This window comes from Microcebus murinus, chromosome 5 (genome assembly GCF_040939455.1).
Source record: "Microcebus murinus isolate Inina chromosome 5, M.murinus_Inina_mat1.0, whole genome shotgun sequence".
Taxonomy (NCBI): domain Eukaryota; kingdom Metazoa; phylum Chordata; class Mammalia; order Primates; family Cheirogaleidae; genus Microcebus; species Microcebus murinus.
The window spans coordinates 110,351,700-110,491,783 of NC_134108.1; the positions used below are offsets into that span (position 1 = coordinate 110,351,700).

A 140,084-nucleotide genomic window follows, 5' to 3' on the forward strand; every position below is an offset into this window, starting at 1 on the left:
GGCTTCATCACCACGCCCTGGAGGGCTTGCCCATGGTGTCAGTCAGGGCTCAGAGTTTATAACGCCTGGGTGACAAGTACAGAAAGCACAAGCAGATGCCCCGGGGACACAAGGTGGGGGCTTAGGGTCCCTCTGGCCCAGGATTCCAACGCAGGTGTGGGTGTGCCTGTCCTCTGGATTCCGCCTCAACCGCGGCCTCCGCCCTCGCCCCCGCCCGCCACCTTCAGGGATTTCAGGGCTGCAAGGAGCCTTAGATGGCCCAGTCTAAACTCTTTGCAAGTGGGGAGACTGAGGCCCACTTCTGAGACAAGTTTACTGCACTTGTACTCCTGGTCATCTTATCCCTCCCCCTCAGGCTTGCCATGTCCTGCCACTGGCGAGCACTCGCGGGCACATCCTTTGAGGCTTTGCGTTGTGTGGGGCAGCACAGTGACCTCCTTCCCAGGCTTCCCCTCTCCGGGCTTACTCTGCGGCTCCCCCCCCCCCCCGCCGCCGCCGCCGCCTCTCGACACTGCACGGCCTGGCTCCGGTCCGTGCAGGCGGCAGACTAAAACTCATCCCACGGGCTCAGCCCAGCCGGGGCACCTGGCGGCGGCGCGGAGGGGGGGGCGGCGCGCCCGCGTGCGCGGGGAGGGGGGGCGGCGCGCCCGCGTGCGCGGAGGTGGGGGCGGGGCGCCCGCGTGCGCGGGGAGGGGGGGCGGCGCGCCCGCGTGCGCGGGGAGGGGGGGCGGCGCGCCCGCGCGCGCGGAGGGGGGGCGGGGCGCCCGCGCGCGCGGAGGGGGGACGGGGCGCGCGCGGAGGGGGGGCGGGGCGCGCGCGGAGGGGGGGCGGGGCGCCCGCGCGCGCGGAGGGGGGACGGGGCGCCCGCGCGCGCGGAAGGGGGACGGGGCGCCAGCTTGTGCGGAGGGGGGGGCGGGGCGCCCGCGCGCGCGGAGGGGGGACGGGGCGCCAGCTTGTGCGGAGGGGGGGGCGGGGCGCCCGCGCGCGCGGAGGGGGGACGGGGCGCCCGCGCGCGCGGAGGGGGGGCGGGGCGCCCGCGCGCGCGGAGGGGGGGCGGGGCGCCCGCGCGCGCGGTGTTCGCGCCGCAATCTGCAGCCCGGGCCGGGGAGGGGCTGCCTTGCACCCGCGACCCGGAGCCCTGGTAGGCAGCCGGGTCCCTCTCGGCGTACTTCTTCCTTCCTTCGGGCAGATCCCCGACCGCACCGCCTTGACAGTGCTCGTCCCCAAGGACAGAAACCCGGGCATCGGAGCCCGCTCAGTCTCCAAGGCAGGAAGCCCCCGTGGGCGTCTGGAAGCCAGCCTGGCCTGGCGGGGGCAGGCGAGCCCCGAGCCCCCCGCCGCGCTTCTCCCGGCGTCTGCTGCCCCGGTGCCGGCGCCAGACCGCGGCCGCTCAGACGTGCCTCTCCCGTCACCGCTGAGCCCTCGCCACCCCCGCCGCCCCAGGAGGAGGCCGGACGGACGAGGAAGCCCCATCGCACCTCCCCGGGCCGGCGGAGGACGGGCTTTCTGGGATCCCCATGCCGCTCTCTCAGTCTCCACGCCCGCGCCCCTCCCGGGCCTCTGCTCAGGGCAGCTCAGGCCCGCAGAGACGCCCGCGCCCCTGCCAGCCACGCCGGCCGGAGCGAGGTTTCTCCGGCGCTGTCTCTGCAGCTGGAGCCGAACCGCCGAGGTCTCCCTCAGAGCACAAAGGCGACTTCCTCCAAGGTCACTTTTGGTCAGATGCTCTGAGCTCAGAGGGCTCTTCTCCATGGAAACGATGTCGCGCAGTCGCTCGGACACTGCACACGCGGTTCGTTCCCGCGCCCGTCCACGAAGGCCTGTTTAAGCACGGAGAGTGCCAGCCTGCGCCGCCGACTCTTGTACGCGAGATTCTGTGCCACGCTGCTGCCCGCGGCGCCGGGGCCACAGCCCTGCCCTGCGGCCCGTTTCTCCCGCGCCTCCCGCACGCTGGGGCCTGGCCCTAAGGGAAGAGGGGAGGAGGCGGGCCGCCTGCGCAGGTGGGGGTTCGGCGCGGGGCGGGTGTGGCATCTGGCCACGTGGGTGCTGGCAGAGGCTCCGAGGGCTGTGGGCGCAGGGGCTTTGGGGAACACTTTGGGTTTGATTGGGGCAGAACATAAACTGTTGGAAGAGCTAAGTTCTGAAAAGTTTTGGCTGCCTCTCAGAGGGCTTTAACTTGGACCCCCAAAGTAAGAGGGAGTCATTGATGGTGTTTGAAAGCAAGTGGTACGATGGCATTGTGTGCTGGCTTGGTGGCTGAGGAGAGGAGGGTTTGGGGCCAGGAAGCCTGTGGGGAGGGGTTCTCTGGCCTGCCATCCCCTTGCAGACACTTCCCAGCTTTGGCTGATATTTTTTAGCATCTGTGACTTGTAGTCATAAAATAACTTGTGGAATAAAATAAAAATAACTTAGGGGCCACTCAGAGCTCTGTGTCTGGGAGCACCGCCCTGCCCAGAAGGCCTCTGTTCTCTCCTCCCTTGCCTGTGCTGTGCTTGGGGTCTGTAGTTATGAATGGACTGGGGCAGGTGAGTGAAGAGCAGAAACAGAACAGAGTGGGTCAGAACAAGGCTCCAGCTGCTTCAGAAAGGGGCTCCCGTGTGATCGCGGTGGCCATCCACTTTTGTGGTTGTACGTCCCTGTTCCTGCAAGTTTAGTGTGGTCAGCAGGGAGTGTCAGGGCCACACCGAACTTCTTTGTGAACTGCTGTGGAGTTCACAGAGAGTTTACCCACACAGGCATGGTTACATTTCTTTTTTTTTTTTTTTGAGACAGAGTCTCACTTTGTTGCCCAGGCTAGAGTGAGTGCCGTGGCGTCAGCCTAGCTCACAGCAACCTCAAACTCCTGGGCTCAAGCAATCCTGGTGCCCCAGCCTCCCGAGTAGCTGGGACTACAGGCATGCGCCACCATGGCCGGCTAATTTTTTCTCTATATATTAGTTGGCCAATTAATTTCTTTCTATTTATAGTAGAGACGGGGGTCTCGCTCTTGTTCAGGCTGGTTTCGAACTCCTGACCTTGAGCAATCTGCCCGCCTCGGCCTCCCAGAGTGCTAGGATTACAGGCGTGAGCCACCGCGCCCGGCCTGTAGTTACATTTGTTAACTTGTACCTGAAGTGAGCAGAAGTCACCCCTGGGTGCTGGCAATTGGCTTTCTGTTATCCTTTTTCTCATCTTCGGGTAGTTTCATGGGAACTGGCATTGCAAGCAGACTGCCATCTCAGTAGAGAAGACTTGTCCCCCTAGTCCTTGGATGAGGACCAGGGACATCTGTAGGGGCACCTCTTTTAGGGCCTCCCGGAAACAGCCAGGCCAGTAGAATGGCTGCAGCTCTCGGCGGCAGTGAGAGCCAGCACACCACACCACCTTCCCTGAGTGGGCAGGAGCTGTCAGTCCATTTTGTTTGCTCTGGCCTCTATTAGCATTATAATTTCTTACTTCTGGGTTTAAGGTCTTTTGATTCTTAAGACATAGATGGATGGTTTTCCAAAGTAAGACAGATAAAGGCCATGTTGGACTCTATGGCAGCTCACTTCACCTGTAAAGGGCTTGGACTCCATAGCGACCCGGCCACAGTGTGTGGGCCGTGGCGGTGTTCCTGTGTTGCGCCCCTCTCCTCAGGTCTGGGCAGCATTGCTGGCTCAGGCCCTGGGCCGGTTCTCCTCACTGAGTAAGGCAACCTCCCTTGCGAGTGCTGGCGGAGATTCCTTACAACACTGCAACTTTTCAGTTGTGGTTGTTTTTATTAATACCTGTAAGTTTTCCTTACTTTTAGAACTGCAAATCTATAGAAACAAACAAAAACTAAAAACCAGCAAACATGTTTCAGAGACATTAGGGTTAGGGAGAAGTTAGGAAGTAGCACTGTGTTTAATCGAAGCCGTCAGACAAAGTCTGAGTGGCAGGTGGTCTAGGTTTGGGTTGAGCGGCCTTAGGGCCGAAGGCGGCACTAACGCCAGCCGGCAGGAGGCCTCTCTGTGATTCCGACCAGGGCTTCTCCTTCATTTAGCTGGCCAGGGGTGCTTTGCTTCCAACTGAATTGCACATTTAACTCCGGCATCAGTTTCCTCATCTGCAAGGTGGGTTAATACTTGCTCTGTAAGGGAACAATTCCCCCTTTAATGACAGCCTTTGTACTGTAAGGAGAGGGCAGGGGAAGTGGCCAGCCACCTTGGTTCTGCCTGCATGCCGCGGTTATTGTTGACATGCTGGTGTCTGGGGCATGTTGCTGTCTCTTACACTTCTGATCTTAGTGCTGTCAAGACTCCATACTTAAATGTTCTTTTTTTTGTTACAAGTAGCAAAACAGGATTCAGAACAGTTTATTTCCCCAAGGGAATTTATTGTAAAAATATTAGGGTTTCCCAGGATTTGAGGGAAGGGTTAACTCAGTAAGGAAGAGCAAGAGCAGTTTTGGGGACCTCAGGGGTTCATGGATTTTGTCCCTAGAGGTGGCCATGAATATCACCCAGTAGGGCTGCTCTCAACCTCTGTGTCTCTGGGCTCCAGGATTCAGAGTCCTGGAGCAGCAATCTGGTTGGGTTGGCCTAGCTCATCTTCTCCCTGAGAACCAATCTTCTTCCCTTCCCTTCCCTTCCCTTCCCTTCCCTTCCCTTCCCTTCCCTTCCCTTCCCTTCCCTTCCCTTCCCTTCCCTTCCCTTCCCTTCCCTTCCCTTCCCTTCCCTTCCCTTCCCTTCCCTTCCCTTCCCTTCCCTTCCCTTCCCTTCCCTTCCCTTCCCTCCCTCCCCTCCCCTCCCCTCCCCTCCCCTCCCCTCCCCTCCCCTCCCCTCCCCTCCCCTCCCCTCCCCTCCCCTCCCCTCCCCTCCCCTCCCCTCCCCTCCCCCCTCCCCTCCCCTCCCCTCTCCCCCTCCCCTCCCCTCCTCTCCCCTCCCCTCTCTCCCCTCCTTTTCTTTTTTTTTGGCAGAGTCTCACTCTGTTGCCCGGGCTAGAGTGCTGTGGCGTCAGCCTAGCTCACAGCAACCTCAAACTCCTGGGCTCAAGCGATCCTTCTGCCTCAGCCTCCCGAGTAGCTGGGACTACAGGCGTGTGCCACCATGCCCGGCTAATATTTTATATATTTATTTTTAGTTGTCCAACTAATTTCTTTCTATTTTTAGTAAAGACGGGGTCTCGCTCTTGCTCAGGCTGGTCTTGAACTCCTGAGCTCAAACAATCCTCCCGCCCTGGCCTCCCAGAGTGCTAGGATTACAGGCGTGAGCCATCATGCCTGACCGAGAACCAATTTTCTAGGGCTGGGGCCCCAGTGTGCCAATAAGCAGATATGTAGGCAGCCTTTCAGCGGAGGTGGAGGGGTGCTGGGGACACTCTTCCTAGATGATGTGGGATCAGATCCCTTTGTATACATTTCATCCCCGGGATCAACCAGCCCCTTCATGACCACGCTTGCTTTACCCCAGGCACCTCTCCCTAGTGGGCAACCAAGGTCACATTCAGCTGTTGTGGCCATGATGTCATGAGTCTGGCATCTCTGCCAGTTTGTATTTTGATGCTTCGATATTCAGCACATAGACTTCCATGACCATTATATCCAGGGCTGCATTGTGACTTCTGTGAACCTATGCACTTTGCCTTTCTGGAGTTTTTCCTTCCAAAAAAATTTCAAAATCATATTTATAACTATTAGAATACAGGAAAATAAATTGATATTATATATTAGGATATTTTCTTCAATCTAAAAGTTAAATTGTTTCTATTTTAAAATAAAGGTAGGCCAGGTGCAGTGGCTCTCACCTATAATCCCAACTCTTTGGGAGGCCAAGGTGAGAGGATTCCTTGAGGCCAGGAGGTCAAAACCAGCCTGGGCAACATAGAGGGACCCTGTCTCTACAAAAAATAAGGAAAACAAACAAACAGAAAAACTTAGCAGGGCATAATGGCATGTGCCTGTAGGCCCAGCTACTCGGGGAGGCTGGGCAGGATTCCTTGAGCCCAGGAATTTGAGGCTGCTGTGAGCTATGGTCTTGCCACTTGCATTCCAGCCTGGGCAACAGAGTGAGATCCTGCCTCATAAGAAAAAAAAAGTAAACGTTTCCACGGGCCCTGAAAAGCATTGTGGACCATAGACACTGTGCCTGCTGTGCATAAGGGGTAAATGGGCTCTCATTTTGTGTTTGTTAAAGATTTTACCTTTTTCCTCTTAAAAATATAATCACAATTCTTGGCCGGGCGCTGTGGCTCACGCCTGTAATCCTAGCTCTTGGGAGGCCGAGGCGGGCGGATTGCTCAAGGTCAGGAGTTCAAAACCAGCCTGAGCAAGAGTGAGACCCCGTCTCTACTATAAATAGAAAGAAATTAATTGGCCAACTGATATATATATAAAAAATCAGCCGGGCATGGTGGCACATGCCTGTAGTCCCAGCTACTCGGGAGGCTGAGGCAGAAGGATCGCTTGAGCCCAGGAGTTTGAGGTTGCTGTGAGCTAGGCTGACGCCACGGCACTCACTCTAGCCTGGGCAACAAAGCGAGACTCTGTCTCAAAAAAAAAAAAAAAAAAAAAATATAATCACAATTCTATTATCACATCTTTAATCATCATTCCTGTTATCATCAAATATCCAGTAAGTGTTCAGATTTTCCAGATTGTTTTGCGGGTTTTGTATATTGTGCTTGTTTAAATCACAATCGAAATAAAGTTGATAATCTTTAAAAATCTATCTATTTCCTTAAACTATTTTTGTTTCTTTTTTATTATGGAGAAATTTAAACATATACAAAAATGGTTTATTATTGCTAGTTTTAAAAGAATTAAAACATTGAAATTTTTTCTGTTTTAATTTTGAAAACAGTAAATATCAATAACATAACACGCATAAGTAAAGCTTTTTAGTGTCTTCAATAGTTTTTCAGAGTATAAAGGGTCCTGAGATTAAAAAAAGTTTGAGAATCACTAGAAGAACTCTTAAAAAATAATCATGTTTACTTGTCTCCACCCTTCGAGATGTAGGTTCAATCCTTGTGGGGTGGGGCCTGGACAAAGGGACTTTCATAAAAGTTCCCCAGGTGATTCCAAAGTGCAGTCTGTGTGTTGAGAACCTCTGCTCTAAACTAGAGAGAACACTGTAAGAAATAAGCAAAGGGCCCGCGCGGTGGCTCACCCCTGTAATCCTAGCACTCTGGGAGGCTGAGGCAGGAGGATTGCTTGAGCTCAGGAGTTTGAGACCAGCCTGAGCAAGCGGGAGACCCCGTCTCTACTAAAAATAGAAAACTTAGCCGGCTGTGGTGGTGCGTACCTGTAGTCCCAGCTACTTGGGAGGCTGAGGCAGGAGGATCGCTTGAGCCCAGAAGTTTGAGGTTGCTGTGAGCTATTGATGAGGCCACTGTACTCTAGTTGGGGCAACAGAGGAAGACTCTGTCTAAAAACAAACAAACAAACAAACCCACAAAGGAATAGAGTGGGAAAGGCAACCAAGTGCCCTAGATTGGAAAGAGCCTCCTGGGACATGTTGCATTTAGCAGAAACGCTTGCAAGTGCAGGCCCCTGAAACCTGAATAACAGTGGCTAGCCACTTTGGTGCGCCCCCGAAACCTGAATAACAGTGGCTAGCCACTTTGGTGCGCCCCCAAACCTGAATAACAGTGGCTAGCCACTTTGGTGCGCCCCCAAACCTGAATAACAGTGGCTAGCCACTTTGGTGCGCCCCCGAAACCTGAATAACAGTGGCTAGCCACTTTGGTGCGCCCCCAAACCTGAATAACAGTGGCTAGCCACTTTGGTGCGCGCATCGACTGTAGTGACAGCCGCAGATAAACGCGCAGCCCAGCGTCGACTTTAGCGTTAATAACAAAACTTGACTTTTCTAATTTTTCATTTATCAAAATAAAATTGTGAGCATTTAAAAATAACGTACTGAAAACATATGTGTGTGTGTCACCTATTCTGATTTACCTTACGAGGAAAGCTGCCGGGAAAGTGAACGCGCTCAGTGCTCTCACGCTTTGCTCATCACGCAGGAGCAACCGGGCCGGCCAACGCGCGGCCCGAGCGCCGTCGGACTGCGAGCGGGCTGCGGCGAGGCGAGCGCCGTGCCGAAGTGGTTAAATAAATAGGAATTAATTTTTCCTGCAGAACAAGCAATCTGAGGAAGACAGCTTCTGGCATTGGTTCGCCCATTCAACGGTGTCATAGGTCCCAGAGCGTTCCTGTCTGTACACTCTACCCTCCTACAGTGTTACCCTCACATGTTCTCTTTGGCTAAACTATAAGCATATTTTTGTTATAGAGGTTGTTCTGTTTATGTCACTGTCAAACATGACATTCACCAGCAAAGAAAAGAGGCACTAGACATACCCAACACCACTTAGCTGTAGAAATGCCCATCACCACTTTGCTGTGTCTTTGAAGAGCCCTTTTCTGGCTACTGCAAATTCTTTGAAGATACTAAGTCTTCCACCCGGCAGATACAGATCCAACGTGGGGAACTGGGAAGTATAATTGCCACTGAATTGCGTTATTGATTCATTACTGCAAATAATCTATGCAGGCCCTTTCTGAAATCATTAGCTATGGCCCTAAACTCAACCAATGCCTTATTGATATGTACAATAGTGTCTGGTATTGTTTTCTGTCCTATTAGTTATAGTTTTGGGGCTCAACGATTAGCTGAACAGAAAGAATCACACTTGCTCTTTCCTAATGAGCACCACAGAGTGGTGTGATGCTGGAATAGCACCATGCATGGGGTGATTACCAAGAGAACAAACAGCTTGTGCAGGGGCAGCCAGTGAAGATTTTTGAGACAAAGTCTCACTCTGTTGCCTGGGCTAAAGTGTCCTGACATCAGCCTAGCTCACAGCAACCTCAAACTCCTGGGCTCAAGCGATCCTCCTGCCTCAGCCTCCCAAGTAGCTGGGACTACAGGCATGCGCCACCACACCTAGCTATTTTTTCTATTTTTAGTAGTGATGGGATCTCCCTCTTGCTCGGGCTGGTCTCGAACTCCTGAACTCAAGTGATTCTCCAATCTCCACCTCCCAGAGTGCTAGGATTACAGGCATGAGCCACAGTGCCTACTCCCAGTGGGGGTACTGAGCCAGGGCGTGGGCAATCATTCTGTCAATTTGCTATATCTGATGCTTGGGGGTGACATGCCCATCGCAAACTCCATTTTATATTTTGATGAGTCTACGCTTGTTCTGTTTTAGTTAGGATTAAGTTCAGCTGTGAGAAACAGAAAACCCCGAAAAAGGTAGCAGCTTCACCAAGATAGAAGTTTATTTCTCTCTCACATAAAGCCCTCAGGGGTGCTATAGTGTTGAACAGTGTCAGGGATTTAGGAACCTTCTGTCTTATTGTTCCAAAGCCTCAATTTAGCTCTTATCTCTTGGATCGGACATGACTGCTGAGTTCCAGCTCCCCTGTCCGCATTTCAGTCAGCAGGAAGAAGGGGATAAGGACTGCCCCATCTTCATGAGGCCACTTCCTAGAAGCTGTGTGCAGCAATTCTACGTAACAGCTCTTTGGGTAGAACTGGGTCATCTGGCCACTTGTATCTGGAAAGGAGAATAGGAAACTAGTACTTATTCTGCAAGTCCATGTGCCCAATTAAAATGGAAAGTCCTATTAAGGAATCGTGGGATTATGGATATTGGGGAACAATTCATATTCTCTGCCATATCATGTCTCTGAGCAATTTATTGAGTAAGATCCGGAAATGGAGGATTCTGCCGTTGCCACTTTTACCAATAAAGCAGTCCCATAATTTTCATAAAAATCAGTTGTTTAAGAATACATTTTTTGCTCTTATGGGTGAGAGACTTCAATATAATCAACCTACCAGTGATGGCTTGGAGGCCAATACCTCTAGGCAAAGCATTACAGTAGGAGTCTAAAACCAAATAGGATGTTTGTTCTGTTTTGCTGGCATACCTTTCCCCAGGGATTTCTTGAAATATTTGGAGGCTGTCACAGGTGCCTAGAATTTGTGCCCATCCCACAGCAGTCCTCTCTCCTCCACGACACCAGTTAGTTACCTCTATTTGTATGCCTACCGCTGGGGCATCTGGGTGTCTGAGAAGGACATTGGCTTTATTAGAGCGCTGCTAGGGTAGCACGGTATGTAGCATCTCAAGATGCTTTTAATAATTTGTTAGAAACATCAGCAATTGAATTCTCAAAGACATATGCCATATAATTTTTTTTTTTTTTGAGACAGAGTCTCGCTTTGTTGCCCAGGCTAGAGTGAGTGCCGTGGCGTCAGCCTAGCTCACAGCAACCTCAATCTCCTGGGCTCAAGCAATCCTGCTGCCTCAGCCTCCCGAGTAGCTGGGACTACAGGCATGTGTCACCATGCCTGGCTAATTTTTTTTCTCTATATATTAGTTGGCCAATTAATTTCTTTCTATTTTATAGTAGAGACAGGGTCTTGCTCTTGCTCAGGTTGGTTTTGAACTCCTGACCTCGAGCACTCCGCCCGCCTCGGCCTCCCAGAATGCTAGGATTACAGGTGTGAGCCACCATGCCCGGTCTGTAATGAGCAATTTTAATATTTAATTGGATTTAGGCCATTTGTTTAAATTCTGCTTATTGGATTGTGCCTCAGGGTGGGAGAATTTACTGTGGCAATATAGTAAGGATGACTTGGGGCTGCCAAGTGAGAGCAAACTGTTGGTGGTGAATATAATTTATCTGTATCGAAAAGAATACATCAGCCCGATGGAGCACACATGATAATCAAGGACGTATTTAGCAAGGTCTTCTAGTAAGGAAATTATATCAGGTACTATCAGTGCTAACCACATTTAATTTATGTTTTATAATTAAGTGACTTAAATATATGTAAAGTATTTAGAACAGCTCATGGCACTTAATAAGTACTACTTCAGAATCAACTACTTAAAAAAATATTGTTGTAATTCACAATTAACTTCCAAGATCCACCTACCTTTTGCCGGAAATGAGTTGTTAAATAGTCCTATTGGTGGGAGGGATTATCTCAAGCTTCTCCAACTATTTTATAATTGTTATTTTACATGCTGTCCTAGCGGCTTGGCACTGTTCCATGTCTATATGTTTTTGTGAAAAGTATAATTCCAGGAGTTCATGTAAGTAAGCACTTTTCCAGCTCCCAGAATTGTGATAGTAAATTCAAATAACATACCCAGGGCAGGTAAGACCATCACAGAAACTTTCCTTGTTCTCTGTGCCCCTCATTAATGTTATCACTACCTGCAACTTTTCTCCTCTGCACACTCCAATATTAAAAATAGTCCTTATTAGATTAGGTTTTCCTAATTAAATGTTGCCATTGATCCTGTATCCTAAAGTTTCTGGAATTCTGAAATATTGTCCTTCATCTAAAATGTTTTTTTTCATGATCTCTGATTTTGTTTTTAATTACGTTATGATCACACATAATTTTTGAATTTGTGTATATCTCCTCTACTTTAAGCCTTTTATTTTTTTATTTTTTTATTTTTTATTTATTTTTTTTTTTTTCTAGCATAAATTTTTTTTTTTTTTTAATTATTTTTTTTTTATTTTGGCATATTATGGGGGTACAGATTTTAAGGTTTCAATAAATGCCCATTTCCCCCCCTCCCCCCAAAAGTCTGAGTCTCCATCATGACCATCCCCCAGCTGGTGCACATCTCACTCACTATGTATGTATATACCCGCCCCCCTCCCCCCTCCCACCTGCCCAATACCCTATTACTGTAGCACCTATGTGTCCACTTAGGTGCTACTCAGTTAATACCAGTTTGCTGGAGAATATATCTGGTGTTTGTTTTTCCATTCTTGGGATTATTTTTTTTTTTTAAGACTAGTCAAGTGCAGTAGTGAGGAGGGGGGAAAGTAGTAGAACAAGGAGTTCAATCTGTAACTGACTGTGAACAATCACGTGAGATAACTCACTACCTTCGGACCAGCCTAAGCCTTTTAATGAGTTGGTAAAAGCACCATTACCAATCACACATGTATAGATCTTCTACAGTTTTATGTGTTTCTGAACAGCTGTTTAAAGACAATCCTAAATTATAACTTAGTCTGACTTAAGGTAGTAAAGAATTCAAAAGTTTAATTTGCTATTTCTTTTCACACTGACTTTTAAAAAAGCATTTAACCTTATAGATTGTCTATAAAATGTGAGAAGTGTTAAATATTCTTTATTTGATATTACACATAAACCACACTAAAATGCCTTTCAATAACTAAAAGGCAGCATTTTAGTAGACATAGGGAAATTGGATTGGCATAGCGAAGACCAAAAATATATAAAGTAAACACAGCTACCTTATCTCCAGCCCTCGCCTTTAACAGGCTAATGAACACAAATTAAAACACCAGTGAGTCTTGCTTGGTTCCAAGACAGTGAAGCGATTTCCCTAGTATTTAAATATATTCACATAACCAGTTATATAAATCTAAATATAAAACCAATCTTCAACAGGTTTTGAAATGGCAATTTACCATCCTTGTGAAAAGTTGAACACTACTAATTACCAATCATGTCTTCAGAAGGGGGGAAAACAGGGATAGCATTTACTGTATTGGAATTACTATCAGAATTCAAAAAACCGAATTAACCACAAGCCAGTCTTAGTTAAATCAGGACTGTCAAACAAAAATATTCTTGTCACTCTTTCATGATCTGAATTCTGGTGTATGAAACCAATTAAATTATGGTACACATAAAAAAGTTATGAGATATTTCTGGTTTGTAATAAATAAGGCAATGGCCAATTATTACTCATTAGTGGCTTTTTTGAGATAAGCTATCAAGTCTGCCCTTTCTCCCTTCTTCTTAATGCCGGTGAAGATCATTTTTGTTCCAGGGACATACTTCTTGGGATTCTCCAATACCCATCAGTGTGTCCTCTCCCCAGGTGACGCCTCTGTTCTTATTGGTGTCTGTGTAAGAGAATCCAGCAGCCTGACCTGTCTTTCTCCCAAAGAGACCGTGGAGATTTGGCCCAGTCTTGTGCTTGCCTCCCTTTTCCACAGTGTGGCACTGGGCACACTTCTGAACAAAAGTCTTCTTGCCTTTCTCAACATCACCCATATTTAATTCTCTCTTTGGTTGCTGACGGCACGAAGGTTCCCAGTCAGAAGCCGGACGTCCTGCTCTCTCCATCTAAAATTTTTTAACTAGAGTAGAGGGGAGGACGTTGGGGCTGTCCTGTCCTATGAGAGGAACTGGCTTTATGACAAAGCTCTTTAAACTCGGAGGATGTGTCAAAGGAGATGTTGAAGTGCCCCGTCTCTGTGTTCACTGAGAGAAATGCGTTCTTAAAGTTTATAAACGTTTTGTCTTGGTGTTCCCTGTGGCTTGGTTCGCAGCACTTTTGGACTGCATGAGTTGAGGGTTTGCCAGAGTTATTTCCATGGATGTAGCTTCTGTATCTGCTAAAATTTGACTATTTTTGATGTTTCCTTAACCTCTTTTGTAAATTTATTAATGTGCCAGTGGGCTCCTGATGCTGTTGTTGGATTTTGATATCCCCTAATCTCCTCAGCCATGGCCAGACACTGTCTCTACTCCTGCCACCCCGCACCGCTTCTTAAGTTCTCTTTCAGTGTTTCAATTCTCTAGCACTTTCTCTTCTCTTGCAGATGGTCCTGCTTCCATTAAAAGCTACTCAGAGAGGGCTTATATTTATTTTTAGAGAAAGATTGTAAACTCTACTCTGCCTATCCAATATGGTAGCCACTAGTACATGTGGCTATAATAATTTAAATTTAAATAATTTAAAATTAAATTAAATAAAAACTTCAGCCCCTTAGTTGCACCAGCCACTAGCAATTTAAGTGCTCAAGAGCCACCTGTGGCTGGAGGCCACTCTATGGACAGCTGGATATAGAACATTTCCATAGAGCAGAAAGTAGTGATGGACGGCACTGCCCAAAGTGGTGTTGTCTGAGGACCACACCCACTTCCCAGAGCCCAGGACTCTGCTGTGTACACCTCTCCTTTCCATGGCTGATGTGGAAGGCTTGCCTCCTGTGGGTTTCTTTTAAAATATATTTTAATGTCTTCTATTATTACTCGCTCATAGATTCTGGCAGAAAAATATGTATATTCATTTCTTTTAAATTTTTTGACAAAAATTGTATACATTTATGGTGTACAACATGATGTTTTGATTTATGTATACATTGTTTAATAGCTAAATCAAGCTAATTAATATGTGCATTATCTTACATATCATTTTTATGTGATGAGAACACAAAGTCTATTCTCTTAGCAATATTCAAATATACAATGCATTGTTATTAATTATAGTCACCATGTGGTACGTGGTACGATAGATATCTTCAACTTATTCCCCCGTCTAACTGAAATTTTGTATCCTTTGATGTTGTTTTTTCTTTTTTTATATTCAACTCTTAAAAAACATAGTTAGTGTTGTTTGGCAACAGAGCAACCCTTAGCATATTTTCACAGATGCTGTTAAAAGCATACACTAACCACATAAACCTCAGCGCTGCCAAAGCCTATCTATTTGTCAGATTTATTTTGACTTACGTCCTTTGTACGCAAACTTTTCTTGTAAAGAACGTTGGAGTGTTCCTAAATTGTTGACAAATTCCCTTATTTTCTGTTCCAAGTCTAGATTCCACTGTTGGCCACTAGGTGGAGATTGGATCTTTCTTAATGCCTTAATGCCATTTTAAATTCAGATTCTTTGCAATGGATAATCAGACATTTTCCTCAAAAACTTTTTTTCCCTTTTATTTTATCATATTATGGAGGTACAAATATTGTTAGGGTTACATATATTGCCCCTGCCATTCCTCCCCCTGCCTTCCCTTGTCAAAACATCAAGCGTGTCCAACCCCCAGGTGGTGCACTGCACCTATTTTGTAAGTATATATCCCCCCCCCCCATCTGCCCACCACCCAATAAAAGTTTCCTTTTGTTTTCCTTTTTTGCCCTTTTGGTTACATTGTATATCTTTGCCTCTCCCTACGAAGGGTTAAAGGTATTTCCCCCCCATGCTCGCCGCAACCCTAACATGTGTATCTCCCCCCACAAGCCCTGTGAACACTACCACATTTGAGCACCATAGTTTTAATCAGTCAGAACCAATTTGATGGCGAGTAGATGTGGAGCCCATTTTCTTCATCTTGTGTCGCCTCACTTTGGATAATGGGCTTAAGCTTAATCCAGGATAGCATTAACGGTGCAAGCTCACTGTTGTTTCTTAGAATCGAGTAGTATTCCATTGTGAGCAAATACCAAATTTTAATTATCCGCTCATGAATTGACGGACACTTGGCTTGTTTCCATGATCTTGCAATAGTGAATTGTGCTGCCGTAGACATTCGGGTGCAGATGTCTGTAATATAATGTCGTATGCTCCTTTGGGTAGATGCCCAACAATGCTATTGCAGGGTCAAATGGTATTTCTATATCTAGCTGTTTGAGGTATCTCCAAATTCTTTTCCACGAAGGTTGCACTAATTTGCAGTCCCACCAGCAGTGTAAGAGTGTTCCTGTCTCTCCGCATCCTCACCAGCATTTGTTGTTTTGGGATTTCTTTCTTTTTTTTTTTTTTTTTTGAGACAGAGTCTCGCTTTGTTGCCTAGGCTAGAGTGAGTGCCGTGGCGTCAGCCTGGCTCACAGCAACCTCAAACTCCTGGGCTCAAGCGATCCTTCTGTCTCAGCCTCCCAAGTAGCTGGGACTACAGGCATGAGCCACCATGCCCGGCTCATTTTTTCTATATATATTAGTTGGCCAATTAGTTTCTTTCTATTTATAGTAGAGATGGGGTCTCGCTCTTGCTCAGGCTGGTTTCGAACTCCCGACCTCGAGCAATCCGCCCGCCTCGGCCTCCCAGAGAGCTAGGATTACAGGCGTGAGCCACCGCGCCCGGCCTGGGATTTCTTGATACAGGCCATTCTCACTGATGTTAGATGGTATCTCATTGTGGTTTTGATTTGCATTTCTCTGATGATTAGAGATGTTGAACATTTTTTATATGTTTGCAGGCCATTATCCTGTCTTCTTTGGAGAAGTTTCTGTTCATTTCCATTGCCCATTTCTTGATGGGGTTGTTTGATTTTTTTCTTGTTTATTCTTTTAAGTTCTAGATAGATTCTTGTTATTAAACCTTTATCAGAAGTGTAGACAGCAAATATTTTCTCCCACTCTGTGGGTTGTCCATTTGCTCTAATGATGGTTTCCTTAGCTGTGTAGAAACTTTTTAATTTGATGAGATCCCATTTGTTTATTTTTGATGCAGCGGTGATTGCCTTGGGGGTCCTCCTCAAAAATTCTTTGCCTAGACCAATGTCTGATAGGGATTTTCCCAACTTCTTCTTCTAGGATTCTTAAGGTTTCATGCCTTAGGTTTAAGTCTGTTATCCATCTTGAGTGAATTTTTGTGAGAGGTGAGAGGTAGGGATCCTGTTTCAATCCTCTGCATGTAGCTAACCAGTTTCCCCAGCACCATTTATTGAAGAGAGATTCTTTCCTCCATTGTATATTTTTGTCTGCTTTATCAAAGATTAGGTTGCTGTATACTGATGGTTCATCTCTGGTATCCCAGATCTATTCTAGATATCCATGCTTCTGTTCTTGTGCCAGGCTGATTTAACTATTATTGCTTTATAGTATAACTTGAAGTCAGGAAGACTGATGCCTCCCAGTTTTTTCTTAATTAAGATTGCTTTGGCTATATGAGGTTTCTTCCGGTTCCATACAAAGTGCAGAATTATTTTTTCTAGATCTGTAAAGAATGCTGGTGGTATTTTGATGGGGATTGCATTAATTCTGTAGATCACTTTAGGCAATATTGACATTTTAATTATATTGATTCTACCAATTCATGAACAAGGTAGATTTTTCCATCTGTTCAAATCATCTGCAATTTCTTTTTTTAGTGTTTCATAGTTCTCCTTGTATAAATCTTTCATATCTTTCATTAAGTATACTCCTAGATATTTAATTTTCCTTGGGGCTATAGTAAAGGGTATTGTGTTTTTGATTTGAATTTCTGCTTGATGGTTATTGGCATATATGAATGCTTCTGATTGTGTATATTGATTTTATAACCTGAAACTTTACCAAATTTATTTATTAAATCTAGGAGTCTCTTGGATGAATCCATGGGGTTTTCTAGGTATAATATCATATCATCGGCAAAGAATGAGAGTTTGATCTCGTCTGCCCCCACTTGGATGCCCTTAATACCCCTCTCTTGTCTGATTGCTATAGCTAGGACTTTGAGCACTATGTTGAATAGAAGAGGAGACAGTGGGCATCCTTGTCTAGTTCCGGATTGAAGAGGGAATGATTTCAATTTTTTCCCATTTAGAATGAGAATGATATTAACAGTGGGTTTGTCATAAATGGATTTGATAAGTTTAAGGTATGAACCTTCTATGCCTATTTTGTTAAGAGTTTTTATCATAAAGGTGTGTTGGACTTTGTCAAATGCTTTTTCTGCATCTATTGCCAGAATCCTCAAAAACATTTAAACAGTACTCACGAGAGGTAAAAACAACCGACAGTTTTAATTCTCTGTAGTTGTCCAATAAAAAGGGAAAGGAAAAAAGTACTGAATTTTCTCCCTACAATGTTTCCATATGGCAACCCTCTGGCCCCACCAGGGCAAGCTTCACCCCTCACCTCAGCGGTGGGAATTCTGAGTCAACTCACAGCTTTATGGCTGTGCTCGGATCACACCACGTTTGGAGGATTCCTGACCAAACTGAAATCAAGGGAGACTGCCTTCTCCATGTCAAACTCTGTTAATAAATTAATGTGTTTGGTTCTTTTCATAAAGGAGAGAGTGAAATGTTCAGGACTCCAAGAGTTAGACAGTCAAAATGGCTTTTAAAGTAAGTCTCTTTTACTTATGGCTCAAGATTATGTTAAAGTGATCATCAGGTGTTATGAACACTGGTTTCTCACCCTCTGCCGCTGAGGTTTGCTTGCTTGTGTTTCTTTCTTCTCAAAATCCCAAACAGTGAAGCCCTCTGAGGCAGTGCACCAGTGGGAGCTCATTCACAGTCAAATCCCTCGCATGTGCAATTCTGATGTGCAGAAAAGACTACCTCTCCCTCTTCTGGCAAAGATGATTGACAGTGGACATATAAAATTACAAGTTCTTTTTCTCATTTGGGGCACTGAGAGATGGGAAGCCCCAACTTTCTACAAGAAATATCATAGAACAGAAAGCTTGTATAATTTCTCATGGCGTTGAGCAAAAATTTTCAATTTCACAGAACACTTACATCTGATCCCTGGTATGCAACTTCAGCTTTCCAAAACCTGCTTAAATGCTAATAGGACTCATAAAACATTTGTAATAAATAATTCCATAATGAAAAATAATTTTATGACTTAGCCCCATGTCTTCTATAATAACCAATGTTACAAGGTCAGAAGCTGCTTGTAAGAAGCCAGGGAAGGGGGACGTCATCAACCAGGTGTGTCAGGGAGCTGCTGAGCACTCAGTATGTGCACCAGGAGGTAAGCATCTACACTCTCCATGGCCAGGAAAGCTTTGGCTGGGCATGGTGGTTCACGCCTGTATCCTAGCACTCTGGGAGGCTGAGGTAGGAGGATTGTTTGAGCTCAGGAGTTTGATACCAGCCTGAGCAAGAGTGAGACCCAGTCTCTACCAAACATAGAAAATCATCTGGGTATGGGGCATGCACCCATGGTCCCAGCTACGTGGAGGATCACTTGAGCCCAGGGGACTGACGTCGCAGGGAGCTACCATGAAGCCACTGCATTCTACACCCTACCCAGGGCGACAGAGCCAGACTCTGTCTCAAAAAAAAAAAAAAAAAAAAAAAAAAAGGAAAGCTTAGGCCAAACATGTCCTCTATCTCGATTTAAGGATAACTTGCTATGAAACCCCAAAACCATAATTTTAGATCGTAAAACAACAACCTCTGTTTGAAAAAGAGTGCTACATATGTTGCTTTAGTCTGCTAATAATGGGGGTGCATCTCCCACTGTAGGAATTATTAGGACAGGAGGGTTGGGTGGGCAGATGCATGCAGACTTAGAGGGTAAGTCCCTTCTACTTGACTCATTCAAAAGGCCAAGCCATGCTTAGTGCATGCTTTTAACAAGTTATATGCTGAGCCAGTGCTATGTCAATATGGGTCACACAACCCAGATTCACAGTCTGCACACCACTGAATGACCAGGAATAATGGTCCTGGACCTAAATGCACGAAGGTAGCAAACATGATGATGGGCAGCCCACTGAGATACAGAAAGGCAGAAGTCCATGTCCAACTGGCTGCCTTCTCAATAGTTCAGATATCCCCATTTTCATGTTTTCCTTCTTGCCTGCGAGTAACCAACAATGAACTTCTTCATAACGCCTACTGTTTACCAAACCCTCAAACAAAAACAATGGCAGAGATGACTTGGTGCATATTCTTAACACAAACAATAATGTGGGTTTTTATTATTTATGGGCTAGGGAGAAGGGAACTTGGGTGGAAACCCATGATAGCAACCGTGCATTGAATCAAAGAGCAGAACCAGGGAAACTGGCTTCAGAGCAAATACTTGGCAGCAACATTCTCCTGGGAAGCTGGGGTCTGTCCCAGAGCCAGCCTCTGGGACTAAGAAACACAGAAAACTACTTGTTCCAAGGCACATGTAGTTTTTCAGGTCAGGTCAGGGACCCTGTGGAGGTAAAAGAAAAAAGGTTACGCAGGTTGCTGACCTCGCCCCCTCTAAGTCCCAGGAGAGAAAAATTATGGTGAGAGACGGAGACTGGGCCCGATTAAGAACAGATTTGATCTCAGCCTCCTGCACCGGTGGAGCAAGGTCAGGCCCCTTCCCCACACTCGCCCAAGGGCTGAGGTTGGCAGAGACGGTCAAGCCTGAGACTGTGTTCCCAGGAGGGACCTCAGCATTGCAATGCAGAGAAAGGACATGTCCTTCTGCAGCCCACCCCCTCAAGAACACTGAAGCAGGAATATTACCTGTCTATGAAGATCCTTGTTGGACTGAAATGAAAAGAGGGAAGGAATGGATTAAACCATTAAAAGCACCTTGGACAATTAGAGAATCTTTCCCGTCTCATCTTCCGTTGTCCGTGACTCGATGGATGCCCTGACGAGCCACAGTAAGGGGGACCATGTGCGTCTGGCTGTGCTAAGATCGCAGCCTGGGGTCCCTCCCTCCCTACGGGCAGTCTCTGCTCCCCGACCTGCTCCTACTATCTGACTTCAGTGGCCTCCAGAACTCTCTGGCATTGCCTTTGTGTCTCAGCCCCTCAGCAGGAAGATGGGTAAGGCAGGGAAAGGCAAGCCTCAGGCGCCCTGCACGCTGCTCACCTTTCCTGCTCCTCCTGTGCATGGACAGCCCCACTGCAAAGGTGATGAGCCCCAGCACAAGGCCCCCGGCTCCCGCCACCATCTTGCTCCGGGCAGAATCCGACTGTGCCTCTGGGGAGAACAGACCCAGGGTCACCCCTGCTCAGGCCCTGTCTGAGCCCCCGAGCCTGATGTAGAATATCAGCAGGAGGACGCTGAGGGCTCACACCTGGGATAAGGAGGAAATTTAGAGAGACCCACCCCCTCCATTCTGGAACTTAGGGTGTGACCTCACAAGGGGACAGATGCTGATTGTGGCAGTTGCCTCTTAAAATAACTAAGAATAGGCTAAAAGGCAGAAGGAAGAGAATAGTGCATGGATGAGGGCAATTCGGGAAGCTATCTCATTTCCTGGATTCTCTGACGACGAGAAAGAATGTGAATCCTCAAGATTCCCTGGGCCAGGGACAGGAAGTTCCCATTGCTACCAGCTTAAAACTACACTCAAGGGGCCAGGCGCGGTGGCTCACGCCTGTAATCCTAGCACTCTGGGAGGCCGAGGCGGGCGATTGCTCGAGGTCAGGAGTTCGAAACTAGCTCTGAGCAAGAGCGAGACCCCGTCTCTACTATAAATAGAAAGAAATTAATTGGCCAACTAATATATATAGAAAAAATTAGCCAGGCATGCCTGTAGTCCCAGCTACTCAGGAGGCTGAGGCAGGAGGATCGCTTGAGCCCAGGAGTTGGAGGTTGCTGTGAGCGAGGCTGATGCCACGGCACTCACTCTAGCCTGGGCAACAAAGTGAGACTCTGTCTCAAAAAAAAAAAAAAAACTACATTCAGGGGCTTGTACAGAAGAAGCTGGGGTGGATATGGCCCAGGGTATAGGCACAGAGCCAGCATGAGTGGGCCCCAGAGCCAGAGCGTCCCTGGTCCTCAGAGGTGGGGTCTAGACCGGTCATCAGAGAGCAACGCACTCCACTCCACAGTGACAGGACTGTCCAGGCTGGGGTGCTCCACTTGGCAGGTGTAGACATCTCCCTGCTGGGGGGCCATTTCCAGCATCACCAGGATCTGGAAGGTCCAGTCCCCGTTCCGGATCACGTTGGTGGACACGACCCCAGCTGTCTCCTCCTGTCCATTGAGGAACAACTGGACTTGAATGTTGCCTGGGTAGAAATCTGTCACGTGGCAGACAAGCAGGTTGTGGTGCTGCAGGGGCCCCTTCTTGGAGGGGGAGACGTTCACTTTAGGCTGGACTAGGAGTGGGGAAGAAAAACAGAGTAGCATTTGAGATTATTATTATTTCTTAGACATATTCATTATGGAATCCATTGGTAGATGCTTAAAATACGAATGATGTGATTAGGATGTCAGATAAGGATGGTACCAAAAAGATACAGATAGACCTTTAAATAGAGCATGCATGATCTTGAATAAAATAATGAGTATTGAGAAAAACAGAGAGACAAAGGCAGTACTTTGTAGCAAACTTAGGATAAATTTTAAATTGTAAGCAATTGATTAACAGTCTTTGGACAAAGAATATTTAATTAGCTGTGAAACTACCTATCCTTTTAATGTTCTGTCTTGATGTAAAAGATGCAAAATTTGCTCTAATAATTTCTTGAAATTAATATATACAGATAATGTCATTCTCTTGGTCTGTTAATCCAATAACTTTATTTCATAGAAAATAAATAAAATGAATCAAGCTTGACATGACTTATTCTGCAAATAACCTATATATCTTCCTGCCTCTCCTACAAAAATTCAAAATCTTCATTTTTACAGTTATACCCCCAAACCCAATGTTTTGAGCCGCTACATGCTAGATTAGTGGAAACCCCGTCCTTTCCCAAGCTTCTCCTCTGGGAACCGTCTTCCTGCCCTGCGCCTCACAGATGATTAGTGATGTCTGCACCACAGCAGCTCTGTTGCTGGCGCCGTCCTCCCTCCCAAGCAGCTGGGGGCAATTTCCACACTGCTGCCTGCAGTTTGTCTTTGGGGTCTCTGCCACCAGCACCCTTGCTTCTCCAGAAGGCAGAGAGGATGCAACTGGCCCAGAGAACAGCCCATCCACAGGATTTCCCAGATCAGAGCTCCCAGGTCCTTATCACTGAGTTCTTTCCTCTCTACTTTCTACTGCCCAGAGACACAGATACCCGCGGTGGGGCTGGGCCAGGTAAAAGTGCAGCCTTGAACTAACCCACGACCTTTACCCCTGTGGTATTTCTGCCTTTGTCCAGACTGATCCAAATTGCCAGGCTTTTCTGCTCAGTGTGATTTGACTTTAGAGGCACCCTGTGTTTTCACTCTAGTTCAATCTCCTCTATAAACTGCAAGTCCTTCAGAATATTCAACCCATGTCTGAATCCCACCTATGGAGCATCAGAGGGTACACGTGCGTGTCTATTTTAAGGTCCCAGAACATTCCCTGGAAGGTACTGCGCTCCATACTCTGACGGCAGCTGGGCGGCCTGGCGCACACGAGAGACCTCCAGGGGGCGCTGGAGCCCAGGCTCAATCCCTAATGGTCTCATTCCTGACCGGGTTCAAACACGTTTCAGCAAGGCGAGGACTGCCGTCCACTCCTGTTTACTAGTTGCCTGGTCTGTGCACAAAACGTCTGTCCGACTATTTCTAGATGCAGTTGGGCATCCCCAGCGGACCCGCCACACTGCCGCCCTCCCGCGTCACTCTCCCCAGCGCCTGCTGTCCCCGCTCCGTTTCAGTCCCCATTACTACTTCCCTGGACAGCACAGACGGCTCCTTACCTGACCTCGGAAACTCCAGTCCCTCCTCTCCCTGGTCTCAAGCCATCCTCCTGCCTTGGCCGCCCAAGTGCTAGGGTCCAGGCGTCAACCAGTGAGCCTGGTCCACGTCGTCTTTCTTTGGACACTTCCCTCAACTCAGCACTTGGGCAGCTCTCCCGACTCACGCCATCTCCAAGTCCTGCCCAATCTGTCCGCCACGTCCCTCTTAGCACATCGCCTTACCCTCCCCTTCCCCAGGAAAAGAGAAACGGGAGGCGCGACTTCCCCAGCCGCTCCCTTCACCCTCCTCCACTCGTCCCTTTTTCTCCCCGACGGGGCCCTTGTGTCGCCCAGGTCCCCCCAGTGCCACTGACTCGGGTCTCGGCTCCGCACCAGGCCGCCCGCCCTCCGGGTCGGCAGGAGAAGCCGGCGCGCCCGTCCCCATCCTTGAAACGCCCTCTTGGCTCTGCGCACGCCTCTCCGCTTCGCACTGAGACTGCCTGAAGGAACAGCACAGTTCAGCTCAGACACCCTCGTGCAGCCATGCTGAATCCAAGACAGACGTCCCGGCCCAGAGGACCGGGTGCCCCAGCCCACCCTCATCGACACCCACCCCTGCCAGCTCCCCGCGCAGCCGAGCGCTCTGCCCAGGTCAGCCCGCTCTCCAAACCCCGTTCCAACTTCTATCTGCTCGGCCTCCCCGAGTCGTGGCACCACCGTCTGCTGTGCGGCCCAGGTCACCTTCTCTGCCTCAGTTTCCCCGGCACTTGTCTGCCCGGTGCTCCTCACTGTCTGGTCTCGCTGTCTGGTCTCCTTCACAGGCTGTGCTCTCTTTCTGGGCATCACCGCGCCCAGTTCGCAGGATCCAGTCCTTTGCCCTCTTCCCACGACCCTTCCCTACACCGTCCATCAGGCGTCCCCTGTCCCCACAAGCGCCGCCAGCCCGCCGTCTGCCCCCACGTCTCTCCTCCGCGTGGCCCGCTGTGCCTGGGGTGCCGGCTCTGTCTCCTCCGCGCGGCGGCCCTGCACGCGCCCCGTCTCCCGCTTTCCCTCGGGCTGTGTCGGGCGGCCGCCAGGCGCGGGGCTCTGTGTGCCTCCTCTCCCCTAGGCGTGCTCCGCCCAGCTCAGGCCTCGCTGCGGGACAAGCCTCCGGCGGGGCGCCCCGCCAGCCCCAGCCCCCAAATCCCCCTCCCGCCCCACCCCGCCGCCTCTCCCTGCCGCCTGCGCCTGGGTCCCCGGGCTGCCTCGAGCCGGCCCGCGGCCTCACCTCGGCGCTGCGCCACGATGGGCGCCACCGCCTCGTAGTTGTGTCTGCACGCGGTGCCCGCCACGGCCCGCTTCCCCTCCACGAGGTCCTTCTGGCGGTTCCAGGACTCGGCGCTCCGCCGCCCCAGCTCGGTCACCGCCTGGAACAGGCCCACGTCGCTGTCGAAGCGCACGTACTCCTCGCGGTTGTAGACGTATCTCTCCACGAAGCGCGGCGTCCCCGGGCGCGCGTGGCACTCCTGGCGCGCCTGCAGCGCGTAGTTCTCTGCGGGCGGGCGGGACGGCTGAGCCTCTCTCTGTATTGACTGTTCTCCCCAGATCTTCCCGCTGTGGATTGGACTGTTTGGATTTTTTTTTTTTTTTGGAGACAGAGTCTCGCTTTGTTGCCCAGGCTAGAGTGAGTGCCGTGGCGTCAGCCTAGCTCACAGCAACCTCAATCTCCTGGGCTCAAGCAATCCTCCTGCCTCAGCCTCCCGAGTACCTGGGACTACAGGCATGTGCCACCATGCCCGGCTAATTTGTTCTACATATATATTAGTTGGCCAATTAATTTCTTTCTTTCTTTCTTTCTTTTTTTTTTTTTTTTTTTTGACGGGGTCTCACTTTGTTGCCCAGGCTAGAGTGAGTGCCATGGTGTCAGCCTAGCTCACAGCAACCTCAGACTCCTGGCTCAGGCCGGTCGGCGGCTCAAGCTTGTAATCCTAGCACTCTGGGAGGCCAAGGCGGGCAGATTGCTCGAGGTCAGGAGTTTGACACCAGCCTGAGCAAGAGCGAGATCCCATCTCTACTTTAAATAGAAAGAAATTAATTGGCCAACTAATATATATAGAAAAAATTAGCTGGGCATGGTGGCGCGTGCCTGTAGTCCCAGCTACTCGGGAGGCTGAGGCAGGAGGATCACTTGAGCCCAGGAGTTTGAGGTTGCTGTGAGCTAGGCTGAGGCCACGGCACTCACTCTAGCCTGGGCAACAAAGTGAGACTCTGTCTTAAAAAAAGAAAAAACCTCCTGGGCTCAAGCAATCCTCCTGCCTCAGCCTCCCGAGTAGCTGGGACTACAGGCATGCGCCACCATGCCCGGCTAATTTTTTCTCTATATATTAGTTGGCCAATTAATTTCTTTCTAATTATAGTAGAGACGGGGTCTCGCTCTTGCTCAGGCTGGTTTCAAACTCCTGACCTCGAGCAATCCGCCCACCTCGGCCTCCCAGAGTGCTAGGAGACTGTTTGGATTCTGAAGCACTATTTTCTCTCTACCGAGTTAGGCCATCTTAGGCGGCCACACAACCTCAGGCCCCCATGAAGCGAGAGGATTTACCCAGTGCACTGGGACTCCTGCTCAGCGCCGACTCTGTGTCATCAGAGAGGGCTGGGCGTCCGAGGAGACTGTAGTCACTGCCGCTGGCCCCTGCAGGAGGAGAGGGGACACATTTCCTGTGGGTGGCAACTGCAGGGGGAGGAGCTGGGGAAGAGGAGGCAGGCTGTCCTCTCTGTCCCAACCCCTGCCTGTCCTCTCCATCCTGGTGACAACAGGGGCGCAAGTGTCATGGCTGCCACCAAGCCTTCCCTTCTGTTTTCCCTTTCCCTTTTCCACAGCGGGGAGCTCTCTTCTCTGCCAGTGTCTTGAATATTCCTCAATCTGCTCTTGTGCATGGTGGAAAGGTAGCAGTACATTTCTTCAAACGTTCTTAAAGCTTGGTATAAGAAACTTTCTAGCCTGGAAATTAAAGTATCTTTTCACTTTTCAAACATGGCTGTAGGAAGAATGGATCTCGTTTGGGGGATGGACATGTTTGAAGCTCTTACTCGAGGGGGAGGGGGCATGGGCAATATATGTAACCTTAACACTTGTACCCCCATAATACGCTAAAATAAAAAAAAAGAATGAATCTCAAGAGGTGGGAAAAATCACCACAGCGTCCAGAGACCGATGGGGGAGGGATCCCTTGTGTTTAGTGGCATTGGTGGTGTACTTTCATACAGAGGGATGTGGCAGCCTCTGCCACGTGCTGCTCTTCCTGGGGACAGCCACCGCAGTGTCTGCAGGCCCACGTCTACACAGAAGTGTAGACCTGCACATTCCTGTGTGCTCAGGCCTGCTCTGTTCGTGGTTACATGGGGGAAATTAAAGTGGCGTGATCATGTAGCATATGTTTCTTCCTCTACAAATTAAAATCTCCAGGTGAGATGTGCCTCTCTTCTTTCTATGTCCAGTATCTAACATAGCACACTCCATTTTTCCTTATCAGTGAATGAATGAAGCAACACGTAAAATGAATATGCCTGGAACATTAGAGGAAACTCCAAAAAGTTTATGAGGCATGTTTCTATTTTTATTTTTTTTGAGATGAGTCTCATTCTGTTGCTAGGGCTAGAGTGCTGTGGCATCAGCCTAGCTCACAGCAACCTCAAACTCGTGGGCTCAAGCGATCCTCCTGTCTCAGGCTCCCAAGTAGCTGGGACTATGGGCATGGCCCACCACACCTGGCTAATTTTTTCTATTTTTAGTTGTCTGGCTAATTTCTTTCTATTTTTAGTAGAGACAGGGTCTCAATCTTGCTCAGGCTTGTCTTCACCTCTTGATGTCAAGCGATCCTCCGGCCTTGGCCTCCCAGAGTGCCAGGATTACAGGCGTGAGCCACCTCGCCCAGCCAACTGTGTTTTTAAAATAGCAGTCTCTGTTACTTCATCACACAGAGTATCAAAAATTTCAGTGCTAGATACGATCAATCACACACTCCGAGAGCACATTTAGTGTGCAGGTGTGGTGCTGCTGCACGTGTGCTTTTCAATGGGATGCTCACCTGGTTTGCACTATGTCGGGGAGGCTAAGAGGAAGTGGGAAAGGTTAAAGCCTAGGATGAAGGCCTCAAACCCTGGATGAAGGGGCACTGTCTGCTCTAGCCTCAGATACTGGGGAGCGCTTATGGGGGTAGAAGAAAGCAGACCTGGGGTTTCTAAGAGCAAGAAGGGTGTGGTTGCAGGGTGAGTTGTTACCTCTGTCACCATGAAAAACTTGGGTTCATCTGGGGAATTAGGTCCTACCTCACCCCTCAGCAGCAGTTGCATAACAAGTGGCACAGGACAGTGGAGATGGGTGTGGCCAGCCTCAGGGGCATTAAAGTCTTCCCTTAGTCTACAGTGTCATTGCAAGGCAAGTTCCCATGTCTTGACTCAGGCATCCTGACCTGCCTCTTCCCCTGGGCCTTGGGCCTCAGCCCCCTAATCTGCAGGCCCATCACTCCAGCCCCCTTCTGTCCAGATTCCTTCTACTTTACCGCTGCTAGTAATTTTAATCTGCTAGTCCTCATTTCTCCTCATTTATCAGTAAGGGAACCTTTTCCACTCAAGAATAATATTTTTGAAACTATTTTTGGCAACACTTAACTTTTTTAATGGAAAAGTTACCTGCAAAGCAGACATAAGTGATGAGTGGTGTTTTTTGTGTGTGTAATTTGAAACCTTCACTTTCTTGTGTTTGAGAAACTGTCCTGTTTGTGGAACCCTGGACAAGTGAATGACCCAGAGCACAGTTTGAAAACCACCGATCTATGTGAATTCATCTCTCATTCAGAACAAAGTATATTTAAAAAATTACAATATATAGTGAATGCAATGTGACATAGGACAAAGACAATGTTGCAGGTCTGGGGTCCAGTCCCCACACTACAACTTATAACTATGTGATCTCGGCCAAGAAATCGCCTTCCAAGTCTCCATTTCTTGAAATGTAAAACATTAATATTAATAGTAGTAACACCATGTACCTTGCAAAACTGTTGTGAGAAGTAAATGCAATAACATATGTAAAATATGTGGCATTGTGTCTGGCACTGCTCAATACATGTTTCTTCCCTTCTCCTTTACAACGTGTGATCTGTTTCAATATGTGCCAAAGCCTAAGAAATACACGGGAGGGAGGATCTAGCTCAGCTCAGGGGCTACTGGGAAGGCTCAGGGACAGTTGCCAGGTGGACCAGACCTTGACATGGAACAGTCTGTGTGGACCGTTAGCTGCTGTATCTTCTCACCTCTCTTTGGTCCTGGTAATTTTACTCGGAGGATGAATGTGGCCGAAGAGTAAGCACTCAGAGACCCAGCACACAGGGACCCTCTGCAGGCCCTGCTGGCGTGACAGGAGGGCTTGGGAGCGCGGCCCTGAAGCCCGGGGTAGGGGTGTGGTGATGGGGACTCAGCCTCGAAAAGCCCATTTTAAAAGTCTGTCTGAACCAAAAGGCTGTCCCCTCCATGACTGGTTTCTTCCAGCCCGCCTGCTGTGTCCCATAATGCCCCTGTCGGGTTACTCAACCACGCTTCTCCACCCCGGCCCCTTCCAGCCAGAGCCTGGCTCCTCAGGCCTCTTCTCTCCTGCCCTGTGTGCGGCTGAGGATCTGAGTGGGGCAGGAAGGGAAGTGTGACAACTGCCCTGCCCATGCCACCCAGACTCCGCGTGCAGGGTGCCTGGCAAGCCCCCCTCAGTCCCTGTCCCAGGCCTGCACGTCCTCACCTCATTCCTCCTGCAAATCTCAAACCACCCTCTGCCCCATCCACTCACTGCCCACCGTCGCATGCGCCCCTCTGCCGTCTGGTCGCCCTGCCTCTGGCTCTCCTTGACAGCTCCGAGGCTGCCCCTTGTCCCGCAGGACAGCTCTTCCTATGGGGTGCTGGCGCTTTGTCCCCTCACCTCCTGCTGGGCACCATGCAGGGTCATCAGACTGCGCTGGCCTCTCTTCCCAGCCCCACCCCGTCCCGTGCCCAGCATGCTGAGGGCACAGTTCCCACAGCGGGGCCGTCCCGCTGGTTAGTTCTCAGCCCCGCCGGTGACCACAAGTGCAGTCTCTGCCCTTCGCAGCCAAGGGACCTGCGGTAACGGGCGAGGGGTCGTGGGGCTGGTGGCTGTACCCGGAGATGCAAATACTGTCACCCCGAGCAGGAGGAAGTGCAGCGAGGACGGGCGGCCTTGCTCCACCCCAGGAGGGCTGTGGAGGGGTCTAAGAGAGGGAGGATCTATGGGGAAAGGGGGAGAGTAAGGCACCTACTGCACAGCCCTTCCTCTCGCGGCGCTGGTGGAGATTGGACTAGAAAGGCAAGGAGCCTGCTGAGAGGGAACGGGGCTGGGACCGGCGCGGAGCACGAGGCTCTCGCCCTGGCGCGGCCTGCGTCCAGCCTCCGCGCTCTTCTCGGTCCTGCCACGGTCCGGCCCGCCCCAGCCTCCACCCAGCTTCCGGGAAGCTTGGGAAGTCGCCTAGCAAGGAGGTATTCCTGGGCTGTCTGAGGGCCGCGGCTCCCGCTCTGCCGGAGAATGGGGGCCTCCCCGCCCCTGCGAGCACGCGCACGCGCCTGGGCTCCGCGCTCGCGCCCGAGCCCCTCAGGGCTTGGCGCCCACGGAGCGTGCCCAGGCGGCCGGAACTTGCCGACCTCGGCCGCTGGAGCCTTGTCCCCCGACGTTATCCCAGACCTCCCGGCCCGTGCTCCACGACAGACAGGCACGAGCACGCGGCACCTGTGCCCGGCTCACGCGCCCGCGTCCCTGGGGGGAGGGCCTGCGGGACAGCGCGTGTCCTGCGGCGGAGCCTGGCTCTCTAGCCGGGAAGGGAGGGCGCGGCGGCCGCAGAGTCAGGTCCCCCAGAGGGACAGTCTCTAGGCATTTCCGCTGAGGCAGACTCCGGGAATAGGCGTCCGCTCTTACCTGGCGAGGCCCTGCCCTGGGCCGCGGCGCTGAGCAGTGCCACCAGTAACGCCGGCAGAGCCGCTGCGCAGGGGCCCTCCGGCACCTGCAGGACCATCACGGAGCCGGGAGGGCGGCAAACTGTGGAGAGCTGCAGTCAGGAAGAGAGGGACTCACGAAAGGGAGCTCCCGTCTGAAACACTAGAGACCGTGAGCCAAATAGTCTCACGTGGCCCTGGGACTGGGCAGACCCTGAGAAAGTAATCAATAGGCACGGAGCCTTGCGTGAGTCATCACTCACTGGGCAGACGGATAGGGTGAGAGGTCTGGGGATGTGAAGTGTGCGAGGCAGGTGCGATGACAGCTGGAGGAGTGAGGCTGTGGGCGGTCCTGTGCTTTCCTGGCTCTGAGGGTGATCTCAAGCATTCTGCTGGCCCTCCTGTGGGACTGTCACTCCCCCAACCCTGTCCCACCTCACGCACCCACAGGACATGGGGCGGGGTGGAATAAGTGCGTCTCTGTGTGTGAAGGGTCCATCAGTGGCATGATTTAAAGCCATTAGAGTGCCCATCCCAGAACTCAAAAGAAGACCTGGAATCTGTCCTGCCTTTGCTCAACGGCATGTTAGGATTAGCACCCGTCCACGTTTTCTTTCTCCTAGAGGTCTGTTGGTCCTGAGACGTGACGGGACATGGGATCCTTCCACAGGGCTGTCATTAGGGCTGGCCGGGCCCCGTCCAGGGACCTTTCGCATGAGAGTATGGACATACTAGCTATACTACCAAGCGAGACCAGTGAATGAGGAAGGAAATGAAAAAATAATCAAAGACCCTACCTCCTCCAAAGCATCTGATTCTGTTGTGTTATAGTGAATAGTTTTTTTACGAACTTTTAAAGATCATCACACAGTTGTAAATGTGATTTTGTTGGACCACCAATTCTAATAGAGAAAATGTCAAACTGTCATTTCTTTGTATAGATATTAAAATGTATATAAAATGCTAACATGTAATATGCCAGAGAAAAAATGAATTATACAGCATAAGGTATCAATGAGGAATGAGGAATCAGTATAGAACTATCGGGAAAAGTTCAGGTTCTTTACTAAAACTGTCTGGGTTTGACTCTCCTCTTTGTCATTTATCTGCTATAGACAATTAGACAAATACTTAATTCCACAATTCTCAGGTCATTTGTTTTTCTTTATTATTTTTATTTTTCAGAGATAGGGTCTCCCTCTGTCACCCAGGCTGGAGTACAGTGATTCAGTCATGACTCACTGTAACCACAAACCCCTGTGCTCAAGTGATCGTCCCACCTTGGCCTCCCAAAGTGCTGGGGTTGCAGGTAGGAGCCACTGTGCCTGGCCTGTGATTTATCTTTAGAATGGACATTAATAATATCTTGCTCTTAGGTTTGATGTGAGGATTAAATGAGGTAATACCTGTGAAACACTAATAATAGCATCTCTCATGTACTAATCTGTTAATACTTAATTATTATTTATGCAAGGCAAGTCTACTACAAGACAAGAAAAAATATTGATATAATATACATACTCCTTTTCTTTTCTTTTTTTATGTTATATGTATTTATTTATTTATTTTTATTTTAGCGTATTATGGGGGTACAAGTGACTTCTTTTCTTTTTTTGAGACAGAGTCTTGCTCTGTCACCCAGGTTAGAGTGTCGTGGTGTCAGCCTAGCTCACAGCAACCTCAAACTCCTAGGCTCAAGCAATCCTCCTGCCTCAGCCTCCCGAGTAGCTGGGACTATAGGCATGTGCCACCACACTGGGCTAATTTTTCTATTTTCAGTAGAGACGGGGTCTTGCTCTTACTCAGGCTGGTCTACAACTCCTGACCTCAAGTGATCCTCCCATCCCTGCCTCCCAGAGTGCTAGGATTATAGGTGTGATCCACTGTGCCTGGCTTATATGTACCTCAGTATTCAATTAAATAGTAAATGTTTTGTGATCATATTTATGAATACCAAAGAAATACTTCAAAATAAATATCTTTCAAATAATCTTATTTTAAAGATATTCTTTTATTCTCTCTTATGATGGAGAGAATATAAAAGATAAAATGAATGTTGCCTGTGATAGGAAAGCATTAAAAAAATTCTTCTTAAAAACAAGATCAAGGCTGGGTGCGGTGGCTCATGCCTGTGATCCTAGCACTCCGGGAGGCTGAGGTGGGAGGATCACTTGAGCTCAGGAGTTTGAACGCAGCCTAAGCAAGAGTGAGATCCTGTCTCTACTGAAAAAAAAAGAAAGAAAAGAAAAAGAAAAAATTAGCTTGGATGGTGGCATTGCCTGTAGTCCTGGCTTCCTGGGAGGCTGAGGCAGGAGGATCACTTGAGCCCAGGAGTTTGAGGTTGCTGTGAGCTAGGCTGATGCCACCGCACTCTAACCCAGGCAACAGAGCAAGACTCTGTCTCAGAAAAAACAAATAAAAATAAAAAATAAAAATAAGGGTGCCTATCATTACCATATATAATGCTGTACTGAGTATCCTTATATGAAAATGAAATAAAAAGATTATTTATTTATCTATTTATATTTAGAGACAGGGTCTCCCTCTGTGGCCTATGCTGGAGTGTCATGGTGGCATCATAGTTCACTGCAGCCTCAAACTCCTGGGCTCAAGCGATCCTCCTGCCTCTGCCTTCTGAGTAGCTGGGACTGCATCTGTGCACCACCACTGTTCGGTAGGGATAAGGAGGAAGGGGAACAGATGTTTTGTCTAGGGGGTTTCCACTGAGAAACAGGTGGCACTAGGAGATGCTGTATCTACAATAGGAGGAACAAATTAACCAGAGGGGACTTCTAGGAAAGAATAGATGACATGTCAAGGGGACTTCCAAGGACTGGACAGATGTTTGGTCTATGATAGGGTATCTCCAAGGACCGATCAACCAGAAAGAGGCAGGAAGGCCACACACGGGGTCTTTTGCATACAAGAAGGTGACAGTATCCTCCACTGACCTACCCTCACTAACAGTAAAAATCATACCCACCCACGACAGTTTACTCATTTATATTTTTCTTTATTTTTTCCTACATACATCATGGACACATGACAGTTTAAATACCATGGCAACCCCCCAAAATTGACATAGGAGCATAGAAAAGGGGAGGATTAGCCATTCCGGGGATTCTTCACCTTTTTCCAAGAAAAATCATGGCTATTCTGCTGCCCCCTCCCCCACTTAGCATAGAGTTAGGGAATCAGCATGAAGGGGGAAATCTTGTTAACCTCAGGGGCTCCTCCACTTGCAGGCTCGGCAGTTGCTCTCCGGACCATGCTCTGCTGTAGCAAACCTTGGCGCTTCACTTGCTTCCATCTGATGGTCTGCTCGTTTGCTTTTCGACTAGGCTCCAAGAACCATTCTTCGGTGCTGGAAACCAAGAACCAGGGAAGTAGGACTTGACATCTGGTACCCATGTCTGACACCAGCCCAGTAAAATTAAAAAAAAAATTCTTCTTAGAGACAGGGTCTTGTTATGTTGCCCAGGCTGCTCTTGAACCCATGGGCTCTAGTGAGGCTCCTGCCTCAGTCTCCTAGGTAGCTGGGACTCCTGGCCTGGGTCACCACATCTGGCTATGACTAGTAACTTCCAGAGAATAAGTATTATTTCAGGCAGCTTCCATACCATACAACCTCAAACAATAAGAAATCTGGGTAATGAGAATTATCTAGAAATTTCACTAACAAAGGTATCCAACAATAGAAAAATACTTAAAGATCAACTTCATTGAAGTTAATTAAAAGCTACAAGTGTAAATGTTGGAGTTGATGCGGAGAGAGGAACACTGCTACACTGCTGGTGGGACTGCAAACTAGTTCAACCTCTGTGGAAAGCAATATGGAGATACCTTAAAGCGATACAAGTAGATCTACCATTTGATCCACCAATTCCACTACTGGGCATCTACCCAAAAGATCCAATGACACTCTACAAAAAAGACACCTGCACTAGAATGTTTATAGCAGCACAATTCACAATTGCAAAGCTGTGGAAACAACCCAAGTGCCCATCAATACATGAGTGGATTAATAATATGTGGCATATGTATACCATGGAGTTCTACTCAGCTTTAAGAAACAATGGTGATATAGCACCTCTTGTGTTTTCCTGGAAAGAGCTGGAACCCATTCTACTAAGTGAAGTATCTCAATAATGGAAAAACAAGCACCACATGTACTCACCAACAAATTGGTATTAACGGATCAACACCTAAGTGGACATATAGGAATAACATTTATCAGGTATTGGGCAGGTGGAGGGGAGAGGAGGGGATGGGTATATACAAACATAATGAGTGAGATGTGCAATGTTTGGGGGATGGTCACACTTGAAGTTCTGACTCGAGGGGAGAGGGGGGCATGGGCAATATATGTAGCCTTAACATTTGTACCCCCATAATATGCTGAAATAAAAAATAAAATAAAAGCTACAAGTGGAAACTATAAAACTTGTACATCAGAGAGTAAATAAAAGGTAGATATCTCAGGCAGGTAGGCTTGAAAGAAAGATAAATTATATTTTCAGTTAGTTAGTGCATTTATCCCTAAATGTTAATATCAGCAGAATTTTTTTAAACTTGATGAAATAACTTAAAAAATCATTTAGAAAAAAATAGTGGACAAAAACATCAAAGACCATCTGAATGTCTGGCATGGGGTGGGTGTGAAGAATGAAGGAAATTTTATAAAACATTTGCCAAAATTATTTCCATGGATGTAGCTTCTGTATCTGCTAAAATCAGACCATTTTTGATGTGTCCTTAACCTCTTTTGTAAATTTATTAATGTGCCAGTGGGCTTCTGATGCTGCTGGATTCTGATATCCCCTAGTCTACTGAGCCATGGCCAGACACTGTCTCTACTCTTGCCACCCCACACCGATTCTTAAATTCTTTTTCAGTGTTTTAATTCTCTAGCACTTTCTCTTGCAGACAGTCCTGCTTTCATTAAAAGGTACTCAGATAGCCGGGCATGGTGGCTCATGCCTGTAGTCCCAGCTACTCGGGAGGCTGAGGCAGCAGGATCGCTTGAGCCCAGGAGTTTGAGGTTGCTGTGAGCTAGGCTGATGCCACAGCGCTCTAGCCTGGGCAATAAAGTGAGACTCTGTCTCAAAAAAAAAAAAAAAAAGTACTCAGAGAAAAACTACATTTATTTTTAGAGAAAGATTGTAAACTCTACCCCGCTTATCCAGTATGGTAGCTACCAGTACATGTGGCTATAATAATTTAGAATTTTTTGTGATAACCTTTTATTTATATAGAATTATAAATTACAAACTATTATTTTGCTCAATCCTTTCAACCACCACGTGAGGCAGACATGCTAGAGGGTAGTAGCTCCATTTCGCAGGCAAGAATGGAAACACTGTTCCCATATTTAGTATAAGACAGCTTGGATTTAAGCCCTGGGCTTCCATACTTTCCACTGCTTTTTTCCCATGACTTTGCAATACATCATTTTAAAGCAATCTGATTTCACCATGCTTTAAAACATAAGAGCAACATTTATAACATCTGTTGCTGGCAGGTTAACTCTGGAGCCAGCCCACCTAACATCAAAGATCATCTGAATTCTGGGATGGGATGGGTGTGAGGAATGAAGGGAATTATATAAAACATTTGGCATCGGAAGAATGTGTGGCGTGTCTTGTTGAGCCTCTTTCTCTAACTCTGAAAATGAACAATGAGCCAGGGCTCCCTTGGCCATGCTGGCCCTGAAGATTCTCCCATCTCATCCCCAGCCCCTCCAGTGTCCGCTCTACCCGGCAACAGAGAATGTCAGTTCTGTTATTTCTCTGATTGGTTAAGCCTAGCCATGCTGATTCCTGTCCATCCATTTTGGCCATTTTCAGGTGATAGAAGCCCACAATTTCAGAGCTCTTGTCTGCTCCCAGCCTGCCTCAGTTCCTCATTGCTGTTCCTCTGCTCACAGTCGTCAACTACAGACCCCACGTGTTCCCTGAAGAGACAATGTTCCAGAGCAGAGCTGTGATCCTGAGAGCCCTCTCCTTGGCTTTCCTGCTTCCCCTGCAAAGAGCTGGGGCCATCAAGGGTGAGCGCCAGGGCATGTGAGAGCACCTGGCGAGGGGTGGGGGTGGCTGCTGTGAACTGTTTCAGGAATTAGAGACATCAGGGACTCGTTGATCTATTTTCCTCTATGTCCTTTTTCTCTCTTCTTTCCCTAGTGTGGGGTTGACTGCTGGTCCTTCTTGCTCTAATGATAATAATAGCAGCAGCAGCAGCTACAGTTTGCTAGACACCTACTTAATTTCTTTCCCATTTACATTTCACAAGGACCTTCATTGAAGATATTATTACCTCCTTTTAGAGGTGAAAAAACTGAAGGTCAAAAAGATTAATATAGTTTCTGGCCGGGCACGGTGGCTCACGCCTGTAATCCTAGCACTCTGGGAGGCCGAGGTGGGCGTATTGCTCAAGGTCAGGAGTTCGAAACCAGCCTGAGCAAGAGTGAGACCCCATCTCTACTATAAATAGAAAGAAATTAATTGGCCAACTAATATATATAGAAAAAATTAGCCGGGCATGGTGGCGCATGCCTGTAGTCCCAGCTACTCGGGAGGCTGAGGCAGGAGGATTGCTTGAGCCCAGGAGTTTGAGGTTGCTGTGAGCTAGGCTGACACCATGGCACTCACTCTAGCCTGGGCCACAGAGTGAGACTCTGTCTCAAAAAAAAAAAAAAAAAAAAAAAAAAGATTAATATAGTTTCTAAGGTTACACACCAAGTCGAAGAAGAACCAAGGTTCAAGTCCAGACCCAATTCTGATGGTCATGCTCCCCAGACTTCTGCACATGATTTTCTAGCTGAGCACTGTAGGGACCCCGTGCCCTCATATCTCTCTGGACCCCCAGGCTCTGCTCTGTGTGGCTGCTTCTGAGGGACCCAGAGTTATGGGCTCCATGTGCTGGAAGCTAGGAGAGCAAGTGCCAAGAGTGTTCCTGTATATCTTCTCTCTCCCAGGACCCGAGGCCCCTTCCCTGGTCGTTGTGGGAGGTCCACAAGCTGCCTTTCTCTGGACAGCAGTGTTTTTGTTCACCTTGTGATTCAGGTCTTGAAGACCCAGGGGACCACTGGGAGGCCCAGACTTTGGAGAACCACAAGGACTCAGCCAGGGATTATAAATGGTGATGAATACACTTTCTTCCCTGGAGACATCAAGGGGCATCAAGCCTGGGCATGATATTGTCATAAAAAATCTAGTGATGTGAAGGATTAGAATTTATTACATAAAAGATGTGCCCTGGCCCCCAGGCAACTTTATTTAAGGTGTGGGGTCCACGGGTGTGCAGAAGTAAAGAGGAGGTGAGGCTGGGATGAACTGGAAGTACCCGCCTATTGCCCTGGTGGTCACTTTGTAGTACAGTATACACTGTAATGAACACATCGTCACATAGATATGATACTTTTTAGGATCCTTGGTAGATATTACTAATTAACTCAGCTGTGTCTGTAGTGATTCCCTCCCCTCTCGTTCCTTCTCTCTCAACATATAAACATATTCTTTATCTTAAAAACATAAATATGAACCAACCAATACAAAACAATTTTGCCATCACTCTGCATCCTACCCTCGTAGCTAAGCTCCTGATTTTTGTCTCCAATGCAGTACTGAGCATACTCATGTCTTAGCTGTCAGGATGGTAACATCAAATCCGGTAAGGACTTCAATGTCTCTCTGACTTGATTCTTGATAATATTTGCACTGTAATCTACTTTTTTCTGGTTTCTCTGGTTTCTGGTTTCTTGGAACTTTTTTAAAAAGACCCTCCTTTATCTTACTCTGTCCTTATTTTTCTCGTATTTTTCTGGATCCTCCTTTGAAAATGCCCCTTAATTATCATGTTGCCCAGATCTATACCTACCGCTCTCAGCAAGTCTTATTTTTTGCACTTTTGCTGGAAAAGCTCATCTAGCCTTCACCTGCCACTGACGGCTCTCAGTTCTCTGGGCCAAACCCCTCTCCTGAGATCAGCCATCGTATACAACTGTCTATGTGTCATTTCTACTTAAAGATGACTTTTGAGTATTCTGAATACACTGTATCCCACACTGAACTCAACATCTTCTCCCAATCCCACTGTCTTCTTTTGTTACCCATTTAAATTGATGGAATCAAGATGATTGCATTGGGTTAGGGTGATGTTGGTCAAAGGATACAAAATTTCATTTAGATAGGAGGAATAAGTTCAAGAGTTCTGTTGTACAACATGGTGACTATAGCTAATAACAATGTATTGTATTCTCAAAAATCGCTAAGAGTGGATTTTGTGTTTTCACCACAAAAAATAGCTGTGAGGTAATGCATATGTTAATTAGCTTGATTTAGCCATTCCATGATGTAAACATATTTCAAAATGTGTTGTACACAATAAAAATGCACAATTTTTGTCAACTAAAAATAATTTAGAAAAGTGATGAGAGAGAGAGAGAGAGAGAGAGAGAGAGAGAGAGAGAGAGAGAGAGAGAGAGAGAGAGAGAGAGAGAGAGATGATTGCACTGGCCGGCCGAGGGCTGCAAACTCACAGGGAAATCCATGAGGCAGCTGGTTAGAGCAGATGAGCCCTGGAGTCCCTTTGTACTCTTATTCATCTGTCGTTCTAAACCAGAAGCTCTCATATATTCATTGCTTATTTAAATGATGATATTTGCTTTTATCCTCTTATGTTTGCTGCTTCTTGCAAACTAATAAAGACTAAGAAAAAATAAATTATATCCCACAGGTGTTTCAAACTCTGCAACGATTTGTAGTTCCATCAAAAACAAAATAAAAACATAAATTAAGAAAAAAGTTTGGAACCAATGCCAAAATAACTATACTATACTCTTGAATTTAATATACCTAAAATGAAAACTATTATCAACAAAGCTGTACACTCCATAGTTTCATGTTCATAGATGAAAACAGAAATTTAAAGACTGTAAAGAGGACGAAAATTTGAAGGATGTTTTCTTCTCCCTTGCAATTTTATATTTTTTCTCCCTTTTCTGTAATAAGAAAATAAAATTTCTGCCTCTCCTGCTCCTATAACTCTAAAGATAATTTTACACCTGTGGTCCTAGAAGACTCGAGATCTTATGGGGAGACAAAAACTTCTCTACTAGTCCCACCAATAGCTGTGTAAACTCACGCAGGCTGCTAAACCTCTCTGCATTTCCTGATCTGTGAAACAGTATGTTACGCATTTGCTTCATATGGGTATTGTGACAATTGAGTGAGTGAAATATGTGCAGTGTTTAGAACGGTGCCCGGCACACAGTAAGTAAGTGTTCACCGAATGTTACTTGTCAGTGTTATTATTGCTATTTCGGGGCGGTCAGGATGCCCAGACTTTCAAAGACCAGGAAGCAGCTTGACTTCTTGATGATATTCTCATTTGCTCCTCCTTCATTTCCTTGTAGCCGCTCTTGTCTCTTCTGCATCGTCTCCTTTTTGGTGTCACTCCTGCCCCGCAAGTCCTTCCTTTGATCTCTTTCCTTCCGCCTTTTTATGTGCATAAATCTTTATTCATTTTCTGGCCTCCACCACTTACATATTCGTACTAATATTTTGCCACGTTTTTCTCTGCTTTCTCTATGCAGCGGACCACGTGTTAACTTATGCTGCGTTTGTACAGAAGCATAGCCCGCTGGGAGAGTATATGTTTGAGTTTGATGAGGATGCGATGTTCTACGTGGATCTGGACAAGAAGGAGACGGTCTGGCACCTGCCGGAGTTTGCCCAAGCCTTTGCCTTTGAGGCTCAGGGTGGGCTGGCTAACATCGCTATATTGAACAACAACTTGAACATCCTGATCCAGCGTTCCAACCACACCCAGGACAGCAGTGGTACTGCCTGTCTTTGCTTCTTCCTCTGTAGCCCAACTGGGAAGGGATGGGTGGCCCTGCCTCACCCAGAGTGGGAGCACCAGAGGCCCACTGCCTCTTCCCCTGAGTGGGCCCGGGCTCATCCAGGCCCTTCTCATGCTAGAGAAAGGCTGAGCTGAGTGGGGTTGGCTGGTGGGGTGAGACTCCTGGCTCTGATTCAGGAACCTGGAGGTACCGTCAGGTCTGAGCCTGACGTGGACCCCACTCCAAAGTGCAGCCTCTGTGCTTCGCCCAGAACAGGCGGCTCACCGGGCCTGTTTTCTCCCAGAGCCTCCGGAGGTGACTGTGTTTCCCAAGGAGCCCGTGGAGCTGGGCCAGCCCAACACCCTCATCTGCCACATCGACAAGTTCTTCCCGCCGGTGCTGAACGTCACGTGGCTGCGCAATGGGCAGCCGGTCACCGAGGGCGTCGCTGAGAGCCTCTTCCTGCCCAGGACAGACTACAACTTCTGCAAGTTCCACTACCTGACCTTCGTGCCCTCGGCCGAGGACGCCTACGACTGCCGGGTGGAGCACTGGGGCCTGGACGAGCCGCTCCTCAGGCACTGGGGTACGGAGCCCATTTTCCTCTCCCTAATGTCCCTGGCACCCCCTATCCCCAGGACCGGGTGCCCTCTGCACCAGCTTTCCCCACCCTCTGGCCTCAGTCCTCCCCGAGTGTGAACACGCCACCAACCGGCCCCTGACCTTCGGCCCCTTGCACATCCCAGACGAGCCCCACCCTCGCTACACCTTCTGACCCCTCCTCCTTCTTCTGGCAGAGGCCCAGGAGCCTATCCAGGTGCCTGAGACTACGGAGACCCTGCTCTGCGCCCTGGGCCTGGTGCTGGGCCTGGTGGGCATCATCGTTGGCACCATCCTCATCATAAAGGCTCTGCGTTCTGGCCGCGACCCCCGTGCCCAGGGGCCCCTGTGAGTTATTGTGGAGATGGGGTTTTAGGGTACAGTCAGAAGAAAAGAGGGGAGAGCCTAGTGTCGTGGCCTGTTTACAGGACGGAGGATGAACACAGAACACAAAACACAAACGCAGAACACAAAGAAAAACGCAGACACATGCACAAATGGTTGATTCGAGTAATAATACACAGGGTCAGTTTTATTTTTAAACTCTAAAAGATTAAAGTTAGTTCCTTGTACATAACCGCTCAGGGATTGCAGCAATGGCCATAAATTCCGGAATACGTAGCCTTAGAGAAGCAGATATCCTCTGGCTCAAGGTTTCCAGGTAGTTGCTCCAGGCACCAGGCATAGATCATGGACTGAGATTAGCAAGGATGGGCAAGGCGAGTCACAGGGGCATTTCTCATCCCCAGCTTCTCTTAGGGTGATCCCCTAAGATCTTCGGCTGAACCCTGGTGGCTGTGCATGGCTTAGGTCCCCCCTCCCTTGAGGGGCTTACCTGTCATTGACTAACCAGCCATCTTATAGGGTGTACACAGCAATCACAGGAACAATGTGTTAATCGTGTGGGCTCCAGACCCCCAATACCGTGGGGTGGGGCAGCTCTTGCTTACTTGCAACTCAGGTCTGTTGTTATGCTTCTAGGCAACAGCCTTGTTTTTGTTATGCCTCAAGGCAACAGGGGCCTTGTCCAGAACATATTACTTTTAAATGCTCTGGGCAGAGTACATAAAATTTAATTCTTGAAATAGGAAAATATATATCAGTCCCCTACAGCCTAAGGTCTGTGCTACTTGAGGGAGGGAGGAAACAGTCAATTTGGTAAGTATGGGTTGATCCCTTAATGGGTTAAAAAGCACTGAGCTGTATAACAGCAACACTGATAATTCACTGAGCACGTAATACACTCAGGCACTATTCTGAGAACTTACACTTACTAACCCATTTTATCCTCACATTCTCTGTGACGTAGGCACTATTACTGTCACTGTTTTACATGAGTGACACTTAAGTCTTTGTACATACACAGAGACAGTAAGCAATTTGGCCAAGGTCACATGGCTAGGAAGTAATAGAGTTAGCATTCCAATTCAGAAATCCAAGATTGTTTGCTTAACAACTGCCCATACACTTGGCCTTTTATGAAGAAAAAGAGCAAGCCCAAACTCTGCAAGAGCCCAGAGTCTAGTGGTGAAGCCAGATCCATATTTCTGCCCATAATCACAACACAGTGTGACAGATGCCTACAAACTGTTTGCTGTCTCTGCTTGGACTCACTGAATGGCAACACTCATACAAATATGCCCCTTCTGGGATCCCGTGGTTTTCTATTTAACATAAAGCTTATTATGTTTTAGATATTTATGTGTTTCTGTAATTCTCTTCCTATTAGCTTGTGATCTTCCAGGCAGGTGACCACATCTAATTCATTATCATTATTATCACTATTTGTGCTGGACCACAGGTGCAAAGGGTCAAGTCCGTCAAGCTCCTCAGTTCATGCATCCCATCATCGTTGGTTCCTCCAGGTTTTCTCCACTGATTTGTTTGTTCCCTTCTAGCTCTAGTCTTTATTCCCATATTTAACCTCTTATTCCCATTCCTTGATTAAACATTCTAATGGATTTGATGAGTTTCCTTTTATTTGCATGTATCCTGTATAACATGTAGCATTGTTTCATGTACATGTATTTTTAATTAACCAAAATGGAATTATATTATAGATCTAATTTTGTACCTCTATCCATTGCTTCCAACTGTTCCATAGTGTTCTACTCTGTTCTTCCACCTATCTATATTCCCCATGGGATACTTGGATTACCTCCGGCTCTCCACTGTTGCGAGCAATCCTTGTATTCTCATGTGGACTTGCATGTGCCCATGGACCGCATCCCTGGAATGTGTGCACCCTAGGAAGGGGTTGCAGGGTCACTGAGGACGTAACTCCTTAATTCGACTAAGCGCTGCCCAGCTGCACGCCAGAATGGCTGTGCCAATCTGTATTTCCTTTAGCAGCACCCAAATTTTCTGCAATCTTTAAATTCATATCAATACTAGAATCCAATTTTCTAATTTTTGCCAATTTCATGTGCATCAAGGAATATGCTGTTTTATTTTGCATTCCTTTTCCTTCTTTTTTGGGCAGGGGGACAGAGTTTTGTTTTTTTTTTTTTTATCCAACAAGAAGCCATAACTTTATTAATGATAGAAACAGTACAAATTTCAAACCAAGCTGCAGTTACTCTTTTGAAACATCAAAAAAAATCCTTGTTTTCAGATGGTTACATTGTTAATCCCATAATAGCATTTACAATATCATTCTGTTGTTCTTCAGGGCTCCGACTGCCTGTGCTCTCGACGCAGTTGCTTGTGACATGGACAATTCTATGTTTTCAACTTCCACACCTGTTTCATCAGCTTCTTCCTCTTCACTCTCCTCTTGCACAGTTGGAGTCTGTGTGTTTCTTGAATGTTTGAAACAGCTTTGCCTTGAACTTTCAATTTCCCAGCAGCTGCTAGCTGTGCCTGCTGAGACAGATCCTCCATCTTGGCTTCTCCTAGAACTATGGAGGTATCTGAAGCTGGGCTCTTGTAGACATCTGGTTTTGTGACGACAAAGAGGATATTCTTAGATTTCCGGATAGTGACTCTAGTAACCCCTGTAACCTGTCGACCCAGTTTGGACCTGAAGACCCAGTTTGGACGTAGCCTTCCGTGCCTTCTCTTCACTCCGACTCTGTTTTGCTTTACTGACTGGCTCCTCAGATCCTGTTCCGGGCCCTGTCTCCGCCTGAGGCTGTGGCAGCCCCTGCTCTGTAGCAGGGCGGTTTCTGTGGCTTCACTGGGCATTTTGTGCAAGGAACGCGGAACCAGGATGGCGGCAGAAAGAGAGCGAGTGAGAGTGGCCAGAGTCTCACTCTGTTGCCCCAACTAGAGTGCCATGGCGTCAGCCTAGCTCACAGCAACCTCAAACTCCTGGGCTCGAGTGATCCTCCTGCCTCAGTCTCCCAAGTAGCTGGGACTACAGGCATGCGCCACCACACCTAGGTAATTTTATGAAGAATACACACACACACACACACACACACACACACACACACACACACACACATTTTAGTGGAGATGTAGTCTCGCTCAGGCTGGTCTCAAACTCCTGACCTTGAGCAATCCGCCCACCTCGGTCTCCCAGAGTGCTAGGATTACAGGCATGAGCAATTGCGCCTGGCTGGTTTTGCATTTTTTAATTACTTATATTACATAGATGGGTCTGTGTCTGAGTTCTAACTTATTCATTGTTCTATTTGTCTCTTCTTGCGCCGGTATCCTAGTGTTTTGGTTACAAGACATTGTAGCATGTGTAAATATCTAGGACAACTTCTTTCTTTTTTCTTTTTCTTTGTTCAAATACATTTATAATTACCATCTATAATTGATAATCATAACAGAATGATTATCATTGCCTTACGTGTAAAATTTAGGGGGCACCAAAAGAACTCAGTAATCAAAATAAACCATGTTTTAATGAAATATCTTAAAAATCAAAATTAATGCAAAAATACCTGATTAAATAATATCAAAACAGAAGTATTCAAAGAAAATGGAGAAAAGTAGAGACAGAAAATTAGAATATGTTATCACATAAGCCAAGGAAGCAAAGAATTCAGGAAGGAGGGAGTGCCGAGTAGTGTCAGATGTTCAGCAGAGGTCATGTGAGAAAATATGCTTGGTTCTGGAATCCTTTCAAGAGCAGTTTCACACAACGTGAGCAATTCTCCTTCCTTCACTGCCGTCATTCTGGAGTTGAGCTTGTGCCCTGGACTGGTAATGTGGCCCTTCCCTTCTCAGGATATTCTGGAGACTTGAAGCACCAGGGGTGGCCCCAGAGTCAGCTGGGGTTGGGGGTGAAATCCGACCCCTTTAGGGTATTCCTTGGCTTCTCACTGCTGTTCCTCCCAGGAGCAGGCCGCACGCAGGGATGACCGCCGTCTCCCCGAGACCTAACGGGGCAGAGAAATGGGGGTCAGGTGTAAAGGAAATGAGGACAGTGGGTCTGAGCTTCAAGTCCTGAACCAAGGGATGACAATAACGGTGTGTGTCTTGCTGCAGGTGACAAAATTCCTGAAAAGAAGAGGACGTAGGAGAGACCTGAATCCAGCTGCCCTACAAACTCCCAGTCGCAGCTTCCCGCTCAGCGCAAGTTCTCTGCACCCCAACGGCTGGCTTAATTGCTCGCCCTTCAAGTTCTGTCCCTGTGTGGTTTTTCTTGTTTTGTTTTTATGCTTTTGAGACAGAGTCTTGCTCTGTCATCTTGGTTAGAGTGCAGTGGTGTCGTATAGCTCACAGCAACCTCAAACTCCTGGGCTGAAGCCATCCTCCTGCCTCAGCCTCCCAAGTAGCTGGGACTACAGGCATGCGCCACCATGCTTGACTGATTTTTATTTTCTTTTCAGACAGGGTGTCACTCTTGCTCAGGCTGGTCTTGATCTCCTGAGCTCAAGCGACCCTCCCATCTCAGCCTCCCAGAGTGCTAGGATTACAGGCATGAGCCACAACGCCTAGCTTCCATCCTTGTTTTTTACCTTAAAGCACTCAGCCCTTAGTAAACTTCCTGACAAACAGAAGGTAATGGATACATGTGGATACTTTTGTAGAGCTAGTATAAAGATTACACTTTTACTGGGCTTCCCATCCTCTGGTCTTCTTTGAAAACTCTTCACCTCTCCCTTCCTGACACCAGTGAATTCTTCAATATTTCAAAGCAGAGCGAGTCTGAGTTCTTCTTGCTAGAAGTCTAGGACCAGGTCGCATATGACTAAGTTTTTATAAAGGTGTGGTTTTAAGCTGGGTTGTGGGTGCAGTCACTGAAGGTCCTGGATGGAAGGGGTTGAGAATATTGACTCAGCCCCGGGCTCTCCCCTGACTACAGAGGAGGGGTGTGGGCAGAGGACAGTGGGGCAGTTGTGCTTGGGTGAAGCTTTGGTTGGATGTGCCTCGAAGACTGCAGTGATTGGGGTCTCTGAGGGAGAGATTTGGTCTGTCTGGGTCAGGGTTCCAGGCAGGTGTGGATTCCACTCATGACCCTTCAGCTGCCCTCTCTCGGGCGGGTTGTGACCAGAGCAATTTCCCATGAAGTGTTTTTCACACGATGAACTGAGAGCAAAGAAAGAAAAAGAAACTGCCCTCATTCATTCCAATTTATACCTGCCAGAGTCACTCTGTGTGAGAGAGCTTAAATTATCATTAGCAGAGTTTGAATCAAAGGTTTGCAAAGAACAGTGTTAATCATAAAGTAAAATATATATATATATTTTTGAGAGATAATCTCTCTCTGTCACACAGGCTAGAGTACAGTGGTGTCATCTTAGCTCACAGCAGCCTCACACTCCTGAGCTTAAGCGATCTCCTGCCCCACCCTCCTGGGTAGCTGGAACTACAACCATGTGCCACCACACCTGGCTGATTTTTTAATTTTCTTATAGAGACAAGGTCTTGCTCTTGCTCAGGCTGGTCTCAAACTCCTGACCTCAAATCATCCTCCCATCCTGGTCACTCAGAGTGCTAGGATTACAGGTGTGAGCCACTGTACCCAGCTAGATTTTGTCGTTTTATGAATGTTATCTAGATGTTAAAATGAAAAGAGCATGAGATGGTAAAAATTCAGATAACTATAAGTGTTTGTTTTCTATTTTTTTCTTATTTTTAAATAAGAAAAGATAATTATTTATAGTAAAAATTATAATAATGTATTTTGGGGTTTAAAACATACCTATAGTAAATGTATGATGAAAATAGCACAAGGAATAGGATGGGGAAATGGAAGTATAGTGCTTATGTATGTGAAGTGGTATATTATTATTTTAGGGTAGAATGTATTAAGTTAAAGATGAATATTTTAAACACCACAGCAACTACTAAAAAAAGAGGTATAGCTAATAAGCCAATGAAGAAGATAAAATGGAATAGTAAGCATAACTAATCCAAAATAAAGATGTAAAAGAGGGAATACCAGTTAGGACAAAGAGAAAGTAACTAGTGAGATGGTAGATTTAAATACAACCATGTCAATAATTGAATTAAATGTACATGGTCTGAAGTCTGTAATTAAAAGGCAAAGATTTTCAGAATGCACCAAAAAAGTACAGGTCAACTATATGCTGTCTACATGATACCCACTTTAGGTATGAAGGCAAAGACAGTGGAAAAATGGGGAAATAATGCTAACCATGAGAATGTTGGTGGCTTTATTATTATTACTTTTTTTAGAGATAGAGTCTAGCTATGTTGCCCAGGCTGGTCTCAAACTCCTGGCCTCAAGCAATCCTCCCTCTCCAGCCTCCCAAAATTCTGGGATTATAGGCATGAGACACCGCACCTGACCTGGTAGCTGTATTTATATAAAAAATGTAGAAAAAAAGAAATATAGAACTTCAGAATAAGAAATATCATCAAGGATAAAGAGGAATGGTTCACAATATTAAAGGGATCAATTCATCAAGAACATAATACAGTCTTTTTTTGTTTGTTTTAGAGACAGGGTCTTACTCTGTCATGGAGGCTGGAGTGCAGTGGCCTGATCATATCTCACTGTAACCTTGAACTCCTGGGCCTAAGTGATCCTCCCACCTGAATCTTCCAAGCAGCTGGGACTACAGGCATGCACCACCATGCCTTGCTAATTTTTAACATTTTTTTGGTAAAGGTGGGGTCTTACTATGTTGCCCAGGTTGGCCTAGAACTCCTGGCCTCAAGCCATCCTCCTGCCTTGGCCTCCCAAAGTGCTGGGATTACAAGCACGAGCCACTCTGACCGACCCCATAACACAATCCTAAATATGTATTCACCTAGTATTATTAAAAATGTTTCAAAGCACATGACACAAAAAATGATAAAAATAAGAGCAGAAATAGACCAATCCATAGTTTTATTTTAATATTCCAACACTTTCCTCTCAGTAAACAATAGAAAAATTAGGTAAAAATCCCAATAAGGATATAAAAGATTTGAATAACACTTTTGACCAACCAATGTGATATAATTGGCATCTATAGAATACTTCACCCAACAGCAGCGGAATGTATATTATTTTTAGATGCACATAGAACACCCCACATGATAGACCATACGCTGGGTTATAAGCCACTCTCAATGAAGTTGGAAGGGTTGAAATGGTACAGAATTATTCTCTGACCACTACAGAATTAAATTATAAAGCAATAAGAGAAAAATATCTGGAAAATCCCAAATATTTGGAAATTAAAAAGCATACTTCTAAATAGCAACTGTGTTAAAAAAAAAAAGAGTCAAAAGGAAACTTAGACAATATTTTGAACTGAATGAATATGAAAACACACTGTATCAAAATTTGTGTGATACAGTATTTAGAGGATAATTTATAGCTTTAGATAATTAGAACAAAGGAAAGCCCCAAATCAGTGATCTAGCTCCAATCTTAAGAAGCTAGAAAAAGAAGAGCAAATTAAATCCAAGATTAATAGTAAGAGAAGAAATAAATTCAATAAAAATTGACAATAGAGAAAATTAACAAAATCAAATGCTAGTTCTTTACAAAGCTCAATACATTGGTAAACCTCTAGCTAGATGCATCACAAAAGAGAAAAGACTCAAATTGCCAGTATCAGGAATGAAAGTGTGTACATCACAACAGATCAGACAGACACTAAAAAGACCATAGGGAATATTTTGAAATGCCAATACATTTTAGAGGCCAACAAATTTGACAATTTACATTGTTAAATTAGATCTAACGATGCCTTCACATTTTGAGTATCTACATAGCTAACTGCAAGCCAGCTTAGTATGTAGACAAACTACAACCAAAATTATGAGTATATTCTTGTAACAAATAGCTGATTCCCCGCCAATTACAGCAGCTGGGACTCAGGCGATTGCAGGCTGCCAGCTGATCAGACCGCGTCCATGTAAGCCAATGCCTCCGTACACCATGCACGAATGAGCAAATACTGCGCTGCAACCAATCAAGCTGTTTCTGAATTTCTTGTTTCTGTCTACAAATGGTGCCTGCCCATTGCTATAAATGGGCAGAGCTCTCTGAACCTCTTCTAGTTCTGAGTGCTGCCAGATTCATTAATTGTTCTTTGCTCAAATAAACTGCAAAATTTAGTTTGCCTTAAATTTTTCTTTTAACAAAATGAAATAGAAACATTCCTTGAGAGATTCAAATGACCAAAATCGACTCAAGATGATACCTGAATCAATGAAAGAAATTGACTTTGTAATGTAAAAACCTTCTCACAGAGAATATTCCAGGTCTGATGTCTTCACTGATTAATTCTATCACACATTTAAGGAAATAATAATACCAATTACACTCAAACTCTTTCAATAGAAGAAAAGAACACATCACAATAATTTATAAGTCCAGTATAGTAAGATCAAACAATGCCATTACAAAAAAAACTATAGACCCATATCACTCACAAACATAGATATATTATTAATGAGGCCAGGCATGGTGGCTCACGCCTGTAATCCTAGCACTCTGGGAGGCCGAGGTGCGAAGATCGCTCAAGGTTAGGAGTTCAAGACCAGCCTGAGCAAGAGCGAGACCCCGTCTCTACTATAAATAGAAAGAAATTAATTGGCCAACTAATATATATAGAAAAAATTAGCCAGGCATGGTGGCGCATGCCTGTAGTCCCAGCTAATTGGGAGGCTGAGGCAGAAGGATTGCTTGAGCCCAGGAGTTTGAGGTTGCTGTGAGCTAGGCTGACGCCATGGCACTCACTCTAGCCTGGGCAACGAAGCGAGACTCTGTCTCAAAAAAAAAAAAAAAAAAATCAATGTAATTCCACATCTTAACAGAATAAAGAGAAAAATAATATGATTATCTCAATAGATGCAGAAAACGGCATTAGTTTATTCAGAAAACTATGAATAAAAGGGAATTTCTTCAACCTGATAAGCAGCATCTATGAGAATCAACAACCGGCCAGGTGTGGTGGCTCACCCCTGTAATCCTAACACTTTGGGAGGCCAAGGAGGATTGCTTAAGGCCAGGAATTTGAGACCAACCTGAGCAAGTGCGAGAGCCTGTCTCTACAAAAAAATAGAAAAAAGTAGCCAGGTGTGGGGGTGTGTGCCTGTAGTCCCAGCTACTTGGGAGGCTGAGGCAGGAGGATCGCTTGAACCCAGGAGTTTGAGGTTGCTGTGAGCTAGGCTGATGCCACAGCACTCCAGTCTAGGACACAGTGCAAGATCCTGTCTCAAAAAAAAAAAAAAAAAATCAACAATTGACATATTTTCAACTTTTTTGTAAGCATTTCACTTCCCCTATAAAACTAATTAGTTTTCTGGTATGACATTGGGATTTAGTGAAGAAACGCTCCCTACTGGAAAAATATGAAATGCTGGATATTCCATGAACAGTTTCTATGATTCTATGTAATTGAAGCTATTAACTATTAACTACATAATACTTTTAGTGACGAAAAGAAGATGGCATTCTTGAACTATGATGCCAGGTGGGCACACTGAGCAAAAAGCAAGGTTTGCAGAGAAGAAATGTTTCTAACGGAAAAATTGAGGACAAGAGTTTGAGGTGACGATGGCACATCCAGGTGGATGAGCCCGGCACACAGCCTAAGATGAAGCCGGAGGCTGCAGACCTGGGAGCTTTGTGGGGCATGGTGGTTGATGTCCTGAGTGTGAGTGAGGCCTGCGAAAGGACAGGGGTGGAGACGAGCGGAGTGGAGGGCTGAAGGCGGGCTCCAGCAGGGCTCCACGTAAAGGCGGGAGGGAGGAGCAGTGGACAAAGGAGAGCACGGCATTCGGGAGTAAGCGGGGTAAGAGGCAGAGGGCTACGGGAAGAGAGTGACTCTCTCCCTCTCCCTTGCAGCTGTCTGTGGCCATGAGTGGGTAAGAGCCGATGGTCTGATGCGCTGCCAAAGCCGGAACAGGAGGCTGCGTTGACGCCAGCCGTGGTCTGCAGTAGGGACGCCGGTAAACCCCCGTGCTCTTCTTGGACCTGGGCCGGAGCCTTGTACATTCAGGGATCGATTCTTAAGAAAAATCTGTATCACCTGGACAATGGTATAAAGAAAAACAGAAAATGAGTAAAATAGTTCAAAGGCTTGGGATTTGGGAGCCATTAATAAATTTGAGCAAGTCCCTATGCATCATGGGTAAAAAACAAACAAACAAAAACCCTGACCAAGTTTGGTTTGGAGAAGAGAAAAGGGCAGAACCAGGGGTGATTTCAGGATCTCTGGCTCCAAATAAATACTCCTCAATTATGGAGGTCCTAGGCAGTCAGGCAGGGGTGTTTTGCTTTGTTTATGAGAAGAGTGTACCTACAGATCTTTACATACATAAAACATATTAATGATTACATTTTTATTTTTTGGTCTGAAGTAGGAGTATCTGCTCCTAGTAAAGTGTAGACGAGACTCACATGAGCCCTGAGCACGCGTGTATGGCTAGGAGTAGAAGATACCTCCTTAGGGTGAGAGCACTTCAAGCAAGAAGGTTATTCTAGCCCATCCTCCCCCTTTGCCCTTTCTAAGTTTTCAGCTCTCATAGAAAAGCCTTTTTTGATATTTAAGCTCAATTGCTCTTCTTGTGGAACAATTAGAGGCAGCAATTAAGTCCTATAAAAAAATATTTGTCTGTTTCTTTCCTCCACTTCCTCTCTGAAAAGGCAGCATTGCAGCCATTTCCCTCACTCCTTTCCCGTTTCCCTTTCTCTTTGCTCAGGGTTTGCATATGCAGTCAACTGAGAAATCTGTCCTAAGGCGAGCTGTTGAGCACTCAACTGTGCAAAGGTTAAAGCTAGGCTCTAAGACTGAGAGGGAAAGGCTGATGGAACAGGTTTGGGGAAAGCTGTGATGATAAGAATTACTACTTCTGCTTAATGACTTTCCCTCCGGCCAGTGAGAAGCGAGTGTGAGGCACTGCCGCTTGTGCCCAGCTAACAGCGATGCTGCGATTGTCCTGAGCTGAGTTATGGAGAAGGGAGCGGTGTTATAACAGAGATACTGTATCTTTGAGTTCTGGAAAGAGAAGCAGCATGGTATCGAGAGAGTAGTTCTGGGAGTGGGCAGATGTGTCCTGTGGACCTAGAGGGGACAGAACTGGGGGTCTGAGTGGGCTCTTGGGGAGGAAGAGCCCTCCACAGTGAGAGCGGCAGCGCCGGCTGGGGTTAGAGCCGCGGCCTCACATGAGGAGCGGTCGGTGCGGCCACCAGTTGCAGCCTGCGGGAGCCTTCCAGGATGGTGGCATCGAGTTGCCAGCCATACCCTTTCTCGAGACAGACTGTTAGCTCAGATACGACTCTCCAGCCCTCTTCAAAGAACGGATGTTTTGAAACGATAGCATTTCAAATGAAACCCACAAAAATGCAGAAACAACAAGAGGTAAACTTTCTATTAAGGAAGGAGAAGGCGGCCGGGCGCGGCGGCTCACGCCTGTAATCCCAGCACTCTGGGAGGCCGAGGCGGGCGGATGGCTGGAGGTCAGTGTAAGGCTGGTCCCCCTCCTCTCCCTAGATCAAAAAGAAAAGGCTCATGAGGTCAGACCTGCCAAGGACAAAACTGCCAGGCCCCGCTGAGAGGATCCACGCCCAGATGTCCACCTGGGTAAGAACGTTTTGACTCATGGATTCCACAAAAACCTCCAGTCCCTCCTGTTTCTCAATGACCACCCAAGGTCACAATGGAAAATCCCCAGCTCTTCCCACCAAAAGTCCCTAGCCAGGCCCAAAGGATATAAAAGGCCTCAGCCCCTTCAAATGGAGGCGACTACTAGGGCCCCTGCTCTTGGGGCCCCAGAACCTCGTCCACGAGTGTATAATAAAGCCACGTGGTTTGGCCCCCACTCTTTCTGTCTGTCTTTTCTTTTCATCGCCGCTGAAAAACCTTACGGTCAGGAGTTTGAAACCAGCCTGAGCAAGACCCTGTCTCTACTAAAAATAGAAAAAATAGCTGGGTGTGGTGGTGGCACCTGTAGTCCCAGCTACTCGGGAGGCTGAGGCAGGACGATGGCTTGAGCAGGAGTTTGAGGTTGCTGTGAGCTAGGCTGACATCATGGCACTCTAGCCCAGGTGACAGAGCAAGACTCAGTCTCAAAAAAAATAAAATAAAATAAAATAAAATAAAAACTAAAAAGTAATATGAAACAGGTTAAATTAATTTATATTTAAAACCCAATATATCCAAAATATTGTCACTTGAATATTAATTAATATAAAATTATTAATGAAATTATATATATATTTAACCAAATCTTCAGATTCCAGTGTGTTTTATACTTACAGTTCATCTTGTTCTTGTAAGGTTTTTCAGTGGCGGCAAAAAGAAAAGACAGAGAGAGAAAGAGTGGGGGCCAAACCACATGGCTTTATTGTACACTCCTGGAGGAGGTTTGGGGGCCCCAAGAGGGGGGCCCAGAAGTTGCCGCAGTTTGAAGGGGCTGAGGCCTTTTATACCCCTTGGGCGTGCTAGGGACTTGTGGCGGGAAGAGCGGGGGTTTTCCATTGTGACCTTGGGTGGTGGCTGAGAAATAGGAGAGGCTGGAGGTATCTGTGGAATCCAGGAGCTGAAACATTCTCATCCAGGTGGAAATCTGGGGTGGCTCCTTTCTGCAGGGCCTGGTGGTTTTGTAGTTGGCGGGTCTGGTGAGCCTTTTCTCTCTCTTTTTTTATCTAGGCAGGGGAGGGGCCGCCGGCGGCCTCACAGCACTCGACGCCGCCAGCGGCCTTACAGTACTCGACACCCAAGTGGCCGGTGGCCGCCATGTCGGGCGGCACAGTCCTGGAGGAAAGGGCCGCGTCCTGCCCTCCTCCGTTCCCAGCACAGGACACAATGTCCAGACATAGTAGGTGTCCTATAGAGATTTACTTAATTAGTGAATCATATATCCTAACATCTGCCTCAACTTGCAATGCTCCAGGGAACATGACAGATACAACTTTACCTCCACATCAGCATTCTGGAAAATTTGAATCTGTGTCATTTTCAAAAGACACTTTAGTCATCTTTTTGTTGAGCCTATGTGTATTGGAAAGTCTCTCCCGAGAGCCACTGGTATTCACTTTACTTACTTTAATTTGTTATTTAATTAAAGTATTTATTTAATGCTGTGCTAGCATTTAGGGGAGAAGGGAGATTGTGTAACAGAGACGCAATAAACTGTGACCCCTTCTCACAGGGCCTTTCTCTCTGAGACGGAAGGTAGGTCATACATAACTATTACAAGAAAATAATGGTGAGACCTGCTTCCTGCCAGGACGAATTAGCATGTGATTTGGATTCCCACCCCTAAAATCAATCCTGGACAAGCCATACAGAGAAAATAGTGGGGAACTCTGGTGAGACTGAAAGGTGTTTTGAACTAGTGGGTGGGCTGCTGGCCCTTGTCTGTGAGAAGGTTCTGGGAGGCAGCCTGCTCTCGCCTCTCCCAGGGCTGGCCTTGAGTAATCATTGTCCGTTCCACGCTACAAAAAAAAATGACAAGATCCTGACTGCCAAACAATCTTGCCAAAAAAAAAAAAAAAAAAAGATCCTGCTGCCTGTTGAGGGTTGGGGAAAAATCCAGGCCCAAATCCTGCTGGAGTGGAGGAGCTGGGGACAGCCAGTCACAACTGACTGCCGTAGTCACGGCTCCTCTGCCACTCCAGCTACCAACCCTGGGGCGACTAGAGCAGGGAGGACAGGCATCGCCCAGTGCCCCTTACCCTGAAGTGCCACTCAGGTGACGCCACAGTGACCGTGGTGTTGTGTCAGCCTAGGACTCAGGCTGCCCTTCCTTCTCTTTACACATGACACTGACACAGATGGCTCTCGTGGGTCAAAGCAATAAGACCTTTAGGAAGTGCCCCCACTGCAAAAGACAAACAGCAAACAGGACCATAGGTGTCCCTAAAAGAAGTATTAGAAAATATAGACCAGCCATTTAAAATGAGCATAAAAGCACATTTAAATAAATAAGAGAAGCTATTATAATATGAAAAAAAATGAAATATAGGGAAAAATATATAGAGGTTCTGGGTGTGAAAAAATATAACAGTTGACATAAAAACCACATTAATGATGGTTTAATTAGTAAATTGTAGGACTACACTGAAGAATAGTCTCAAAAGATAGAAGAATAAAAAAATAGAGAAAAAAAGTCAAGAGATGGAAGAGAGAATTCTCAAATATGGAAAATATGAGTTCCGTAAAGAGAAAAAAAAAATAAAAATAACACAAAATAGTTAAAGAAGTACAAGAGATTAATTCCCAGAAGTAAAAGATAGAGATGATACACAATGTCTTACAGCAAGACAAGAGAAAACCAACTTTAGATACAATATAGCAAAAATTTAAAAAGTTAATGAGAAAATTCTAAAAGATTCCAGCTTGAAAGGCTGGCAGATTTTTCTAACTATGACACTGGATTTGAAAGAAACATTGGGATGATATTATTTAAAATACTAAAGGGAAAAGAACTTAAAACTTAGAATTTAATACACAACTAAAATTTATTCAAAAGTGATGGTATAATAAAAATATTCTCAGCTGGGTGCAGTGGCGAACACCTGTAATCCCATAACTTTGGGAGGCTGAGGTGGGAGGATTGCTTGAGTCCAGGAATTCAAGGCCAACCTGGGCAACATAGTGAGAGCCCTGTCTCTTAGGAAAAAAAAAAGAAAAATTCTCAAGTGTGCAAGGCTTCAGAAGGTTTGCCATACAAATATTCATGTTTAAAATACTTTTGGAGGAAGTATTCTAATTAGAGAAAAACATTTCAGGGGGTGCCAAAAGGTATGAGAAGTAATATTGACCAAACACTTTGGTAAAGTAGAGAGAAAGTATATGAATGGATTTGAAACCATGCTGAAGTTCTTATTCAGTTAGAGAGAAGATATGAAACAAAAAGACAATGACAACTAAACAAGAAAATTTGAAAAACAGAAATACTGAAATAAATAAGGTACTAGAAAAAATCCAAATACATCAATACTTACACTACACAATAGGGCAAAGACAGTACCATGTGCTCACCAACCCAGTGCATCTCCTGAACACACAACTAAAGTATGAAGAGTTTCTGGTCCAAAGCCATGTGAACAGACATGCCTTCCCTGGGGTCTCTCTCCTACCTGAAAGCTGGAAGTGAAAGTCTTTGCAATAGTGGAGATGCAAAATGGAGCTAGCCTGGGTTCATGAGTCACTTTTTGGAGGAGAGCTACAGAATGTCCAACCTGCCTTGAACCGCACATGGGTAAAAAATAAACCTGTGTTTTGTTAAACCACTGAGACTTCAGTGTTTTTTGCAGAAGCAAGTTTGCTCACTTTGACTAATACATGGACTGAACCACCAGTTGGAATCTGACAGAGATTGTCAGATTGAATCAAAAACAAAATCTATCTTTATGACATTCACAAGTGCTACATCTAAAGTACACAGAAAGAGTAAAAACAAAAGCAAACGAATACCCAAAACTAGTTGTGGAGCTTATTAACATCAGACAAGACAGACTTTAAGACAGAAAGACTGTCAGGACATCACTGGACACGGTGGCGCATGCCTGTAATTCAAGATGCGGGAGGATCGCCTAAGGCCAGGAGTCTGAGCCCAGCCAAGCAGCCTGGGCACCTAGTGAGACTTTCTCTCCAACAAAGAAAAAAAAAAAAAAAAAAAAAAGGAAAGAAAGGAAGAAAGACAGTCAGAACAAACTGGAAAAAAGTTTAATTCACAGACTATAATAATTCCAAAGAGTAAGCACTTAATAGCCTAAACGTGTAGAGGACAAAAACTGATTTAAAAAATTGAAACAAATTGAAAAACCTACAGTCATAGCACTACTCCTAGTTCTTTATAGGTCAGTCCCCAAATAAGGAAAGATATGATAAATTAGAACAATGAAATCAACATGCCTGGTCTAATAAACATGTACATGCATAAAATTCTGCATCCAATTCATTAGAGAACACATGAAACATTTACAAAAATTGACCACACTCCAAGTCATAGATAAAATTCAATAAACTTCAAAGAAGATGCATCATACTGACAAGGTTCTTGGCTTAGCATGCAATTTAAGTGTTAAGTTAATAACAAAAAACATATATTTAAAAAATCTCCATATATTTTGAAATCAAACACACCCAACAGTTACTAAACAAAGCAGCAGCATGCTTTATCATGAGTTTGGAATAACTTACCCACCTGTCGCCCCATCGTCCCATGACTCCAGCTCCCACTCTACTCGAGAGGAGATCAAGGTGGTGAGGACTCTAAGCCAGGGCAGGATCTAAGCAGTGAGATCATTCATGGACAGATACCTGCTGAGCACCCCACTAGGCACTAGGCATTATTGTAGATACTGGGGAACGGAAACAAAAAGAACTAAGATTAGGGCTCCCATAAACTGTGCCACCCAAATCCATTACTAGCTGTAATTTGTTAGTTTGAGATTGGCTCCACTCAGTGTAGGAAACCTGTATTCAGTAAGGAAAGAGCATCAGAGCAATTTTACCAGAAGTCCGTCCACAGGCTGCCCAAGAGTCACCTAGGGAGCAGGCAGGAATCACAGGTCCCCTGGCCCTACCTTGGAAAGGCTATTCTAGCTCATCAGGTCAAGAAGGAACCAGGAACGTGTGTTTTTTAATTAATTTTCAATACTCTTTACTTTTGCACTAAATACACTTCTTTTGTATAAAACAGTCAATAGACACAAGTAGACTCTCTAATATCTTATTGAGATAAAATATACTAGGCTTTAACGCCCAGCTGCAAAAATAAATACAACACAGTTAAGAGAATGGCCTTGCTGGAGTAACAACTTCTATATATTATTTTATTAAAATTTAATAAATGGATGTAAAGATATTTCACAGGCCAAGATAACGTAATACAAATTGTGGAGAGACTATCAAGAAAGTATAATAGGGATGATAGAATCAATCTGATACTACCGGGCTGATTATATAAACAAGAGAATAAACAAATAAAAGAGGCTGGGCGCGGTGGCTCACCCCTGTAATCCTAAAAGAGGTATGTACGATAATCAATATGTTGGTTAATATATATATAATGGAATCATTTGGGGAAGTCAGACAAGCAATTGTTACAAATGGAATTTAGAAATCACAGACAAGACATATGATTTGAGGCTGGGCGCGGTGGCTCACACCTGTAATCCCAGCACTCTGGGAGGCTGAGGCGGGCAGATTGCTCGAAGTCAGGAGTTCAAGACCAGCCTGAGCAAGAGCGAGACCCCCGTCTCTACTAAATATAGAATGAAATTAATTGGCCAACTAAAAATATATAGAAAAAATTAGCCAGGCATGGTGGCGCATGCCTGTAGTCCCAGCTACTCGGGAGGCTGAGGCAGAAGGAATGCTGGAGCCCAGGAGTTTGAGGTTGCTGTGAGCTAAGCTGATGCCAATGCCACGGCACTCTGGCACTCTAGCCGGGGCAACAGAGTGAGACTCTGCCTCAAAAAAAAAAAAAAAAAAGACATATGGTTTGAACCCAAAACCTAGCCCCAAATTACAAATATTTTTTTTTTTTTTTTTTTTGAGACAGAGTCTCACTTGTTGCCCAGGTTATAGTGAGTGCCGTGGCTTGCAGCAACCTCAAACTCCTGGGCTCAAGCGATCCTCCTGCCTCAGCCTCCCGAGTAGCTGGGACTACAGGCATGCGCCACCATGCCCGGCTAATTTTTTCTATATATATTAGTTGGCCAATTAATTTCTTTCTATTTATAGTAGAGACGGGGTCTCGCTCTTGCTCAGGCTGGTTTCGAACTCCTGACCTCGAGCAATCCACCCGCCTCGGCCTCCCGGAGTACTAGGATTACAGGCGTGAGCCACCGCGCCCGGCTACAAATATCTAACTGTACTGTCAATGTTTTCTCTACTATTTTGGATGGGGGAGAGGTAAACTGAAATTTGTGCCACCTGGATCAACAAATCCTGCCACTATAATAACTCTTCATCTAATGAAAATGCTGCATACACGTAATTAAGCATGAAATTTCAGATTGCACATGCATGCTTTATGTCTAAAGACAAAAGATATTTAATACCACAGAACTGGCCAGCTTTTCAGGTAGGTAAATTGTTACTTCGGCAGTACAGTAACGCCCTAATTCCATTAAGGCGGCAGACCTGGCTGCAGAGCAGGGACTATTTAGTCTAAAAGCGGCGTTACTCCGCGCGGATGTGGCGGCGCTTCCTACCCGTGGGCCGCGCCGCCGCGGCGCGGAGGGGCCCGCGCGCCCCCGGCGGTGATGGGCTGCGGGCCGGCGCGGCAAGGTGACGAGAAGAGAGTGCTGCCCGCAGAGGAGGGGCTCAGGCCTGTGTGGAGAGGGCCCAGGCGGACACAGACTCCCAGAGGGGCCTCACAGGACGGGAGGCCGCTTCTCGGAGCGGATGCAGCAGGACGCCGCCAGCTCCGGTCGCCTCTCCGTGTGGCCGCCCTGCTGTCGCCGCGGCTCCTCACGGCCGCCGCGCCCGTTCTTCGCCAGACTCAGGCCCGAGGCCGAATCGGAGTGACCAGAGGCGACAGAAAGACAATGGGGCCCCTGTTGCGGGGTGCCACCTTCCCCGCCTGGCTGGCGTTTAGCGGGTGACTGCCTTCCGAGCCGAAAGCCACTCACGCGCGGCGTCCGGCAAGTGCCCGTCAGGTGCGCGGTTAGCCTTCTCGCCGCCTGCGTGGACGCCGGCTCTGCGAGTGTTCCAAACGGGACTGAACCCTCCGGCGCCGGCGCCAGGGCGCGACCAGACCCGCGGCCCAGCCGTGACTCCTCCTTCCTGCACAAGGAAGTAAAATAACATTTTTTGAAAGTGATTTAAAGTTTTAAGTTATTTTTAAAAATTCTACTCTGTATCCAATATTTCCCTTTTAAAGTTTCTTGATAAAATTTATTTCATTTTTTATTTTTTTTTATTTTAGCGTATTATGGGGGTACAAGTGTTAAGGTTATATATATTGCCCATGCCCCGCCCCCCCCAAGAGCTTCAAGCGTGTCCCTCCCTCAAACGTTGCACATCTCACTCCTTTGGTTGTATACACCCATCCCCTCCTCCCCCCCACCCTGCCGACACCCAATAAATGTCACTCCTATATGTCCACTTAGGTGTTGATCCGTTAACACCAATTTGCTGGTGAGTACATGTGGTGCTGGTTTTTCCGTTCTTGAGATACTTCACTTAGTAGAATGGGTTCCAGCTCTTTCCAGGAATATACAAGAGGTGCTATATCACCATTGCTTCTTAAAGCTGAGTAGTATTGCATGGTATACATATACCGCATTTTATTAATCCACTCATGAATTGATGGGCACTTGGGTTGTTTCCACAGCTTTGCAATTGTGAATTGTGCTGCTATAAACATTCAAGTGCAGGTGTCTTTTTCATAAAGTGACTTTTGATCTTTTGGGTAGATGCCCAGTAGTGGAATTGCTGGATCAAATGGTAGATCTACTTGTATTGCTTTGAGGTATCTCCATATTGCTTTCCACAGAGATCGAACTAGTTTGCAGTCCCACCAGCAGTGTAGGAGTGTTCCTGTCTCTCCTCATCCACGCTAGCGTTTATTGTTTGGAGACTTTTTGATAAAGGCCATTCTCACTGGAGTTAAGTGAGATCTCATTGTGGTTTTGATTTGCATTTCCCTGATGATTAGAGATGTTGAACATTTTTTCATGTTTGTTGACCATTCTGTCTTCTTTTGAGAAGTTTCTATTCATGTCCTTTGTCCATTTTTTGATAGGGTTGTTTATTTTTTTCTTGCTGATTTTTCTGAGTTCTAAATAGATTCTAGTTATCAGCCCTTTATCAGATGTGTAGTTGGCAAAAATTTTCTCCCATTCTGTGGGTTGTCTGCTCTCTTGACAGTTTCTTTGGCTGTGCAGAAGCTTTTTAATTTGATCAGGTCCCATTTGTTTATTTTTGTTGCTGTTGCGATTGTCTTTGGGGTCTTCTTCATAAATTCTTTGCCTAGGCCAATGTCTAGAAGGGTATTTCCAACATTTTCCTCTAGAATTCTAATAGTTTTACACCTAAGGTTCAAGTCTGTTACCCAGCGTGAGTTGAGTTTTGTGAGAGGTCAAAGGTGTGGGTCTTGTTTTAGTCTTCTACATGTGGCTATCCAGTTTTCCCAGCACCATTGATTGAATAAGGATTCTTTTCCCCAGCGTATGTTTTTGTCTGCTTTGTCGAAGATTACTTGGCTATATGAGGATGGTTTTATATGTGGGTTCTCTGTTCTGTTCCACTGGTCAATATTCCTGTTCTTGTGACAGTCCCAAACTGTTTTAATGACTATAGCCTTGTTAGTATAGTTTAAAGTCTGGTAAATTGATACCTCCTATTTTGTTTTTATTGCCTAGGATTGATTTTGCTATATGGGGTCTTCTCTGGTTCCATACGAAGCATAAAATTATTTTTTCTATATCTGTGAAAAATGGTGATGGTATTTTGATAGGGATTGCATTGACTGTGTAGGTCACTTTGGGTAGTATAGACATTTTAGCAATGTTGATTCTGCCAACCCATGAGCATAGTATATTCTTCCATCTGTTTACGTCTTCTGCTATTACCTTCCTCAGTGTTTCATAGTTCTCACTGTAGAGGTCTTTTACCTCCTAGTTAAATATATTCCAAGGTACTTTATTTTCTTTGTTGCTATTTTGAAGGGAATTGAGTCTTTGATTTGGTTCTCACTTTTACTGTTGTTGGCGTATATGAATGCCTCTGATTTCTGTGTATTGATTTTGTATCCTGAGACTTTACCAAATTTATTTATCAATTCAAAAGGAGTCTCTTGGTTGAAACCTTGGGGTTTTCTAGGTATAATATCATGTCATCAGCAAATAGTGAGAGTTTGATCTCTTCTGCTCCCATTTGGACACCCTTAATTCCACTCTCTTGTCTGATTGCTGTAGCGAGGACTTCCAGCACTATGTTGAACAGAAGTGGAGATAGTGGGCAACTTTGTCTTGTTCCAGTTCTAAGTGGGAATGCTTTCAATTTTTCCCCATTCACTATGATATTGGCTGTGGGTTTGTCATATATGGCTTGTATCATTTTTAGGTAAGCCCCGTCTATGCCTATTTTGTTGAGCGTTCTTATCATAAAAGGGTGTTGAATTTTGTCAAATGCTTTCTCTGCATCTATTGAGAGGATTGTTTGGGTCTTTGTTTTTGCTTCTCTTTATATGGTGAATTACATTTATAGTTTTGCATATGTTGAACCATCCCTGCATCCCTAGAGTGAAGTGCACCTGGTTGTGATGAATTATTTTCTTGACAAGCACCTGGATTCAATTGGCTAGGATTTTGTTGAGGATTTTTGCTTCTATACTCATAAGGAATATTTGTCTGTGGTTTTCTTTTTTTGTTGCATCCTTTCCTGGTTTTGGTATCAGGGTTATATTCGCTTCATAAAATGTGTTGGGGAGGCTTCCATGCTTCTTGATGTTGTGGAATAATTTCTGCAGGATAGGCACCAGTTCTTCTTTGTAGGTGTGGTAAAATTCGGGTGTGAAACCATCTGGTCCAGGCCTTTTCTTTTTAGGAAGGTTTTTTATTGCTGTTTCAATTTCAGTACTGGATATTGGTCTGTTCAGGAGTTCTGTTTCTTCCTGGTTGAGCCTAGGGAGGCTGTGTGTTTCTAAGAAATTGTCAATTTCCTCCACATTTTCCAGTTTATGTGCATAGAGGTTTTTGTAGTATTCATAAATTATATCTTGTATCTCCGTGGCATCAGTTGTAATTTCTCCTTTTTTGTTCCTGATGGAGCTTATTAGAGATTTTTCTTTTCTGCTTCTTGTTAGTCTAGCCAGTGGCGTGTCAATTTTGTTTAGTTTTTCAAAGAACCAACTTTTTGTTTTATTAATCTTCCATATAGTTTCCCTGTTGTCAATTTCATTTAGTTCTGATTTGATCTTAATGATTTCACTTCTTCTGCTGGGTTTGGGGTTGGTCTGTTCTTCTCTTTCCAGCTCTTTGAGATGATTCGTTAGGTTGTCTATTTGTGATCTTTTCGACTTTTGGATATAGGCATTTATCAAAATAAACTTTCCTCTCAGGACTGCTTTAGTTGTGTCCCACAGGTTTTGGTAACTTGTGTCACCTTTGTCATTTAGTTCAAAGAATCTTTTGATTTTCCTCTTGATTTCCTCGTTTACGAAGTGATCATTCAGCAGAAAGTTGTTTAGTTTCCATGAAATGAGAACTCCTGTTAGGATTGATTTCTACATTTATTCCATTGTGGTCTGAAAAGATACACGGTATAATTTCTATTTTTTTAAAATTGTTTGAGACGTGCTTTGTGTCCTAGGATAAGGTCAATCTTAGAGAATGACCCATGAGCTGATGAGAAGAACGTATATTCAGTGGTTTAGGGGTAGAATGTCCTGTAAATGTCAGTCAGGCCCATTTGTTCTAGAGTTCTGTTCAAGTCCATTATTTCTTTGTTGATTTTCTGTTTGGAGGATCTGTCCTGTGCTGTCAGTGGGGTGTTAAAGTCTCTGACTATTATGGTGTTGTTGTTTATCCATTTGTTTAGATCAAGTAGAGTTTGATTTATGAATCTGGGTGTATCAAGGTTGGGTACATATATATTTAGAATTCTTATGTCTTCTTGTTGAACTGTACCCTTCACCATTATATAGTGACCTTCTTTGTCTTTTATTACTTTTGTTGATTTAAAAACTAAGTTATCTGTAATCAGCACTGCCACACCAGCTTTCTTTTGGCTTCCATTTGCTTGAAATATTGTTCTCCACCCTTTTACCTTTAGTCTAATTGCATCCTTGCAGGTTAGATATGTTTCCTGAAGGCAGCAGATACTTGGCTTGTGGTTTTTTTATCCATTCGGCCAGCCTTTGTCTCTTGAGTGAGGAGTTCAAGCCATTCACATTTATTGAGATAACTGATAGGTGGGGCAGATTTCTGTTCATTATGTTGGGTTGAGCTTTGTTGCTTTGTTTTCTCTCTTGAGCCATTGTGGTGTCTGGGCTTTGATCTTTAGCTTTGAGTAGATTTACATTGGTGAGTGTTTATTGTGCTGATCCATGGGTAACACTGTTTTGAGTACTTCTTGAGCGGCTGGTCTTGAATGGTGAATTCCCTCAGTCTTTGCTTATCTGAGAATGTCTTGATTTCTCCTTCATATACAAAACTTAGTTTTGTAGGTAATAAGATTCTAGGCTGGGCATTGTTCTGTTTGAGAAGAGTGAGAATGGGGCCCCAGTCTCTCCTTGCTTGTAAAGTCTCAGTAGAGAAGTCTGGTGTTATTCGGATTGGCTTTCCTTTGTATGTTACTTGCTTCTTTCGTCTTACAGCTCTTAGAAGGACCTCTTTAGTTGATATTTTGGTCAGTTTGATGACTGCATGTTGTGACGTCTTCCTGTTTGCATTGAATCTCCCAGGCGTCCTCTGAGCTTCTTGAACTTTTATATCGAGATTTTTAGCAAGGCCTGGGAAATTTTCCTCTATTATATCTTCAAATAGCTTGTCCAACCCTTGAGTGTTTTCTTCTTCGCATTCTGGTAACCCTATGACCCTCACATTAGGTTTCTTTACATAATCCCACATCTCTTTGTAGGCTTTGCTCTTTTCTCTTGTTTCTCTGCTCTATCTCTGTGACTGCTTTATTTAATTGGAAGGTGTTATCTTTAGTCTCTGAGATTCTTTCTTCTGTTTGATCTACCCTGTTCTTGAGGCTTTCCACTGTGTTTTGTAGTTCCCTGAATTGATTCTTCATTTCCAGGAGTTCGGTTAAACTTTTCCTCATTGTATGGATTTCTTTAGTGAATTTTTGTTCCAGGTCCTGGAGTCTTTTTGTGTTTTCTTTGTGTTGGTTATCCAGTTGTTCTTGTAGGTCGTTCAATTTTCTTATCATCCACTTTTGAAATTCCTCTTCTGTCATTTTGGTTGCCTGATTTTGGTTGGTGTCCATTTCTAAGGGGCTGGTGCTCCTCTTTGAGGGTGTGATTTCCATTTGGTTCTTCATATTTCCGGAGTTCCTTCGCTGATTTCTTCCCATCTGGATCAGTTGTTGCTTCTTGCCTTTAGGCTTTTATTTGGGTATTGACAAGCCTTGTTTAGTCTCTGAGCCGGTAGGTGGTGTTTGTGGTAGAGATTCAACCACTCCCTGTATGGTGAGTCAGTAGGTGCCGTGAAAAGGGTGTGCAGGATGTCCTCCCTGTCAGTAGGCGGCTCTTGCTTGGAGGAACAGGCTACACTATTGTTTTTGTGTCCTGTTATCAGCTCTTGTTCTGCTAGAGATGCACTCTAGTTCCTCTGGTGGTCATTGGGGCCCTGGAACTTCCAGGTGTGTCCTTTTCTCCCCCTCAGTGAGGGCTGGTCTAGGAGAGAGTCTGGTCGGAGCTGGGTTGGTAAACCTGCCCTCAGGCACCACCAATGCTGTTAGCAGGCGTCAAAGTTCTGTTCTCTGCTTTCAGGAAAAGCTGTCAGGGAGGGGCTGGAATGGCCCCGCTCAGTCAGAAAGTCTAAGTGTGGGGTGGGGCTGTCTGAGACCCACAGTCTGGAGCAGGCCTGGCTTCTTTCCACCCTCCCCAACTCCGAGGCTACTCCTGGGCCTCTGCCAGCAGGCCAGACCTCACACCACCAGGCCTTCCCTGCTTGTGATGCCGACCGGGAGGTTCCCTGCGCAGGAACGCCACCTGGGCTGGGCACACGGCCTCCCGTTGGGAGGAGGGTTGCCCTCTAGGACGCTGATCTGCCCCTGAGGGCACACTCACCTCAGAAGGCTGTTCACGTATATCCCTTCTGTGCCCCGGGCAATGCGAGACCTGGGTGCACGGGATCTGGTCTGCAGGTCTGACCGCTGAGCCCCACAGTTCAATCCTTAATCCCACCAGGGAGAGGAGTGCCAGTCCCAATTTACCCTCGGGGAGCCCAAGCTGGGTCTGTGTCTCTCAGCCTCAGGGTCTGCCCCGTTCTCCTGGGATCACCTGGCCAGCAGCACCTGGGAGGGCTGGTGGGTAGGGAGCTCACCATCTGAGTTCCCCTCAGTCAGCTGTGGGGCCCCAAAAGGGAAGGTCCCATCCCGTTCCCTGGAGGTGCCTCTGGCTGGTGGCTACGTTGTCTCTCTTGGCAGCCGCGGATAGGGACAGGGGAGGGGAGAGTGTAGCAATGTGGCGCCTGCTGCTCGGCTCGGGTCTGTGCACAGGGAAGTGCCCACGGGAGTTGGGAGCCTGGTGCCGCGTCTGCTACAGGCTCACCGCTCGCTGGCGGCGGCCGTCTCTGGGCTGGTGTCCGCAGGTCTCTCCAACCACTGGGGAGCCCACCAGCAGTCCGAGATGCAGGGGAGGAGAAAGTTAACTGCTCCACCTACCCCTGCTGCTGGTCTCCAGGCTGCTTGGAGTTCTCTGCTTCCAGTTCTCCTCTGCAACCTCCTCCCGTGGAGTCTCCCGTGGTCTCAGGTACCCTCCTTCCGACCCTCGTCCGATGTATGCTCGTCTGCTTGCTTCTTTCTTCTGATTTCTCCTGGAATCTGTCTTTTCTGCAGAGACACTCTGTCTGGCTGTGTTTCTCATCCGCCATCTTGATTCCCCTCCTCTTATTTCACTTTTTAACTCCAAATTTGCCTGAAAAAACGTCGGGAAAGTGGGATTCCCGACATCACAGGTCGTGTAACGAGAGGAGAGGTTCGTTTGAGCTCACCTGTGCGCTGCTCTCATGGCCTTTTCGCTCCCTGAGGCGGGTCCCTTCTCAGAGGGTGTCACAGTGGCTGGTCCAGGCCAGCCCGTCCCGACAGACGCTTCCCTTGGGACTCCGCGGCCAGCCCACTCTTCCTTCCCACCCGGCTCTCGCCCTCTTTGCCCAGCAACAGAGGCCTTAACTCAGAGAATGTCTCTGATTGGCTGAAGATAGGAGGGTCTCCCGCTCCTGGGATCGGTTTTCTTCTTCTTCGCCTTGGCCTTGTTCCTTTATTCCCCACAGGGACCAAGATTTACTTGGTTAAAGCAGCAGAGGGCAATGGCCCTCCCAGCCAGTCTGGTGCTGGGACTCCACACTCTGGCGACCCTCCAGAGCCCCCAGGAAGCAGGGGCCATCAAGGGTGAGTGCTGAGGGTGACTGGGGCAGCAGAGATTTAGGGAGCTGTGTCACACGAGGGAGACGGCGTAGAGGGTGGCTGGCCCTCTTCCTCTCTGGGTCATGGGCAACTTCCTTCACCCAGAGGTCCCCAAACGCCCTCATCTCTACCACGGCTGTCCTGGACCTAAATATAAGTGCAGCCAGTCCAGCCGCGCCAGGGCCTCATTCAGCCTTCGCTCACGTTCAGATTCCCCCCATTCCTCCCTTTCTGGGACGCGAACCTCCACCCACTGGTGCCCAGCACCCTGATCTCTTCACCACCACCTGGCATGGAGTGTGCCCGTTCAAGTCCAGCTCTGGTGCAGTATTTATGGCCATGTCGGTGGGCCGTGGTTAACTGTTTTCCAGTCTTTGTTCTGCTCTGGACACGAGCTCCTGGTGTGTGTGTCCACAGCTGGTTCATTGTTTTATTTCACTGGCCTGGCACTGTGCTGGTCCCTCACGGTAGTCCCTCAGTGACTGCTGCACAAATAACTTCATAGAAAATTCTACACGAATCTTACCGATTGAAACCCAACCCCTAATTTCCAAAAACCTGGGCTTCAGTTATGGAAGAGATACGTTCAGTCATAATGCTCTGAGATGGAAGAGTTGGGACATGAACCTGACCTTCTGACTTCTTGTCCTCCTTGCAATGCCTCGGGCTGCCTTTTTCTATCCCCATGGTCTCTGGGTCACAAATCTTAATTCTTACTGCTGCCAGTCATGGCCTGTTCCCCCTCACACACCTGTGCGGCATCTCTGTGCAAAACTCCACTGTGCTCCTGTCCTCAGTCATATCCTCCTCGTCCCACCCAACAGGGCCACCAGCTCACACACGGGGCCCGATAACACAGCCAGAGCAGGTGATCACAGCCAAGATTTAACTTGTGGAGTCCCAAGCTTGTTGTTGTTTTTTTCCAAGCTTGGTTTTAGACAGCTTCTTCCCTTCCCAGTCTGAGATGCCAGCCTGCACCCGTGTGTCCGTGCTGCCACCGTGTGTTGGGATGTGCCTTTTTCCCTCCATCCTCTCCCTTCTGCTCTGCAAGGGCCAGCTCAGTGTCAAAATAGAACTCTGTCCCACACAGAACCAGGGGTGCAGCCCAGGCTCAGAGACTCAACACATCCCATATCATGGATGAGACTGATACATTTATTTCTCTCTCCCTGACTCCAGACTCACCCAATACGGCTGACCACACGGGCTCCTATGGACCAGCCTTCTACCAGTCTCACAGCGCCTCGGGCCAGTTCACCTATGAATTTGATGGGGAACAGCTGTTCTCCGTGGACCTGAAGAAAAGTGAGGCCATGTGGCGTCTGCCTGAGTTCGGCAATTTTGCCCACTTTGACCCACAGGGTGGGCCGGCCAGCCTCGCCATGATCAGAGCCCACCTGGACGTCCTGGTGGAACGCTCCAACCGCGCCAGAGCCCCCAGTGGTACCTGGCCCTCCCTCAGCCCGCCCGGTCAGGCAGGGGGAACCAGAGAAGCTTCTTCCCGCCTCCCAGGCCTGTGGTGCACTGTGGCACATGCTCTCTCAGATCCCACGCCTGCTGTGCCCAGCCCCTTTCTCTCCCAGGAGGCTCTGGTCTTCCCAGGCCCCTTCAGCACCATCTTCCTTCTTGAGGAATGACCCCTCTCACCTGCACTCCCACCCCGGCCAGTCAGATGTAGGAGCTCCTGGTGCCCAAGTGTGTTTCCCTTCCCTCCCGCCCCAGCGGTTACCCTCCCAGAGCATTCCCTGCCTGCAGATGGCTGGATAGGAGGAATCGTCCCTTCCTCCCAGGCCTAGCAAGGCCAGCCCTAAGGGACTCAGGGCTTTGTTCCTCCTAGTGCCTCCAAGGGTGACCGTGCTCCCCAAGTCTCAAGTGGAGCTGGGTCACCCCAACGTCCTCATTTGCATCGTGGACAACATCTTCCCACCTGTGATCAATATCACCTGGCTGCGCAATGGTCAAACAGTCACCCAGGAAGTGGCCCAGTCCAGCTTCTACTCCCAGCCTGACCATTCGTTCCACGAGTTCCACTACCTGGCCTGCGTGCCCTCACCTGAGGACGCCTACGACCGCCGGGTGGAGCACTGGGGCCTGGATAAGCCGCTCCTCAGGCACTGGGGTACGGAGCCCGTCCCCAGCCCCTCCCAGACCTGTGTCCCCTTACTCTAGAACCTCTTCTTGTGCCCTGGTGCCCCCCCTTTCTCTGTCAGAGCCCCAGGTGCCTAATCCACCGCCAGGTGCCACGGAGACCCTGCTCTGTGCCCCGGGCCTGGCCGTGGGCCTGGCGGGCTTCCTCGTGGACACTGCCCTTGTCATCACAGGCACACGCCTGTCCAGCGCTCCCGGGTACAGAAGCCCCAGCAGTCTGGGAGGTGGCGGTGGACAGTGGACGACTCTGAGCAGGGCAGGGGTGGAGGAGCAGAGATTCTGTGGGGAGCAGAGGGGTCAGCGAAGGGGATACAGACAGCAGTGGGCAGGGAGGAGAAAAGCAGAGGTGGGGTGAGGCAGTGAGGTTTGGGGGAGGTGGGCGCTCAGGGCTAGGATGCTGGAATCGTGAGCTTGAACAACCTTGGTCGTATGGTTTTTGCATCTTTAGGCAATGACCTCTCTGAGAGAATCAGGTTGTGGGAGACACAACCCGGCCGGTTTCTGACGGCCCCTGTGTGCTCAGAGCCACGGTCTATTAGCGCATTCCCGCCGTGCTGACTTCGAACAGGATCCACCTCTGTCCTAGGCCCCCTGCTGTCTGGCAGTACTCATGGCAGGACTTCTGGGGTAGCACCCAGCTCCCTTTCTCCTTCAACACACGCACGCACACACACTCCAGCTCTACCCAAAGCTCTGGCTAGCAGCACTGAATTCTTTAATGGTGTTTGCACCTTATCTTTTTACCAGGTGTTGGCCACTTCTCCTGGGGTGTGAGGCATGTGGGGAGCTGGCAGACGGGACCCTGAGTGGTGACCACTAAGCCTGGCCTCATGGTGCTGGGGCTGGAGCCATCCTCAGGCGTCCAGCTGTGTCTTGCTCCACTTGGCCTGTTGCGTGTTACCATTTCACATGGACTTCACGAAATGTGCCCCTGGATTCAGACTAGCCCTGAAAGGGCCGCAGAGTATCCTGTTCCTTGTGCCTCCCTCAACCAAGGACAGCTCTGAAGGGCGCTGGGAGAGGGGAGGCTCGTGGGGTTCCACTCCCATCTGGGTTTGTGTGGTGTGAAGAGGCCATTGGTGTCCAGCCATGATGCCATCCCCTTTTTATACATGCCCTAGAGTCCCATGCATGACAGAGAGGTCCAAGGCTGAGATAAGATGGCTACTTCCCGCAGTGGTCGATCACAGTAGGCAGGAGGCTGGCAGCATCGATGGGCAGGGCATCTGGGAAGAGGGGCGGTCTAAGAGAGATCCACCACAGCACTCTCTAAATATGTGGCCTGGAGGATTTTAGTTTACTGAGAACAAAATTAAAAACAAGCAAAGAGACAAGGAACCATACAAGGTGGTTTTGTCAAGTACCGAATGAGTGGTACAGACAAGTGGTTTTCTTCCATCCGGAAGGTACAAAAGACTCACCTGAGAGCCTTTTGAAAGTGCAGGCCTCACCCAGACCTACTGGAGTAGAATCTCAGGGACGGGAGGGGCAGTAACAGGCAGCCTGTAGTTTTTAACATGCTCCAGATGATTCTGCTGCGGCCATGCTGGACCTCGGCTGTGGTCTGGGAACTGGGGCCCACTGGCCTAGTCTGGTGTTGTTGGAGATTGTTGGAAGGAGGGATCCCTGAGGTCGGAAGTGGACCAGGAAGGCTTTCTGGAGAACCTGGGTCCGTTAGGGCATCGAAGGTGATCAAGATACAAGTAAGTGGGGGCAAGATGGGAGTTTGAATCATAATCATTTGGTCCTGGAAAAACAAAGAAACCAAGAAATGATGGGGACTCGGCGGACTTCCCAAGAGAGAGTACGTCGAGAGAAATCAATGACCAGAAGACTCTGATGGAAGTGGGGGAGGATCGTCTTAGGCAAGGATTTTGTTTGCTCGTGACCAAAACCCTCCTAAAATGAGCACGTGCAAAGTAGAGGGTATTTGCAGTAGAGACGCAGGCTGGAGCGCAAAATCCAAGGACATGTGCCAGCCAGGCTCACAGGGAGGAGAGCATGGAGCTGGAAAGCCCAGCGACCTGGAGCTGCCCCTGGTGCTGTCTCGGGGCCACGTGGTCTGTGTTCTCTAGACCGCTCTGCATGTTACCCACATTCTTCTCCCTCTGTGGACCGACTGTCCTTTTCAGCGAACACATTCACCCTACAGCTCCCGACAATGTGTCTCTCAGCTCTCACCACCCGCAGACCGTGTCTCCCAGTCACAATTTTAAATTCTTAGCAAAATAAGTGACAAGTGACGGGCCAAACTTAGGGCAGGTGTCCATCCCAGCCCTGTGCACTTAGAGCAGGGGGACAAGGAAATAACAATTTCCCTCATCAGATAAACTTGGCTGCCAAGCACCCAACTCTAGGGAGAGGGGTTGGGTTGTTTTCAGAGAAAGAAGTATGGTTTTGTTCTCAGAAGACACTCCAAGATATGTCTGTCCCCAGCATGCCTGACATCTGCTGATCTTTTGCTTAAAAGTTTACTTGCTGCATCATTGGAAAGGTGTTCCTCTGATCTCTGTCCTAAGGCTTAATAAAGTCATTAAAAGTGTTTCTTCTTTTGACCAAAAGAAGTGTGCTTTTTTCCCACTATGCATATATTACCCAGCAGTCACTAGAACTTCTAGGAGCCATTCCAAATCTTTTATATTTATGTATCTTCCTGTAGACTCACATTTTTTTCTTCTAGTCTCAAGGTAGTGTTTCATTTTTTTAAATTGTCTTCCTGTATTCATGATCAGGCGGGGCACAGTGGCTCATGCCTGTAATCCCAGCACTTTGGGACGTTGAGTAACAGGAGAATCACTTGTGGCGGGCCTGGGCAACATGGTGATCCTGTCACTATAAAAAATAGAAAAAATTAGCCGTGCACAGTGGCACTTGCCTGTAGCCCCAACTACTTGGGAGCCTGAGGCAGGAGGATCGCATGAGCCCAGGAGTTTGAGGCTGCAACGAGCTGTGTTTGTGCCACTGCATGCCAGCCTGGGTGACAGAGAGAGACCCTGTCTCAGGAAAAGAAAAAGAATAGCCCATCAATAGCCACCTCCTCTTCTATATATTCAAATTCCCCCTCTTTGTAGGCCCCTCCCTACAGATAATAAAGATGTCCCCTCTCCCATATAATGAGAACACCGAATCTCCCCTGCGTCCTACAACCCTGCCCTTCCCCGCACCCCGTGCTCCTCCCAGTGGTGCCCCTCTTCTCATCCACTCTCCTTTCAATTTTAATTTTTAATAAAATTACATTATGTGCACAGTTTAAAGAGTCAAATAGTTCTACAAGATTTGCTAGAAAAACCCAACGTCCAGCCCCCTTCCCTACCATGCCCTCGCCCTCACAGGCATTAACTTTCAACTGTTTTAAGGGATGCCGTTGGTATTGACCTCTCATCTCTAAATAACATGTTTGTGTTGCTACATCTAGATTTTTCAGCTTCAGGCTCTATCTCTTTACTTTGCACTGTGGAAGAGGAGGACTTCGATTTTTTTCATCCTCAAAGAAGATACATACGCCCTTCCCAGCCCCATTCCTCTCACATGGCTGCACTGTAACCTCGGCTCGGTCAACATGCAGGGTTTATACTGTGAAGACCAGGTAAAGGCAAACCATAGGGTGAACCAAGCTCGCTCTTCCTTCCCTGGACGCCTTGCAGTGTTCCCTTTGCTTGGTTTGGTTTGTACCTGCCTCTAACGCATCACACATTTCCTCACAGCGCAACCAGCCACATCAGGTATTCTGTCAATTTCATCATCAGATAAAACATCCCAGAGCCTTCTGTCGGCTCCACTCTTAACTAGCTGCCCTCGATGGCACGGCCGTCATCCTGGGATGGCTCTTCCACCCTTGTCAGGATTTACCTGTCCTCTGTGTTGGATCTTCTGGGTCTTGTACCCATTAATTACCCTTTGTGGCCTGCCTTATTTTGGCGAGGCAATCCTCCTTGAGCTACCTGAGAAAGCGCACGCGAGGCAGGCTTTCTTTGCTCTGCATGGCATAAAACGCACTTCATGTATGTATTCTCATCGAGCGCACTTCGATGACAGATTGTATGAGTATCAAATTCAAGGTTGGAAACCATTTCCATCAGAACTTTTAAGGCATATCTGCATAGTTCCTTAGTTCCTAGTGTTATTGTTGACAAGCCAAAAGATATTCAGTCATAAAACTTTGTACGTGATCTGTTTTTTTTTCCCTCTCTGGATGCTTCTAGAATATTTTCTTTGTCAGTTTATTCTGCTTTAAATTCTTATAGGTGCTCCATCACCTACAGGGTAAAGATCCTTTTCAAACTGTCCTCAACGTACCATTTTAACGTTATTTCTATTACTAATAGCTCCTCCTGAAAAATAGTCAATACCAAGTCACAAAAACTCTCAGTCTACCCCTCCCCCTGCCTTTGCGCAAGCTGTTCTCTGTTCTCTGTGCTGGGCCTGACTTCCTCTGCCAACCTATCAAAACTCTGCCAGTTCTCCTGGGGTCCAGATTAAATGTCACTTCTTCTATGAAGCCTTCCCGATCCCACAGCCAGTGTGCTGCCATTCTCCCACTGCAGTACACGCCGTGTTCTGCCCCGTGTCAGCGTTGCAGCGCGCACGTCTGCCTCCCACTGACTGCTCCTCTTGGGCAAGGGAAATCTGTGACTTATATTTCCAATACTGTCACATTGCCTGGAGCATAATGGGCATTAAAATCCTTGTAGCATTGTATTCAGTTCAACTGTTTGTTTCAAACCCAGTCTTCCCTCATTGCTGTGCAGCTGGTGCTAACATTGGCTACCGCTTACCGAACACAAGCCACACGCCAGGCCTTGGGGTGAATGTTTTTCATGTATAGTGGATTTGAATCTTGGTCTACAAAATCAAGAAATAGTGCATAGAGTGCAAAAAAATGCTAAATTTCTTTAAATAATCTTAACTCCAACTCAAAACCTACTCTTCACCCATGAGGCTGGTTTTCAACTCAATCTCAGTGATTACTGGGGCTTCTCTCTCTCACAGTCGGTCCAAGGTTTCGTGCCCGAGGCAGTGCCGAGGCCCTGGAGAAGCCCTTTCGGTCTTCCTGCACCACCCAGCCTGCTTACTTCCAGCATGCTCGGGTCCTAAGTTGCATGGTCCCTTCCGAGTGGCAGCTCTTCTGCTTCTGTTCCAGGCTTGGGGCAGGGACTCTTTGGTGAGAAGGGATCCCTAGTCCCTGGTAGCAGAACTGCAGAGAGGCGCCACACTCACCTTCTCCCTTCCCTCAAAGCCCCCTCCCACGCCCCTCCGCCACCTGCCTTGGCTGCTGCGAGGGAACAGGGCTCTCATAGGCCCCACAGACCGCTGTGGCCTCTCCAGTTTGCAGGGACCTCCCCGCTCTGCCTTGCCTTCCTGCCTCTTCCAGGCATTTCTCTCGCTCTCTCCCTGGCACAATGTCTGGGACACCTGGCATAATGTCAAGTGAACTTAAGGCTTTGGGAAACCCAAAGCCAGATGAGGAAGGGCCTTGGAGGTAACATCTGCTGTTTTCTCGTGTTACAAACCTATATACAAGGAAAGAAAAAAGAAAAGCATTACTCTGCCACACATGCAGTATTTCATTTCTTCCTTAGAACCAATTTTCAAGTTAAATATGATGATTCCATTTTACAGAGGAGGAAACTAGCATTCAAGTTACTTAACCTGCCTGAGGTCAAACAGCTAGCAGGTGGCTGGGAAGGCCTGTAGAATGCAAGAGCCCCGTCCCTTCCAGCGCGAATGGAGACCAGCCTGCGAGGCTCGGCAGGAGGCACAGGGTCCGACCTCAGCAGTGCCAGAACGTTCCACCGCTTTGGGGAACTCACTTCTGTTGAGGCTTCAGCAAGAACAGAGCAGAAAATGGAGCGAGGCTGAGAGTGGCCCGGTTTGGCAATTACTGAAGAGGTTTTACCCCTGCCACCTTGTCATTCCTGTCACCCCCTGTTCAGACTTACTTTCTTGCTTGAGGCACAGTGTGAATTCCTCACTGGCTGCCGGGGCTCCTTGTCTCCAACCTCACCTCCCCCTCTTCCTTCTCACGTTAAGCCGTCTTCCCCTGGGACCCTCCCGCCCAGGATCTTAGCACTGATGCCCCCGTCCATCGCCCACTCACAGCCCACGTGGCCCCAACTCAGAGAGGCTTCTCTGTCCAGCTTGGCCAGGTAAGCACCCGCCCCAGTCGCTCTCACGTCACCCTGTTTATCTGTGTGGGCAGATAAAAGGAGCCTCTCCTTGGTGGGGTCCCTTCTCCCAGGCGGCCCTTTCTCCTCTGCTCCTGGAAAGCCGCCCAGCAAGTCAGAACTCCCGCACTCAAGGAGCAGACTCCCTTCCGTCCCGCTCCCCCCCAGGTAGGCCTGTGGTCTGGCTCCATCTTGAGGTCGGCCCGCCTCACGTGGAGGCTCCAGACGGGTAAGCCTGGCGTCTCCCGAGGGGACTCCCTGGCATCTCTGCCCCCTGGAAACTTTCTGCTGCCTCCTCCCTAGAGTCCCAGCACCACTCTTGAGAGAGACCTGGTTAGATTCCCAGTTGCCCGTTATTCCTGCCCTCAGGCCCTCAGCGTATGCACCTGCTGCGGGTACGGGTCCTTACTGTCATGCCCGGAACACGGCAGTCACCCAATAAATGTTTTCTTTTTCTAATTTTTATTTATATTTATTTATTTTTATTTCAGCATATTCAGGGAGTACAAATGTTTAGGTTATGTATATTACCTTTGCCCTGCCCAAGTCAGTGCTTCAAACGTGTCCATGCCCCAGACAGCGCGCACCGCACCCGTGAGACGTGAGTATGCCCATCCCCTCCTCCCCGATAACACCTGCCCGGCCCCCGGTGAATGTCACTACCATCTATGCACTTAAGTGTTGCTCAGTTAACACCACTTTGATGGTGAGTGCATGCAGTGCTTGTTTTTCCATTCTTGGGATACTTAGTAGAATGGGTTCCAGCTCTATCCAGGAGAATACAAGGTGCTAGATCACCATTGTTTTTTATGGCTGAGTAGAACTCCATGGTACACATATACCTCATTTTATTAATCCACTCACGTATTGATGGGCACTTGGGTTGTTTCCACACCTTTGCAATTGTGAATTGTGCTGCTATAAATATTTGCATGCAGGTGTCTTTTTTTTCCTTTGAGTAGATGCCCAGTAATGGGATTGCTGGATCAAATGGTAGATCCACTTGTATCGCCTTAAGGTATCTCTATATTGCTTTCCACAGAGGTTGAACTAGTTTGCAGTCCCACCAGCAGTTCCTATCTCTGCATCCATGCCAACATTTGTTATTTGAGGTCTTTTTGATAAAAGCCATTCTCACTGGAGTTAAGTGATATCTCATTGTGATTTTGATTTGTATTTCCCTGATGATTAGAGATGTTGAGCATTTTTTCATGTTTGTCGGCCATTAGTCTGTCTGCTTTTGAAAAGTTTCTGTTCATGTCCTTTGCCCATTTTTTAATGGGGTTGATTTTTTTCTTGCTGATTCTCCTGAGTTCTATATAGATTCTAGTTATCAGCCCTTTGTCAGATGTGTAGCATGCGAATGTTTTCTCCCATTCTGTAGGTTGTCTGTTTGCTCTCGTGATAGTTTCATTGACTGTACAGAAGCTTTTTAATTTAATCAGGTCCCGTTTATTTTTGTTGTTGCTGTGATTGCCTTTGGGATCTTCTTCATAAATTCTTTGCCTAGGCCAATGTCTATAAGAGTTTTCCCAACATTTTATTCTAGAATTCTAGTAGTTTCATGCCTTAGGTTTAAGTCTGTCACCCACCATGAGTTGAGTTTTGTAAGAGGTGAGAGGTACAGATGCTGTTTCAGTCTTGTACATGTGGCTATCCAGTTTTCCCAGCTCAATAAATGTTTAAAGCAGGCCGGGCACAGTGGCTCACGCCTGTAATCCTAGCACTCTGGGAGGCCGAGGCGGGCGGATTGCTCGAGGTCAGGAATTCGAAACCAGCCTGAGCAAGAGTGAGACCCTGTCTCTACTATAAAATAGAAAGAAATTAATTGGCCAACTAATATATATAGAAAAAATTAGCCGGGCATGGTGGCGCATGCCTGTAGTCCCAGCTACTCAGGAGGCTGAGGCAACAGGATTGCTTGAGCCCAGGAGTTTGAGGTTGCTGTGAGTGAGGCTGACACCACGGCACTCACTCTAGCCTGGACAACAAAGCGAGACTCTGTCTCAAAAAAAAAAAATGTTTAAAGCACTCAGAATAAAATGCAGTCACCCTGCTTTCAAATTCCTTGATGACATGTCCAAATAAAGAAAAACAAATCAAAATGTTTCTGCTGTTATTAACATTATTGCTTTTCTTAATACTATTATATTTTATTTATTGAGCACTTCCAATGTGCCAAGCACTAGTCTACCCACCTCATGTTTGTCAAATCCAGTAGTTTTCACAGTTACTGAAGCACACCTGGCATTTGCTAAATTATTCCATGAAACCTGAGTGTTCAGAAGAGTGATAATAAGTTAATTCGAAACAAATCAATACAAGTAATATTTTTCTATTAAAACATATTTTAATATGTGTAAGGAAATGCCAAACATATGTGTATATCTTTATTATATAGTAACTTGCCTCTTAAAAATGATATGTCCTTATTTGTAATAGCAAAAAATCAAGAATATGTCTAGTAAGAGTGGAATAAGTGAAAAAACTATAGTACATCGACACAATGGAGTAACAAAGTTATTAAAAAGAATGAGGAATATCTGTTTGAACCAATATGAAGGAATCTCTAGGATGTCATGAAAATGCATGATGCAAAAGAATGACTAAACTATGTGCTACCTTTGGGGAAAGAAAGGAGGAACTACATATATTTGCAAAAAGCCACATGGGAGGGATAAACCAGAAATTAATGAAAATGGCACTTATAGGAGGAAGGGAGAAAAGAGGTGAGGTTTGAAGCAACAGGGATAAAAGTGATTATTGACCTTCGAAACATATAAATGCTTTACAATTTTTATGAAAATGGAACCAAAACTCCTAAAACGTAAAACAAATGGAAAGAACTGAACCACACAGGAAAAATAATTATTTCAACTAATATTAAAAGACAGTACTATATTTTCTTAGAGGAATATATTCTAAGGACGAAAAGAACTAGCCAAAACCTTGAACATCATTCAGTAGTTTTATTGTTAAGTAATAATTGTATCATTATTGGAAACTATATTATGTATAAGATAAAGCAAATCAATAATTATGTTCATGAAATTAGGAACTAAGGTTTTTAATGTATAAAAAGGAAGTAAAAGTAACTGAATTAAAACAATAATATTAAAGTTAAATTAGAAATGTCAATTTGAACTACTGATTTACAATTATATGTATCTCCTGGCCCTAGCAAATGGAAGAGCATAGTGATATCTCAGTAGCAATGAGCAACCTCAGTGCACAGATTGTGGTTTGTAAATACCATTTCCCACTCAGAAGAAATAGAGCTTCTTGGAGAAGTGACCAATTCCAGAAATGGGTCAGGGAAAATACAAAGCAAGTGTGAATGTGTTATTGTCTCAGAAATCAAGGCAGTGTTCAAAGACTGATAGAATCATGTCAGAAGAACAGAACGGCCAGCATGAAGGGGCTCCAATTGGCCAAAGTTGTGACAATTCAAGCATAAAAAAATGACTATAATAGACTTAAACACAATGAGTATATAAAAATCCATGAGTCCCTATTAATAGTAGAATAAAGATAAAACAAATAAGCAACAATAACAGCAACCCTTTTCTATCACCATTGGATGTGACATTCTCATTCTTAACACAGAAAATTGATACTTAAAGAAAACAAGCATATGTCCTGACAGTTCATAAGGAGCTGTTGTTCTATTGATGAGGAAAGCTCTTCTTTTCAGATGAATGCCAGTGAATAAATGCAGAACAATAATAGAATTAGAAAAACAGGGAGCACCAGAGGGATGGAAGTATGAGAAGGGCTTGGCCTGTCATTGCTGGCTTTGAAGATAGAAGGGGCCCCGAGCATGGCTGCTTGGCCTTTTGGCTAAGATCAGGTATAGAAGGGGCCGTGAGCCATGGGTTCTAGGTAGCCTCTGGATGCCGGGAAAGGCAGGGAAACAGGTTCTCCCCTGGAGCCTCCAGAAGGAACACAGCCCTGCTGACATCTTGATTTTAGCCAGCGGGACCCGCTTTGGACTTCTGACTCCCAGAACTGTAAGATAATAAATATGTGTTGTTTGAAGCCAAAAAGGAAAAAAGAAAAAGAAAAAGAAGAAAAAAAGGGAATCAGCATTTTGCAAACCTAATGTGATCATTGATTCAGGGAGGCATCACAGATGTTAAAACCGTAGAAGAGATGATGGGGAACTGTGGAGTCACATCGCGCCAGAGTACCGTGCCCATAGGACACTTGTCTAGAGGAGAGGCCTGTCACCACCTCAGCTCGGTCACCAAGCTCAGCCTCACCAATAATGGACAATAAGACATCAAGCATATGCTTCCTGATGAGATGAAATGTAAAGTTCACAGCATCATCTCTGAAGAATTATTGTCAAAAATCTTTAATATGAATATAATCAAGTCTTTGGTTCAAAGTTCTAGTCTACGGAAAATACATTGGATACAGGAATAAGTCAAATGAAACATGCATGAAGAAACAATCATACACATTCAGAATGTGAGATATTCTATAAGACAACTTGCCTGGTCTCTTTAAAGATATGTTAAAAAATGGGTGGTGGATTGGGGGATGGTGGTAATTAAAATCAAATGGAGTGGATGATTCTTGGCAGTATCTTTGAGGATATAAAAATATATAAACATACTTTTGAGACAAATGGGGAAATTTGAATACAGACTGAGTAATTGATATTAGGGAATTGTTTTCAGTTTTGTTCAGCATGATTATGGGACTGTGGTTATGTAGCAAGGCATCTTTATGCTAAAGCATTTAGGGATGAAATACTATGAGATCTCTAATTTACTTTGAAATAGATTCAGAATACACGCACACATATACACACAGTTGAAATAAATATGGCAAAATCTTGACAGTTGTTGAATCTAGGCGATAGATTTTTTTGCCCATTTTGTGTTGCTATAACAGAATACTATAGACTGGGCAATTTATAAAGAAAAGACATTTGTTTCTCACAGTTCTGGAGAATGGGAAATCTACTATCCAGGTGTCAGCATCTGGTGAGGGCCTTCCTGCTGCATCGTCCCATGGCAGAAGGTGAGAGGATGGGGGTGGGGGGAGGAATTTCATCAGGAACTCACTCCTGAGATGAGTCAACTAACCCACTCTGGAGATAATGGCATTAGCCCATTGTTAATGGGCAGAAGCTACATTTAAAAAGATAGAGGTGTGTATGTGTGTGTGTCTAGTCTCATTCTTTAGTTCAGGTTGGTAGAGTTAATAATATCTGGAAGTTTTTCCTAAGTTTTACTTCTGAATTCGTTTTTTACTTATATCCAGAAAATTTTGGTATAAAAGAATGTAAACTTTGAAACCAGCCTTATCCTGTCTCACTAGCTCGATGATCTCATGCACATTAAGTTAGAGTTTCCTCATCTCTAAAACAGAAATAATCATACCTGTGTGGCAGGGATGTTGTGTGCACTAAAAGGGAGAAGTACGAAAGTGCCCATCCAATCGCCTGGCAGACAGCAAGGGCTCAGTCGCCGTCAATTCCCTTTCCCTGGCTTTCTCCCTCTCTCTCAGCTTCCCCAGACTTGGAAGAAACAGGACGCTTTCTGTTCTGTTTTCTTCCTGACTCTGAAGTTCAGGACAGACGCCTGTGACAGCCCCTGCAGTGTCGTGGGCCACACTCCCACTCACGAGCTGCCCTCTGAAGGAGCTTCTCCGCCCCAAGCTGCCCTCAGTGGCTCATCATTCTCTTCTGTCCTCGGTTCTTTTTTCTCTTGAACACTCCCAGGCCAAATCAGCGGCTAAATCATCATGGGCTGTGCAGGGCCTATTTGCAAGACCAAAGGCAGTGACAAAGAACATGGACTTAAAGGCAGACAGGAGAGAGCAGGAAACCCATCTCTATAAAAAGCAGGTGGTTTATGACCACTGGGGCGCATCTCTGGGCAAAAAGCACTCATTTTCTCCGGCTCCCATCCCGCGGGCCATATTTGCCCTGCCTTGTCTTTCAAGACACAGGGAAGCTCACAGATTCTGAGCTACTGGGAAGCCTTCCTGGAAAACATCCCCACTGAAGATTGGAGAGTCCTCCCTTGATAGCAGCCTCTAATGAGCGAGCCATTGAGCCCACACATTCCTTCAGGGCAAACCCTGCCAACTCCTGTTTCTGTCTTTATTTATTTATTTTGAGACAGAGTCTCGCTTTGTTGCCCAGACTAGAGAGAGTGCCGTGGCGTCCGCCTAGCTCACAGCAACCTCACACTCCTGGGCTCAAGCGATTCTGCTGCCTCAGCCTCCCGAGTAGCTGGGACTACAGGCATGCACCACCATGCCCGGCTAATTTTTTCTATATATATTAGTTGGCCAATTAATTTCTTTCTATTTATAGTAGAGACGGGGGTCTCGCTCTTGCTCAGGCTGGTTTTGAACTCCTGACCTTGAGCAATCCGCCCGCCTCGGCCTCCCAGAGTGCTAGGATTACAGGCGTGAGCCACTGCGCCAGGCCTGTTTCTGTCTTTAATATAGTAATATAAGGCAATACAATAAAAGAATGGTCTTATGAGCCACATTTCTTTAATCCCTCAATCATAGTCCCCCAACATCTCCCAGTTAGTCAGCGCTGTCTTCCTAGTCTCAGCAACTACAGTAGGAGCAGACCCTCTCAGGTCCCACAGTGGCAGCTAAAAGAAGAGCTGCTCTTTTTTTGTTTTTTCAAACAAGTACCTGGCAAAACGCCTATTGCTGGAGAATAACCTCCCTTTCTCCTTCAACCTCAGATCAAACATTAGCTTATCTGACAAGATTAGCAATGTCCTCATTTGGCAAACAAATGCGAGAAATATTTTATTATGTAGAAATATTTACTTGCTATACAAGGACACAAAAATACTTGAAGTTTGGGTTGGTCTGAAAGTTTGGCAAGAAGAATGAGTTCGTCTTACTTGAACAAGGAGCTGTTTTCATCGGTTGAGGTGAGGCCTCACTGGAGCTGACAGGCCCGCTAGCCCAGGGAGGGCATGGTGGGGACGGGGCAGGCATGCAGGGGGAGGGGTGACGGGCCCCGAGACAACATGGTACAGCTGAGAGTCCAGTAGGGAGAGGTGAGAGTCCAGCCTGACTGGGGCACTGAGAGAAGTGACGGAGGGAGACTCGGCAGAATGCAATGGCCGAGCCGGGGAGCAGGGAGGCGGGCAAGCCAGGCAGATCGCCAGGCCCTGGCTCAAACCACCTGCTGTGGAACTGTTACTAAATATCTCAGTCTCCTCATGTATAAAATGGTGATGAGTTCCTATCTCTTGGGATTGTCATTAGGACTACAAGCAAGGGTGCTTGTGAGTGTCTGGCGCACAGCAGCTCTGCGTGAGAGCTTGTTACTTAGGGAACTCACCGACAGCGACAGGTGTGGGGCGAGGGGGGGGATAGGGTCTCTTCTGGACATGTTGAATTGCCAAGAGCCATTAGGCAGTTAAAAAACAGACTTGGGGTAGGTGACCTGGAGTACCACAGAGGCGGTGAATAATGCTTCAAATCTGCAATAAAAATGGCCTCCAGGCCGGGCTTGGTGGTTCACACCTGTAATCCCAGCACTCTGGGAGGCCGAAGCTGGTGGATCGCTCAAGGTCAGGAGTTCGAAACCAGCCTGAGCAAGTGTGAGACCCCGTCTCTACTAAAAATAGAAGGAAATTAATTGGCCAACTAAAAATACATAGAAAAAATTAGCTGGGCATGGTGCTGCATGACTGTAGTCCCAGCTTCTCGGGAGGCTGAGGCAGAAGCATTGCTTGAGCCCAGGAGTTTGAGGTTGCTGTGAGCTAGGCTGACGCCACGGCACTCTACCCGGGGCAACAGAGTGAGACTCTGTCTCAAAAAAACAAACGAACAAACAAACAAAAAATGGCCTCCATTAAAGCCACATTGCAAAAAATGGGAAAGAAACAGAATGGGAAGAGTAACAAGGTTGAAGGGGCAGAGCCTGAAGAATTTGTGGTGGAAAAACTACTGGATCGACGTGTAGTAAATGGGAAAGCGGAGTGTTTCCTGCAGTGGAAGAGACTTGCAGATGCTGACAATACTTAGGAACCTGAAGAAAATTTGGATTGTCTAGAGTTAAGTAATGCATTTCTTAATTCCCAAAAAGCTGGTAAAGAAAAAGGTACAAAAAGAAAATCTTTATCTGACAGTGAATCTGATGATAGCAAATCAAAGAAGAAAACAGACGCTGCTGACAAACCAAGACACTTTGCCAGAAGTCTCAGTCCTGAAAGAATCGCTGCCACAGACAGCAGTGAAGGATTAAGGTCCCTCAGGGAACGGAAAGATTCAGATGAGGGAGACTGAGTGCTGGCAAAAGAGGCAAATATGAAAAGCCCTCAAACTGTAATTGCTTTTTATGAAGGGATACTAAGTTGGCATTCTTGTCCGGAGATGAAGCTCAATAATTGTTTTCATTGTGTTTCATATATATATATACACACACACACACACATATTTAAAAAAATCTGGTCTTGGTTTTTTTTTTTATTATTTTTTTCTTTTTTCTTTTTTATTTGGACGAGGTTCTGGGGCCCCAAGAGCAGGGGCCCCAGAAGTCGCCCTGGTCTTGGTTTTTGATTTACTAGTGTGAAGAAATAACTACATTCTAATAAATCAAGATTGATACAAAAAGAAAAAAAACACCAGACTTGGAACTTGGTGCAGGTCTTAACGAGACACAGATTTTGTGGGTGGGAGTTGCCTCCAGAGGAGTGGGTAAAATTGCTTAGAAATACTGTGCAACTAAGAGGAAGGAGGAAGGTATCACGAGGGACAATATCTTATGGAAGGCTGAGGCCAAGGCTTCAGAGAAGCACACTGAGAAGGGTCTGTCTGAAAAGTATGAGGCCTAGGAACAGGTGGTGTCCAAGACACCAGGGGAAGCCAAGTGGGATGCTTCAGAGGTAAGTGAGATGAAGACTAAAAAATGTCTTTTTTCTATGACCCTCTAGGTCATAAAAGTGAAAGCTCACATTTCGAGAGTTGAAGTATAGCAAAGTTAAGAAGGAGAGAGGAATCTAAAGATGGGAGGGGGACCGGACAAAAATGTCAAGATTCAGAGGATGTCATGGGTAACATGCCCAACAGGTGGCGCCAAAGACCCTCTGTGGCTGTCAACGAGCCTCCAGAACTCCAGGCCGCTCTGCCAGCTTCGCTGGGGTTCCACTCACACCTGAGGGTCAGCCAGGTGGCCTCTTTAGTTAGCAAACTAGCAAGCCTCCCCTATTGGAAAGCTCTGCGCTAAGGCCTCTGAGGAATGTATGGGTGTGCTCTGCTCTTCCGTTAGTGTGTGGAAATTAAACAAGAAACTTCAGAGAATAAATCTCATCCATTTTATCTTCGACATAGCTTTCAAATTTAGAAACATCTCCTCATCTATATTGCTGCCTCTCTATTCCAAGCCGCTATTCTCACTTGCTGGGACTAATTGCTGCAGTTGCTTTCTAAGTTATCCATTCTCCACACCCCACCAAACCCTAAACATGATTCTCCCAAGTGCAATTTCTTTAAGGTGTGTCTGTTTCCCAGCTCCCTCCCAGCCCACAGTATCAAAAGTTTAGTGCAGTAGTTAAAAATGCTCTTCTTGATCTAGCTCTGCCTGATTTACTTTCTGGCCTTATCTGGATGCACGCACCTTCATTCTTGCTGCTTTGGCACCACCTGCATTCAGGATCACCCTCTCAGCTGCGATTTCTTCTACTGGCAATGTGCACTAAGCCCCCCTCCCCTTCCTGATACAAACAGAAAGGAACTCCCTTTTGAGATGTCTGAACAGACCTCAGATTTTATCAGAATGCTCTTTTTAAAATTCTTACTAGATCTCTGCACATTGCCCTGCTAGAGAACTACTTGTTTTTTATTAAAACTGTGACTGGTTGTCTAATATTGCCCCTTTCCCCGCTCCCAGCATATAAACTCATAAGGGACCAAGGTGTCTCATTCAGTGCTAGAGACCAGCTAGTGGGATTTTGCAAAGAGCTAAAACTAGGGTGATGATCCAGAAAAGCAGAAAGCAGCATAAGGTGTAAGATCATGGCGACATCTAATCAGTTTCCTTCTGCCATTCCTACATCTCCTTCCCAGTTCTTTTTTTTTTTTTTTTTTTTGAAACAGAGTCCCGCTTTGTTGTCCAGGCTAGAGTGAGTGCCGTGGCGTCAGCCTAGCTCACAGCAACCTCAAACCCCTGGGCTCGAGTGATCCTACTGCCTCAGCCTCCCAGGTAGCTGGGACTACAGGCATGTGCCACCATGCCCAGCTAATTTTTTATATATATATATCAGTTGGCCAATTAATTTCTTTCTATTTATAGTAGAGACGGGGTCTCGCTCTTGCTCAGGCTGGTTTTGAACTCCTGACCTTGAGCAATCCGCCCGCCTCGACCTCCCAAGAGCTAGGATTACAGGTGTGAGCCACAGCGCCCGGCCTCCTTCCCAGTTTTTTTTTTTTTTTTTTTTTTTTGAGACAGAGTCTCGCTTTGTTGCCCAGGCTAGAGTGCCGTGGCGTCAGCCTAGCTCACAGCAACCTCAAACTCCTGGCTCAAGCAATCCTCCTGCCTCAGCCTCCCAAGTAGCTGGGACTACAGGCATTCGCCACCATGCCCGGCTAATTTTTTGTATATATTAGTTGGCCAATTAATTTCTTTGTATTTATAGTAGAGACGGGGTCTCGCTCTTGCTCAGGCTGGTTTCGAACTCCTGACCTCGAGCAATCTGCCCGCCTCGGCCTCCCAGAGAGCTAGGATTACAGGCGTGAGCCACCGCGCCCGGCCTCCTTCCCAGTTCTTTATCACAGCCACTCTCTTCATCGCTCAGGAAGACTTCCCTCCAGTAATTTTGCACAAGTCCCAGGAAATGGCTCCAGTCAGCTCTAGTCCTTGTCCTGGGAGTCCTTCATGCTGGTCACTCGTGGAAGCAGAGACTTCCAATAACGTAATGCGAGGGAATCCAAGAGCAGAAAGGTTGGCAGGGCTGGGACTGAAGTCCACATGTTGAGGTGCAATAAGAACAAATAGTCTATGAAGACCAAGTCATGCTGTACCTTGGAGTCAATCAGTATAATCTCTATACCATGATAGTTAATAATTGCCCTCCATTTTTACTAAGCAAACTTCACTAGGCCAAGGCCTTGTCTTCTTTGTATCTTCAGCTTACAACCCCTGGCTTGGCAATATCCAGGTCTATGGACCTAGTAAATAGTAAGTAGTTTGTTGAAAAGGCAATCAAGGGAACTCAATAAAAACATACATTGACTGTATAAATAGGCCCTATCCTTACCTCCGATGGCTTCCTATGGAAGCATTAAAAACTAATGGCAGCATGACATGACGGGTGTGTGTGTGTGTGTGTGAAGCAGCAGCAGTGGAACCAGATTCCAAAAGCAGGGAGGGAAAAGCCTAGGAGGAAATAATGCCCCCAACTGGACAGCTGATCCTTCTAGTGGTGCTGGAGACTTATGCTTGCTACCTTTGGAATGCCGTACTTTGGTAACCAGGATGGAATCAAACCCAACTGCAACTACAGTGCCTAATGGGGACTGGATGAGATACAGCCCCAGCTTAAACCAGTAAATTCAACTAAGGAAAAAGTCAACCAAAGGACAGACTGGCCCAACTGGTGTATTGCAGTTCTGAAGCCCTTCCCAGACTCAGCCTGTTCTGCAGTCAGGAGGATGCGCCAGACCTTCTCCATCTCGTAGCATGCAGGTCATCTGGCTTCAATTTACAGAGAATTATAAAAGCCTTGCAAAGGCACAATGTCAGAAGCCTACATTTTGATGGTTGAAATTTTAATTTTTCCAAACTACAAATAATTCTTGAAAGTACATGAGAAGGGGGTACAGCAGCCAGACTCAAGAAATCTTGTCATTGGCCTCCTCCCAAAACTAATCCAATTCAAACCTTAAAGTCCTTCTGAATGAGATGCAGTTCTAGATACAGACATGCACTTACTTGAAATCTTAATGTTTACTCTCACTTTTAGACCTTCACAAAACTCCTATCACATCACTGCCCCCCAAAGCTTCTGAATTTTGAACATCTAACTCTTCTAAATGGGGACCAGACCTCATTCATTAGTGAACTCAGTTAAGTTAGCGAAAAAGACTAATCAAGAGTCTCCTCCGCTTTAAAACTAAGGGCTTTGCAAAAACAGTAACAAGTGGTTCTCAAACCTAACTGTGCATTGCTATCCCAAGATTTGAAAAATGTCGCCCAGTTTAATCTCCAATTTTAAAAATTGGAGTTGATCACTACTACAGGCGAACTCATTTCTTTAAAAATCCATTTCTGCCAGAGGCCATCCCACACTATTTCTGGCAACATTATTTGTGGCAGAACCATTTGCTTTACATACTTCCTGATTCCCACTTCCAAGTCTTTAGGTTTCCTACACCATGGCCCATAACCCAAATCACTTTTCTAGTATTAAAGCTGTAAATTCCAGAACCCACAAACCCCAGCTCCCTGAATTATAAACCCCTCTACTTGTAGGCAAGGGGTTATGCAGAAATGAGTTTTGAGACTTGAATTTCAGTGACAATTGCTGGAATACTCTGAAATGGTCCTCTATTAAGCTATATATGGTTCTGTGAATTCATAATATTTAAGGCAGTAAAAAAAGTTTTTTGAGACTTGCTCTTAGCACCACAGCTAGAGTGCAGTGCAGTCATTATAGCTCACAGCAACCTCCCATGCCTGAGCTCAAGCAATCCTGTCTCAGTCTCCTGAGCAGCTGGCACTATAGGTGTGTGCCACCATGCCAAGCTAATTTTTCTATTTTTTGTAAAGATGGGGTCTCACTTTTGCTCAGGATGGTACTGAACTTCTGGCAGCAAAATTTAATAATGAAGTAGCTACAATTGTCCTTTAAAGGCAGTTAACCCAACACATCAAGCCACACTTCTGGCTTCCTCCCAGGCCCTTTCACATTTTATTGTGTTTGAGAGACAATCTATCTATACACCCAGCACCAGAGAACGTTAGAGCCTACTTCAAATTTTGAGTTAAGGCATGAATGAGCCAGTTAGCTTTTTTCTTCATCTAAACCACAGCAAATTGTAGACCTCCAAATTACTTTTAAAGAGTCAATTCACAAAGGTCAGGTGCACTTACTTTATTAACTAAGCAAGAGCCTATTACTATATACTTTGTTTAAAAATTAACCAAAAGATGGCTATTCCTTTTTCTCCCCTCAGGAGTATTTTCCCCTAAATTCAAGATAATTCTAGTCACAGTCCTTCGGAAACACCACAGAAACAAATGTTAAGGTAACTCAAAACTTGAATAATATTTTCTTTATTTACAAGTTAGAATCAACAAAGACAGTCCAGGGGACCAAATGGGGAGATGACTGAAACCTCCAGGGCCCCAAATGGAGCGGAAGGAAAAAGGGAAAACAAGAGTAGAAAAAAAAAAAGTCAACGTAAAAAAAGAGCTCCCCCTTTCTTCCCTCCCCATAGAGGCTGAGGGGACCTTGGCCCCACCCTCCCCCCAGCCTTACCTAGCGTAAAATAAATTAGAACAACCAACCTCAAAACATGGCCCTTGAAAATGAACAGGGCAGCTATGGCCTCAGGTAACTGTGTCAGGGCCTTTACACACCCCCCCTTCTCTGTACCTCTGCCCCACCTGTCATTTTGAATGGGGGCTCTGTGTCCAAGGTCACTCCCGGTGGGGCTGGGAATTCAATCTTACTTCGTCCATATCCCTCCTTCAGTGTATGTTCCTGCATCCCTCCCCCCTGCAGAGCCAGCTCTCCTACAGAGGGGGGAGGTAAGGTGAGATGAAGAAGTATCACAGCAAGGGGGAAGGAGTAGGGCAGGGTGGTCTAGGGGTCCGGTCCTGCGGAGCCTTCCTGCCCCATCTGGCCTGGCCCCTTAGCCTGAGTCTGAGTCACTGGTGTCTGAAGAAGAGGAAGATGAAGAGGAGGAGCTGGAATCTGAGCTGGAGCTGGAAGCGCTGAGGCGTGACACTGCAACTTGCTGTGCAGAGGACGATTCTGTTTTCTCATTCGCTGCAGAACAAAGTTGAAAGTTAAAAGTTAGACAAGTCTGTGAATCTATTTGTCAAGAGGAATAGGACAAAGCACGTACAGCAGCCTAAAAGTATACTCACCTTTCTTGGGAGGCTTTTTGGTAGAGTTGAGCTGCCCACTAACATCTTGTAACCGCTTTTCTAATTCTCTCTTCTTCTCCAAAGCCAGTTCCTCCTTTGTCTTTCCCACAGGTTTCTTGACGGCTAGGAACAGAAGTGCATCAGGATTCATTAAGATTGCTGTGGGCCCCTAGGGTTGCCAAGTTCCTTTTGTGTTTACCAGAAGACAGTCAAGGCATCCCAGGCATCACCATCCCGTCACCCTGGAAGCTGTCCATTCCAAATGCAAACATACTCTCTCTGAAACTGTCTTCAGGACCACATGAGAACTACTAGATTAACTGGCAAACCTTGTATCATACTTACTATAAGGCTTCCGGGGTTTCTTTCGCAGGCAGGAAAGGACATAGCGCTCAAGCTCTCTAAGTGTGGACGGCTTGAGTGTTTCAAAATCAATCTCAATCTCTTCCGGGTTTGAATCACGTAAAGAGGGTTCCCTGGCTTGGATTATATGCACAACTCGACCCAGCTTCTCCCCAGGTAATTTGTTGATATCCAGGCTCAACTGCCGCTTCTCATCGTAACTCATGGGCCTGCTCTCTTCCTCCTCTTCTGAATCATAACCAGTAGGCAGGGGAGGTGGGGCCGTCTTTGTGGCCTTTTTTGGCAGCCTATGGGCAAAGGAAATTGCTAACTGAAGGGGCTTCATTAACCCTCCCCACATGTTCCCATTATTCAACCCAGTAATCCTTGTCTAATGTGGAGCTTTTGTTTTTCCATTAAGGCAAATGACTGAGTAGAGGTGGGTTCCTGAAGACACTATATTAGGGAAGCAGAACATTTTACATTTAGTTTGGACTCTGAACACTTAATATAGGCATACCTCAGAAGTATTGTGGCTTTGGTTACAAAGTATTGCAATAAAGTCACAAATTTTTTGGTTTCTAAGTGCATATAAAAGTTACACAGTGCTGAAGTTTATTAAGTTTTCAATAACATTATGTCTTAGAAAAATATATATACCTTAGTGAAAAAAATACTTTACTGCCAAAAAGCAGTCTGGAAAGGCCCTGATAGTTACCTGAGGCCATAGCTGCCCTTTTCACTTGCAAGAGCCCTGTTTTGAGGTTGTTCTAATTCATTTAAAACTAGACTGGGGGGTGGGGGGGCAACCCACAGGGTTACCAAAAACCCTCAATTTAAAAAAACACATTATCTGCAAAGTGCAACAAAGTGAGCAGCACAATAAAACAAGGTATGCCTGTTTAAGTATACTATACCGGTGTGGGTCTACCTTTTGCTCCCCAAAGCACTACTAAATTACCACACCATGGAAAACAAGTCTAGATTGACTGATTTAGAAGTAGATAAACTACGGTCCAAGGAACAAATCCATTTGTCTTTGCAATCTGCCATTTGTCTTTGCAAATAAAGTTTTATTGGAACACAGTTATATTCATTTGCTTATTAGCTATGGCTGCTTTTATACTATGTTGTCAGAATAGCTGTAAGTGACCCTATGGTCCTCAAAAGCCTATCATATAGAGAATGTTTACTGATCTCTAGTTTAGAGAAAACTTTGCAAGTGGGAGATTTTACACCTTGGAAAGATGGAAATAGCCAAACTAAGTCTCTGCTTCCTACCCAGTTAGAACTCACTTAGTGCCACTTCCTCCAGACGGTCCAAAGCCAGGGGGGCCTATAGCAGCACTGCCACCCCCACTGCCACTTGCTTTCTTGGACTTCTTGGGCTGTGGAGGGCGAGGTGCCCGTGGCCCCTTGTCATCTTCATCAGCCCCAGCTCGGCCTCGATGCTTCTCTGCCTTCCGTTTTTTCTTTTTCTCCTTTTTCTCTCTCTTCCGCTTGGGCTTGGATATTGGGCCCTGGGACAAGGCAGCCAGCTGTTCATGTACTGCCCGAAGCTGGAGAAGAATAAAACAGATGTGAATTGAGAAAGTAAATAAAGACCGGGTAAAATTATGAAGACAGGGCACAACCAACCTCTCACCCAGTAAAAACTGAAGAAAACAAAATACCTGTTCCTGTAGTTCTGCCAAGCGGTGAGCTCTTTCTTCCTCTGAGTCTGAGCTTTCACTCTCTTCTTCCTCATCCTCTTCATCTTCCTCCTCCTCTTCCTCAGAGGAACTCTCACTGCTACTTTCTTCACTGGAGGACTCTGAAGATGATTTGGCCAGGCCAGGAGGCAAGGCAGTAGAGACAGGTAAAGGCCCTGGTTCCAGTGGCTCATCTGGCATCTTAGCATAACGGAACTCAAATACATCCTAGAAAAACAGACACACACTCGCAACTATGCAAGTATACAGTGCCCTGATTATACCCAGCCACCCAGTGGTACAGCTCCTATTTGCAACTATACAGAACAGGGAGAGCCTCATGTTGAGGCTATACAGCCTCTTCATACCCATTTATTTTTCAAGCTCCAATGTTTACACTCACCTGCAGCTTTCGTGCCATGGCCACAACATCATGGTCTGGGGGATTGTACTTATAGCAGTTGGAGAACATAAGCCGCACATCAGCAGCGAACTCCTGTGCATCCCGGTAATCACGATTCTCCATCTTCCGCTGCAGAAGGAGGCAGCATCAGAAGCTGCACAGGCAGGGAGACTCACCTTTCCCTGACAACCCCAGACACAAGAGGAGCCCTCTCTTGAGAGCACAGTGGGGATGACCTTAAGGATCTGTGCCCTGGGGTTCAAGTTTGAAGTCAAAGTAATTTGGGTGGGTTGAAGAAATATTTATGTCTAGAAAAAGAAATCATTTCTAAGTGACAGGGGAGGAGAGGTGACCTATGACTACCCTACCACCCCTTAACTTCCTTAATCTGACACCCCCACATTAGTACTGAACTGTACATGAACAGTGTTGCTCAAAAGACAAAGAAATCCCACCCTATTTTTCCAAACTCCCGGAAACAAAAATTCTCCTCAAACACTTGACCTCTACCCCACTATTTTATTAAAGTAAAATACCAAGAATCAAAGACTGTTACGTGCCCATAAGAAAACATAATGTTTTATTGATGATCCATCCCCAGGCTCCAATCACTGCCTGAGCATCCCATCTGCCCCATGCAGTGGGTACCTTGACAGTGCTGAGGTCCATGGGGTGCTTAATGATGTCATGGTAGTCATGCAGACCAAGAGCAGAAGCGTCCACTGGTTTATAGAAAGGCCAGGCATAGGCAGCATGCTTCTTGGAGAGTAACTCCTTCAAAATGCCATTGCAATGTTTTAACTGTTCTGACAGTTTTCCTTTCTTAGAGCTCTGGTGTTGTTGCTGAGAGTCAGGCAAGTCTTTGCGTGGGGGCTTGATGGGACGACCACTTTCTCTACGTACAGGGGGAATCCGTGCTGCTTTAGGTTCAAGACCCCCAGGAGGACTAGCTGGGGAACCAGGAGCCAGGATGGCTGTAGGTGTAGGGGTAGTAGTATCTGCTTTCCGCTTTACACCTTTTTTCTGCAGAGAGAAACAAGACAGGAGCTTATTACTTCAGGCCCACCTCATTCAAGACCTTTCCCTCTCCCCATCACCCCCCAAAATTCAGGTCCATACCTTGGCAAGGGGCTGGGCTGGGGGAGTGGCAGTAACAGCAAGAAGTGGGGGTCCAGCAGAGTGCAGGGACTTGAGAAGGGGAGAAGAAATGACTGATGGATGGGGGATGTTGAGGACAGTGGTAGGTATCTCAGGTGGTGGAGTATACAGGGCTGTGTGTGATACAGAAGAGACAGCAGGCACCTGATGGGCACTGGTAATACTGCCCTGGATTGCTAGAAAAAGGAATGAACAAGTTTAGTTTGATTCTCTTTCCCATTTTTAGGTCTCAATTTGCAAAACTCCTACTCTTCCTACCTGCCAACTTGGCCCCCTTCTTGTGGCTGTTCTTAGGGATGGTCACCACCAGCTCTTGTTCCTCTTGGGGCATTGATGCCACTTTCTGTAGGAAGATCTTTTCCAGCGTTTGTGCCATCAGGACGATATCATCAGTGGGCTATAGAAACACAAACACCCATTTAAAAAGTTTGAATGCCAAACGGAGGTAGATATACCATCTTTCCTGGGAATCCTGCCTCAGGCCATTACCACACCCTCTTAGACATCTTTTGTCACCAAGAGCTGAAAATTATCTACACCATGCCACTAATTTCCACTTTTCTCTGAACTCAAGATACAACAAAGAAAATAAATATGTGGTCCTGTCAAGTTCAGAAAGATGGAGAAACTGACAAGAAAAATAGATCCTGTTCTCAGGTCTCTGGAGCTTTTTGAGAAACAGAGCCACCACCCAAGCACGAATAGTGTTCTATTTAAATAACCTTTAACTCTGGAGCTCTGAAGCCACATACACCATTGTGTTCAGTAGCACCATTTGGAGCTCAGGTTTTTTAGACCCTGACTATTCAAAAATAACGCCTTCAAATGGCAAAGGACTTAAACGTGGTATAGGAAAATATCTAGCAATAATAGAAATACCATCTCTCCCCATCTACTCAATGAACACATGTAGAAAAACTCACCTTGTTGTAAATATAACAGTTGGTGAACATGGTATTAAAATCTTGCATACACTCTGATGCAGCCCAATAATAATTGTTTTCAAGTCTCCTTTTAATAGTACCCATGTCCATAGGCTGCTTTATAATTTTGTGATAATCCTGAATAAAGAAATGCTAGGTCAGAGCCACAGAAAAATGCCTGTTTTCCTAGGCAAACACACACACACACACACACACCACCCCCTATTGATCAAGAATATAGCTTTCTAAACTGCGGCCCCAGTTAATCTATGGGACAAAAAAATGGAATGGGATTCTTAATACCCACAAAGAGGCCCCTACTGCCTTTCTCTAACCACCCACCCTCCCACCCACTCTGAAAACTTCCCATCCTGTGACATTACCTCTAGGGCTGGCTATCCATGGGCTGCATGAGGGAAAGGAAGAAGCTAAGAATTTTGGCCACCGTGGTCCTCTCCCAACCCGGGGTGGGAATCTGTAAAATGGAGCCAGGGCACAAAAGTTAAGGAAGGACACATGGAGGGCACAATGAGAGATGCCAAGATAGCAATAGCAAACAATTGGATCAATCACAAAGGACCAAAAATCCAGAAAGTGGTGGCTATCTGCTCCCTACAGAGGAGAAATGGGAACTCCCTAGGGGCCGCAGCACCTATACTAAGCAGCCCACCTCCACTCACACACATTCTTGCACATACCTCCCCCACTCCAATGTCACCACTCACCGGCAAACCTAGTTTGACGGCATCCACAGGCTGCCGGAATGGCCATGCAAACTGATGTTTCCACAGAGCCTTCATTACCACTTTGTGTAGGTATTGCAGCTGATTGGTAACTCGTCCTGGCTTTTTGGGATTGGACACTTCAGGGGGCGGTGGGTTGGCAGGGGTCAGTTGCAAAGCTGGCACTGAAGCCATTGTGGGGCTTTCAAATCCCTCATACAACAGAGAGGGCTTTCGAATCCTTTTCCCTGGTGCTGCTGCCTCTGGGCCCAGCCCCAATAACCCTGCATTCCCTTCCCCAGGGAGCCTACAAAAAAGGGAAACAAAATTAGATGTAGTAATCTCATGGAAATCAGGAAAAAGTGCATTTGGATTATGTGCCTGATGAATCTAGGCTTTGTTAAGCCTTTACAAGTTGTTCTCAAAGAGAACGGATACCTCCCCAAAATCTTCGAAGTTTTTGTTGTTAGTATATCTATCCAGGCCCCTGTTTCTGGAGACTATGATGCGCTTTATTTGTTCTCTCTAAAAGTAAAGACAACAACAAACAAACAAAACCCCTCCAAGATAATTTCTGATAGGACACAACATCCGAGAACTATAGCCTCATGAGCATGAGGCTTAAGCAAGACTGGTGGAGCTGAGAAACTCAAACCCCAAGCTTCCTCCTCACTTGGGGTTTGCTGGTTGCCATGGTGGCTGAGCCAGAGGAAAGCTGGTTAAATGAGGAAGAAAAGTAATTAGGGAGAAAAATGTCATAAAATGCTGGTGAGCCACTTAAGAATGCATCCTCCACAAGCTCTGGGTAGTTAACCCCACAGCAGAAAACGGACTAGAGATACAACAGAAAAGAACCAACTCAAAAACAAATTCAGATGAACAAACAGCTTTGACACTTCACAGCCTGGAATAACTCAGCTACCAGACTCCCAAAATTATTCACACCAAATGAAGTTCTCCTCCAAGGGAATTAAAAAGACAGCCACTCAGTTTGTCAGCAAGTTCCCTCATATATAGCCCCCTCCCATCCATCCAGCTTCGAAATACCAATTCCACTGACAGTTCCTATTGTAACACCAACTCTGTAGACCAAAGGCCAGCAGTGGTTCAAGTCTACAGCCCCTCTAGGGCTCCTCCCTATCAGTGTTTCCCACCACCTAAAATTTGAGACATTACATCGTTCTTTACATCGCAAAGCCTAATTGGGAGAGCTCCACCCTTCTGTCCTGAATGAAACTCGATGTCAGGAAAAACACAATCCCCAACACCGTCCCCCCCCCACCCCCGCAACCAAACAAAACACAAACCGACCCATTCACTAGAAGACAAGAGGATTTAATAACTTAGCTCTAGACATCAGGAACCCACAGGCTGGGAGAGTGACCCCTCTACCCTATTCTGGAAATCCCCGTTACCAGTTCCTATCCAGCTCTATCACCATGGCAACTCTACAGGGCACTGGAGGTGGCCACGAACCCAAAAAGGCTATGACAAACCGTCGCTAAACATCAGAAGCAAATGCAGGCTGCCTACTTAAAACTGTCCATCCTCACTACATTCCACCGCCAAACTAGCTCTACCTTACTAAGGCTGGAGCACGGCGGTAAAAAGCAGTGTATAAACTGACAACCTGGATTCTCCCCATACGCAGTTAACTGGGCCGCCGCCACTGTTCCAAAACCGTCGCTGAACATCCTCCGCGAGCCCGAGTCAACAGCTGCGCCGCAAAACAGCAACGCGCCGGAGTCTTTCCGTACTCCCCCTGAACACGGCTTCCCACACCCCCGTGCCACCGCCCCCCAACGTCCCCTTCCCACACGCGGCTCGCGGGGACGTACTTGTGCGGAGTCACGTTTTGCAGCATCTTGACCGCAGGGAACCAGCGCTGCCCTCAGACGCGGAAAGTCCGGGTGGCCTCGGTTCCCCTCACCGCCCGGTCCGGCATAACCCGGGAAGTCAGGGGAGCCCGCTGCTCTTGGCCCTCCAGGCGACAACCCGCCCGCCTGACCGGGTCGAAAACAGCCTCTCGGAGAGCTCCCGGCAGCTTGCCGCGCTCCGCAGGCGGCGAACAGCAAGAAAATGGCGGCGGCCTCAGCTGAGGCGGGCGAGCGAGGGGGGAACTGACTCTTCAAACCCAAAGACAGTCCCTGATCCCACACACCGTCGTCAATACAGCCCGCTGTTAGTCTGCAGGGGTTCCCTCTTCTTATCGGGACCGTCCGAGGAGGACGACGTCCCGTTTCGATCTCGGATGGAGGCGGATGAACACGAAAAGTGGTTTAAGGAGCCGCCGCCTCCATCTTTGAAATCCTCTTGAGGGCGGAGAAGAGGGGATGGACAGACTCCGAGAACTGGGCGGGGCCCGAAAAAGGGGAGCTTCGGGGGCTTCTATAGGGTCTGCACTGTCCGCCGTAACCGGTCATAAGCCGAGACGAAAGCCATTTCCAAGCGGATGGATGTGGATTGCAATGGCGGCCCCCGACGACTCGAAGGCTCTGTATCGGTAGGCAGAATCCTCCAGCTCGTTCTAGAGGCCGCTCCACTCCAGCGCGAAATGGCGCCGCCGAGCCCCGCGCCAGCCCTTTATATATAGGCGGGGGGGAGGAGCTTCGCTGCTCATGCGCGCCTCCCTGCTCGAGATTTCCCCCACCCCTTCAGCGCGCGCACGCTCGCTCACGCGCGTGAAGCGGCGCAATCGAAGGGGGAGGAACACCTCTCCGCGGGAGCTTTTCCTATTGGCCGGCCGACGCGATGACGTCACAAATCTCTTTTCCAAGTTGTCAGTCACCAGGCAGAAGAGTGCTGCATAGACCCATAGGGAAGTGGCAACCCGCCACATCTCTGAGCCAATTGGCTGAGCTGGGGTTCGACTGGCTGAACGGCTCCAGGGAAACAGGGAGGTTGGAAGGGGTGCAGAAGCCATCGCCCAAGAGCCTTCAGCACCCTCTCCCCGCCTCCCTTTCCAACGAAGTCTTCCCAAGCTTCCAAGCACCGTACAACTGGAGACTGCCCAGCTCGGGCAGGTCGTGCCATTCGTAGCTCCCCCATTGGCGGGACGGGAGGGGTCGCGTGGGCGTAGCCGGCTTCGGCGCGGCAGGGGTGTGGCCGCAAGACGGCGGGCGGGCGGTGGTTCCCGCGGTGAGGAATCTGAAACGAGGAAGAAGACGCCATCTTAGAAGCCGCGGCCTGTAATACTGGCGAATAAACGAAAGGCTTCAGAACGTAACAACGAAGCAACCTAACGTTCCTATGCTCCGCAATCTAAAATTCAGGCTTGCCAGAGCCTTAAAATCCTCCCCTCCGTCCCGCAGGCCAAACAATCGAAAGACAAACGCAAAACTCCCATTTATTTGTGAAGCCCTGAAAGGTTCTTATCAAGGCCACCAAACCTAGAACACGTCCCCAAAACGGGAACGCCCAAGCACCCCTCCAAGCCCCCCCCCCACTCGTGCCTTCGGTTACCAACACAAATATCTGCCCGCTCGACAAAACCTTGGAAGCCCTAAACTGGGAGCAAAAACTCCAAGCGCCTCCGTCTACCCTATAAAATGTAACCCACCTCACCTCTTCGCCAAACTTCACTCCGGCTTCTGGCTCAGATAGGAAAAAGCAAGTCCTGCCAGGGGTGAATCAGGGGAAACACCCTCCCCCTCCAGGCGAGCTCAGACCTTTCCCCACACTCCCCCACCTCGGGGCAGACCCGTTCCCTCCTGTTACTGTCCCTCCGCCTCGGGGGCGAAAGAATCCCCCACCCCCCACCAAAGTCCGGAGTCCTCCCCACGGAGCGGCTCGTCCATCGGTCAGCGCCAGGGAGGAGGGCGAGCGGAGGAGGCGGCGGCAGCCGCTCAGACTAGCCCTCCCCCTCCTTCTCTCCCCTCCTCCCCTCCCCCGGGCCGGCCGCCTCCGAGGAGGGGCAGGAGCCATTTTGGGAGCTCAGCTTCGCCCCCTCCCCCAACTCACTAAGTCTTCTTTACAATTTGGTTGTCTAAATAGGGTTACAGACTGTAAGAATAAAGAACCAGAGCTCAAGGTCAGGATATCTAAAGCATCTGCGGGGTTCCCCGCGTCCCAGCTCCCTTACAGGAGAGTAAAAGGATTTCCCCCACCGGAGAATACCTGGGCTTTGATGGGGTGTCACCTCCCCCATTTCCCCTTCCCTCGCTACCAAGGGAGAAAAGCTCGTGTGCATATCTAAGAAAGGAAATCAATGTAGAAGAACGAATATAATTAAAGCTCTCCCTCCCCCGCGAAGGGCTCGTAAGGGCCTATGTCCCTGAGCTCCAACCACACCACCCTCCCTCCTTCGCAGCAGCCCTTAGGCCCAAACCTTGGTTACTGCGTCTAAAATGGCCGCCAACCTCCAGTCTTCTCGACCACCCCAGTAGGGCAAACCCCGCGGGGGGAAGTGATCATTAGGAAAGCAGAGTCCCCTTCCCCCACCAGGGATCAGGCCCTGGCCCCCACAAGTACGCGCGGCCCCGCCCGGGTGCTGCAGCAGGGAGGGCAATGACACAGCAACTTTGCAGAGGCCTTCTCCCCTCCCCCTAGTGGCCCAACCTCCCTATTTGCTTTTTCCACCGGAGCTCCGCAGGTCAGAACAGAGGACCACAGGGGGCCGGTCTGGGGAGAAAACCTTAGGACGCTGAGGAAATACTGGGCCTTAGGAAGGAATATGGCACCGGATATTACTCTCGTTTATTCCCCGCATTCCGGAAAAATCACCGCTCCCCGATCCCTCCCTGTCCTCTTTTCCTCCACAAGAGTCACAGGGGAGGCTACTGCTACTCAGTAATTTGGAAAAGTAACTGTTGCCTCCTTTCCTTTCCTTCCCCCGCAGTACACAAGGAGAGAGCTGTTCAGGCTGGAGGATGTGGGGGATGGGATGAAGGAAGCATTGGAACAGGCCACCCTGGAGAAATCCGAAACCTTGGGAGCTGTGAAATCATTCCAGGTCCCGAACCTCCCGCCCCTCTCGGGCCACGCTTTCTACCAACCTCCACCCAGCGCCCACCTTGGGCCTAGTTTCTGTTCCTAAGCCGACCCTAAGCTTTCAGCTTGTTACGTCCCCCACCGCAAGCCTGAAGGAGACACGTGCTCAGGTAAGACCCTACAGGGGCAACGAAGGCTTGTGCGGAAGGCCCCGCAGGCCGTATCCACGTGAATGCACACAAATTCGGTAAGCGGCTCGAAGCGTAACCTCCAGCAAGCCATGTGATGCCTGTGAGCTTCCCACCGCTGACACAAAGGGAGCACACAAATGCTCCTTCCAGAGTCTCTGGGGAGAAAGGGAGCTGGCGCCTGGGAACGATCTCAGTTCACAACCTGGATTGCCAACTCCAAAGGCATTCACATCCACGAGGAGAACTCCAGCCACACTCCCACTCCTCTGCCCACCACCAGGTCACCCCCTCCCTCCGCCGCCAAAAGGATCCCTTCTCACCTGGCTTCGGGCTGCTGTACCCCCAGGGGACGAATGGAATGGGGGGCCTACGCCGCCCCCTCACCCCTTTGCCCTCCAACTCACATGGAGGCAGGAGGTTAGCCATTCCCCTCCCCCCTCAGAGTAGCCCTCACCCGCTCGCCCCCCTCCATGCTCCCATTGGCCATAAAGTGTTAGTAGGACGAATCCTCCCACCCTCGGGATTCTTTTCTGAACCCCAAGAATCCCCCTCCCGCACTCCCCACCATTGGTTAAGCACTTAAATGACTGACATCCCCGCCCCCAAGGGCCCTTTCTCACCTGCATCCTGGAACCTTCCAGGGAGGCTCCAAGGTTGCCCTCGGCTTGGTACGGGGGGAGGATGTAATCCGGGGTGTCAACCCCCCCCATGGAAAATGGAGCCGTGTTGGGGGAGGGGACGTAGCCCCCAGCCCCGCCCTTCCCGACCGGCTTGGGGGTGGGGAGAGCATCGGGGCCGCGCGGCCACGTCAGCAGCACCCAGATTGGCGGAACTGGGTCACGTGCCCGCCGCCCTTCCCCCTGGCCACGAAGGCCCGTTTTCCGGACGTTCCTGGGGATGGCGCAAGGGCCCAAAGGGGCCGCATGGCCGAGGCCGGTCTCCCGAGACCCAGAGCGTTTTAATGCTGCTGCTTCTCCATATGCCTGGCATCCTATCCCGCTGTCCTCCACCCTGTCCCCCCCATTCGCCTCTCGGTACGGGTTCAGCATGGCTGCCGCAGCCCTAGAACGTACACTGCGCAGGCGCAAGGGCGCGACCGGCTGGGGGGAGGGGAAGGAGTGCCGCAGGCCGCGAGGAGAGCGGCAGTGCGCAGGCGTCCGGGCTGGAGCCGCGGATCCCGCGGCGGGGCTCGGAGCGCGCGCAGTGGGTGGGGCGAAGCGGGTGCGGCGTGCGGACCGCCGGCCTCCGAGGCCCCTCCTCCCCTGCCCGCGGGCTGGCGCAGCGGCCCGGGGCAGCCGGCCGGGCCTCATCCTCGCCGGTGTAAGGTGCTGCTTGGCACGTCCTGGCCGGAGTCCAGCGGAAGCGTGCGGCACCGGGCTGTTAGTTAAGGAGAATGGGGCCCGCACCTGGAGCTGTGAGGGTTTGCGGGGTGGGGCCCCTCCCCCGGCGTAATTTGGTACGACCACCGAGTGGGGCAGTTTATCGCCCTCTCGGTGCCTGCCTCGCGGGCAGATGAGATGCACACCACAGTCAGCGTGTTACTCGGTTTCTTACTCTTTGGTAGCTCTACAACCTCTCGAGTGCCCTGAACTTACCCTAGACTTCTTTACTTCGTTGAGACCTGTTAGTCCCTGGACTCCTCTGCCTTATACGAAATCTATCAGCTGACCACTTTTCCTTCTCTGCTGACCTCGTGGTGGACCATTTAAGTTAAAGATCTTATACTCCTAAAGCTTTACCCTCTAGTCTCTCAATCTTGAATAAATTTCATAAGAATTGGTAACAAAATGTTATGATGATTCATTTGCTACTGAAAGTAGTGTTTTGTCCTTAGCCGATAACCTCTCCATTGATCCATCATAGTATCGTCCAGATTTTCACTCTGCGGTCCCTAATCTCCTCTCTCCACCGACAGATATCACCTGTCAGAACAGAAAGGCCACCTTGCAGAATTCGTGGCTTCCCGTCTCTCATCTGCAAACTGGGTGGTGTGTATCCCTTTTCCATTTCACTAGGAATCCTCCCTTCAGTTTAAGGAAGTCTCTTTACTATTTATGTGGTCCATTTCTCTGCTACCCTGAGGCTGCCCTCCATTTTGGTTTCCCAGCTGAAAAAAAGAAAAGAACTCTCTCGATATCAAACACCCTTTAGACTCTTACTTATTTCTCAGCTTCCTTGCACAGTCAAAACCTAAAATTGGCCGGGCGCTGTGGCTCACGCCTGTAATCCTAGCTCTTGGGAGGCCGAGGCGGGCGGATTGCTCAAGGTCAGGAGTTCAAAACCAGCCTGAGCAAGAGCGAGACCCCGTCTCTACTATAAATAGAAAGAAATTAATTGGCCAACTGATATATATATAAAAAATTAGCCGGGCATGGTGGCACATGCCTGTAGTCCCAGCTACCCGGGAGGCTGAGGCAGAAGGATCGCTTGAGCCCAGGAGTTTGAGGTTGCTGTGAGCTAGGCTGACGCCACGGCACTCACTCTAGCCTGGGCAACAAAGCGAGACTCTGTCTCAAAAAAAAAAAAAAAAAAAAAAAAACAACCTAAAATTATCCTTATCTAGATTCTCTATCTCTCTTTCTCTCCCTATCCCCACTCTTCAACCCATTTCTGTCAGGCTCCCACCACCAAAGCTTTTCTGGCAAATGTCACCAAGAACCTCCTAATTGCCAAAGTCAGGAAGTACTTCTCAGTTCTCACCTTATTTGACCTCTCTGAAGCATTTGACATTTGATCATGCTTCCGTCCTCACATTCTCTATACCACTGATTTCTGTGACCAGTTTCACCTGTTTCTTTTCTGACTTGTATTACTGTTCCTTCCCAGTCTTTTGTGTGTGTGTTGTTCTTTAGCACCTTGCTGCGTGTTGATGTTTGCCAGGATTATGCCTGTTTGCTTCTAGTTCCATTCATCTCTAGGTAATCTCTCTCAATGACTCTAAGCCTCTCAAATCCGTATTTTTAGTTCCGACACCTCTCCTAATCTAAACTTCCTATTAAATATTTCCATTTGGATAACCCTCAGACACTTCAACATGTTCAGAATTGATGCAATCTGTATATAGTCTAGACCTGCTCCTTTTGTATTATCCAGAGTAAAGGTAGCTATTCAGTTTCAAAGTCTAGAATCTGGGAGCCACTCTTGATTTTTTTTCTCACAACTTTACATCCACAAGACTTATTATTTTGCCTCTTAAATATCCACTGAATCATACTCCTGTCCTAGTCCTATCACCTGAACTACATCAACTGTTTCCTAGGTGATTTCCTTTTCTCTAGAGCTGCAATGCCCAATACAGCCACTAACCACATGTGGCTTTTCAGAGTTTAGTATCACATAGAGTTTTAAATTTAGTTCCTCAGTTACACTAGCCACATTTTAAATTCTCAATAGGCGCATGGGACTAGTGGCTAACAGATGAGACGGCACAGATTATTGAACATTTCTGTCATTGCAGAAAGTTCTGTTGGACGGTACTGCTCTAAACTTTCCTCTCTGCCTCTGCCATAATACAACCAGGAATGAGCTTTCCAAAACACAGCTCTGGCTATATGCTATTGTTTAAACCCTGTATTAATTTCTCATTGACTATGTGACAAGATCCAAATTACTATGTCTAGCCACTTCCTCTCAGGCTGTATACTCCAGCCATATTGAACTATTTCCCAGACATATTTCATGCCTCTATGTTTTACACATGTGCACACTCTACATGGAATAAACTTTTCCCCAATCTAAGCACAAATACCAACATCTTTGAAAAGCTTACTCTTCTAAATTGAGCTGACTGTTCATTCTTTGGTGTCCCTTCCCCTTATGATTGTACTATCCACAGTGAATGGCATGTATGTGCTTATTATTACATGTTTCTCTCCACTACTGGCCTTTGATCTTGAGAGAGCAGGACCATGTTTTATTCTTTTCTCTCTCTCTTTTTAATCCCCAGGTCCCAGCATAGTACCCGGCCAATATGAGGTGCTCACAAATGGAGCAAATGTTTTAGTAAATTGATGCTTAAGTATATGACTTAGGTAAGATTGCAATATATATGTGTTATGGGGCACCATATATAGTATTGAGGAATAATCAAAGACAAAATCATTTCCTTAAGGTATACATCTGAGATGTTGGAATGGTATGAGGAAAGATAGAAGCAGAATAGCTAGGTTATTTTCACAGGGTGCAGTACAGGTCAATCTAGTCAAAATACAAGCTATAAGAAGTAGAGCAGGAATAGAGAAAACTGGAAGGTAAATTTATTTGCGGAGGGCACATTATAGAGGGTTTCTAGTGCTATTAAGTTTGTACCCAAGGAGGAGCCACTGAAAGTTTTTTTTTAATAAGAATTAGTCAGAATTATGCTGTTAGATAGCAATTCTGTCTTCCAGTGGCTAGCACTGTATGTGTTAAACATAAAAATGTAAGGGGTTGGAAGGAGATGTGATTGGTGATAGTTAATATTTGATGAGTACCTAGAATGTGGCAGGCACTGTTATAACTGCTTCGCATGTAGTAGCACTGTTAATCTATAACCATATGGAGGCAGTACTACCATTGTCACCTCATTTTTCAAATGAAACAACTGAAGCAAGAGATGTCTTTGTTTTCTGCTGCTATAACAGATGACTGCAGACTGAGTAATTTATAAACAATAGAAGTTTATTTGGCTCACGGTTCTGGAGACTGGAAAGTCCAAGAGCATGGCTTCAGCATGTGGAGTGAGTCTTTTTCTGCATTATCCCATGGCAGAAGGGCAAGCAAGCACATAAGACAGAGGCTGGGGGGGCCAGAATTTACCCTTTTTAGTGGAAATCCACTCCTGCAATAACCAACCCACTCTCAGGATAATAACATTAATCCATTTATGAGGGCAGAGCCCTCATGACCTAATAACCTCTTAAAGGTCTCACTTCTTAATATCATCACAACATCAATCAATTTCAACATGAGTTTTGGAAGGGACAAACTATAGCAGATGTTAAATCATGTACCCAAGGTCACACTTTGGTAAGTAGAAGAGCTGGGATTTGAATCCAGCTGCCTGTGGATGGTATGTTATCCTTGTTTCCAGGCATGGCAGGGAGTTTAAGATCCAGGATTGAAATTGGAGAAAAAAACTTAAGAAAAGTAGATTTGAGAGTCATCTCTGAGGTGATGTTTGAATCAGCTGAAAGTAGATGAGATTTATAAGGGAGGAAGTATAAAACAAGTTAGGGTCAAGGATTGAGCATTGGGTTAGATCCTCATACAGGGAGCAAGAATAGGAAGTGGAACCAATGGGAAGAGCATCAGACAAGGAGGAGAAGCAAAGCAACATAATGTGAGAAAGCGAGAATAAGAGATAGTTCCAGTGAGGATTTCATGTTTTTGAATGAATGACTAAATCAGGAGTTCTTAAACTTTTTTGTGCCATGGACTTTTTTGGCAATTCGGTGAAACCCTTGGACCTTGTCAGACAGTATTATTTGTATATGCATAAAATAAAATATAAACTACAATTATCAAAATATAATAGTCTCCCCTTATCTGCAGTTTAATTTTCTGTGGTTTCAGTTATCTGAGGTCAATCCCAATCTGAGAATAAGTACAATAAGATATTTCAAGAGAGAGACCACATTCACATAACTTTTATCACAACATGTTATAATTGTTCTATTTTGTTATTGGATATTGTTGTTAATCTCTTTTTTTTTTTTTGAGACAGAGTCTCACTTTGTTGCCCAGGCTAGAGTGAGTGCCGTGGCGTCACCCTGGCTCACAGCAACCTCAAACTCCGGGGCTCAGCGATCCTACTGCCTCAGCCTCCCGAGTAGCTGGGACTACAGGCATGCACCACCAGGCCCGGCTAATTTTTTGTATATATATTTTTAGTTGGTCAATTAATTTATTTCTATTTTTGGTAGAGACGGGGTCTCGCTCAGGCTGGTTTCGAACTCCTGACCTTGAGCAATCCGCCCGCCTCGGCCTCCCAAATTGCTAGGATTACAGGCGTGAGCCACCACGCCCGGCCTGTTGTTAATCTCTTACTTTGCCTAATCTATGGATTAAACTTTGTCATAGTTATTTATAGGAAAAAACATAGTATATATAGGGTTCAGTACTATCCTTAGTTTTAACCATGTACCGGGGGGCTTGGAACATATTCCTCTCAAATAAGGGGGGACTCTTGTATTTAAAGAAGTGTAATGATCTGCTAGTATGTGTTTCTGTAGTATTACAATATTCTCATTGTTAACTCTTTGTCAGATAGATAGTTTGCAAATATTTTCTTCAATTCCCTAGGTTGTCTCTTCTCTGTTGATTGTTTCCTTTACTGTGCAGAAGCTTTTTAGCTTGAGGTAATTCCATTTGTCTATTTCTGCTTTTGTTGCCTGTGCTTTTGAAGTCTTACAAAAAAAAAAAAAAAAAAAAAATCCCTGCTCAGACCAAAGTCCCCAATGTTTTCTTCTAGTAGTATTTTTTTGTTTTGTTTTGTTTTTGAGACAGAGTCTCACTCTGTTGCCCAGGCTAGGGTGCCATGGAGTCAGCCTAGCTCACAGCAACCTCAAACTTCTGGGCTCAAGCCATCCTCCTGCCTTAGCCTCCCGCGTAGCTGGGACTACAGGCACATGCCACCATGCCCGGCTAACTTTTTCTATATATTTTTAGTTGGCTAATTAATTTCTTTCTATTTTTAGTAGAGACAGGGTCTTGCTCTTGCTCAGGCTAGTTTTGGACTCCTGACCTTGAGTGATTCTCCCGCCTCGGCCTCCCACAGTGCTAGGATTACAGGCGTGAGCCACCACGCCTGGCCTTCTTCTAGTAGTTTTATAGTTTTGAGTATTACATGTGTGAGTCTTTAATCCATTTTTATTTGATTTTTGTATATGGTGAGATAGGGGTCTAGTTTTATTTTTCTGCATATGGTTACCAGTTTTTCAAGCACTATTTATTGAAGAGATAGTCCTTTCACCACTGAATGCTCTTGGTGCCTTTGTTGAAAACCAATTGGCTGTAAATACATGGGTTGATTTCTGGGTTCTCTATTCTGTTTCACTGGTCCATGTATCTTTTTTTATGCCAATATGCTGTTTTAGTTACTGTAGCTTTGTAGCATATTTTGAAGTCAGATAGTATGATATCTCCAACTTTGTTCTTTTTGCTCTGGATTGCTTTGACTATTTGGGGTCCTCTGTGGTTCCATATGAATTTTAGAATTTTTTTCTATTTTTGCAAAGAATGTAATTGTTATTTTGATAGGAATTATAATTAATCTGTAGGTTGCTATCAATAGTATGGTCATTTTCATAATATCAATTCTGCCAATCCATGAACATAGCATGTCTTTCCTTTTTTTGTGTGACCTGTTCAATTTCTTTCATTAATGTTCTATAGTTTTCCTTGTAGAATTCTTTTGCCTCCTTGATTAAATTTATTCCTAGATATTTTATTTTTTTTTGTAGCTATTGTAAGTGGGATTGTTTTCTTGATTTCTTTTTCCACTAGTTAATTGTTGGTGTCTAGAAATGACATTTGTTTTTGTATGTTAATTTTAAATTCTGCAACTTTACTGAATTTGTTTAGCAGTTCTAAGAGTTTTTTGGTGGAACTTTTAGTGTTTACTGTATATAAGATCATGTTGTCTGCAAATAGGGACAGTCTGACTTCCTCCTTTCCAATTTGGATGCTTTTTATTTCATTTTCTTGCCTAATTGCTTTGGCTAGGACTAGACCTCTGAATTCTATGGCATCTGGACTGCAGGTTAAAAACCCCTGTTCTGACTGAAGAAGTGAAACCCTATAGATAGGTGTAAGGGGATGAAGAAGGGGGGAAACTCATGGGGTTGGTAATTGGGGATCAGTACTAATATTGGAGAGCAGGTTCTGTAGTCAAGGGATAGAAGCCAGGGTATGGGGAACCTGAAATCCCAGGCCAAGTAATTGAGACTGAATATAGTAGAAGGGAAAGAGCCATTTAAGTTTTTTGAGAGGGGAAGGAAGATTTATTTGTAAGAAGATTGAATTGTGGGATTTATTTATTTATTTATTTGGCAACTGTGGAGTGGCTTTGGAAAGACTGAAGGTAGGTCATTTAGGAACCTAGCACACATTCACATATGAGAAGGAATAAAGCGGTCACAGAATCAAAACTAGTTGTACTTAGAGAAGAATCCGTACTTCTCATGTGATCCATAGGTCTCACATGGTCTTGCCTCTGCCTACCGCTGGCCTCATCTGCTGTCTTCTACTCAATAAGGTCATCTTTCATTTCCTTGAAGGATACAGCCCATTGCCTTCCTCAGGGCCTCATACATGCTGTTCCCTCTGTGGGAACACTCTGCTTCCATTCTCCTCCTGGCTGATTCCGACTTACCCTTCAGATCTCATCTTAATGAGATCTAGGTTCCCCACTAGGTTCCCCACTCCATTTAGTCTCTCATGAATCTCAATGTCTTTCCTTTGTAGTACCTTTTACAATTTGTTTCTGTGGATTTGTGTGCTTACTTGTTTAATGTCTCTTTCTTTTCATTAGACTGTAAGTTTGATGGTGGCAGGTGTCTGATACACAGCAGACTACTAGGCACATAGACGGTAGCCAATAAATATTTGCTAAATAACTGAACTTTTTTGAGTTTTATTGTTTATACAATGAGGACAATAAATTACAACTCTGTAGAGTAGTTATGAAGATTGCTACATCACAGTAATATAGCTAAAAGGGAAGGATGAATATGGATATGGAGAGATATACTGAGCTGGGAGTGAAGAATTGTGGGAGCTAGAGGGCTAGGTTTGTTCTCTGAAGTAGGAGGTAGCAGAGAATAGGAAGGAAATGATAGTTGGGAAGGACCTAGAATAGAATGGGAAGGGTAGTGGGGTGCACAGGGAAGGCAGTGGAGATGAAGGTATTCATAGAATGGCCCATAGATATGCCTGATCAGATTTAGTGTTGAAACATCTGTCAGAAGGGAGGATCCATCACCATCTAATACTTGAAGGCTCTTCCAGTCTTAGCTTGAGCACCTTCAGTGACTGGCAGCCCATTTGTTCATTGAGTGAGCAGTCAGTTTTTGGTGGGCCTTCTTGGTGGATGCTGGGAATATAAAAAAAAGTAGGATATGATCCCTTAAGTACCTTGCAGTGGAGGTGAGATGGCTGTGAAGCAGACATATAAATAGAAGAGAATAATACAACAAAAATGATGATAAGACAGACACTGGGTGCTGTGGAAAAATGCTGAAGAGGCTACTAATGTCAACTGTGGGTTTAGAGAAGTCTTCCTGAGGGAGGTGAGATTTCATCTCAAAGGACATATAGAAGGAAGTAAGTAGGGTTCAGATCATTAAGGGCCATGTCAAGACAGGCAGATTATGGAGAATCATTGAAGGTTTTTATGCAAAAGTATAATTTGATCAAATATGCATACTAAAAAGATCCCTCTGGCAGCACCCTGGAAAATAATAAGACTGGAGATAGAGAGACTGATTATAAGAAAGTTGCAATATCCAGGAAAAAACAGATCATTGAAGGCCTGGACCAGGGGGAATGGAAAGAAAAGGAAGGACAGGCTGGGCATGGTGGCTTACGCCTGTAATCCTCACACTTTGGGAGGTGAAGACAGGAGGATCCCTTGAGGCCAGGAGTTCAAGAGCAACCTGGGCAATAAATAGCAAGACTCTGTCTCTACCAAAAGTAAAAAAAAAAAAGTTATCCAGGTGCAGTGGTAGATGCCTGTAGTCCCAGCTACTCAGAGGCTGAGGCAGGAGGATAGCTTGAACCAAGGAGTTTGGGGTTGCAGTGAGCTGTGATGACACCATAGCACTCTAGCCCGGATGACAGAGTGAGACCCTGTCTCAATAAATAAATAAAGAAGTAAATGGAAGGGACAGATTCAACAGATATGAAAGGGATAGAATTGATAGTACTTAGTGAACAATTGGATGGGAAGGTTTGAGGAAGATGCAGTTGTCAAGGCTGACTTCCACACTGGTGGCTCAAGTGATGGGTGGACAATCTTATTATTTACTGAGGTTTTAAATATAGGAATTGGAAGATGATAATGAGTTTAGTTTTGTAAAGCTTGAGATGGTGATGATGAAGATACATTCAGAATAGCAATTCCTAAATGTATTTGCGTATGGAATGCTTAATTAGAATTCATTATTTGATTATCAGTGGGTTTATGAAACACAATGTAAAATAGAAAACTCACTAATTCTTCTTAACCAAAGGCACAGTTTGAAAATTATAAGACTGCTTTTCATTTAAAACTTTTTCCTCTTAGACATTTTTGAGATCATTGGGAGAAATGACACAGATTGGGTTTTTAACAATTTGGGAAGTTAAACAATTATTTTTAATTTTGTTGTTTGTGGTGATGGTATCATAGTTATGTTAAAAGAAAAGTATTATAGATACAATTAGAAGTATTTACTGATAAAATGCTATGACAGAATTTGTTTAATATACTCCAGAAAAATAAAGTGTGCGAACAGGAGATGAAACAAGAATGAAAGAATGCTAGAATGTTGAAAATTGTTGAAATTCATGAGAGTACATTGGCATTTATTATTCTTCTCTTCAGAGTATGCTTGAAATTTTTCATAATAAAATTCTTCAAAAAAAACCTTTTAGGCATAGAGCCAAGGAAATTAGTGGAGTATAAATTTGTTTATTAATAAATCAACATTGAATCATATAAACATAATTTGAATATGTGATAAGACAAGTGATAGACCAGTGATCATCAAGTAGATGACATGTGTTACCAGAGCAGGTAGCTGGGAGATGACGTTTGAGCATTAGTACAAAGATTTAGCCTCATGCTTATGCCTCAGGTGATCTCACACAATCATCTGGGATGTCATATGTTGGGCATAGCTGTACTGAGCTGGTTACTTGGTTCATAATGATTCTCCCTTCTTTTTTTTTTTTTGAGACAGAGTCTCACTCTGTTGCCCAGGCTAGAGTGCCGTGGTGTCAGCCTAGCTCACAGCAACCTCACACTCCTGGGCTTAAGTGATCCTCCTGCCTCAGCCTCCCGAGTAGCTGGGACTATAGGCATGCGCCACCACGCCCGGCTAATTTTTTCTATTTTTAATTGTTTGGCTAATTTCTTTCTATTTATAGTAGAGACAGGGTCTCGCTCTTGCTCAGGCTGGTCTTGAACTCCTGAGTTCAAGCAATCCTTCCGTCTCGGCCTCCCAAAGTGCTAGGATTACAGGCGTGAGCCACCGCGCCCAGCCTGATTCTCCCTTCTGTAGGAATAGCTCAGACACATAGAGGTGATATTGTGCCTGGCCACAGCTAATGGATCCAGTGTTACACACTGACACAAGCTGAGTCAGTCAGATAGTCTCTGCAGCAATGTGAAGCTTGAAAGAGAGGCAGGAGGCCTTTGCAGGTGAGCATATTAATGGCAACTCAACCCCCACTGCTAAGGGCCCTGTGATTATTCTTCCTGAGGCTAGCTTATTCAACTCTTGTTTTTATTCCATGAGCTAGATCAATATCTTTCCAATAAATCCCCATTTTAAAATTTAAGTTAGCCAGAATTGGTCTCTGTTGCATACAAATAAAATAGCCTTATTAAATGTAATAAATTGATACATAATAAAAATTATATGAATGTGTTTGATGTTTTATTATGTCTATGTTGAAATAAATTTTAAAACAAAATATTGCTGCCATCAAACTTACACATTTTTATTTCTTGAGAAACACTATTATCTTGTGGAGAATACGGTTTGAGAACTGCTGTTGCAAACATCCAAGTTGAGATGACCAGAGGCAGCTGAATATATGGTACTGTGGAACTCAGAGCAAGATCTGAGCTGAAGAGGTAAATTTAGAAGATGTCAGCAAATGGGTGGTAACCGAAGGCATGTGGGAGTAAGTGAGACCATCCGGGGCAAGTGTATAGTGTGAGAAGGGTAAAGGTTGGGGCAAGTGTATAGTGTGAGAAGAGTAAAGGTTGAGGACAAAACTCGAGGGAACACCAATACTTAAAGAGTAGCTAAAAGAAAGGCATCCCCAAAGGAGGCTGAAAGGGGATGCTAGAGAACTGGGAAGAAAAACTAGGAGAGAGTGCCATGAGAGATGCCAAAAATTAGACTGATTGAGGGTATAGCTAACAGTGTCAAATGTTGCAGAGACTGCAAGGAATCCATTTGATTTAGCAACAAAAAAATGTTGAACAATTCTATTGTCAAGGGTTAAAGATTAAATGGCAAGTGTAACAGTGGGGACATGACATTTCAGGAAATTTGGCTCTACCAGGGGGAAAATGGGGCAGTGTTAGAGAGGGATGGGAGCGCTGGGCGTTAGAAAGCCATGGCCTGGATTTGCAGGTGCTATGCCATTATTTTCAGAGGCCTTTGTAGCTAATGGCAAAGAAGACAGGGAGCTACTGTGAAGCAGAACTGGCTTCCTTGCTTCTCTTGCCCATGATCATTATTTCCCTAAATTGATTAGTGCCTATTTCTGAAATATCTATGATGGAGGTGGTTGGAGGTCCTGGCAGGAGGAAGGATTACTTAGAGGAAAGAGTAGTTATAAATGTTTGAACTTGTTACCATTTATACTGGGATTATAGAAGGAAGAGAAAGGAGTTAACCACTCCTTGCCATAGTCTTGCTGAGGGGTGGTAATATTTTTCCTTACTCTGGTCTTGTCCACACTTTGCTCTCTGTGGAGAACTTGGACCCCTTTGCCTAATTCCTCTCACCCAGAGTAATTGCAGTGTCTGCTATACCTGTTCCCAAGCCCCCACACCCAGCCCACCTTCTCCTGTTCTTTCCCAGATCTTCCAAATAACCTGTTGTAACTGGGCACAACGTGTTCATTAACTGATTGCCATTCCCATAAATAAGGTGGAATAGGGCTCTTCTTTAAAAAATGAGTTTATTTTTATCCCAGTTCTGACCACATGCATAGAACATCATTCAGCAAACTAAGGGCTGTGAGTAAAATCTTGCCAACCACTTGTTTTTAAATGGCCTAGAAGCTAAGAATGGTCTTAACATTTTTAAATAGCTGAGAAAAAGCAAAATAATATTTCATGACACATGAAAATTACATGAAATTCAAATTTTAGTGTCCATAAATAAAGAGATTTGAGGACAAACCTCCAGGGAACACCAGTATTTAAAGAGTAGTTGAAAGAAAGGAGTCTACAAGGGAGACGGAGAGGGAGACGCTCAAGATGTGGGAGGAAAAGCTAGGAGGACACCAGGGACGAGCGCTCTTTCATTTACATGCTGCCTGTGGGCGCTTTCGGCCGCAGCTGATGCTCACTACAGAGAGCGGGCAGTCCACGAGGGCTGAAATATTCACCATCTGGTCCTTTGCAGAAGAAGTTTGGCGACCCTGGGTTAGAGCTCTAGGTGGCTGTGTGCCACGTATCTTCCCATACAGTCCTGCTAGGCTCGTCAACGTCCTTCTACTGTCCTACGGGGCTTGACTCTCCCTGCCGCCAGAACTGCCGACGCATTAGTCCACAAAGCTTGGGATACTGGGAAAATGTTCTTTTGTTTTTGGAGTGTTACAATGATTTCTAAACCCTACTCCTTCCCTGGCACCCTTCCTCTACCACACAGACACATGCGTTGCTGTCCCAGAATATCCAGGAGGTCAAGGGACTGCTTTTGTGTTTATTTTTGGCTGTTACTGCTGCTGTTATTTGTTTATCGAAAGGGAGTAAGAAGCTGGGCATGGTGGCACGGGCCAGTAGTTCTAGCTACAGGGCAGGAAGAATGAGTTCTAGCTGAGGCAGGAGGATCCCTGAGGCCAGGAATTTAGGGCTGTAATGCACTATAATCACACCTGTGAGTAGCCACCGCTTTCCAGACTGGGTAACATAGCAACTTCGTCTCTAAAAACAGGGGGCGGGGGTACCGATTTTGAAGGTCTCAGAAAGACTAACGGATCGCACTCACATAGATTAATTTCTCAGATTACTTAATTGCCACATTAGAGCTTTCTCACTGCCTTTCCCCCAGCCCTTCTGTCTTTTTCTTTTCTCTCTCGAACTTGAAGCATATACCCTGATGGTTTCTTCCTCACCTCCCACTTCCTTCTTAGCCCACCACAATCTGGAGTCGACTCCCACCACAACACCGAGGCTGCTCTCAATAAATTTGCCAGCCGCCTCAGAATCACCAAATCTCAGGACACTTTTCAGTCCTTCCTTGACTTTTGAGTAGTATTCATAACACTGACCTCGTGCTCCTTAATGGAACACCTCACTTTACTTCTAGGATCTACTTCCTCCTTGTTCTTCTCTTAGCTTTCTGGACGCTCCTGGTGCCACCAGGTTCTTACAGCTTAGCGTCTTTCAGTGTCCTGGCTATTACCTGTTGTCTCAGTGCCACACCCACCCTCCCATACTGCGTTTGACCGTCTGCCTAGGAGGCAGCAGGTGTGTTTCCCAGGCTTCCTGGCCAGCTGGCGGCCTCTTAGATTCTGCTGATAGGAGACGCTGGCGGGAGAGCAGAAGGCAGAAGGGACTGAGAAGCTTCCTGCTTCAGCCTCTAACAGGTGACAGCTGCTGGCGATTGCTGGTAGATGTAGCGGCAGGAAGAATGGGTGACTCTGGATTCCAGCCTCCAGGGCAGAAGTACTTTCTCTATGATTCTAGCCCTGGTGGAGGTGGCACCTTTTTAGTAGATAAGAACTGACCGTGACAGTGTCTCCCACAAGCAGCAGGTGTGGATTTGTGGATTCCAGCTGAGGGGCGATGGCAGCATCTGATTTCCAGGTACTGATCCTTTTTTCTGTTTGCACTTCGAGGACCCTCCTCCTTTTTGGACCGCTTGCCCTTTTAACACTTTTGTAACCGATCATCTACGTTAAATTCTCTCAGTCTGAAGTACTTAGAGGGGCTACATATTCCTGATTGGATCCTGGATGACAACTTGTATGAAGTTTGGGCTCGAACCCATGCTTACCTACATCCTGACTTCACCTCCCGCTCCTTCTGCACGGTTTATGTTTATGTGGGTGCCCACAGCCCATGCATCCACATTTGTGCCGATGACTCCCCAGGCAGGTTCTGCAGCCCCCCCCCGGGGTCTGCACCCCACACCTCGCGGCCTCCTGCGCTGCTGCAGCTGGCGGTCCTGCTGGCATTTCACATCCACGTACAAAATTGAACTCATTCGCTTCCTCTTGAAACCTGCTCCCATGGCATTTTTTTCTGCTTCAATTCGGTCCATCACTGACCACCCACCCAGCCACCCACACGGAGTTATCCTTGACTCCCCATCTCCTCTCCTTCCCACATCTGATCAGTAGCCAAACTCTTTAGATTCTACTTCCTAATTATCTCAATATTCTGTTCCCTCCGTTTCCTCTGATTATGAGTTAATTCACGCTCTTACCATCTCGCACTTAAATTATTACTATATTGCTTGCTACAAGAGGGTGGGGTGTGGCTGTGAAACTTTTTTCCTTGGCATAGTGTGCTACAGACTCTTGACCAGCAGTTTGCCTCAATTCTTTCCAAGCTCTAGTTCATCGTTTTGAAGCATCAATCAGAACAACTTTTCTAAAATGCTAAAATGGTTGTGTCACTCCCCAGTTTTCTTAAGAGGCAGAGTCTTGCTCTGTAACCCGGGCTGGAGTGCAGCAGCCTGATCGTAGCTCACTGCGGCCTCCAACTCCTGGCCTCAAGCAATCCTCCCACCTCGTCCTCCCAAAGTGTTGGAGACCGCAGGCATACACCACCACACCCAGCCTCACTCCCCACTTTTAATGTCTCTATCATCTACTAAGTGGAAACAAGCCCCACCTGTGCGTACCAGGGCCTATGGCATCTGGCTCTTGCCCGAGTTTCTAGCTCATCCTGAGACCCCTCTAACCTCAGGACCCCCATTGCCACACAGGACACATGGGCAGCTGTCACAACATTCACATCAACTAGGACATAAGGGTCTCCAAAGAGGAGCTCTGAACGGCTGTGAACTTCACACATCCGCCTACCCCTTGCCCTGGGATGCTTTCCTTTCCCCTCGCATTCTGCTGGTCAAGTTGTTTTAACGTCAGGACTCTTAGGAGCCTGCCTGATTATGTTCCACCTATTCCCCCATCCTCATAGCATTACTCCTGCTTTAAAAACACTTGGCACATTCTTACTTGAATACATTACATTGTTGTGTAATTATTTATTCATTGATTCTACCCCCACTCCCCCATCCCAAGACTCTAAGTTCTTTGAAGGCAGGAATATGCCTTATTCCTCTTTGTATTTCAGCACTAGGCCCAATACCCAGTCTTCAGTATATTCAGTCTTCAATATATTTCTGCAGAGTGAATTAGAGCTCATGCCTGGAGGAGCATAACCTTGCCAAGAAAGAGGGAGGGGCTAGGAGGGAGGAGGAGGCAGGATCTGAAGACCTGGGGGGCTGCCGTGGGAAGATGCCATCCCACTGCTGCATTCGGCCACGAGGCGGCGCTGCTCTGAAGAGCCAGCCAGTCCGTTTGGGGGCTGAGGCCGACAGCCCGGGACCAAAGCGGGAACTCCAGCAGGAGGCAGACATTGCCCCGCTGGCCCCAGCCTGGTTACATGCCGCACTCCGGCCTGGTCAAAGAGCCAAGTCTTCAGGAGGTTGCTGGCCCCAGGTCTCTCCCCAGTGACTGATGATGTTAAACCCTACACTTCTGTGATTGGTTTAGACAAAATGACAAGGGTAACTATTGGAAATGAGCTGGTGAAACAGGATCTAAGCTACCCTCTAGGGGCGGGAGCTAGGGGACCTGGGTTGCGGGGTTGGCAGGTCCGGCCTGCTGTGTGGCGTGAAGACATGGCTCATGGGCAGAGCCAAGGAGCTGCGCTGCTACCGCTCCTGCAACTTCTGTGGCTGCTGCCTCACTCCGGGGCCTTCCCTGCAGGTGAGATGGTGCCTCTCCTTTACTTCCACCCTGACAGCATTAGAGCTGGGGAGCCCACCCAGGGCATTTGAGGAGCAGCCCCGCGCTTTGTAAATGGTGGGGAGCCTTATGAGATAGTGGAAACAACGCGGAATTGGGAAAGGGAGCTACTGGTTATGGATGGTAAACAATGTCAGAGTGCATTACATGTTCTATTTAAGACAGTCTCTGGAAGCAGAGATTATTCCCTCCATTTCACAAATGAAAAAAATGAGACGCAGCATTATTTGTGCAAGTTCACACCACTGGCAAGTGGTAGACTGGGATTTGATCTCGGCGAATGTTATTAATATTTTCACGCCTCCACTCAGGATTCCACTCTGCCTTCTGTCATTAACTCACCTTGTGATTGTTGAAATTCTCCTACCTTTATTGGTCCTTAGTTTCCTTCTCTGTGGAGGAGAGGGTAGAATGGAGGAATAATCTGGAAGATCCCTCTTACTCTATTATTCTGGGTGTTGGGTAGAAGGTTTCCTGCTGGCTGGGGGTCCTGCCAAGAGTTTCATAGAAAAGGGATTATTTCCTGTAGTTGTGGGGTCCCTTCCCCCGATCCTGTCGCTGGGAGTTCTGGAGCACTGGGGGAGGGGAAAGCATTTTCAGAGACACCTGGTGCCAATGAAGTGGCTAAAGAAATGTCTGGAGGCTGGTTTCTCAGTTTACCATTGGTTTCTGAGGGTAAGTGAGACGGTCCCATCTACGACATGGGGAGACCATAGCAATTCCTTCTCCCTCCCTCTAAGACTGGGAAATCCATCCATAAATTTCAGTATGGTGGCTATGTCACTTAGACAGAGGAGTCACCTTTGGGAGGAGGCAGCTCTGTGCCTGGACACACGGCGGCGTGAGCAGCGCGAGCGGAGTGCAGGCTGGATTGGGCTTCTACTTGCTGCTTTGTCTGGGTGCCTTTGTGCAGTGCAGACATGCCGCGAACAGAACGGCTCTGAATCTGTCACTCTAGACAGTAAGGCTTTTTTTTTTTTTTTTTTTTTTTTTACTTTTTACAACTTTAGACAGTTTAATGGGGAGAGGAAGTTTGGAGAGATCCACTAATTTCTTCTTCACCTCACTGGGAGGGGAAGCCTGAATAACAGACACAGGAGAGTGTCGTGCCACACCTCGGCCCTCACTCCCTGAAGCAGGCCTTGAGGTTTCCTCAGCTAAAGAGGACGAGGAGCTTCCCACCTCCCTGACGCGCCCTGTCTCCTTTGCAGCTCCTGCTCCAGGGTGGCGAGACGACACGCAGAACCACACGTTCCTGCACACGGTGTACTGCCAGAATGGCAGTCCCGGCGTGGGGCTCTCTGAGGCCTATGATGAGGACCAGCTTTTCTCCTTCGACTTTTCCCGGAACACCCGAGTTCCTCGCCTGCCTGAATTTGCCAAGTGGACTGAGGAACAGAGCGATGCCTCTGCTATCTTATTTGACGCAGGGTTCTGCCAGATGATGATCCAGCAAATAGGCCCACACCTCGATGGGAAAATCCCAGTGTCCAGAGGTCAGGAGTTTCGGGGAGTGAAGGGAGGAGGGCTGCATTCTTAACTTGCTTACTCTGTACACTGAACGATTCCCCTCCCCATGAGCTCCCCATCTCTAATGCCTTCTGGTTCTCCCCGGGACCTCAGTTTTTCCACAAGCCTTGGTTTGCAGCCTGTGTTTTGTTGTGGGCAGAAAACAAGTGCCTGGCATATGGTAGACTTTCAAAACTATTTATTGAACTTGATGAATTCAACGGGGATCATTTGATGCTTACTGAATATTAGCCCTTATATTACTATGCCCAGCAAGCTGGAAGGGGAGAATGGAAGCATCCGATGAGGTGCCCGCGTTTAATGCGGGACAGTGCATGGTTAGACACCAGTGTGAGCTCTAGACAGGGCGTCAGCACGAGGGGTCGGAGTCGCCCGGATCTGGCTGTCCTTCTAGGTCTAGCTGCGGTTCCCGCTGGGCCCCAACTCCCCTGAGTCTGCCCTGCTCTCCTTGTGCCGTGACCCCTCGAAGCACAGAGGTACCATCTAAACTAGTCTCTCCTTTCCCTCACACCTGATCCCCTCGCCAGGGTTCCCTGTCGCTGAGGTATTCACAATGAAGCCCCTGGAGTTTGGCAAGCCCAACACGCTGGTCTGTTTTGTCAGTAATCTCTTCCCGCCCACGTTGACGGTGAGCTGGCAGCATGGCTCCGCCCCTGTGGAAGGAGTCGGGCCCACTTTCGTCTCAGCCATTGACGGACTCACCTTCCAGGCCTTTTCTTACTTAAACTTCACCCCGGAACCCTCTGACATTTTCTCCTGCATGGTGACTCATGAAATCGACCGCTACACTGCAATTGCCTATTGGGGTGAGGCCTTTCCCTGGAAGTCTGGTCCTTTCAGGGACAAAAAGGGATAGGACTATGGGAGGGACCTTCTTCCTCTACCCGGATTTTGTTTAATCCACTTACTCTAACCCAAACTCAATCTTCCATGCCTCAGTTGCTCCCTTGTCATCCCAGACACCCAAGTCATTCCCATGGGCAGGAGGCTCCCTAGCCAGGTCTCCAGGCTGATCTACTTCCCTCCCCTCCAGTGCCCCGGAACGCGCTGCCCTCGGATCTCCTGGAGAATGTGCTGTGTGGCGTGGCCTTCGGCCTGGGTGTGCTGGGCATCGTTGTGGGCACTGTCCTCATCATCTACTTCCGCAAGCCTTGCTCAGGTGGTGTGTCATCTGGCGGGGGGTGAGCCGTGGGAGCCAGTGATGCACGTGTGCACGTGTCCAGTGATGCAGTGATGCGCGTGTGCACGCGTCCAGTGATGCAGTGATGCGCGTGTGCACGCGTCCAGTGATGCAGTGATGCGCGTGTGCACGCGTCCAGTGATGCAGTGATGCGCGTGTGCACGCGTCCAGTGATGCAGTGATGCACGTGTCCAGTGATGCAGTGATGCGCGTGTGCACGTGTCCAGTGATACAGTGATGCGTGTGTGCACGTGTCCAGTGATGCAGTGATGCACGTGTCCAGTGATGCAGTGATGCGCGTGTGCACGCGTCCAGTGATGCAGTGATGCAGTGATGCACGTGTCCAGTGATGCAGTGATGCGCGTGTGCACGCGTCCAGTGATGCAGTGATGCGCGTGTGCACGTGTCCAGTGATGCAGTGATGCGCGTGTCCAGTGATGCAGTGATGCGCGTGTGCACGTGTCCAGTGATACAGTGATGCGTGTGTGCATGTGTCCAGTGATGCAGTGATGCACGTGTCCAGTGATGCAGTGATGCACGTGTGCACGCGTCCAGTGATGCAGTGATGCAGTGATGCACGCGTCCAGTGATGCAGTGACGCGCGTGTGCACGCGTCCAGTGATGCAGTGACGCGCGTGTGCACGCGTCCAGTGATGCAGTGACGCGCGTGTGCACGCGTCCAGTGATGCAGTGACGCGCGTGTGCACGCGTCCAGTGATGCAGTGACGCGCGTGTGCACGCGTCCAGTGATGCAGTGATGCGCGTGTGCACGTGTCCAGTGATGCAGTGATGCGCGTGTCCAGTGATGCAGTGATGCGCCTGTGCACGTGTCCAGTGATACAGTGATGCGTGTGTGCATGTGTCCAGTGATGCAGTGATGCACGCGTCCAGTGATGCAGTGATGCGCGTGTGCACGCGTCCAGTGATGCAGTGATGCGCGTGTGCACGCGTCCAGTGATGCAGTGATGCGCGTGTGCACGCGTCCAGTGATGCAGTGATGCGCGTGTGCACGTGTCCAGTGATGCAGTGATGTGCGTGTGCACGTGTCCAGTGATACAGTGATGCGTGTGTGCATGTGTCCAGTGATGCAGTGATGCACGTGTCCAGTGATGCAGTGATGCGCGTGTGCACGCGTCCAGTGATGCAGTGATGCAGTGATGCACGCGTCCAGTGATGCAGTGACACGCGTGTGCACGCGTCCAGTGATGCAGTGACGCGCGTGTGCACGCGTCCAGTGATGCAGTGAGGCGCGTGTGCATGTGTAAGGGTTATCTGTGGCGTGGGGGGACAGCACCGTGGGGCACTTCCTCCCAGGTGGAGACCTGGTACACACACAGTTTAAGGTCACAAGAGTAGCTGTGAGTGTGAGAGGAGTGATATGAGGAGCTGTAGGAAAGGTCCCTGGAGATGACTTGGGGACAAGAAAAGATCAGCCTCTGTGGGGTGTGCCATAGGCAGGGCGAGCAAGTCCGGGAGGAGAAGATCCCCTGACGGCTTTCCTCCTTCCCTCTCTCCTCAGGCTGATCTTCCCGAGCAGAGTTTGATGCCAACAGCTCAGTCTTCCAAACAGAGGGTGTGCAGGTTTCTTGCACCCTGCCCAGGATGTCTCCTCCTCAGGCTGGAAGAAGTCCCTGGGATCCCTCAGGGCGTACATGTGGGTTTCCCAGCTGGGTGCTCTGCTGTCCCTGGGCCTGCATCCCGGGAGGCCAAGGTGGCCTGCTTGTCACAGCCACGTCCCTTCTCACTTCAAGGCAATAAATGTCCTTTCTGAATGTCAGTGTGGCTTCTTTCTTAACTCATGGTGTTTGTTTCCAGAGTGGGTTGTCATTCGAAATTCAGCACGCCTTAACCTGAACTCAGCTTGCCCTCCTGAGGGAGAGAATAGGGAATCCCCCAGCACTGCACCATGGCTTTTGTGCCTGTTGGTTTGTGCAAAATATGTAAAAAACGAAGGCAGGGCTATTTTCTGATAATCTGTTCACAAAATGGTTGAGAAAGGTGCTTGTTTTTGGGTTTTGGTGGGGGTTTTTTTGCATTTTACTGTTTGTGAAAACATTCTTGTCTAGCATAGGCTGCCTTGAGCAATACATGACTCCCTGGCGCCCTCACCATCCCCAGGGAAACAAGAGCTCGGGACGGGAGGAAGAAGCCGCCGGGGCTCTCCTAATCCCGTCAGAGCAGTTCTGTGAGAACAGCATCATCAAGCTCCTAAGGTGAAGTGGGAACAGCCAGCCTGGAAGGGCAAAGAATTCACCTGTCTTCCGGACGATCTGTTCTTTGGCTTGAGTGAACCATCCAAGGAGAACTGCGACAGTGCTGTCCTGCGCGGGTCACGGGAGCAGGCAGCACGTGATCACTGGCGCTAAATCACTGTGCATGCTCTTTACTTCTTGTTTTCTTTCTTTTTTTTTTTTTTTTTTGAGACAGAGTCTCGCTTTGTTGCCTAGGCTAGAGTGAGTGCCGTGGCGTCAGCCTAGCTCACAGCAACCTCAAACTCCTGGGCTCAAGCGATCCTTCTGCCTCAGCCTCCCGGGTAGCTGGGACTACAGGCACGAGCCACCATGCCCGGCTAATTTTTTCTATATATATTAGTTGGCCAATTAATTTGTTTCTATTTATAGTAGAGACAGGGTCTCGCTCTTGCTCAGGCTGGTTTCGAACTCCTGACCTCGAGCAATCTGCCCGCCTCGGCCTCCCAGAGTGCTAGGATTACAGGCGTGAGCCACCGCGCCCGGCCTACTTCTTGTTTTCAACAGGGTCTACAGTTGTTTTGGACAGGTGGCATTAAAGTTAGGAGTGAAGTTACTTTGATATTGGTGAGGGATTCTCTGTTCTTCACATTGTACCAGAGTCTCATCTAAGGGGAAATATCCAATTCTTCCTTAGAGAAGTTGGCACCTCCTCTGAACCATCTCACTTCTAAAAGCAGCACGTAAGAAGTATGGGCTCCAGAATCAGACTGCTGGGAATTCGGTCATGACTGTTAAGTTATTAGCTGTGCCCTTGGGCAAGTTACTTAACTTGTACCTTGGTATCATTTTCTGTAAAAGGATAACGATAACCATGGTGTCTCCTTTATAGGGTTGTGGTGAAGCTTAAATAAGTTAGTATCTGCAGGATGCTTAGAAGAGTGTTTGGCTCATAGAAAAGGTGCTCAATAACCTAGCATTATCACTATTTGTCTTGATTTTCATAGGAGAATTTAGTAGTGTCGTTGACTTCTTTCTCTTCCTGGAGCATACTTTGAACCCACCTTCAAGTGTTGTATTTTCTCCCTTTGCGATGTTTTTATTTTTATTCTTATTTTGCCATTCTAAACCTGTTCCTTGTTGCTTTCTAGTTCTTTCTTCCTAATTTCTATCTCTCTGTTTCTCAACTTATCCAGAAATTTCTTGCCAGCCAAACCTGAAAACTGCTTTTATTTTATTATGCGGTGTGACCTTAGACAAGTTACTTTCCTCTCTGGGCCTCAAACTCCTTATCTAAGATGATGGGTTTAGAATAGATGCTCTCTGGCCAAGTGGTCATGGTACTGTCCCTTAAGCACTCTGGAAGCGTCCAACACCCCCTAGCCTGGCGCTCCAAGCACTAACAAGACCCTGCGCTGCTTGGCTTCTGAGATCAGACGAGATCGGGCACTTTCAGGGTGGTGTGGCTGTAGATTGCCCCTTTTCTAATAAAAGATATTCCCTGTTCCCAGTAGGAGTCTGGTTCTTGAAAAAATCTGTTTTCCTCACTCTTCCTTGACAGTACCATGTCCGTCTTCACTTTGGGCCATGCGCCCAGGCTCTCTCCTCTTACAGGGAAGACTTCTTTATTCTCTTCAGCTTGTTTCTGTCTTAACCAACTCTGTAGGTCCAACTCAAGTTCAACCTCTTCCATGAACCTGTCCCTAATTCTCCAGCCCTAACTGATCTTTATTGAACTCTTCACAGCACTCAACCCAAGGATTGAGATATGCTGCCTTATTTCCTATATTAATTTTTTCACCCAACTAATTTATAATTTCTATAATTCAGGGATCATAAACAGCTTACACCCCCACCAACAGAGCAAGGGAGCTCTCATTTCCCTTATCCTCACAAATGCCTGAAATTATTTGACTCCAAATGTCAGCAATATGGTGCGTGTAGAGTGGTATCTTGCTTTAATTTGCCTCCTCTCATTACTTGTGAGGCTGGGCATTTTTTTCATGGGTTCTTCTCTCTATATAAATTACTGATTCATATCTTTTGTCTATTCTAAAATTTCATTTTCTTTTTCTTGTGAATTTGGGGGGTATATATATTCTATACAGTAATGTTACATCAGCATAGCTATTACAAATGCTTTCTTCCAGTTTGGTGTTCATTAGTTAAATTTGTATATAACACCGTCCCTGAATAGAATGATTTAATTTTGATAGTCAAAACCCTTATGGTTGTGCTTATGTGATCTTAAGAAGTCCTTTCCAAACCCAAGGCAGTAAAGTTACAATTTTTAGTGGAATAGAAAGTGATAAGGTGATGCTCCATTTTCTCAATGAGAATATTTTAAAAGTTTTTTTTCCAACTTCAATTTATAAAGTTTTAGGAATATAGAAGTTATAGGGAAATAGTCAAATGTCTGCTAATTACATTTATTTAGTTAGTAACTCACAAATTTAAAATTACTTTTTTTAAACATTGTAATGAGGGCATATTGCTGTTTCCACCCCACGTTTCATAAATCAATTTTATTCCAATTCCCATACATTTATTAACTGAGATCATTTTAGGGTAATGTATCTTCTCCAAACAACTCTGACAGCATGCCCATAATTTGGAAAAAAATAAGGTCTTATACATAAGATATTTCCCTATTTTCTGATGAATAATTTTGGGTAAAAAAGCTTTGCTTTATATTTATGTGGCCATATAATATTCCATTATGTTTTCTTCTATTAGTATTATTGTATCTGTTCACATTTAGATCTTTATTGATCTGAAAATTTTCTATATGGTGTAAGGATACAACTTTATTTTCCCTCAAAATAGTAAATTGATCTTGTGAATACCATTTACCAAAATTCCATTTTTATCCAAGGATTTTATACCAAGCCTCCTTGTGTGCATAGATTTGTCTCTGGATTATTCCGTTCCACTGATTTGTTACTTCGTATGTCAAAATCACATTGGTTAGTTATTTTGTCTTTTAAATATGTGTTATTAATACTATTTGGTAGGACTAGTCTCCATTTCTTTACCATCCCACCTCCACCATTTTGCTTTTCTTTACCAAAATTGTCTAAGATACTCACAGACTTTATTTCCATGTACATTTTAGAATCGGTTTGTCAAATTCTCCCCAAATCCTGCCATGATTTTGGTTGGGGCAGCATTTAGGCTATAGCGGGGAGAGAGTGTTATTATGTCAGGATGGCCCAGCCATGACTATAGCATATCTCTCTACTTCTCAGGTCTTCAGTTATGTACTTTAATAAAATTTTCTTTTTTTCATAAAGTTCTTATATTTTCATATGTTAATTCCTAAACATGCTATGGTTTTCCTTGCTATTATAAATGGTAGAAAATTTTCAATCATTTTTTAAATTGATTATTAGGAATATAGGATTTAGAGTTATAAATCCTGAGTTCAAGTTATGGTTCTGTTACTTAGTATCTGGGTAAATCTGAGCAACCACTTAGCCTCCCTCTGCCTCCATTCTGTCATGAGTAAAATGGAGATCATGTTCTTTAGGAGCTGTGGCGGCAAATCAGGTAGACTATCCCCTAGCAGTTCAAGTAATTTGGCTGCAGGATAGAAGGATGGTGAACTAGCTCTGGTGGCTGCAACCCAGGGGTCAGAGTTTAGTTCTAGAGCAGTGAATCCTGATGGGGGGGAGTGTGTGGGTGGAGGTGATGTAGGGGTGGGGGAGACTGGGATAGACTGGGCAAGTGACACAATCCTGGCAGGGTGCAGGTGGTGTAGTTTTGAAAAGACACTGAAGGAAGTTACAATGTGGTCTCATGCTACTGGTTTTAGATTACAAACGATTGGTTGAGCAATTTTTGTGTTTATAAAATGGAGGCTTGAGTTAAAGCCATCTGTCTAGAAGAGGAACCTAAGAACTTACATGAAGCAACTTTAGGAAGTGCCTAAAGAGACTTATTATGATGGCCGTACTCAGAAAAAGCAAGAGACCACTTTGGGACTTCCTTCAGCGTGTGATGCCTGTGACGATATAGCAGCTTGTTTTGTTTCAGCCAGTCCAGGCTCTTCGTCGGACCCCTCCTCCCCAGTAGCGCCTCCCCGCCTCGCCAAGCCTGTGGGGCCCCATACCGGGTCTGTGCTGCGGACTGCCTCCTTCCCCCTATGAACCCAGCCCAGACGTCGGCTCACCTGCAGGCCCTCTCAGTTGAGAGGACTCCCTGTCCACACGCCAACAATGATTTCTCTTCTAAGTCCTCTGGCCTTATTGCTTACTTGCTTTCACATAAAGTCTTCTCTTTAAAAGTGTTTGTTCTCACTCCCCAACTGACCTACAAGTGAAGTGATGTGGGGACGGAGTCCGTATCTCCTAGCTCTGGTATTCCCTGAAATGCTTTGCACACAAGCACGGACAAGACCACTGCAGGCCTGTGGCCAGGCTAAGGGAAGAGGCGTGGGAGGAGGGCTCGCTCTCTGGGCAGCTGCGTAGTGGCGGTGAAAGAAAGACGGCGTACCTTCTTCAGTCCTAGTGCTGCGCGGCCAACTACGGGCAGGGCAGCTGAAATATTCTTTTGAGCTGGCTGGAGGCAGAGAGACAGACCCGTATCGGTAAAAATAGTACGGCCAGGAGGAGGAGAGGAAGGAAAAAATTGCTTTGCTGAGCACAGGTCTCTGGGTTTTCTGTCCTGCTTTATTCTAAAAAACCCCTCAGACTTCACATTAATAGAGAAGTGAAACCTTCCCCTGCCGTCTCCTGCTGCAGCCTCGCAGAAGCTTTCACATCTCCTTTGGCTGCCAGGGCAGAGGGCTGGACGCGAGAGGGAACTCCGTGCGGCGTCACTGGCTCTGGCTAGGGCCTCGCCCGGGCTGGCACAGGACCACACGCCGCGTGCTGCCTTGCCCGGGCTGGGCTGCGTAGACATTGAAAAGGAGCCCCAAACCCGGGTCCTGCACAGTGAGGCTCACCGCTTGTCTGGGCAGAATGGGGAGGAATGTGAGGGGGAATTTTGTCGGGGTGCGCGTGTGTAGAGAATTCATAGAGTTTTGAAACTGTCAAAAGAGAAAGTGAAAGAGACAGTGGTTCTCAGAGCAGAAGGAACTCTGAGAACAGGAAAGATAAGTCTCGAATGGATTGTGGCTCTTCTTTTTCTCCTTTTCCCAGCAAAGGCTCCACTAAATCCCTTTATTTGGGCCATCCCAGTCTCAAGATGTAGTGAGTTGTGTGGGCATGATCAAGAGTGTGTGTGTGTGTGTATGTGTGTGTGTGTGTGTGTGTGTGTGTGTGTAGGAGTTATATGAGGAGTTAAAACCTCTAGATCTTGGGTGTGAATTACTGGATCTGTTTTTTTTTTTTTTTAATTGAGACAAAGTCTTGCTCTGTTGCCTAGGCTAGAGTGCCGTGGCATCAGCCTAGGCTCACAGCAACCTCAAACTCCTGGGCTCAAATGATCCTCCTGCCTCAGCCTCTCAAGTAGCTGGGACTACAGACATGTGTCACCATGCTTGGCTAATTTTATATATATATGTTTTAGTTGTCCAGCTAATTTGTTTCTATTTTTAGTAGAGACGGGGTTTTGCTCTTGCTCAGGCTAGTCTCGAACTCCTGAGCTCAAACGATCCACCTGCCTCAGCCTCCCAGAGTGCTAGGATTCCAGGCATGAGCCACTGCGCCCGGTCTGGACCTGTTTTTGAACTTGTAAAATAGGAAAACTAACAAGTCATTTAAGGCCACACTTGCACAGTGGCTCACTCCTGGAATCCCAGCACTCTGGGAGGCCAAGGTGGGAGGAGCTCAGGAGTTTGAGACCAACCTGAATAAGAGCCAGACCCTGTTTGAAAAATTAGCCGGGAATCGTGGCATGCACCTGTGGTCCCAGCTACTTGGGAGGCTGAAGCCAGAAGATCACTTGAGTACAGGAGTCTGAGGTTGCTGTGAGCTATGATGACGACACTGTACTCTACCCAGGGTGACAGAGGAAGACTCTGTCTCAAAAACCAAACAAGCAAACAAAAACAAGTCATTTAAGATTAAGGGAGATAACATATAAAGGAGCTACTTATTATAACACCTGTTACAAAGTAGAAGCTCTACAATTTTGGATTCCCCACCCCATGTTCTGCCCATTCTGACACACCTGAAGCTTCATTAGCAGAGTTAGAGTATATAACCAAAGTGGGGGTGGAGGGGCTGGGAGATACGGGGAGAGATTCGGTTAATCTCAATTATTAAATAGTTACATAAAACAAGTCTTTGTTTCTGATATTGATCTTTGTATTTATTTTTTTGTACATGCATTTTTTCCTTCCCGTTTTCTTCATAAATATCAGATTCTCCTGGGGTCACGGACTTTGGGGGAGGACAGGTAAGTGTGGTGTCAAGGGGTTCCCTCTTCATCCTTTTCTGTTTAGTTCACTGTTACATCAAATCCAGTAGCTTCCAGAAACTAAGAGGAGGAGAGGCAGCCCTGAAGCCTATTGAGGAGCAGAGGGAAGTCAATTTAGGGTTTTAAGTTAGTGATAGAAAAAGTTAGTGTATGGTTCACAATGGGATGGAAGAATGAATGCCATTTAAAACTTGTCTTTTCCAGAGGAAGAAAAGTTGGGAAGCTCTATCTCATTTTTCTAGTGGCTTCATAATGCAGGGACCTGCCCCGGGACAAAGGGGACCACAGGAGAAACACATGGGGAGCTTAGAGTTTGGGGGAAGGAGGTGAACTGTCACTGGCCCATCACCAGCTATTTTTCAGGGGTTTAAGTGGAGTTACCGCGTGGTCTGCACCTGAGATCACTCACAGCGTGGGAGGGTATGGTTTCCTGGCTTCAGAAAGCAGCTGTTTCAGCTGAGGAGGAAATGAAGCTTGACAGGCTAGAACAGAAGTAGCAGGGGAGGCTCGTGGAGGGATTTCCAGGCTGCTGTGCCTGACCTCTAAGGTGGAACTGCCTCCCTCATTCTGCAGACCTGCTCCGAGACCAGGTGACTCTGTACTGTCTGTGCCTCCTTCCTTTTCAGCAGCCTGGCCTCTGCCACCTGCCCAGGAGGGCTCCGTGTCCTCCCATCTCCTGGGTGGCAGGACAGACCAAGGGTTTATACAATGTCTTCCTAGGTAACCTCCTTTGAAAGAACAGGAGAGGTTATCTAGTCCTAGTCCTTTTTGGGCAGGGGGTGGGCAGCAAGAGGGAAAAGTTAAACCAATGGGTAGTCCAGGCTAGGAATATTGGCATTATTTCCTCCACTGATCTAGGGGAATCCACCTACAGACTGGTTGTTCTGCAGGAAAATAATTGAGAATGAGACCAGGAATCCTGTTGTCTAAGCCTAGGGCAGGATGAGGCTTACCTAGTAACTGATGATGCCAGGCTGAGGCACTCTGCGATTTGTCTCTACATCTGTCCCCGCCTACCTGGCCAATCTGACCAGGCTCAGTTTGGGACACGGGACTCCGATGAGCTGGTGGGAACAGGTCTAGTGTCTGGGGGCTGGGTAGCACCAAATCATTGATCTAGTGGGGATCTAGGGGCCAGGGCAATACCATATTCAGCTTAGTGTCTGGAGATCATCTACCAAGGCTGGGGCTTCTGGGACAGGCGGGGACCCAAGGCCCCTGGAAGAGTTGGTCCAGGGGACTGGACCAGCGGCGTCTTCACGGAACAGAGCATGACCACACTCCTGCCGCTGCTGCTGGGCCTCAGCCTGGGCTGCACAGGAGCAGGTAAGGACATTCCTTCCTGGACCTTCCCTGCCTTTTACTCCTGCTTTGGGGTAAGGATGCTCAGTTTTGTTATTGGATTTGGATACCCCAGACTAGTTTGTCTCCCTATAGCACGTTGTACTCTACCTTTGTGGCAATTTTAATAGTAATTAAGCTGTATGATTATTTGTGTGATAGATATCCCCTGCTGGAATACAGGCAAGGACAACGTCCGTCTTGTTCATGGCTGCATCCCGCTCCTAGCACGGTGGCTGGCACGCAGCAGGTGCTTCATAAATTTGTGCAGACTGAATGTTTAATAATATTCCCAGCACAGAACAAGACTGACTCTTTCCTTTGGCCCTTTTTCTCTCTCAATAATTTGCCCCACTGAAGGTCTGGGTTCTGGGTAAATTGTCACATTTAAACGTGCAAATAATCCTGTCTCTGTACCTAGTGTCACATAAAGAGGAAACCAGGTCTATAAACTTCTCTGCTACTACCATCTACTCCCTTAAATTGGGCTCTCACAGACTCCCGTGTGTGAGCTTGGCCAGCAGATGCTGCTGGAGTTGGAAAATAATCTGTGTCAGACTAACTGGATGTAACGAAGGTCGGGGCTCCCCGCTGAACATAGGGAAACCAATTTCTTTTCTTTTTCCTTTTTTTTTTTTTTTTTTTTTTTTTTGAGACAGAGTTTCCCAGGCTAGAGTGCTGTGGCATCAGCTTAGCTCACAGCAACCTCAAACTCCTGGGCTCAAGCAATCCTCCTGCCTCAGCCTCCCGAGTAGCTGGGACTACAGGCATGCACCACCATGCCCGGCTAATTTTTTCTATATATTTTTAGTTGTCCAGCTAATTTGTTTCTATTTATAGTAGAGACGGGGTCTCACTCTTGCTCAGGCTGGTCTTGAACTCCTGACTTCGAGCAATCCTCTCCCGCCTCGGCCTCCCAGAGTGCTAGGATTACAGGCGTGAGCCACCGCGCCCGGCCCAATTTTTTTTTTTTTCTATATGCTCTCACTTAACACTTCTTTGAGAAGATATGTGGGTTTTTTCCTCCATACTGACCAATGCTCCTATACTGGCTGTGTATCCTGCAATTCAATTCAATTCAATTGTGACACTAACTGGAGTTAGCACAGACCCCACAGGTGCAGGGCTCAGTTTCACAAGCCAGTTTCCAGACACCAATCACAAGTAGCAGGTCCCCGATTATCCACAACTCTGTTCCACTTGGCTACAAATTAGAGGTTCCTACGACCCCCTTGTTGGGTTTGATAATTTGCTAGAGAAGCTCATTGAAACCAGGAAAACAGCTTACTTACTATTGCCCATTTATTATAAAGGATGTTTTAGTTTATTTTAATTGGCAAATAATAAATGTACATATTCATGGGATAGATAGTGTTTGGATCCATATAATGTACGGTGATCAGATCAGGGTAATTAGCATATCCATCATCTCAAATGTTTATCATTTCTTTGTGTTGGGAACATTCAATGTCCTTCTAGCTATTTGAAACTATATAATATACTATTGTGAACTATGGTCATCCTACAGTGGTAGAAAACACTAGAATTTATTTCTCCTATCTAGCTATAATTTTGTATCCTTTAACAACGAATATTTTAAAGCAGCAGTCCCCAACCTTTTCGGCACCAGGGACTGGTTTCATGGAAGATAATTTTTCCATGGATGGGGTGGGGGTGGGCGTGTGGCAGAGCTCTGCGGCCCAGGCCCTAACAGGCCAAGGACTCGTTGGGGACCACAGTTTCAAAGGATATAAATGAACAGCCAGATAAAGTTCACAGGGCGAGGTCTGGAAGAGTGTCCATTGCAGGAGCTTCTGCCCCCATGGAGTTGGGGTACCCCACTCTCCTGGCAGGTGGATATATTCACCAACTGAGATGGTCTCCAAATTCCACAATTTGGTGATTTTTATGGAGGCTTCATCACATAGGTGTGATCTGTTATTAATTCAATCTCCCCTACATGATGCTGGGGAATTGGACTAAAGTTTCCAGGCTCCTAACCATGGCTCGGTCTTTCTGGTGACCAGCGCTCATCCAGGAGCCCGCTAAGAGTCACCTCATTAGAACAAAAGACACTCCTATTATCCAGGAAATTCCAAGGGATTAGGAGCTCTGCATCAGGAACCAGGGGCAAAGACCAAATATGAGAACAAAAACAAAAGATGCACATGGCATCCCTATCACTCAGGAAATTATAGGGTTTTAGGAGCTCCTAAATATATATACATTTATTTTATGCATGTATATATATGTGTATTTATCTATTTATGTCACAACAGCAAAGGACAGTGACTTGGCTCCTCTAGGTGGCTTTGTGGCCCATGTGGAAAGCACCTGTCTATTGGACGATGATGGGACTGCCCAGGATTTCACATATTGCATCTCCTTCAACAAGGATCTGCTGACCTGCTGGGATCAACAAGAGGAAAAAATGGCCCCCTGTGAATTTGGGGTGCTGAATGGCTTGGCCAGTTACCTGTCAGATTACCTCAACCAGCAAGGCACCCTGCTCCAGCGCTTGCGCAGTGGGCTCCAGGACTGCGCCACGCACACCCAGCCCTTCTGGGGGTCACTGACCCACAGGACACGTGAGGAGGGAGGGGTGCAGATGGGCGTCACGAAGCACAGTTAGGAGAGGGGAGGCCAGGAGGAATCCTTAGCAGGCGGGGGGGGGGGGTGAGATTTGGGCAGGAAAGAAGAGAAAATGTGTGGACCTGGAACATAGAAAGAGGGAGGGTTGAACCTCTAGGGGGACAAGGGGACAGGAGTAAAGGGGAGGTGGTGCTCAGGCAGTGAGGAGAGCGCGCAGAGGCCAGGGCGTCTCAGGATGCAGGCGGGAGTTCAACCAGGGCTGTGTCAGAGCAACCAACACAGCTTTCCCCAGGGTGTTTGTGCGTCTTCAGCCCCCAATGTCATATTCTGGATCTGGGCTGGACCTGGGCATGGAAATGTTTGCAAGTCGGGTTTAGGGTTCTCTCTCACCCTTACTCCCTGGCATTGAGAATGGCTTGAGGATCAAATAGACTTGAAGATCTCCTTAAGACAGAGTAGCATGTCTCAAGATGTGGTTTCTGAGCCACGTTTCTTGGAATTGCCTGGAGGACGCACTTGTCAAAAACGCAAGCCGTGGTACCACTCCAGGTCTGCCGAATGAAAGTATCTGGGGATGAAAGCTAGGGAATCTGCATTTTAACATAACTTGTTGGATTTTAATTTAAGATTTTGTTTGAAAAATACCAAAGCAGAGGCAAGAAGGAAGGCTACTGAGAAGAATAAACTAGTAAATGTGGCAGTATTAACAATCTCATTTTTTGGACTACATTAATTCCAAGCTTGTTTCCTTAAATTATGTGAAAAGAAAAGGCTTTATGTAGCAAATTAATTTGTTAACAAAGATTTTGGGGAAAATTCTTTTCTACCTTTTCAAATAACAATTTATAACTCTGGATCACTCTTAGTTTATGTACTTTCAAGCTTATGTACTTGAAATAAATACAACTTCAGAAACAGCTTACAGTTCAGATATGGCTTTTATTATACTAATTGTGATCAAACCTAATTTTGGAGGAGGAAAGGAAGAAGGGGCAATGAAGGAAGGAGAGAGAAGAAAGAGGGAACACAGGAGTGAATCTAACTCCTGCCTTTCAAATGGCAGCTCGGCAGGAGGGAGGGGGAGGGGAGTAAGTCGACAAAAATCTATGGAGAGTTGAAATAGGAAAGAAACCAGGTTGGAGAAGAAGCCAGAATGTCACCCTCCTTCCTGAACAAGTTTTGTCTCCTATGCAGGGCCACCAACCGTGCAGGTAGCCCAAACCACTCCTTTTAACACGAGGGAGCCTGTGATGCTGGCCTGCTACGTGTGGGGCTTCTATCCAGCAGATGTGACCATCACCTGGAGGAAGAATGGGCAGCCCGTCACCCCCCACAACAGTGCCCAGAAGACTTCCCAGCCCAATGGAGACTGGACATATCAGACCCTGTCCCACTTAGCTCTGACCCCCTCTTACGGGGACACCTACACCTGTGTAGTGGAGCACGTCGGGGCTCCTGAGCCCATCCTTCAGGACTGGAGTACGTGTGTGGCAAGTAGAGGGAAGTAGGTAGAGCAGGGGGAGTGAGATGTGGACAGATACATGGCGCATGTTAGAGAGGGAGGTGCTGAAACAGGGAGTGAGTCCAGAGGAACCCACGGAGGGTTTAGGACCGGAAATGGGGCAATAGGATAAAGGAATAGAAATAATTAGTCATTGTTATTGTTGCTATCGTGCTGTGGTTGATGTTGCTGTGTTTGTGTTTGAGGGTGGGAAGGGAGAGTGATTGTCCTGAAAGAGGATGTAGGCAGGGCACGGTGGCTCACCACTGTAATCTTAGCACTTTGGGAGGCTGAGGCAGGAGGATTGCATGAGGCCAGGAGTTCAAGACTAGCCTGAGCAAGAGCGAGACCTCATCTCTACACAAACTAAAAAAAAAAAAAGAAAGAAAAAAATCAGTCAGGTGCAGTGGTACTCACTCATAGTCCCCAGCTACTCAGGAGGCTGAGGCAGTAGAATCCTTTGAGTCCAGGAGTTTGAGACTATGGTGAGCTGTGATCATGTCACTGCACTCTAGCCTGGGCAACACAGTGAGATCTTGTCTCTCTAAAAAAAAAAAAAAAAAAAAAAAAAAAAAGATATAGACTTGGTAACCATATTTTCAGAACCCCAAATTATAATAGACTTTTCTAGGCTCCTTATATTTCAACTCTTCTGCTGTTCTGGTGTCAGGTCAGGAATGGGAGTTGAAGAAGTGGTGATGGTGGAAGAGGAAGGGGGACTTCTCTCAGTGTGGGGCAGTGCTGCATTTGGGCTGCCCTATCAAGCATAAGGGACAGCAAAGCCACAGCTGGTAGACACTTCGGCGTGCATGCTTGGGGGCTAATGGATAAAGAATTGGTTACCACTGTTTGAACGCAGGATTGAGAATAGTTTAAGGTAATGAGAGAAGTTGCACACAAATTTTGGGATTCTTGGCAAAGAGAAGAGAAAGAAATAAGGAAGAGGAAGGGTGTCTACAAAGGGCCAGGGAACAGAATCTCAGGCTGGCCACTGAGACTGGCCTCCCCCTGTGGAGAGGGTTGTCTTGCAGGGCAGAGGGAGGGGCATGGGGATCAGAGAGGAGAATTCACATGTTCACTTGAGCTGTCCTGGGGAAAGTCTCCTACAGGGTGCACGAGAACTTTTCATTGGTGATGGAGTGTTCATTTTATCACGGGAAAAGAATCTGTGGGACATGATTCAGAAGAGGACCAGCTCCAGGAAGTGTGGGGGCTGTGGAGTGGAATGGAGACAAGCTCTGAAAGGACACATGGGAAATCTAGACGTAGAAGACATACAAGTACTAGGATAACTCACAGAATGAAGCCACTGGAGGTTAGGAAAGGTGGACAGATTTTAATAGGAAACTGCTCAACTGGAGCAAGTAAGGGAGGAAACCCTGTCTCCATGGGGGCAATGGAGAGGGGAGTGAGGAGCCCTTCATCCTGGAGAGGGTAAGGAAGGAAAGAGGATGTCTTGAGAGGCCCCACTGTATTGGAGAGGACCTGGAAGCTGGGGAGGTGGGTTCCCCAGGCTTACTCTAGGAGTAGAGGTTTGGGAAGGGCCAGTTCCTTGAGAGTGGGTGGTGTGAGCTAGACGCTTGGAGCTGGGATAAAGGACTTTTGAACCTGCTGGGAAGAGGTTGCAATAAATTCGGTTTGATTGGTTCTAGTAAATTCCTGTTTTTTGCAGCACCTGTGCTGTCCCCCATGCAGACAGTGAAGGTTTCCGTGTCTGCAGTGACTCTGGGCCTGGGCCTCATCATCTTCTCTCTTGGTTTGATCAGCTGGAGGAGGGCTGCCTCCTCTAGTGAGTGACCCTCTGAACTCCCATCCCCACCGCTGCTCCCAGTCTCTGCTTACTTGCTATTTGTGACTGACGCGCTCATTCCTACCCCATTTGCTGTGAATATTGCTGGATACTTTTATCTGCAAAGACTGGGCTAATCAAGTGTTTTTCTCTCTTAGGCTACATTCCTCTCCCTGGGTCCAATTATCCAGAAGGTAATACCTCTGTTGATCTGTTTGCCTACTGGCCCTTTGGTGGGGGTGGCAGTTAGAGTGGGTCAATGTTGGGTTCAGCTAATGGTGCTTGTAGCAGGGATGCGCTTCCACGTTTGATGAACACTTAGCCAAGGGCATGATTTAAGCTGCCAGTGTTATGATTAGGAGCAGGAAAGAGGAGAGCACACATCCTTGTCTTCTACCCAGCAGCATGTCTATGGGGAGGAAGCTGAAGGTGGTTTCTTTGTATTAGTTGTAGGTGACCTAGAATTTTCAATATCACTGTATTAAGGGCTCTGGCATGGGATGGTTACAAACGATGGGGTCAAGTTGTGTTGAAGCCTCATTGTCTTTTTATCTTCTGCAGGACGGCACATTTCCTAGAGGCAGAATTCTACAATTTCCACTCTGAGTGAGAAGGAGATGCAAACTCTAACTGATAATACCATGCCTCCCCAACCTCTTCAAAGCCCTGGCATTTTCCTCGATTCTATGGTTTCTCCATTCTTCTCTGAATTTCCCAGTCCCCCATATACAAACCTTAGCAACTTGGGGAACTCATTCCTGGGAATATTCTGTAACCAAATTATTGTCCAAGGCTATATTTCTGAGGTGAATATAATCTGGGGAAGGGAATTATAGGCCCTCCTGGGGGCTTCAGTGTGCCACAGAGGGTAGTGAGTCACTGGTGACCATTTCTGAGAAATAAACTCTGGTGGAAATGAGTGTTTCTTTGATGTCTTTTTCCTGTGGCCCTGGGAAGGGAATATGGGCAGAGAAGGAAGGAGCAGGGATTGATTTTCTCCTACTTGAGTGGAGGGGTCCGTGCCTCCTCCCCTTTTCCCATCTAGACAAGACAGAATTTGGGGCAGTTTTCTGATTTACAATTTATAAGAAGAAATTAAACTGTGGTGAGGAGGAGTCACAGAGTAAGGGAGAGGAAGGGGATTAACAGTTTACTCACCTCACAGGGGATCTTCTGAGGATTAAATGAGTTCGTACTCACAAGTGGCCAGGAACACTGCCTGGCACGTGCAGAGCCTGCACTACCGTCAGCATTACCAGGTAGTCAATTTTGGGGGCGGGCATTGTACCAGGTGCATCGTTTCATTTGAGCCTCATCGCAACTGTGAGGCAGACCCCTCAGATAGTCAGGATTCAGATTTGAATTCTAGAAAGTTATTCCTTCCATGCGTTGAGTGGGAAAGAGCCCACAGCTCCAGTGCTTATCATGCCCTGAGTGCTAGGCTGGGTGCTTTGTATTTGTATCTCCTTCTCTTCTCACAATAACCCTATAGGACTGCGGCCCAGCCCCGTCCGGCCTGTTAGGGACGGCCACAGAGCTCCGTTCCCCACCCCCACTTCCCACCCCCATCCCCAGAAAAACTGTCTCCCACGAACTCAGGCCGGGGCACAGCAGAGGTGACGGCGGGGAGAGGGCGAGGCTTCCGCATTTACGGCGGCCCCCGCGGCTCGCCTCGCCGCCTGAGCTCCGCCTCCTGCTCCGGAAACCCTCCCAGGAAACCCGTCCCTGCTGCCAAACAGGTTGGGTCCTGCTGCCGCACAGGATGTTTCTCTGCCCGAGCTGGCAGTAAGTCACTTGTTTTATTCTGAGCCCCGCTGCTGGGAGCGCACATCTCTTCAGGGCCGCCCCTCCTTCCCCTCTGGCCGAGCGCAGGGGCCCGCGAGTCGGCTCGCGTCGCACGCCGCGCCGCCGGGACAGCCTGCCGGCCGTGAGCGGCGACACCTGCTGGGCACCGGAAGCGGCGCTGCGGACCGTTTTGGGTTAGAGCTGGGTGGCGGCTGAGGGTCGGGAAAAGAAAGCGGAGTGAGGACCAGTGCTGAGGGAGCCTGGCCTGACCGGGGGTCGCGGAAGGAGACGAGGGCCGTCGCGCACGTCGGTGTGCGGGCATCGGTGTGGCACGCAGGTCGGGGCTGGCGAGCGGGCCGGGGGGAGGGCCGGCTGCGTGGAGCCTCCCTGCGGGCCGGCCGGCCGGTGTGCGTGTGAGGTCGCAGGCCCGGAGCGTTCCGTCCCCGCTGCGGCTGCGCCAGGCCGGCAGGGGAGTGCGGGCCGCTCTCCTCGTAGCCCTTGGTCAGAGCAGGTGCTCGGGGTTGTCCCATGAAGGAACTGACCTGCAGCGCTTCTGTGGCGCCGCCAGTAGGATCCTTGGCGTGAGGGCCTCGCTTCTGGGAGCGGTCTGTGGAAGAAGTCGGCGGGAGGGAAGTGCTCGTGCACTCCCAGTGGGCATTCTCCAGCAGGTTTCCCGACTGCGGGAGGAAGCAGAGTGCGGTCTGTGTGCTGGGGACGCTGGCTGGTCAATGAAGGCTCAAAATTAATCTCTACAAATTGTATCAGTTTTACGTTTCATTTTGGTTTTTCTATTTACTGTTCCTGTTTTTGTTTTTATTTGACAAAGAAAATCCTTTTGAAATTCTAGTCCAGTCCCGGGATGGGGCTTTGGGTCTTGTCTACAGCAGGGCCGTTTTGAAGGAGAAGCTGCACGCCTGAAGGACCTGGTTCTGGCCACAGCAGTGGGACTCAGAGTGACAAGACCCCAGGGAAGGAAGGAGAGAGTCAGCCAACTGGACAGCTTCCAGCTCCCCCTCCAGTGGTGCCAGTGCAGGCTTTTCTCTGCCCTAACTTACTGGGTTTTGGTTCTTATAGAGAAGGCTGTTCCCTTCCAGGTGTGCAATAGGAAAAAGTAGTATGTCGCTCTCCTGGGATCCAGGAAGCCAAATTGCTGTAGGTAGAAAAGGGAGAACATTTGTCAGTACACGGGGGAATGAGAGGTGCCTGGAAGGAAGATAGAGGAGGAGTAATGGTGGACCAACTCCAGGATTGTGCGAAGAAAGTGGAATGCCAAACGTAATGGGTTGCCAAAATGAGAGGGGTGTGTGTGTGTGTGTGTGTGTGTGTGTGCGTGTGCGTGCATGTGCATTCCTTGCACTGTGTAAGAGAGAAGGAAATGTATTGATCCCAGATTTGAGGTTCTTCTTTTGACCATTAAAGACAACCGGAATAAAACTCAAACAGTGGAAGGGGGTACGCTTGGTGTTCCTTTCCTGAGGCACAGCATGCTTCTGGGTTCCAGGTTCTTTTTGCGTCCCTACCATGCACACATTTATGTGAAAGAAATAGACAAGAATTGACATTTAATCTCAATGTCTATGGGAATTGTTTTAAGACCCATTTTCTTTTTTCTTTTTTTGAGACAGAGTCTCACTCAGTCACCCGGGCTAGAGTGCCGTGGCGTCAGCCTAGCTCAACAGCAACTTCAAACTCCAGGACTCAAGTGATCCTTCTGCCTCAGCATCCCAAGCAGCTGGGACTATAGGCTCGTGCCACCATGCCCAGCTAATTTTTTCTATTTTTAGTAGAGATGGGGTCTCACTCTTGCTTAGGCTGGTCTCAAACTCCTGAGCTCAAGCGACCCAGCCGCCTCAGCCTCTAAGAGCGCTAGGATTACAGGCGTGAGCCACCACGCCCGTCCTAGACCCATTTTCTAAAGTAATTCTGTTTCTGAAGTAAAATTGGGCAAATCAGATGACAAAAGAGGGTGGGGTCCCCACCCTCACTTTGCTTTTGGCTGGAGTGCCTGTTATTCTCAAGAGCCCTCAAACTGCCATGAAGCAAGGCATGAGGGACTCCTCCTTGGAGCTTTCTGCCATTCCTTGGACAGACCAGTCCCTAGGGGCTGCAGAGAGTGGAGGGGCCCCAAACACACAGAGATTGCTCCCAGATGGGGGGTGCTCATTGGCTCACTAGACCCTTCCTCTTACATTGCATATGAGGCTTCCAAGAGCCCCTGGCCAGGCTGGTCTGGAGCAGGGAATGAAGAAATGGTATTTATTGTATCACAGTCTCAACAGAAAACAGATGGCACATTCAAAATAAGATAGTTCAAAGAGAGTTTATTTATAAGGAAGTATTTAAAAAGAAGTGGGTGAAGGATAGTACAGTAACCTGGAGCTAGCAGCAGCTGAGCTGTTACTACCTGAAGGTCCAAAGAGGGCAGGGACAGGAGTTATCAGGACTCAGTAGAGCACGCTCCTGTAGAGCTGCCCCCTAGCCAGGAGCAGTGCCCTTCAGTCAAGGAACCCAGCAGCCCTAGGTGACCTTGCGGGGAGGGAGCCAAGGGTTTAGGAACCCTGACCTCACTCCCCTCCTCCTGCTGCTCTCAGGCTGAGGTTGGAAGCAAGAGGAAGCCAGGGGGAACAAGAGCTGCTCCTCCACATACGGGGCAGCACCCTGGGCAGACCCCAGGGTGGAGAAGTGTAGAGGGCGGTCTGGAAGGACAGATGGAGGATAACAGGCACATCAACAGGAAGGAAAGAAATCAATGCTGTGGATTGGGGAGAGGTGCGAAATTTGGACTTCCTTTTGCCTTGGACAGTGACAAAAACTTAGTAGGAAGAGAAAACTAAGTTTGTGGTTTCCTGCCGGGGAAGTTGGGAAAATATGCACTTCTAGTTCTGCCTGCCTCACTTGAATTTTGATTGAGGTTATACTGAATTTATAGAGAAATTTGGGTTTAATTAATTTCTTCTTATTGTTAAGTCATCCCAGGCAAAAGCTGAGAATATTTCCTCTTTTATTCAAATCATCTTGTTTGCTCTTTTTTCTATTTTGAGACAGAGTCTCACTCTGTCGCCCCAGGTAGAGTGTAGTGGCGTGATCACAGCTCACCACAACCTGGACTCCTGGGCTCAAGCGACCGTCTGGCCTCAGCCTCCCCTGTAGCTGGGACTACAGGTGTGCCACCATGCCCGGATAATTTTTTCTGTTTTTAGTAGAGATGGGGTCTCGCTCCTGCTCAGGCTGGTCTCCTGACCTCAAGTGATCTTCCCGCCTCTACCTACAGAGAGCTAGGATTATAGGCATAAGCCAACCTTGTTTGTTTTTGTAATAAAAAT

At 47.0% G+C, this 140,084-nt stretch overlaps 6 protein-coding genes and 3 pseudogenes across 17 annotated transcripts; 5 read left to right on the top strand and 4 right to left on the bottom strand.

Moving 5' to 3' along the window:
• Positions 1-12,694: 12,694 nt before the first annotated feature.
• Positions 12,695-13,079, bottom strand: LOC105886014 (cytochrome c, somatic pseudogene; annotated as a pseudogene).
• Positions 13,080-19,354: 6,275 nt separating this feature from the next.
• LOC105886005 (HLA class II histocompatibility antigen, DP beta 1 chain) lies at positions 19,355-30,240 on the bottom strand. 2 transcript variants are annotated; one of them, XM_076003436.1, is made up of 7 exons: positions 29,955-30,240; positions 25,584-25,673; positions 24,270-24,533; positions 21,224-21,505; positions 20,268-20,378; positions 19,914-19,937; positions 19,355-19,611 (listed from the first exon to the last, which is right to left on the bottom strand). In XM_076003436.1, the coding sequence occupies exons 1-6, from the start codon at positions 30,049-30,051 to the stop codon at positions 19,918-19,920; spliced, it is 864 nt and encodes a 287-aa protein (XP_075859551.1). In that variant the 5' UTR covers positions 30,052-30,240; the 3' UTR covers positions 19,355-19,611; positions 19,914-19,917. The 2 variants fall into 2 exon arrangements, with proteins under 2 accessions (XP_075859551.1, XP_012646829.1); XM_012791375.3 differs by lacking the exon at positions 25,584-25,673 and having other exon boundaries at positions 29,955-30,238.
• Positions 30,241-35,810: 5,570 nt separating this feature from the next.
• LOC105886009 (HLA class II histocompatibility antigen, DP alpha 1 chain) lies at positions 35,811-45,514 on the top strand. Of its 2 annotated transcripts, XM_076003437.1 has the most exons (5): positions 35,811-36,017; positions 39,564-39,809; positions 40,117-40,398; positions 40,610-40,760; positions 44,856-45,514. In XM_076003437.1, exons 1-5 carry the CDS (start codon positions 35,936-35,938, stop codon positions 44,857-44,859), a joined length of 765 nt encoding a protein of 254 aa, XP_075859552.1. In that variant the 5' UTR covers positions 35,811-35,935; the 3' UTR covers positions 44,860-45,514. The 2 variants fall into 2 exon arrangements, with proteins under 2 accessions (XP_075859552.1, XP_075859553.1); XM_076003438.1 differs by lacking the exon at positions 44,856-45,514 and having other exon boundaries at positions 40,610-40,764.
• Positions 42,905-43,645, bottom strand: LOC105885978 (nascent polypeptide-associated complex subunit alpha pseudogene; annotated as a pseudogene).
• Positions 45,515-60,060: 14,546 nt separating the features above from the next.
• LOC105886015 (HLA class II histocompatibility antigen, DO alpha chain) lies at positions 60,061-69,602 on the top strand. Its single transcript, XM_076003592.1, has 5 exons — positions 60,061-66,808; positions 68,003-68,293; positions 68,661-68,942; positions 69,034-69,267; positions 69,577-69,602. The coding sequence occupies exons 1-5, from the start codon at positions 66,727-66,729 to the stop codon at positions 69,600-69,602; spliced, it is 915 nt and encodes a 304-aa protein (XP_075859707.1). The 5' UTR covers positions 60,061-66,726.
• Positions 69,603-82,974: 13,372 nt separating this feature from the next.
• LOC105886011 (chromobox protein homolog 3 pseudogene) lies at positions 82,975-83,519 on the top strand (annotated as a pseudogene).
• A 4,853-nt stretch (positions 83,520-88,372) lies between these two features.
• Positions 88,373-100,339, bottom strand: BRD2 (bromodomain containing 2). 7 transcript variants are annotated; one of them, XM_012791336.3, is made up of 13 exons: positions 100,204-100,339; positions 96,302-97,610; positions 94,467-94,770; positions 93,742-93,879; positions 93,077-93,215; positions 92,780-92,994; positions 92,309-92,683; positions 91,661-91,789; positions 91,240-91,485; positions 90,863-91,125; positions 89,570-89,874; positions 89,225-89,347; positions 88,373-89,123 (listed from the first exon to the last, which is right to left on the bottom strand). In XM_012791336.3, the coding sequence occupies exons 2-13, from the start codon at positions 96,325-96,327 to the stop codon at positions 88,987-88,989; spliced, it is 2,400 nt and encodes a 799-aa protein (XP_012646790.1). In that variant the 5' UTR covers positions 96,328-97,610; positions 100,204-100,339; the 3' UTR covers positions 88,373-88,986. The 7 variants fall into 7 exon arrangements, with proteins under 7 accessions (XP_012646790.1, XP_012646792.1, XP_020142526.1 ...); XM_012791338.3 differs by lacking the exon at positions 100,204-100,339 and adding an exon at positions 98,791-98,910; XM_020286937.2 differs by lacking the exon at positions 100,204-100,339 and adding an exon at positions 98,028-98,181.
• A 15,938-nt stretch (positions 100,340-116,277) lies between these two features.
• On the top strand, positions 116,278-120,973 carry LOC105886004 (HLA class II histocompatibility antigen, DM alpha chain). 3 transcript variants are annotated; one of them, XM_012791371.3, is made up of 5 exons: positions 116,278-116,452; positions 117,703-117,987; positions 118,549-118,827; positions 119,055-119,202; positions 120,721-120,973. In XM_012791371.3, the coding sequence occupies exons 1-5, from the start codon at positions 116,365-116,367 to the stop codon at positions 120,743-120,745; spliced, it is 825 nt and encodes a 274-aa protein (XP_012646825.2). In that variant the 5' UTR covers positions 116,278-116,364; the 3' UTR covers positions 120,746-120,973. The 3 variants fall into 3 exon arrangements, with proteins under 3 accessions (XP_012646825.2, XP_012646826.2, XP_012646827.2); XM_012791372.3 differs by having other exon boundaries at positions 119,055-119,183; XM_012791373.3 differs by having other exon boundaries at positions 119,055-119,180.
• Positions 120,974-128,751: 7,778 nt separating this feature from the next.
• On the top strand, positions 128,752-135,895 carry LOC105886010 (HLA class II histocompatibility antigen, DM beta chain). Of its 2 annotated transcripts, none has more exons than XM_076003440.1 (6): positions 128,752-129,079; positions 131,374-131,682; positions 132,881-133,165; positions 134,860-134,976; positions 135,135-135,170; positions 135,538-135,895. In XM_076003440.1, exons 1-6 carry the CDS (start codon positions 129,025-129,027, stop codon positions 135,552-135,554), a joined length of 819 nt encoding a protein of 272 aa, XP_075859555.1. In that variant the 5' UTR covers positions 128,752-129,024; the 3' UTR covers positions 135,555-135,895. The 2 variants fall into 2 exon arrangements, with proteins under 2 accessions (XP_075859555.1, XP_075859557.1); XM_076003442.1 differs by having other exon boundaries at positions 128,758-129,079; positions 131,401-131,682.
• The last annotated feature ends 4,189 nt before the right edge of the window (positions 135,896-140,084 follow it).

Coding starts and splice junctions, on each gene's coding strand:
- LOC105886010 (XM_076003440.1), top strand. CDS start 129,025: ATGACCACACTCCTGCCGCTGCTGCTGGGCCTCAGCCTGGGCTGCACA. Junction 131,683..132,880: donor GTCACTGACCCACAGGACAC/GTGAGGAGGGAG, acceptor TCTCCTATGCAG/GGCCACCAACCGTGCAGGTA. Junction 134,977..135,134: donor GAGGAGGGCTGCCTCCTCTA/GTGAGTGACCCT, acceptor TTTCTCTCTTAG/GCTACATTCCTCTCCCTGGG.
- LOC105886005 (XM_076003436.1), bottom strand. CDS start 30,051: ATGGTCCTGCAGGTGCCGGAGGGCCCCTGCGCAGCGGCTCTGCCGGCG. Junction 25,674..29,954: donor CCAGGGCAGGGCCTCGCCAG/GTAAGAGCGGAC, acceptor CTCCTCCTGCAG/GGGCCAGCGGCAGTGACTAC. Junction 24,534..25,583: donor CAGGAGTCCCAGTGCACTGG/GTAAATCCTCTC, acceptor GCCCGCCCGCAG/AGAACTACGCGCTGCAGGCG.
- LOC105886009 (XM_076003437.1), top strand. CDS start 35,936: ATGTTCCAGAGCAGAGCTGTGATCCTGAGAGCCCTCTCCTTGGCTTTC. Junction 36,018..39,563: donor AAGAGCTGGGGCCATCAAGG/GTGAGCGCCAGG, acceptor TTCTCTATGCAG/CGGACCACGTGTTAACTTAT. Junction 39,810..40,116: donor CCACACCCAGGACAGCAGTG/GTACTGCCTGTC, acceptor GTTTTCTCCCAG/AGCCTCCGGAGGTGACTGTG.
- LOC105886004 (XM_012791371.3), top strand. CDS start 116,365: ATGGCTCATGGGCAGAGCCAAGGAGCTGCGCTGCTACCGCTCCTGCAA. Junction 118,828..119,054: donor CACTGCAATTGCCTATTGGG/GTGAGGCCTTTC, acceptor CCTCCCCTCCAG/TGCCCCGGAACGCGCTGCCC. Junction 119,203..120,720: donor GGTGTGTCATCTGGCGGGGG/GTGAGCCGTGGG, acceptor CTCTCTCCTCAG/GCTGATCTTCCCGAGCAGAG.
- BRD2 (XM_012791336.3), bottom strand. CDS start 96,327: ATGCTGCAAAACGTGACTCCGCACAA. Junction 91,486..91,660: donor CCATGGCACGAAAGCTGCAG/GTGAGTGTAAAC, acceptor CTGTTTTTCTAG/GATGTATTTGAGTTCCGTTA. Junction 89,875..90,862: donor TCTGGAGGAAGTGGCACTAA/GTGAGTTCTAAC, acceptor CTTTGCCCATAG/GCTGCCAAAAAAGGCCACAA.
- LOC105886015 (XM_076003592.1), top strand. CDS start 66,727: ATGGCCCTCCCAGCCAGTCTGGTGCTGGGACTCCACACTCTGGCGACC. Junction 66,809..68,002: donor GGAAGCAGGGGCCATCAAGG/GTGAGTGCTGAG, acceptor CCCTGACTCCAG/ACTCACCCAATACGGCTGAC. Junction 68,294..68,660: donor GCCCTCCCTCAGCCCGCCCG/GTCAGGCAGGGG, acceptor TGTTCCTCCTAG/TGCCTCCAAGGGTGACCGTG.